This window comes from Hibiscus syriacus, unplaced genomic scaffold (genome assembly GCF_006381635.1).
Source record: "Hibiscus syriacus cultivar Baekdansim isolate YM2019G1 unplaced genomic scaffold, ASM638163v2 tig00111493_pilon, whole genome shotgun sequence".
NCBI lineage: Eukaryota > Viridiplantae > Streptophyta > Magnoliopsida > Malvales > Malvaceae > Hibiscus > Hibiscus syriacus.
This window is the reverse complement of record NW_024063102.1, coordinates 854,316-998,494: the sequence shown is the minus strand read 5'-3', so window position 1 is coordinate 998,494 and position 144,179 is coordinate 854,316. Positions and strand designations below refer to the sequence as shown.

Genomic DNA, 144,179 nt, shown 5'->3' with positions numbered 1-144,179 from the left:
AAGATGATTTTTTCTCCTTGTATGTGTGGCTGCTGTTGATGCGTGAAGAGGGGCTGCTTTTGCTTGCTGAAATGTGGAGGGGTTGCTTTTGTGGGTGAAGCTGTTGGCAGCTAAAAATGGTGATTACAATTGCCCCTCTTTGCTCGTTGTTGTGGAACTGGAATGGAGCAAATACATAAAGCACCATTTTTAGCTTGAATGGTTCAAACTTATGATATATAAGTTCTTCTCATTATGAGCTTTTTCACTGGGAATGTTGACGTCTCAAGTGAGCTGTCATTGATTCAACTTCATATACGATGAATTGAGGCAAGGTTGAACAAGTTCTTTTTATTATGAACTCCTTCTGGAAATGACGATGTTGATCTACCTCCTTCTGTGATAGAGTCGAGCAAAAGGTTGAATAAGTTCTTCAGATTATGAATTTCTTCTTCAGATTATGAATTTCTTCTTCCTCTTCAGATGAGTTCTTCTTATTACGAAATCCTTCTGGCAATGTTGATGCTGATATATCTCCATATGCGATGAATCGAGCTAAGGTTGAACAATGTTGATCCCTCGAATGAGGTTCTTCTCTAATTCAACTCCATAAATGACAAATCAAATTAAGGTCGAATAAGTTCTTCTTCTTCAGACGAGTTCTTTAGATTACGAACTCTATAAATCAAGAAACCCCCGAAGGCTTAGTTTTTTAGTTGTCAAGGAACCTCTTTTGTTAGGCATTTTGAGATAATTAGTAAACCCCTGAAGGATTGGTTTCTAAAATCTCATTTGAAAACATCTTGCACTGAAGGTCTTATGGATGACCCAAAGGCTTTTTGAAAAACTTCCTGCACTGAAGGTCTTATGGATGACCCGAAGGTTTTACAAATTACCCGGAGGTTTTAATTTTCTAGAACATTAAATGAGAAACTTTGGTAATCATTTTCTCATTTTTATGCGAAAATCATATGTGAACATCTACCAAAAGGCTTTATGGATGGCCTTAAGGACTTATCATCTTGTTCGAAAGACTGACAGATGACCCGAAGGATATACAAATTTGTGGGAAATACTTTACTAGGTAAGAAACTTCTTACTTTTCAATAATTTGATTTTCTAGAACATTAAATGAGAAACTTTGAAAATCGCTATCTCATTTTCATGCGAAAATCATATGTGAACATCCTACCCAAAGGCTTTACGGATGGCCCTAAGGACTTATCATCTTGCTCGAAAGACTGACAGATAACCCGAAGGTTTTAAGCATCATGCTCGAAAGACTAACAGATGACCCGAAGGATTTACAAATTTGTGGGAAATACTTTACTAGGTAAGAAACTTCTTACCTTTCAAGAATTTGCTTTTTTAGAACATTAAATGAGAAACTTTGAAAATCGATATCTCATTTTCATGCGAAAATCATATGTGAACATCCTACCCAAAGGCTTTACGAATGGCCCTAAGGACTTATCATCTTTCTTGAAAGACTGGTAGATGACCCGAAGGTTTTAAGCATCATGCTCGAAAGACTAACAGATGACCGAAGGATTTACAAATTTGTGGGAAATACTTTACTAGGTAAGAAGCTTCTTACTTTTCAAGAATTTTATTTTCTAGAACATTAAATGAGAAATTTTGAAAATTGCTATCTCATTTTCATGCAAAAATCATATGTGAACATCCTACCCAAAGGCTTTACGGATGGCCCTAAGGACTTATCATCTTGCTCGAAAGACTGACAGATGACCCGAAGGTTTTAAGCATCATGCTTGAAAGACTAACAGATGACCCGAAGGATTTACGAATTTGTGGGAAATACTTTACTGGGTAAGAAACTTTTACTTTTCAAGAATTTCATTTTCTAAAAAAGATTAAATGAGAAACTTGTTGGTTGGGTACCATGCCCAATTCAAAATAATGCTTCATTTGTGGATTGCGTTCATCTATTCTTCAGATGTTCCTAATATGTATGTATTTGGGATTTGAATTCTACCTTACATTTGTAAGGTACTTTGTCCCTGCATCTTCATGTGAAAAATGTATTTATGCAAATGCAATCAAATGTAATGTATGATCTTTTATGCAAATGATATTCTTATGAATGCAAAATGTCGATTCAATCTTCGTTTGATTTCAGAGTAACGAATTCAATCTTCTTCCACTTAATAATTCCTTTCCAGGGTTTCCTCCAAATATCAGTGTAGCAACTTATGCTATCCGACTTGCATTTCTGAAGAACCATCTGATCAACTTGTATCTTTGTGTCTTCCTTGTCTCAATTTGCATTAAAGTCTCAGAAGAAATGTTTCATTTATGGAGCTCTAGTTGAAGTTAGAATTATGACCTCAGTGTCCCCATTTTGTCCTTGAACTTGTGTGAAAATCCAATAAAGCTTTCATTTTTGAAATGAGAATCTATCATCTTTGGAGAATAAAGATGTAAATATGTCAAACTCAGCAAATACCGATGGAATAACAGTGCTTGTTCTGATTTAACTTTTGAAACACATCACAAGGACAATTTATCCTAGTTCTTTTCATGTGACTTCTACCCAGATTTTTTCAGTGAAGCTCTTTGCATAACATTCAGAGCTTTTGTAGGACGTCACTTAAGAACAAAGCTCACTGGGAATACAAGTGGGATGCCTTAACTTGTCAGCATCAATGTAGGTGAAATTACAGTATAATGCAACCGTATGATGAACAAAATGATCATATATGGTCATCTCCATTATCACTATTTCACCATTTTCATTCTTCATACCTTTCTGTATCATTGGAAATATTTGTTCAAATCAATGATCTTTCTGAAGGATGATATGGGCTTTTAGCATGCCCCAATGTTTGCTTCTTGTTGATACGAGCCTTCAAAAATGCCCCCCATGGATCATTTCTAATTTATTGGAATGGGCCTTCAAAATGTCTCAACATTCTATTTCTTGTTGAAATGGACTTTCAAAATATCCCAACCTTTTTATGCTGGTGTGAGCCTTCAAGATGCCTCACATGGATTACTTCTGTCTTTTTCATGCTAATGTGAGCCTTTAAGATACCCACATGGATTACTTCTGTCTTTTTCATGCTGATGTGAGCCTTTAAGATGCCCCAGATAGATAATATGGACCTTCAAAAATGCATCCAACCTTCAAGTCAAAAGGTTTACTCTCAATGTCCATTGAATTTGAGTCTCATGATTTCTACGAGGTATAACTTTGATAATGCCTCATTGTGAGTACTTGTAGCTCTCTTCGTGACCAAATCTGTTATTCTTGAATGCTCTCATTCCATTGTTACTAAACAACAATGTTGTTAAGTAACTTGAGAGATTCTCTTCATGTTGTCGCCAAAAACATTTAAGAAGTAATCAATCCTTCTGGCAGAAATTTCTGATATATGTGTCTCTTCTGAATGAGGTGATTATCTCCTTCTTGATTTGGTTGCATTCTTGCCCTTTTGCTATGTACCAGGATATATGTCCTTTTTGAATAGGGTAATCCTTCTTGATGAATTCCTGATAATGTCACAAAATAGTGTTTACAAGTGCAATTCTCCAGACTTTCTAGCTTATTGAACCACTTGCTTTCAAGAATGTGAAGTGCTTCATTATTCTGGCATTTCTTATTCTTTTTCTCCGATAGAGGTAGAATAAGCGTCAACTTGTTTCAAAGACCTTTCTCCTTTGAGACTGTCCTGTTTGAAAATGTTTTTCCTCCTTTCTTTATCAAAGAATAAAAGAATTTTGTAAAATATTGCCCCTTACAGGTTCACAATTGAATCAAATCATAAGCATGAGTTCAAAGAATATCAAATAAATCAACTGCTCTTTTAAATCATTCAAAAATCATAGTCCTATGGCAAGTGTCAAAATTATTGACTGATTTAAGGTGTAGGTTGATTCTGGAAAGGTAAGTTCTTTCAGGTTGGTCTAATATATATGTCTCTTTGAGCGTCCACTAACTTGAAGAAATAGTTGTTATGCTCGTCTCATAGAGATACTTCTCGATTCCAGACTCTCAAGAACATCTTTGGGATGTGCGATGTTTCATCAAGAGTTTAATATCGTCTCTTATGTCATTGTTGCACCATTCAATATTCGAGCTGCCTTTTCAGGTTTTCAACTCAAATCCTCCTTTGGTTTCAAAATGTTATTTAGAAATTTTATATCTTGAACCCCCTTTTATCATTTTCATATCATGCATTAAATATTTTAAAAACCAATTTTAACAAATAAAAATCAATCCTGAGAAGCGGAATGAAATATGAAGATAGTCTATTTCATATAGAAATCCATGTATGATTAAAATGGACTTTTCAGGTACGTAACGTAGACCATGACTCATGGTTACGAAAGAAAGGGATAAAAAGGCTCAAAAAAGTGTTTAAGGGTAATTGAACCAAGGATCAATTCATTTTGACGCCTTCAATCTTGCTTTGCTTGACTTGGATCTGCTTTGCTTCTTGTCTTTTATAATTTCTTTTTTCTGGATCCCTCTAGATTGCCAATTTTTTAGGTTCGTTTTCATTTTCTTATATTTCTAGTATTTCTTGTGCTTCTTGTTGAATATGGATCTTTGAACTAATTGTACTTGATCAACCTTGTAGCTTGAGGCTCAATGAGTCACCCATCTTGATTCAAACTTTTTTCTTTTTCTTTTTCCTGTAATATTTTTTTTTCTTTTTTTCTTTTTTTCTGATGAATGAGTATAAGACTTCAATTGTTTTGAGTACCTCCTTTTTCTCTTGCATTTTTTATTCTTGGTTGGATTGACCTTCAAGCACTTTGTATTTGACCTACCTTATGGTTCAAAATTCTCTTTAATTCATGGAGATTTATCTTCGTAATAAAACTGGATTGACGATCTTTATTCCTGTGAGCAGATATCCTTCACATTGCCCTCCAGTGTGGAGGTGATCCTTGGTTAGGGTTGAATCAGAAGAAAAATCATTCAGGCTCAAATGGGGACAACAAGGGATATATATTTTTCTCCTTTTGCGAAGGGATAAATGAAAGAAGGTTGTTCATCATTTCATATACAGAAGTCTTTGTGAAAAGAGATATCCCAGGGGAATGAATATTCAGGATTAACTTTATTTACATGAAAATAATGTAATTAATGGATGATATATTTATCTAAATCAATCCCTCTTTTTCTTTTTTCTTCTTTTTGCTTTGAGTATGCCCCAATCACTCGAAATTCTCTTCGACAAGTTGATACATGATGCCCCATCTCATCTCTTATTGCAAGAGGATTCATAGATAATTTGGAAATTTTGGTACTTTTGAGGTATTTTGGTTTCACCAGTATGAAGATTTTATATTTGGAAGGACAAAGGTGTGACTTTTGAAGCCATATATGGTGAAAGGTAGTATCATGAACCAATAAGCTTTACCCGAGAAGATAAACATATGGATTTGGTGTCTCAAAACAGGTAGAGACATTACTTCAGAGTCTCAGATAAATGTAATGTCAGGATTTGGTTTAGATAAGGACCAAGAATAGATCATGTAATTGTATGGAATATGAGAGGTCTAATTTTACCACTTGCCAAAGATCTATAATTCTTGAAAAATTAAAAGAATATTTAATTTACTTGATACTAAAAAATTTCAAGATTAAAATTTGATTCCTTGCTCATAACTATAAAAGCAACATAAATTTACAAGAAGACTGAGAAAAAACAAGTTCAAACAAGATGCTACAAAATAAGTTAAACCTCTATGACTGATGAAATGATATTTTCTTTGATCAGGATGCCCCATTACTCATCCAATGTGATGACAATTGACTTAATCATACTTTGATGTTCTACTTGAGTTCATCATCCACTGTTCCACTAATTCTCGTGTCAATGTCTCATTATCAATAAGCATCTCTATTTCTTTTAACAGTGACCTACAATTTCCCGTAGAATGCCTAGGTACCCCTAAGTGTAAATCACAAACATTATCTTGATCATAGCTATGAACAGAAGGGTTTGATGACACTTTCATTGGCCTTGATGTGATGTATTAACTCTCAATCAAATGAGGGTACAAATCTGAGATAGAAGTTTGGAATACCTTCAAAGTATTTCTTGATCGTGAGATTTTATTTGGTCGGTCTGAACCACTAATTACTTCTTTTCTTTTACGATTACGAGGATTCTGGATGTGACATTCATTCACATCATCAGCTTTCGCTTTTTGATCAGGTGTGCTTTTGGATGTGACTTTTAAGTTTTATTCTCTGATTGTATTTTCAATCAATTCTCCACTTGTCACAAGATACTTAAACCCATCCCTCAAACTTTCCAGTATTAACTCATAGAAAGGAGTTGGAATGGAATCATGAAACATATATGACATCTCTTCTTCTATCATGAGAGGTTGAACTTGTGCTGCCACTCCTCTCCATCTTAAGGCATATTCTTTAAATCTTTCATTGGCTTTCATCCTTATCATTTAAAGATCCTTACGTTTAGGAGCTAAGCCTTTAACATATCGATATTGCCCCAAAAATGCATAAGCTAAATCAACCCATTTCTTAATCTGTTCAATTTTGAAATGATTGTACCATACTAATGCTGGCCCAATGAGACTATCATGGAAGGAGTGAATTAACAAATCATCAACATTTAGGCACTCTTCCATTTTTCTGCAAAATATTCTCAAGTAGATTAGGGGGAAACTGGTGCCTTCATATTTCTCAAAATCAGGCATCCTGAATTTATGGGGAATAACCAAATCTGGAACCAAACTGAGCTCTTTTGCTTCTAGTTCTTTGTGGGAGGCATTAACACCTTTTATAGCTCTGATTGCTTCCTCCACCTGCTTGAATCCTTCCTCATGTTGTGCATAGTTACCGAGGCTATTTTTTAGGTTCGAGTGGGATGCCCCAAGGTATGTTATCATTCTTGATGCATTAATCTGATAGCACCGTTGCTCTTTAACAATCATATCTTCATCATCAGCAGTCTTAGTTTCCATTACTTGGACCATATGATTCGATCCATCTTGTAGAGATCCTAATGTTTCATTACTCTTATCTTGTTGTAACCCAGTCAATTGTTCTGGCAACTGATCTTGTGATCCCTCACGAGATTGCCCCATTGTTTCCATGATGATATGGTAATATGAATGAATGATCCCTCACGAGTTTAATTGTTACAAAACCTTTCATTATTAATGCATGAAATAAAACTTAAATAAATAAATGTGATGCAAATATGAAAATGCAAAAATGGGAATGTAAATTATGCAATACAAATGCATGTATGCAAAAGGTGTCATTCGAGAGTGATTATCTTAAAACAACTTTCATTGAACATAAAAGTTTCGATACATCAAACAAACTTTACATATAAGGGATAACTTTAACTTCTAATTTCTCTATTTCCCTCAAAAGCCAAATTAACTTCCACTCATGCTCAGGTGTTGAGTTGTCAATCTTCTTTAATTCTTGTGTAAAGCCAGCTAAATCAATCAGTTTATGAGCCACATTGCTTTCCTGGGCAACAACTTCCTTTATGACATTGTTTTTTTTCTTCATCTTACAGGTTAATTCTTGGATTTGCAGACAATATTGTTCATTTTCTCTTGTAAAATAATCTTTGTGGTTATGAAGCCCTTGTATAAGATCTCTACAATTATCTACAATCCTCATCAATGTCTTGTTATTGGCTTTAGTGGCTTCTAGCTCAACATCATTTTCCTGCTTATGGCGTTGATATGAAGCTTCCATATTAGTAATGGGCCTATTCAACATCTGATTTTCGACATGTCATCTTTCCAAATTGATGAAAGCTGTATTGAACATTTCTTTTACAATCCAAAAATCATAAGAAAACTTCTTGGCTAGACCTTCGTGTGTCTTGCAATTCTTTTTCAGTTTAATGACACAAGTTATTCACTCATCCAGGGTATTTCCAAAACTAGCCTTTTGAAAGGTTTGACTAATTTTTGTAAATCCTTACGTATGGTTTCCATTTCTGCACTCAATTTATCATTTTTAATTTTCAAATGATGTATTTGAGCCTCATATTTCTACAGATCTTCTTTCTTTTGGATGCCCTCATTGACACTCTTACCTTTGAATACTTTTGGTATCAAACTGATAGGATTATCAGTGACCAAACTAGGTTGATTCTTTACCTCGAACTCTAGAATTACATAATCCAAAAGATTTTGAACTCGATGCTTGAAAGTTGTGCAATTCTCAATGGAATGTCCTTGAGCTCCGACATAATATTCACAATGAACAATGACATCATACCAATTTGGATAAGGAGGATGCCACAGTTTTACATAATGCAGAGCCATTTTTCGTACTTCTAGTAGCTTTCCATATAACTCCTTATATGATATAGGGATATTATCAAAATAAAAACCACCTTTCATCTTGGATTGATCTTGAGTTTCTGATGTTGGGAAAAGACTCTTAAATACCGACGAATTCTGATTGCATGACTTCTTTTCATCTCTGGGAACTTCTACAGTTGTCACCATTTCCTTGGTATCTCCAAACAACTTGTTGATACAAATGATGACTGTGTGTGATATCTCAAATTGGTTAGGATCAGAAGTCCCTTGTATATATGAGATTGCAAGATTATGTTCATTGAGATCTCTCTCTCTTTGTGCAAGAGTCTCTTTTCCTTTGGTTAAAACAGATATTTTATCCATCATCTTGGACATTTGCTCTCTTATCTCTCGTATCACCTTTTGCTCTTTGACAGACAGACGATCATTGGGTACATATCCCTCTTCTATCCTTGAAGCTTCCTCAGGATGCCATTCCTTGGTTGCGTTATAGTTTACTTGATCATGAAACCCTTTGTCCATAATGAAAATCTTTTATTTTGATGACCACTCTTGAATCAACACCCTTGATTATGCCATGATTATACAATGCAAGCAAAAGAAATCAATATAAATAAGTTAGAAGAAAATAAAATGTATTTACATAATATACAAAGATAAGAAAAATGGTTAATAATATTTAATGGAAAGGAAAAGATTATATACATCCTAACCTCATGTTTCCTAGTTCCATACTTTGTTTGGAAAAATAACCTAACCGCGTGATTTCTAGTTCTCATGCATTTATTTTGGAAAATAAAACAATACTAAATAAATTAAAAGACTCAACATGTTTTTCCTTGTGTGCTAACCTTACGAGAATTATTTGGGTCAGATTCTACCTAGACTGAAGCTCTAGGTTTACTATATGTTGATTTATGGCTCTAAGGTAAAAAGGGTCAACGAATTATCCTTTGTTGGTTCCCCTTGGACTGCCAAGCCCTCAATCCTGGTCCATTACAGACTTTCGGATCGAGTTCAATTTGAAGGAACACACTTCCTTTTATCCATACGGAGGTGAAAACCACACGAGGAACATAAGGTGTGAGCTCAAGGAATGGTCCCCTATCCCATACGGAGGTGAAAACCACACGAGGGAGTAGATTCTCATTCAAACTAAATAGGATAAGAGCGGGGTTTTAGCTCATGTCATGAATGCAGTGCTCAGTATGTGAGGAAAAACATACAAAGAAATAAATAATGTACAACACACAAATATAATCATTAAATCTAAAGAAACAAATAATGTACAGCAAACAAATTTATTCTTTCAATATAAAGACATATAATTAAACCTGAAAACAATAGAAAACTAGTTCGTACAACTATTTATACATAAAATGGTTATTAAAATAATCAAGGAATTAAAACAAAAATAAAACAAATTTATAATTTTTATTGCAAAGACAATTAATTAATAAACTTGTGGCTTGACTCTCTAAAAATGTCCCCAGCGGAGTCACCAAGCTGTCGAGACGGTATTTCGCCCGGCGAAAACAGATGTCATTGCTTTCTAAATCTCGTCTCGAAAAAGTAAGTGTTTTTCTTTTGGTATAAGATAAAACACAATTTTTGGAGTCACCACCAATCATTTATTGAGGTGTGATTGGTCACCAAAATTGCTATGTTATTTTAATAAAATTTATAAAAATATTATTAAAATAACACGAAAAGGGTCTGCTTACCAGAAAATGAGTTCGGGAGTCGATTATGTGTAGGGAAGGATTATCACCCCCACAACGCCCAAAATTGGTACCTTGTTTATTAATTAATGTATTTGCAATAAATTTAACAAATTTATATTTAATTTCAATTTATAATCCCATTATTCCATATTTAATCACATAATTTTATTTAAAGAAAATTCTAAAAATTAAATATCAAAATAAATATAATTAAGTTAAACATATTTTATTTTTTAGGTTTTTATAAACAAAACATTTATTCATTTTTAAATATTAAAATATGACATCTAGTTATGTTAAGACAATCCTTTCTTAATATTTAAAAATAAATATTATCATTTAATAAAATTATGAAATTGATCAAGTTATACTTATGAATTTTTCATATATATTCATAGGACTAAAATAAAATGAATAGAAAATAAAGTGAAATAAAAGTATTGTGATATATTTGTCACAATAAAAGATTAGAATAAAAATATAGAAATTTAAGTACTATAATATAAATAATAAATAATAAAGACATAAAAATTAAATGAATTCTTAAATCAAAATTGCATAAAATAAAAGTATTAATATTAAAAAAATAAAAACTTAAATATAAATAAAACAAAAAGGGCACAAAATATTACTATAAATAGAGATGAAAATAAATAGAAATAAAGTTAGGAGGTCATATTAAAAGTTAGTGAAATAAAAGGGATAGAAATAAAGACCAACAAATTTTGGAAGCCACTCTCATGATTATCCCCTAAATTAATGACTAAAATGATAATAAAATAAAGAAAAGAGATCAAAATAAAAGAAAATAAAAATATAGTAGCTAATTTCGAAATAATAAAAAAATAGAGAAATCAGTGACTAAACTGTAAATAGGCTCCTAAATTAGAGGGATTATTTCATAATTTTCCCTATTTTAAGTGAATAAAGTAATGGACTCCCAAAATGTAGGGACCTGACGCATGGTTTACCCAAAAGTTTTATAAACTTAAAACTATCTTCCTCCTCCTTATTTCACAGGCAAAACACCTTAAAACTTTCAACTCTTCTCTTTTCTGTTTTTATTTATTTATTTAACTTATTGTTTTTCGAAAATAAATAAAAATTAAATATAAAGCTGAAAAAATAAAACCAAATGTAAAAATAACCTTTGTAGTGCTTTTTTCTTTTCAATTTGCTGTGTATTTCTCTTTATTTTTCTGTCTTCTTTTTACATATTATTCTGGGGTTTTTATAGCCCCAGTTTACAAAAGAAGAATCAAAGATGATTTTTTTTCTCCTTGTATGTGTGGCTGCTGTTGATGCGCGTGGAGGGGCTGCTTTTGCTTACTGAAACGTGGAGGGACTGCTTTTATGGGTAAAGCTGCTGGAATTTGTTGTGGTGGAGCTGCCAACGTGGAGGGGATGCTTTTGTGGGTGAAGCTGCTGGCAGCTAAAAATGGTGATTACACAAATAATACATTATAATCATTTCAGACTATTAATAAATAGGAATAACTACATAATCAGTAACTTATGTTTGTGTTTTGTCCACTTGTTCCCACTGATTTCAAAAACATAATATATGATCACTTTCATTTTTATTTAATTAAGATGTAGTCACCACGAGTTAACTATGGCTAACAGTTAATAGATTAGGTAATGTGGCAGTTAAATATTTTGGTATAATAACTTATTAGGTATCTGATGTTTACATATTCTATCAATTTAGTCTTACTTTTAATAAATTAAAATAAATTTAATCATCTAATCTGATTATACCACATGTCACCGGGATTCAACCCTAGGTCGCTTAGGGCCAAAGCAATGCAAAGTAAATTAGAGTCGAATGGATTCAAACTTGGGTCATTTGAGAAGCCAGGCACGTACCCGACCATTGAGCCAAGACAAATGCTTAGCCTAAAATAGACATCCTGATGTATATATTTTATATCTTAGTGTATAAATACTTAATTTAAATTTCTAATATTTTATATATATTCACTTTAAAAAAAATTATATTAACTTATTAAATATATTTCATTATTAAATTAATTTAAAAATATTTATTTTAATTTTAATTTAAAAATATATATTTTATGTTAAAATATTTTTAAGTTAAGATAATAATAAAATATATTTAATAATTTAAAGTAATAGTATAATATATTTAGTAAATTAAGATAAAATATATTTGGTTTAAGTAGTAAGCAATTTGATATCACTTAAGCGAGACCTCGTGTTTGAGTCCTTGTGTATGATGAAAATCCCCGCTAGGAAACTCTCCTACTAAAGTCAGGTGTGTGACGTGGGTTGGTCTGGATTAATTAGGGCAAAGCCTTGGAATCGAGAAGGCAACAAAATTTTTTTTAGATAAGAATAAAATATAAATAGTATAAATTAAGTTAATAATAAAATATATTTAATAAGTTAATATAAACAAATGTTTCTCAAAGTTAATATATATAAAATATTATAAATTGAAGTATTTATATACTAATATACAAAATATATACATCATGTTTTCTATTATACACCAAGCATAAGTATTAGCTCAATGATTGGCTACATGCTTAGTTTTCTAAATCCAAGTTCAAATTCCTTTAGCCCAATTTATTTTGTTTTGCTTTCTTTCAACAAGAAGGTGACAAGTGTCGTCCTTTGTTTGATAGAAAATAAATACATTAAATTAAAATAAAGTTAGTATTCTAATCAAATAGTGACATGTGACATTAATAATATGTGAAATTTTTCGATTGGATGATTAAATATTAAAAGTATGACTAAATTGAAATAATACGTAAATAATATGAACCAAATGTGTGATTATACTAAAATATTTAACTATCAAGTCACCTAATCTATTAACTCTTAACAACAGTTAATCCGTTATGACTACATCTCAATTAAATAAAAAGAAAAGTGATCATATCTTAATTAAATAAAAGAAAGAAAGAAAGTGACTATATATTGTGTTTTTTGAAATCACTTAAAAAAAGTAGATAAAATACAAATATAAGTTATCAATCATGTAATTAATCCTAAAAAATATTATTGAACTGGATGTAAACTTTCAACTTAATATTTTCATCATGATAGTATAAAATAATGTCATTATTAATATATTTTAATGATCGTCTTTTTACATAAAATAAATAATTAGATATTTTTTTTGATAAAAAATGATTAAATAATTTTAATTTATTTAAATTTTGGTTTGTATAATCTATGTGAATAAAATATAAATTTTAACGATCATGGGTAAACTATACGAATAATCTACTTTATTTTCGATTTGATAGATTTCGATCATTAGTTCAAAATTTAAGTACCTTTGATTATTTTTTATTATCAATTCATTTGGTATAAGTCTATAGGTCATTAATTTCCAATAACTCATTAACATAAGTTTAAATTGACAATTAAAAAATAAAATAAAAAATCTCAAAATATCCACGTGTAACACCCGCATGTAAAACCTATTTCTTCTTCTTAACCCGTCAAGAACTGGTCCAACTATACTGTAGCACCCACATATAACACTCACTTCTTCTTCAACCTAAGAATTCCCTTCACTTGCAGCCCAAACATCGTTCACATCACATCTAAACTACAATTATGGTAATGTAACTTTGACAATTTCCATTCTCTCCCTTCATTCTTTATAGCCATTGCAGTCCACATGACATATACTGCAATCTTTCAAATCCTCTAATAACACTCGTTGAGGATTCCAATCTAGATTATCGGCTAGTGAACTGGACGGATAGTAAGTCCATTTTGATCCTTACCAATTTTACTCTAAATACAAATATAAGGCCATCTAAAAGTCCCGTTTCCTTTAGAAAAACCATCTTCCCAAGAACCATCACTTTCACATCTCATCTGTTCCCATTGCTCCAAATCATTTTTCCACTGATCAACGTAATGTTTTCCATTCTTCCAAAGATACTTTCTATTTTCGTCTTGCGATCAGTTGCACCATCGGTCTTGGTCTTCGTAGCGATCCCTATTGGCATAATTGTAAATACCTTCTCCTTGTTTAAAGTGCATAACACAAGATGAACTATGAATACATTTTCCTTTTGAAGTGGCCTTTTCGATATGGCAAACTTTACCAGGGATCGGTTTTTCATCATCAACTTGAGCTACTGACATAGTTGTAAATATGTTGATTGCTTTCTTCTTTACATTAATTCGTGATTTCTTTAGTCTAGTTTCCAACGCCTTTCCAAAGTTCAACCTTTTGCTCATTTGGTCATTATGTGTATGAAAAAAAAATCTCTATCTTTTCTTTTCAAATTATAATCCCAATGATGAAAAAAATATATCCATCTCTGGTATTTCTGTATTTTTATTGCATCAATATAGGAACTTTCAAAAAACGAAAAATTAAGGGGTAAACCCTAAAACTGAGCTTAAGAGATAAAAATGGAAGAAAATGAAATCGTTTAAAGAAGAAGAAGAAGAAAGCAACGCATTTTTTTGAATTTTTTTATTGTGAAGAAGAAGTAAAAGAATATATATAATTTTTTAAAATTTTATGTCAACTCAGAATTACATTAATGATTTAGAAAAAAAGAAGAAGATTTTTTTTTAATTTTTTTATTATCAACTCAGACTTCCATTAATAGTTTAACGGTAGTTAACAGTCAAGGGGCTAAAATCGAACGAATCAATAACTTAAGAGATGAAACATACTTAATTTTTGAATCGGTGACCAAAGTCTGTCAAACTGAAAATAGAGGGAACTATTCGTACAATTTACCCTTTAATTGTTAGAATCAATAGTATACATAGAGATGTGATATTTCCAATCGTTTCGGTCTTTAGGCATATTTTCAATGGGAAACTATATATATTATTACCAAATATACTTTGTATCCAAAAATAAAACAAAGTTTAATTTATTATAATTTTTTCTCAAGTAAATTTGGAAATGGAAGAGACTTTTTACTTAAGACATAATTTTGGCCCCTTTACTAAAATTCGGGATTCGGTCCTTGCATTCTAATTAGGCAGGACCAAAATCTACCATTCTAGATTTACTAATTACATTATAAGAGTAAAAGATTATATTTGTATAATTAAAATACAGAGACCAAAATCAAAATTTAATCATAGTATAGGGACCAAAATCAAAATTTGAAAAGCAAAATTTAAAAGACATGGACCTTTGGCACATGGAAGATGGAGCAAATACTAGCTGCTTACGTAGAATACTTAAACTGAGGACTGAGGCTCTTTCTATTTTATCTACTGGTACTGGAGCAAAAAAGATTGGGGAAATATGGGAAGAGATCCTGGTGAAGGGTGACAAAGTACCATGGCATAAATTGATTTCTTCTCCACATCCCAAAACAAAGTATGATTGTTTGGATGTATCTATTGGACATACTTCCAATTAGGGATAGGCTACAACATATGGGGCTAGTTACTTATGGTAAATGTGTTAACTGCAATGAAGCTTTAGAGACAATGTATCATTTGTTCTTAGAGTGCCCTTTCGCTGTTTCTTTATGGGAGGCTGTGTTGATCCTAAACGGCTTGAGGAGAAAACCTTCGTCATGGGAGAATCTGTTAGTTTGGGCTTGTGGTGCTTGGAAAGGTAAGTCCTTACTCACAACAATCTTGAGACTAGCTTGGTCTACACTAACTTACACACTATGGGAGGAAAGAAACTAAAGGTTGTTCCAAGACTTCTCAAGAAACGCTGATCAGATACTTAAAGCTACTAAGGAAATTGTAGGTATACAATTAAGAGGTAGGAACATAAATAGACTAGATAGTGTTAATATTACTCTTTGTAATCATTGGGGTATAGATTAATCGACGTTTTGATTTTGTAAGTAGGATGTTCATATGCTTTTAGGTTAGTGATTGTTTTTGTAGCATAACTCTACTTCTTTAGATAATAAAATAAAATTATTCAAAAAAATCATAATTTGACCTTTGAAAGTTAAAATGTTTTCCAATAATTTTAGAATATTACCCTAATATCACAGCAACTCACTGTTCTATTTTATTATTATAACAATTTCGGTTGGCAATAGTAAAGGGAACATAAGATCACCCATGTGCTAACAGTAGTAGGGCTCATGTGGTGCAGAATATAGACAAAATACTGTTCCCATTCATTTCATTCAATATTTTTCACTGTCAAATTATTGACCCAAATCCCAGATTCACAAAAGGCAACTGTGATATCCCTAGCCCCAAGCAAAAGCTGTGCTTCATAAACTACACGTTCCTACACTATTTCCCCCCAAAATGACCATTTCATCGTCTTCTTAATAACCCAGAGATCCTTCTCTTCCTTAAAAACCTATACTTTCAATACTATTTCCCTATAACAAAACCCTAACATCTTTCCCCCGTCTTCCTAAAAACTCTCAAAAAGAAACCCAGAGAGAATTAGTCAACCACTAGCAGATATGCTAAAGTTGACAATATCCTGGTAATTCATGCTTCCTTCGTCTCGTTATTTCCACTGATCTCTGCTTGAATGAATATCACCGTATGCTTTAATAAATGTATGGACCTAACGCCTTCAAGTTCCACGAATTATATCAAATTCGAGTAATTAAAAATAAACTGAGGTTCAGTTAATACTATTGTTTCTTATAAATACAGGTGATGTGAGATGCTTACACGCCTGCAGGCGACCCTATTCCTACCAATAAGAGATTCAATGAATTAATAATCATTGGTCACCCTGACGTTGTTGCCGAGGAACCTTGGTAATTTTATTTACACTTTTGTTGCTTATTTTTCTAAAAATTTCCAAACCCATTGAATCTCGTCTTTTTAAAAAATTCAAACTGAACTTTATATGGGACCATTGAAATTAGTGATTGAGACCGTCGCTTGCCAGTCACTACGGGATTGGTGGAATGCAGTTCAGCAAGTGACAAAAAGTTAGCATTAGAAAATGAGTCTTGACCATCTCGAATGGTTTACCATTCGACATTGCTAAGGTTTTGAGATATATTTCATTCCCATTTCTTCATGTACTTATATTTGATTGATTGGAATCAGGTTTGGAATAGAGCAAGAGTACACCCTCCTTCAAAAACATGGCAAGTGGTCTCTGGACTGGCCTGATGGAGGGTTTCCCGGCCCACAGGTTCTTCTATCTCACTGGCCTTTGGTTTAGAATTGTCGGATGTAATCGTCGTAGCTAAGTATTGCCTCCAGCCATGTAGGGTCCTTACTACTGTGGAGTAGGTGCTGAAAAGTCCTTTGGCCGGGACATCGTGGACTCCCACTACAAAGCGTGTCTTTATGCTGGGATTAATATCAGTGGAATCAATGGCGAAGTTATGCCTGCTCAGGTCGGTCTTATACTTGGTTACAAACTAAGCTTTTTTGTTGTTGTTGAGCTTCATTTTTCATGAATGATCTTATGGTTCAAACAGTGGGAGTTCCAATTTGGTCCAGCCACTGGAATATCAGCAGGGTATCAATTATGGGTTGCTAGATACATACTCGAGGTAATTTGTTATCCGTATTCTGGTGCATTTAATCAACGAAGTTTCCTTTCAAGGCGTTTAGTTACTGTAACATCTTTTGTATTCTTTTTCGAACAGCGTATCACTGAAATTGCAGGAGTTATTTCTTTCGATCCCAAACCTATTCTGGTTTGTTTCCTCACCATCTTTATTCGTTGAGTTCATCAAAATTCTTTTTCTTGTTCTTGATTTACCTTTCCTATGATCAGGGGGACTGGAATGGTGCTGACGCTCATACCACTACAGGTATATATACTTGATCAACGACCACTACACTTTTAAGTATTGTTTTTCCATTAATAAAGTGTTAAATGGTGGAAATGAAATATGGTTCCAGCACAAAGTCTATGAGAAGTGATGGCGGCATTGATGTGATAAAGAAGGCAATAGAGAAGTTGGGTTTGCGCCATAAGGACCACATCGCTGCGTTTGGGGAGGGTAATGAGAGACGCCTCACCGTTAGTCATGAAACTGCAAGTATCCATACATTCTTTTTTTTCTCATTTAGTATGACTATTTTTGCTTCAACTTCAGGGCGTTGCAAACAGGGGAGCTTCCATCCGAGTTGGCCGTGACACCGAGAAAGAAGGAAAAAGTAAGCATATTCTGTTTTATCCGAGTTTTAAAATTTTATAATTCGTCATCCAACATAAAATTTTATTTCCGTCCCTACCTCATCATACTCTCATCCTACTTCGATGAACATGTATGAAATGACACTCACAGGTTACTTTGAAGACAGAAGGCCGGCGTCCAACATGGATCCTTACATCGTGACATCCAAGTTCGCTGAAACAACAATTCTCTTGAAGCCTAGTTAGAAGCGGAAGATTAGATGGATAAACCTTACATCAGATTAGATCCTATATAAATAACCCGCTCATCTTCTTCCATGGATGAGTGGTGGTGATAACTTGTGTTTCATTAATGGCTTTCTACGGCAGTCATGCCATTTAAACTCTTTTCCTTTTGACTGTCATTTACTTATATCAACTTTTGCTTATGCTTCATTTCCTTCGTACAAATATCTTTTGTCTATTACATAGAAAGCATGATCGATTCCTCTATAAATTAATGCACCAGGCACCGACATAATAGTAAATATCTATGGGGTTTAAAATCCTTGGTAAAATAAATTACCAATGTATCAAAATTAGTATATATTTACAAAAAATTATAGTTTATAAATATAATTTTAAAATGAAGAAATAACAGATGTCCTCGAATGGATGTCGTCGAAATTATTTTCTTCAAGTAGAGTGAATATTATCAGATCATTTGGATGTCGTCGAAATTATTTGGCAGTCTATTGGAAAATGTCTGGAAGATACGACGTCTTCTCACGTTAGGTCTCGTGCTTTTCTTTTTCGTCTTTCCAAACTTCATCAATGGTTTCTGCTCTTTCACCATCTCCGGCCTGCTCTTCCGTCAGTTTAAGGACACCAACAAACGACATCATCATATGTGCATTCAGAACTATGTATGAAGGTTGAAAAGATGTTGGGCCTTTCATACGTCTTCGTAAAGACGTTAGATGATCTACGTGTCTTATTCAATTTACCGGATAAATTAAGCACTTCATTTTGAGAAAATAAACTCTAATGATCCTTATTTGATTAATTTTTTTCACCTAATTATTTAAGTGATTTTGCTTGTTTATCATTGTTAACTTCCAATTGTGCTTTTATTCTATTTTTTTTATACTCTTTACTTTTTCTATTCGTAATATAAATTCAAAACAATATAAGATACATTTATTATATAATTAAATTAATAATTTTTTATTAAAAAATCAATAAATAATTTTTATCAAACATTTTTAAAATTGTTAAATTACAATAATTATTAATCTCTAGTAAATTATTATTTTCAATGAGTTATCAAATTCATTGCTTTAATCCATTGTATTCGCTCATAACTATATTATTTATTGAAGTGTTCCCATTCAGAAAGTCTAACAACTTAGTATTTATAATTTTATATTTTAAATTGATTATTTAAAATTATTTAATTTTTGACAATAAATGACTCATAACTATCATTAAATGGTTAAATTAAACACTATTAAATACGCAGCTAAAATATCTTCTTCTTGCATAAAATCGAGATAGAAAAAATGTATCAAATTTTGGTCAATGGATGAATAAAGAAAATTAAAGAATTAACCAAAAAAAAAAGAGAGAAATGCTTCTTTTTCGTGAAAAGTGATCAACTAATAAATAAATAAATAAAGGGTAAATTATAAATTTGACAACTAAACGTTCATATAATTTCTGTTTTATTCACCGTACTTTCAAAAATTTTAATTTACTCACTCAACTTTTAAATTATTCTTGTTTTGATCACTCAACCGTTAAATTGCTAACGGTGTTATGGCATGCAATCTCTACAAAAACGAGCTCGTTTAATTTCCTTAAAAAATATTTTTTTCCCTTCATTTTCCTCTCTTTTTCACCGTTCTTTTTCTTCCTCACCAATTTTTCCCTCTCTCTCCTCAGCGTGAACAATTCTGGGTGTGAAAGTTTTATATCTTTGTTTTATATAAAAGCAAAGTTTTATATCTTATTCACGTGAATTAGTGGGTAAAAAATGGTGAGCCCTTTGCTGCAAAAGTTTGTCTGGTTTTTCGAATCATTACAAAGCAAACCAACCTCACTTCACTTCTAAACTATTACTAGTGGTAGTGGTGGAGACCAACAAAAAGGATAAAATTTAAATGGATCTTGTGTAATCTCCTACTTCCTTTTTAACAGTCAAAATCTTTTTAAATTAGTATATAATAATAGAATCTTCCTGTTCATTTTCATCTTATTCTCCATTTCACCACACTTGGTTTTAGTAAAGACTACTGCTTGATGGAAAAGTTAGAGAGTAGTCCGCAACTGGCTTGGCTTCTTCTTCTTCCGTGAAATAAATCGCAAAGGGACCTTTTTGTTTTTGTCTTTTCAAGATTCTTGTGCGTTATAATAATAGTGAAAGGTTGGTGGGGCGTTTTGCAGGATATCAGTGTGAATCATTCTCTTCTCAACTCCTCTATTTCTTCGTCGTCATCTTCTTGCCCTAACCTTTGGGGCAACTATTTTTTCTCCTTTTTGTTTTCTTTCATCTTTGGGTGTTTTTGGCTATGGAGATGTATAGCATAAGGAAGATCATGAGATTCTTGGTCGTATTGTTGGTTTTCTTCTTCACAGAGATGGCAACACTCTTTACTGCTGCCAGAAGCAGCTTACTTGTTCAAAATCTTAATGGAGAAGATGAGCGAGAGAAATGACCAGTGATGAATGAAAATAATATTAATAAAATATTAATTTAATTTGAAATTTAATAAAAGTGCCTTGTCATCTCAAAGTTACGGAAAAAATAACAGAGTAACAAATAAAAATAAAGTTAAGTAATTAAATTGAAAATTTTGAAAATACGATAAATAAAATAGGAATCATATAAAAGTTCAGTATCAATTTTGTAATTTACCTATAAATAACTCTCTGCTTGTACCTAAATAACGAATTAAAAGGGTTAAACCCTACTCACAGCCCTGATACTCTTTGAATGTTTGAAATTCAATAACCCTACTTTTTAATGTTAAACATTTAGTTATTATATTCTTTTTGATTTCACAATTGACACCCAATTAATAACATTGATTTAGTTATTGAATTTGTAAAAAATAATAAAAACTGTAAAATATAAAAATGAGTGTCCTTGTTATAATTTTAGTTAATTGATTTTTTGTGTAATAATTAGTAACCAATCCATTAATTGAATTTGAATCTTTTAGTGTAAAGGTTCGTTATAGAGACAATCTTCCATTATTGGAATTTTGTATGTTGTTTAAAAATTTCAATGTCTCGTCTTACTAGAAAATTCAAAGAAAATTATAAAAAAGTCGATTTAGCATGATGAGATGCTATATCATTTAAACAATATTTAGTATTTAAATTATGATATTGTAAATGAAACAAGTTGAATTGAGAAGATCACTCCTGTATCGAACATTTATAATACCTAATCCAAATTAATCAACTAATATATTAAATACCAATAGTTATTCACACAAAAATAATTAAAAATAATTAGCATTATAATAAGAATAATCATACTTTTTTTTATACTTTTTAAAATATCGTATAGATTTTTCAAGATTTGTTATAATTTATATAATTACATTTAATTATTTAATAACTAAAATTATATATAGTGCTATATGTTATTTTCACTACTTTTTATATTTAAACGAGTATTTAGAATCATTTTTAATCATTTATAATTTGAAATAATTTTTATAGTTTCATTATTATTTTATTTAAAAATCAGTTTTAATATTTTTAAAATAGACAACCTACATTACAATGAAAAACTGTCATATCATTGTTATAGCGTACTTATTTATGAAAATCCCCACTTAAAATATCACGATAAAGAGATTAATTGATCATTAATTTTTGGTTAAAGGATAACTTTTGACTTGTAATAGATTTAATTCATCATTTTCGTCTCTATTATATTTTTACATCAATTTAGTCCTCGAAATTATTCGAATGCATCGATGTTTAAAATATTTACTATTATTTAGAGTTTTAAGTTAGAGTTTAGGATTTATGACCTATGGTTTGGAGGTTATAAGGTTATGGTTTAGGATTTAGGGTTTATAATTTAAGGTTTTTAGTTAAGTGTGGGTATAAAATGATGCAATTAAACAACTTCGGTGGTTAAATTGATACGAAAATATGAAATGAGCGAAAATGATAAATTAGGGCTATAACAGGTACAAAGATAACCCTTAAACCTTAATTTTAAATAAAAAATTATTTAAAAAATTATTTTGCGGATAAAGTACACAAATGATCCCCCAATTATAATGTGTTACTTTGTTGAGTCTCTTAACTATTAAAAGTTATAAAATAGTTCTCCGAGTATGGAGTGTTGCTATGTTGTGTCCCTCGACTACCAAAAGTTACAAAATGATCACATGATTATTCATATATTCCAAACTCATCATTTTCATTAAAAAATGATGGTATGAGCTAAACGTTAATATGCTAATTTAGATATGATAGTATTTTGAGATTTTGGGATCATATGTTATCATATTACAATCAACAAGTTAATGTCCAGCTCAGATTGCAACCAAATTGTTAACGAAAAATGACATGTTTGGAATATAGGAATAGTTAGGTGATTATTTATAACTTTTAATAGTGAAGGGACTCAACAAAGCAACGCCTCATACCAGGTGACTATTTTCTAACTTTTATTAGTCGGTGGGATCAAAAAAGCATCACCCTATAGGTAGGGGATCGTTTGTGTAATTTATTCTTATTTTATTTAAAGATTTATTGAGTTATTATCTTATCCACGATAAACGAAATTGAAGTGAATTTATTATATAAGCCTTAAAAACCTATAGTAAAAGAAGTATTTCGATAAGGGTTAATTACTTCAAATACCACTGACTTTTAAGGATGGGTCCGAAAATGTCACTGATGTTTCAATCTTTCCAATTCTAACACTAATGTTTTATGTTTAACTACAATTATGCCACTCTGCCGTTAATCCATTAACGACACGATGGCATGTCAACTTTGCATCGTGACGGTGATAATGTGGCTCCCTCACCAAAACAACGTCATTTTGGTGCAAATATTTTGATACTCAAAAAACCTAAAACGATGCCGTTTTATTAAAATCCATTTGATGAAAAAATGATTTCAATGGGATTCAAACTAAATACTTCATGAACAAATGGCAAACACCCAACACCAAAATAAATTAAGAACTTGTTATATTCTTAACAAAACTAATATATATGTTTAATAGTAGTGGTATACTTTCATCTTCTTCATCGATTTAAATCCATAACTTCAGTGATGCCAATCAACTTCTCGACAAATTGCCAAACTCAGTGAAATTATCAATCAACCTGCAGAACAATGAAACTAACTTTCCCAACAATCCGATAATTCATTAAATGATTTGGAGTAGTTTACCCTTTTTGTTATTTATATTTTTAAATTCATTAGTGTAAACACAACTTGTGTTTGTTAAAGTTTAGGATGGTTTCTTGTGGTATAGTAAACTGGTATTTTACATTTTTAGTAATCAAATAAAAACACGGCATGTATAGTGCCTCATTTTCTCTTTATAGCTTATGTCGTAACCGGTTTTCGTCCAGATACGAATTTTGACTTTTACTACTTGGCAGGGAAAATTTAAAATGAAAAAATAAATGATTTTGATTTTAAAAAATATTTTGGGAGTCGCCATTGACCTTTTTTGGGTTAGGTAGGTCAAATACCTAAAAATAATCTTTTAAAATAGTTTTTAAGTAAACATAATTTAAAAGATAAACTGATATGCGTATAACCAAAAATTTTAATAAAAATGATTCGTGGTCGGTTACGTTTAGGGAAGGGTTAAAACCCCTATAACGCCCAAAATTGATACTTTATTAATTATAAATTGTCTCTATTATCTGAAATTTTAAAATTCAAAGATATATTTATTTTATAATATTGTTATTTCAAATTTACAATTTTATGAAAATATATTAATTTAAATATAAATAAGATATTTATTTATTTATTAACTAAAAGAAATTTTATATTTTAAGAAATAGTTATATAATAAAATCAAATAGTATTAATGTCTACTATAATTAAAATGGATGAAATGGAAAGTAAATTTAAGATACCAATTATAAAAAAATGCAAAGAAAATTAAAGTAAGGAAAAATAAAGTCAAAGATACAAACATCAAGGTTATAAGTAATTAAGGAAAATGAAACATTAAAAGTGAATTAATCTTTTATGAATAGTTAATTGACAACAAATTTAGGAAAGTATTAAAATAAAAATAATTTAAATTAAAACAATTAAATCATATTCATAAATACATAAAATTCATATTCAACATTAAAAATTATAAAAATTAGTGATTAATTTATAAAAGATCAAAATTAATGAACATAATTAATAATATCATAAAATATAAATATTAATACTGTAATTTAGTTATAAAAATTAATTCGGGATCAAAATAAAAATTATTAAAATTATAAGGGATTAAATAGGGTATTTACCTAAATATATAAATATACGGGCTGGGACTAAAATAAAATAAAATAAAATTTAAAGACATAATTAAAAATGCTCATAAGTGTAATTAGTGACTATAATGAAAATTTTCAAAACTGTAGGTATCACGCATATGATTTGGCCATTAGCATAAATTACACATATACCCCCTACCCAAAACGACACCGTTTGGGAGGGGATATAAACCCATAAAACCGGCTATTTTAGGTCATTTTTCGCATTTTTCTTATTTCTTCTCTCTCTAACTGAGAGAGATGAAATTCTCTCTGCCATCTCTCTAAAACGGAGAGGGAGAGAAAACCGACCGGTAGCCGTGCTCCGGCGCCGACCACCACCGTCGGCCACCGTGAGCGGTGGTCGGAACTCCCAAATTACCCCGAAATACCAATCACGGCCTCCTAATGTCGATTCGAACCTTTGTTTTCCCTAAAAACCTTTATATTTTCGTAGATCTAAATTTTTTTTACCTTCGACGTTTGGTTTCCAACAGCAAGTGGAGGCTACAGTGAGTTGTCTCTTTTCCCTTTTTTTTCGTTTGTTGTTTGGTGGTTTGCTCCGTTGGTTCTCTCTATTTTCTATTCTCTGTTCTTGTTGTCCTCTTCCGGGTTTTCTGATCTCTATCTTTTTATTTTGCAGGTAACGGTGGCTTTTATAGCCACCACGGCGCTCCTCTCGGACTGGTTAAAGAGTGGAAGCTTCTGTGAGTCACCATGCTATGCGGTGACTCACCATATAGCTTTAACGTGGGGCTATTTCTGGAGTCTTTGACGAAGCATCGTGGCAGTGGTAGTGTCGGCAGCAGGACGTGGGGAGGCTGAAAGCATCTGGAGGCGGCAGCTGGGATCTTCTGGAAACTTGAGGCGCCGCCGCGCGGGGCTAGGGTTAGAAAATCCTAGTTGAAATGTTACAAACCCTAAAAGGGTTTAGGGTCATCTATTGAGCCATTCAGGTTGGGCCTGGATATTGTAAATGGGCTGTGATTTGGGTTCCAGATTTGTATCCGGGACTCAGTTTTGGGTTTTGTAATATTTAATAAAAAAATATATAATAATAATTATAATAATAATAATAATAATAATAATTTTAATAAGAATAATAAATTTAAATTTAAAATGGAAAAATTGATGTCTACAGCTGCCCCTCTTTGCTCATATTGTGTTAACAAGAATAGAGCAAAGACAAAAAAGATAATAATTTTTTCATTTGGCTTCTTTTGAGCAGGATGGAAATGTTGAAAACATCATGCACTGAAGGGCTTACAGATGACCCGAAGGTTTTAAAAACATCATGCACTGAAGGGCTTACAGATGACCTGAAGGCTTTTGAAAACATCATCCACTGAAGGACTTACAGATGACCTGAAGGTTTTTTGAAAACATCATGCACTGAAGGACTTACAGATGACCCGACGATTTTTTTGAAAACATCATGCATTGAAGGGCTTACAGATGACCTGAAGGTTTTTGAAAACATCATGCACTGAAGGACTTACAGATGACCCGAAGGTTTTTGAAAACATCATGCACTGAAGGACTTACAGATGACCCGAAGGTTTTTTGAAAACATCATGCACTGAAGGGCTTACAGATGACCCGAAGGCTTTTGAAAACATCATGCACTGAAGGACTTACAGATGACCCGAATGTTTTTGAAAACATCATGCACTGAAGGACTTATAGATGACCCGAAGGTTTTTGAAAACATCATGCACTCAAGGGCTTACAGATGACCCGAAGGTTTTGAAAACATCATGCACTGAAGGGCTTACAGATGACCCGAAGGTTTTGAAAATATCAAAAAGCTCCCGAAGGCTTTTTGAAAACATCCTGCACTGAAGGGCTTACAGATGTGGGAAATAGTTTACTAAGTAAGAAACTATGGAAATCGTTTTCTTACTATTCAACAATTTCATTTTCAGAAAAGATTAAATGAGAAACTTTGGAAAGCGTTTTCTCATTGAAATAATTTGTTGATTGGGTAACATGCCCCAAAATAAAGATAATGCTCATTCTTGTGAATTGCATCCATCTATTCTTCAGATGTTTGCGTGAATCCTGCATTTGAGGTTTTGAATTCTACCTTCTTCTTGTAAGGTATTTTTTCATCTATGAATCTTCTTGTTCATACGAAGATCTGTAAAATTTCATGTTTGAATGCACTCAGATGTATCGATGTAATGCACTATCTATTGTGTAAATGATGTTCTTATGAATGCATGAATGTTGATGCAATCTTCATTTGACTTCAAAGTGGTGAACTTGGTCTTCCTTCACTTCATCATTTATTGCCATGGTTACCTTCGGATATCAGTGTAGCAACCTATGCCATAAAGCTGAAGAACCATCTGATTAATCTTGAATATTTGTATCTTCTTCCTTTGCATTAAAGTCTCAGAAGAAATGTTTCATTTATGGAACTCTTGCCATAATCAGAACTATGATCTTGATACCCCATTTTGTCTGGATAAAACCGACTTTCTTCGTCTAAACTTGCATAGAAATCCAATAAAGCTTTCATCTTTGAAAAGAGAATCTATCATCTTTAAAGAGATAGGCTATCATATTTGAAGAAAGAGTCTATCATCTTTGAAAAGTGTAGATGTAGATATGTCATACTCAACAGGGATTAATTAGAAGAGCAATGTCTGTTTTGATTTGACTCTTGCAACACATTATAAGGAGGATGTATCCTGATTCCTTTCATGTCTCCACATCTAATTGTATCTCGAACAAGGCAACTTGTCATTCAACTTTAGTTGGCTCCACTAGTTTCTTGTTGTAAAACATTTGACAACACGTTCATCATTTCTTGTGATTTCTGCACAGATGTTTCGTAATACATTTGTCATTTCTTGTGGCTTATGCTCAAATTTCTCAATCAAATGAAGCTCTTTGCATAGTGTTCAAAGCTTTTGTATGATATCACAAGACCACTTAAGAACAAAACTTAGTGGGGATACAAGTGAGATGTTGGTATGAACAAAAAGTTGGTCAAATTCACGATATATGCTAGTGCCGAGTTGAATAAGAGATACCGACTAATCTTGATATCATCTCGAGCAAGAGAAAGTGTAATATCGATCATGTTTTCTTACGAAATGAGCATTTTAGAAAGTATAAACACTTCAGCTATAGGATCCATGTACAGAAGGAGGTTTATGGAATTCTTGTTGCCGGGGATGAAATACACAGGATAAATCAAATAGATGAAAACTCAGTTCACCCTGGCTGGTAATGATAACCCTGGTAACAACGGTAATAAGAATAACATAAGCTGAGCCTCTTTATTTGTTCAATATCATCAAGTAAACAAACACTGATGTGAAAAACAGCTTCGTGATCTCAACAGCATGATTGAAACTAACTGTCAAGAATCTCAAAGAAATATTTCCAGTCATCACCGACACACAAAATACAAAATTCAAAGCCGAGATTTTTAGAAACTAAACCCTAGATCAAATGGTTTGCCTGGGGACCTTCCCTATTCATGCAACCGTGATGTAGCTTAACAAAGAACATGTTGTCGTGTGACACATGATTTAAGAGGATTGAGTATTTGAAACCATTCTTGTTGAGTAGATATTTGTTCAACAATATGATCCTGATATAATTGTCTGATGAACGAAACAATAATGTATAGTCAGCTTCACTGTCACTGTTTCACCATTTTCATTCTTCATTCTTTTCTGTCTTATTGGAAATAGTTGCTCATGTCAAATGATCTTTAACATATGACGATGTGGGCCTTCAGCATGCCCCAACATTGGCTAATACAAACGTTCAAAATGTGCCAACATACTTGATTTTGATTAAAAGGGGCTTTCAGCATGCCCCAACATTAACTTCTTATTAACCTGAGCCTTCAAAATTCCCCACATGGATCTGTTTGAAGTAACCTTTAAAATGCTCCAACATTTGCTGATACAGATGTTAAAAATGCATTCACATTACTTCTTACTGAGATGATCTTCCAAGAATGCCCAAATATTCATATTACTATGAGCCTTCAAAATTCCCCACCATTCTATTTCTGGTTGAAATGGGCTTTCAAGATGGATCGCATCGATCTGTCTGAATTGGGACTTCAAAAATGCCTTAACATGTACATATACAGATGTTAAAAATGTATTCACATTACTTCCTGTTGAGATGAGCCTTCAAGAATGACCAAATATTCATACTGACGTGGGCTTTCAGGATGCCCTACATGAAACATTTCTATCTGAAATGGGCTTTCGAGATGCCCCAATATTATGCTTATGATTCACTCTCAATGTCTGTTTGACGGGAATATCCTGATCCCCATAAGGTTCAGTTCTGACAATGCACTGTTATGGGTACTTATGGCTTTATCCGTGCCTCAAATCTGTTTATCTTGAATACTCTCATTCTGATGTCACTAAACAACAATTGTTAAGTAACTTGAGGAATTCTCTTCATTTTATCAATCCTCTTGAATTAATTATTCAGACGGAAATGTCTGAGATATGTGCCTCTTCTGAATGAGGTGGCATCTTCTGAATATGGAGGGATCTTAGTCGGACAGGGTGGTATAAATCATTTGGTAATTTATTCCAGGCCAACACAGTGAACCCTGTTTCCAGTGAAAGTTATTTCTGGAATATATTTTTCTGTGGGAGAGAAACCAATTTATATGAACAATAATCTTACTTTGATGCAATAGTAAGACTACATATATAGTGGTACAGGCTCTTGAAAAGTCTGCAATCATACAACATGTTGATTCTGATAAGTACTCATCTGATTATGAAGTGATCTTTCAGGATGATTTCACAGATATTGATAGTTCTTCTAATACCGAGGAAATCCTGAATTCTGATTCTGATGAGAAGAATAAACTGTCATACTTGACGAAAATGGGGTATTCAGATGCTGAGGCTTCAATAGCCATAGAGAGATATGGTCCGGATTCATCAATTGCAGAGTTGACAGATTTTATATGTGATGCTCAAATGGCTAAGGTTGCTGACACACTTCTTCCGGTAGAAGATATGAAGTCATTATACAATGACCCTAATTACAAGAAAATGCGAAACTCGGGCTAATTTTTGGAAAAGGAAGAAGCAGAGGAAGCTTAAAAAGAAGCTTCTTAATGAAGATGATCATCTAATTCATATTTCAAATCCAATGATTGGTTTTGGGATTCCCATCGAACCAGATCAGATAACTCAAACAACACTTCCAGAAGATGCTATTGAGCCTCTTTATTTCTAGTACGAGAATGTGGCACTTGCTCCAGTTGGTGTTTGGACTGAAATGTCACTGTACTTATACAATGTAGAGCCAGAATTTGTAGATTCGAAATATTTTTGTGCTGCTGCACAGAAGAGGGGCTATATTCTTAATCTGTCAATTGAGAACATATTTCTTCTTATTCTGCTTTCTCCCCGCACCATACATGATGATTTTCCCTTGAAAATAAATGATGACCTTGTTGGGATCCAAGAACAAAGTTGAAATGTTTACAAACATGTACAGGAAGTGCCAAATTGACAGAAAGGATTCGTAAGGCTCTTGAAGCTTATGACAATGAGCCACCTTCAAGTGTCCAGAAATATGTTCTTGATGAGTGCCAAGAATAGAATCTAGTATGGGTTGGAAGGAATAAAATTGCTCCACTTGAACCTGATGAGGTAAAAATGCTTCTAGGTTTCCCTAAAAACCATACACGAGAATGAGGATCTACTAGAGACATGTTCCTTGGTGGTATCAATGTCATGTCTCTTTTCTCTGGGATTAGTGATGCAGAGGTTACTTTCTACTGTCTTGGCATATCCTTGAACACAGATGCACAAGAACTGAATGGTGATCGGTTGGAGCAATTTATGAGTAGACTTGTCGAATTCGACCTTGTTGTCGGTGACATCCAATGTAACAACCTTACTGGAAGACATAAACATGACCGGGATGGACTCAAGGATTTTTGTTGGTTCATTTTCTTGTAATGATTGCTACAACAACTTTCTTTTTTGTTTCTTCAAGATACACACCTCCATATCTCATTCTTCCCGAACAATGGAAGGGTTTGATTATTTCTTCTTTTGGAATCCTATAAAGCCTATAAGTGTAGAATATGTTCCAATGTCTTATTCTGTGTCATATGTTCTCAAATTTAAATTCAGCAATCTTCTGAAGGACATAATGGATATAATCCTGACAAAGAAAATGATCAACATGGAAGAAGTAGCAATGATGTTTCTCGACTTGGGCTAGTATCACAGTATAACCATAGTGCAATTAGTGACTTGTTCATTCCTATAATACATCTTAATGGGACTTATAGCTCTCTGATGTAATCTTCTAGAGAACAAGGATTGATGGCTGGGGAAAATAATTTGTCTAGTGATGCTTATCGCCCTCAACATGAGATAAGTGATAATCTTTCTTGATGGATTCCCCCAAACTTTTTGCCTTCTCAGATTACTTGATTTCAAGAATGCTTCATCATTTTGGCCTGACTTATTCTTTCTACAATAGTGGTAGAACAAGCAATAATCTGCTTCAAGGACCTCCCTCATTTGAGACTGTCTTGTTTGAAAAATGTTTTTCCTCCTTTCTTTATCGAAGAATGAAAGAATTTTGTAAAATGTTGCCTATCACAGGTTCACAATAGAATCAAATCATAAGCATGAATTCAAAGAATATAAAAAGAATTAGCAACTCTTTAATGTTTGATAATTATAGTTCTTTGACAAGTATCAAAATTTGGTTTGGTTTCAGGATGGCTTTCCTATTTTCTTTGGTTATATCTATTTAGGATGTCACTCCTCTCTCGCTCTTTGTGAACTTTGTCACATGTCTCACTTTGAGGACTTGGTATTTTAACCGGATGCGTACAAAATGACGCAACTAGGATTGCCAATCACTAGACCTTCTAAAGTCCGTCCATTTCAATTCTCTAGAATCTTTCATTTAGACTCATCTAATCAAAGTAGTGCGAAAATATCAGTCTAAAAATGAAATTTCTGAGTGCTTGTGTGAAGTTGACTATAACTGGTGTTTCGCAACTCTCTTAGTCCATTTGTTAACACATTTGCCATGTTGGCTAGCTGAATTCAGCGTTATTGTATATAATAATATAATCACCTTTATCAGGTTAATTAAAACTTATCCATAAAGCCAGGGCGATCAACCAATTGCTCTAGAGGGACAGTTTTATTGCATATAATAGTATAACTGAATATTATCCATAAAGCCGGGGCTATTAACCAATTGCTCTAGAGGGACAACTCAAGCATAATAAACTAGCTGAATATTATCCATAAAGCCGAGGCTATTAACCAATTGCTTTAGGGGGACAACTTAAGCTTTATTGTGTATAATAATATAGCATGGGTATCCAAATCCAATTTCTTAAGCTTGTTAAGAATAACCTGTTATAGTCTATGTGTTTTGGTAGAATTCATAAAATCTCTTTGTTAGAGTTCAATTTCCAAGAAACTGACTTAAACTAGATTTACCTATTTATAAAAATCATATTCATCATCGAACGTCATCAATAGAAAATATTTTAATCGGTTTTGTAATGTAATACACCAACGATACCCCATGTTGTACGCTCCTATATAAATACCAAGCCTTTTTTTAATCCCTTTCAATAGGAGAAATCTATCTCATATTTGTAATAGGATAGTGTTTGGGTGTATTTCTTCTGAGGTAAGGTCAATGGTCCTTGTTTTTCTGGTTTTCAATCTTGATATTCTGTCAAAGATTATAACTCTAATCATGAAGAGCTTTTTAATCCAGTTGATATTCAAAGAACTGCAAGATTTCAAAATTGACTCAATGCTCATAACCATACAAACAACACAAATTTATTTATTGCACAAAAGGTGGAGAAAGGAACAAGAACAAGTTCAAACAAGATGCTGAAAATAAAAAGGTATTACAGTGGTAGATAATACTTCCACTTGTTTAGGCATCATTACTCCTCTAATGTTGGGGTGTAATCGGCCCAGGATTTTCATCCTAATTTGCTCCCCATTTCTTGATCATTTCTTATGTCAAGACCCCCTTGTCAACAAGCATCTCTATTTCTGTTAACAGTGTCCACCAACTCCCTGTTGAATGCCCTTTCACCCCCAAGTGAAAATTACAGAAGCTATTTTGATCATAGCAATGGGCAGAAGGGTTAGGTGGCATTTTCGTTGATCTTGGTGTAATGTATTGACCTTTAACCAAATGAGGAAACAAGTCTGAAATACAAGTTTGGAACACTTCCAAAGTTTTTCTTGATCGCATGACTTTCTTTGGTCGATTTGAAAAAATACTTGCTCTTTTTCTTTTACAATTGCGGGGACTCTGGATGCTACATTCATTCAGATCATCAGATTTTTCTCTTTGATCCGTCGGGCTCTTGGATGTGACCTTTGAGTTTTCTTCGCTGATTACATTCTCAATTAACTCACCACTTATCACAAGATTCTCGAATTCCTTCGTCGGATTTGCCTGCATTAACTCGAAGAAAGGAGCGGGAAGGGAATCACGAAACATACGTGATATCTCTTTCTCTAATATAGGAGGTTGAACTTGTGCTGCCACTCTTCTTCATCTTAAGGCATATTCTTGAAACCTTTCATTGCCTTTCTTCTTTCCTCCTTGAAGATTCATACGTGTTAGAGCTAAGCCTTTAACATATCAATATTGTCCCAAGAATGCATTAGCTAGATCAACCCATCTTTTAATCTACTCTTGGGTCAATTGATTTTACCGGACTATTGCTGGTCCAATGAGGCTAGCATGGAATGAGTGAATTAATAGATCATCAGAACTTAAATATCCTTCCATTTTTCTGCAAAACATTCTCAGATGGATTAGGGGACAACTGGTGCCATCATATTTCTCAAAATCAGGCATTTTGAATTCATGGGGAATAACCAAGTCTGGAATCAGGCTGAGCTCTCTTGCTTCTAATTCTTTGCGGGAGGTATTTACATCTTTCATATTTCTGATTGATTCATCCATCTTCTTGAATCTCTCCTCATATTGTGAATAATTAATGAGGTTATTCTTTGGGTTCAAGTGGGGTGCCCCAGGGTATATTATCATTCTTGACTCATTAATCTGATAGCACTGTTACTCTTTAGCATTTATCTCTTCCTTGTAAGATGTCATCCCCTGAATAATTTGATTTGGTCCATCTGGTACTGAATTCGATGTTTCTTTCTTTGTATCCTGAGGTAACCCTATCAATTGTTCTGACCACTGATCTTGTAGTCTCTCATGAGATTGTTCCATTGTTTTCATGATGATGGTACAGTATGAATGAATGGTCTCGATTTTACTGTTACAGAACCCTTCATGAATTATTTATATGTTTTTATAATTAATGTATATACCAATACTTTAACAAATAAAAAATGTAAATGCAAAATGCATAAATGCAAAAATGTAATTTATTTAAAATACCAGAATAGGACATCCAGTTATATTAAGATTGCCCTTTTATTTGATATTGAAAATAAATAAACATTTAAATATGTTTTAATGCATGATGTAAATGTAAATACAAACGTAAAAAATACAAAAATGCAAAATGCAAATGCATGTATGAAAAGGTGTTACTCAAGAGTGATCATCTTAGAACAGATTTCATTGAACACAAAAGTTTCTGTGCATTAAACAAAACTTTTACATGTAGGGGATAGTTTTTACTCCTAATTTCTCTATTTCTCTTAAAAGCCAAATTAACTTCCACTCATGTTCAGGTGTGGAGTTATCCATCTGCTTCAATTCTCTAGCGAAGCCAACTAAGTTCACCAGCTTATGAGCCACATTGCTTGCTTGAGTAGCAATTTCCTTCGCGACATTGTCTTTTTCCTTCATCTTCTGTGTCAACTCTCGGGTTTGTAAACAATGTTGTTCATTTTTTCTTGTGAGAGATTCTTTATGTTCAAGAAGTTCTCGTACAAGATCTCCATAATCATCTAAACATTTCCTCAATGTTTTGTTCTTGGCCATAGTGACTTTTAATTCAGTATCGATCTCAAGCTGATGAATCTGATATGATGCTTCCATGTTGGTCATGGCCATATTTAACCTTTGATTTTCGACTTGACATCTTTTTAATTCACTGACAGATGTATTGTGTCTTTTTTCTGCAACTCGTAAATCATGAGAAAACTTCTTGGCTCGTCCTTCATGTATGTTACAGTTCTTTTTCAGTTTGGTAACCTCTGTTATCCACTCTTCTTGGGTGTTTCTTAGGCCAGTATTTTGAAAGGCTTGACAGACCTTCTGGAAATCTTCATGCATGGTTTCCATTTTAGTGCTCAATTTATCATTTGTAATCTTTAGATGACGTATTTGAGCCTCATACCTCAGCAAATTTTCTTCTTTCTGGGTGCCCCTACAGATAGTCTTACCTTTGTCCACTTTTGGTAATAATCTAGCAGGACCTTCAGTTACCAAAATAGGTTGATCCTTTGTCATAAATTGTAAGGTTCCATGATCCAAAAGACTTTGGACTCGATGTTTGAAGGCAAGACAATTCTCGATGGTATGTCCTTGAGTTCCGGCATGATATTCACAATAAACGTTAATGTCATACCAATTCGGATACGGAGGTTGGAACGGTTTTATGTAGTGCAGGGCCACTTCTCGTGCTTCAAGTAGTTTTTCATACAACTCTTTATATGATATAGGGATAACATCAAAATGAAAACTACCTTTTATCTTGGATTGAACCTGAGTTTTAGACATCGGGTGCAGACTAAACTTCGTCAATTTCAGATTATATGATTTCTTCTCATCTCTGGGAGTTTTTACAGTTGTCACCATTTCCTGAATATCTCCAGACAACTTGTGAATACAAATAATGATTGTCTGCAACTTCTTAAATTGGTTAGGATAAGAAGTCCCTTGCATATCTGAAATTGCAGGATTATCTTCATTAAGCTTTCTCTCTTTCTGTGCAGGAATCTCTTCTCATTTGGCCAAAGCAGATATTCTATCCATCATCTTGGGTATCTGCTCTCTTATTTCTCGTATCTCCTCTTGCTCCTTAATGGACACATGATCTTTAGGTGCATAGTTCTCCTCTATCTTCGGAGTTCCCTCAGGATGTCATTCCATGGTTGCATCATATTTTGTTCGATCATAAAACTTTTTGTCCATTTATGATTTCTTTCGATTTGATGAACAATCTTTCAAGTCAACACCTTTTGGTTATGCTATGATCATGCAATGCAAACGAAAGAAATCAATATAAACAAGTTAGAAAAAAACAAAATGTATAAAAAATAAAAATGGGAAGGGAAAAAAAATAAATTGGTTAGTACCAAGAAATATTCTATCTTATCAAGGTATATAATGTATCCTAGCCTCATGCTCTATAGTTCCATGCTTTGTTTGGAAAAATTAACCTAACTACATGATTTCTAGTTCGCATGCGTTTATTCAGGAAAAAGAAAGGAGAATAAAATAAATTAAAAACTAGAGCTTATTTCTCCTTTCTGTATACCTACGAACAGAGGTTTAGTACAGTCTTAGATCAGGAGAATTTCTAGGGTTTATTATATGTAGGGTTTTAGTTCTAGGAGTAAAGGTACCCGAATTGTCTTTGTTAGTGCCCCCTTGGGCTGCTAACCCTCTATCCTAGTCCATCACAGACTAAAGTGGATCGAGTTCAATTCGATGGGATACACTTCTCTATGCCTGACACGGAGAATAAATTCTCACGAAGACATAGAGCATATGAATCCCGAAAGCTACTTGCTAGGTCTGACACGGAGAATAAATTCTCACGAAGACGTCGTTTTCACTCCCACTTAAAAGGGACAAATCTCAGTTATAGAGATTATGTTTATGCAATGCAAGTGTTGTGTGTGAGGAGAAATATTCAGACTTCTAACAAACAATTAAATAAAAATGAAATTTAACACCTTTAAATAAAATAAAAACAATCATAAAGAAGAATATATAAAATATTACAAAAAATAATAAGTATATGTATAAAAAATTTGAAATGAAAGAATTATAAATTAAATATATGAATTTTTAATTTCTAATTAATAGAGACAATTTATAATTAATTTCAAAGCTTGATTGTCCCCAGCGGAGTTGCCAAGTTGTCGTAACCGGTTTTCGCCCAGGTACGAATTTTTACTTTTACTACTTGGCGGGGAAAATTTAAAATGAATAAATAAATGATTTTGATTTTAAAAAATATTTTGGGAGTCGCCATTGACCTTTTTTGGGTTAGGTAGGTCAAATACCTAAACATAATCTTTTAAAATAGTTTTTAAGAAAACATAATTTAAAAGATAAAATGATCTGTGTATAACCAAAAATTTTAATAAAAAGGATTCGTGGTCGGTTACGTTTAGGGAAGGATTAGCACCCCTATAACGCCCAAAATTGGTACTTTATTAATTATAAATTGTCTCTATTATCTAAAATTTAAAAATTCAAATATATATTTATTTTATAATATTGTTATTTCAAATTTATAATTTTATGAAAATATATTAATTTAAATATAAATAAGATATTTATTTATTTAGAAATATCAGAAAAGGGCTTCTAGGTGCTTTAAGACAACTCGTTTCTTCTATATTAAAAAATAAATAAATATTAATTAAATATTTATTTAAAAATTAATATATATATTTTATAGGATAAAAAGTATCAGAAAACGGACTACTAGGTGCTTTAAGACAGTCATTTTCTTTAATATTAAAAATAAGTAAATATTATTATTTAAACAAATATATATATATATATATATATAAGGCTAAGATAAAAATAATAATTAAATAATAATTAAAGTAATAATTAAAATATATTAAAAGTAATAATAATATTACAAATAAGTAATGAAATAAAATAAATAAAATTAAAACTACAATCTAAACACACTTAACGTTGTATTAATAATAAAATACCATATATAAGCAATCTTTGTAAATGAATATAATAAATACTAAAAGAAATTTTATATTTTAAGAAATAGTTATATAATAAAATCAAATAGTATTAATGTCTACTATAATTAAAATGGATGAAATCGAAAGTAAATTTAAGATACCAATTATAAATAAATGCAAAGAAAATTAAAGTAAGGAAAAAATAAAGTCAAAGATACAAACATCAAGGTTATAAGTAATTAAGGAAAATGAAACATTAAAAGTGAATTAATCTTTTATGAATAGTTAATTGACAACAAATTTGGGAAAGTATTAAAATAAAAATAATTTAAATTAAAACAATTAAATCATATTCATAAATACATAAAATTCATATTCAACATTAAAAATTATAAAAATTAGTGATTAATTTATAAAAGATCAAAATTAATGAACATAATTAATAATATCATAAAATATAAATATTAATACTGTAATTTAGTTATAAAAATTAATTCGAGATCAAAATAAAAATTATTAAAATTATAAGGGATTAAATAGGGTATTTACCTAAATATATAAATATACGGGCTAGGACTAAAATAAAATTTAAAGACATAATTAAAAATACTCATAAGTGTAATTAGTGACTATAATGAAAATTTACAAAACTGTAGGTAGCACGCATATGATTTGGTCATTAGCGTAAATTACACATATACCCCCTACCCAAAACGACACCGTTTGGGAGGGGATATAAACCCATAAAATCGGCCATTTTAGGTCATTCTTCTCATTTTTCTTATTTCCTCTCTCTCTCTCTAACTGAGAGAGATGAAATTCTCTCTGTCATCTCTCTAAAACGGAGAGGGAGAGACCACCGGCCGGCAGCCGTGCTCTGGCGCCGACCACCACCGTCGGCCACCGCTCACGGTGGTCGGAACTCCCAAATTACCCCAAAATACTAATCCCAGCCTCCTAATGTCGATTCCAACCTTTGTTTTCCCTAAAAACCTTTATATTTTCGTAGATCTAAATTTTTTTTACCTTCGACGTTTGGTTTCCAGCATCAAGTGGAGGCTACAGTGAGTTGTCTCTTTTCCTTTTTTTTCGTTTGTTGTTTGGTGGTTTGCTCCGTTGGTTCTCTCTGTTTTCTATTCTCTGTTCTTGCTGTCCTCTTTCGGGTTTTCTTCTCTCTATCTTTTTATTTTGCAGGTAACGGTGGCTTTTATAGCCACCACGGCGCTCCTCTTGGACTGGTTAAAGAGTGGAAGTTTCGATGAGTCACCATGGCTATACGGTGACTCACCATATAGCTTCAACGTGGGACTATTTCTGGAGTCTTTGACGAAGCATCGTGGCAGTGGTAGCATCGGCAGCAGGATGTGGGGCAGCTGGAAGCATCTGGAGGCGGCAGATGGGATCTTCTGGAAACTTGAGGCGGTGCAGCGCGGGGCTAGGGTTAGAAAACCCTAGCTGAAATGTTACAAACCCTAAAAGGGTTTGGGGTCATCTGTTGGGCCTGGATATTGTAAATGGGCTGTGATTTGGGTTCCGGGATTTGTATCCGGGTCTCAGTTTTGAGTTTTGTAATATTTAATAAATAATATATAATAATAATATTAATAATAATAATTATTATTATTATAAAAATAATAATAATTTTAATAATAATAATAAATTTAAATTTAAAATGGAAAAATTGATGTCTACAACTTACATCTTTTAGCTTAATGGTATTAAGAAGATAATGGAGTTTCTTGACTATTGAAATTTGCAGGTGTGGTCTGCACCCGAAAATTGCCTGGAACCCCCGAGCCCTGTATATTGAAATGTGGTTGCTTTAACCTTGAATGGCGGCTTCGTAGTTCAGTGATGGAGAAGACAGTGCGTTGAGGAAAGTGAGAATGACGGCTTGGTCAGCCATGAGCGATGATGATGAGTTGTTTTGTTTGGAACAAACATTGAGAGCAAAGATTTTTAAAAATTTTATAGAAAAATGATAAAAAATTTAAAGTACTCTAGTGGTTAACCTTTTCTCAACCCACATTCTCTCTTAATTTAGCATTGACTCAAATGCATTGAAAAGTATAAAAGCCATTAAAGATTGGGTGTTAAACTTGGAACCCAAATCAACAATCTCGAGCTTGGCATTTCGTCGAGCAGATGATTGGCATCTATGGATTTGGATTGATGAGGAAGATGAAGGTATACAACTCGTTTTTAACATGTATATTAGTTTTGTTAAAAATATAATAAGTTCTTAAGTTAGTTTAGTGGTTGAGTATTTAACATTAGTTCATAGAGATCTTTAGTTCAAATCTCATGTAAAGCATATTTTCATCAAATAACTCTAACAAAACAATGTTGTTTTGAGTTTTTTGAGCATCAAAATAGTTTCACCAAAATGACATCGTTTTTATGAGGGAGCCACATCATCACCGTCACGCCACAGAGATTCCATGTCATCGTGTCGTTAATGAATTAATGACTGAGTGATATAATTGGAGTTAAACATAAATATTAGTGTTAAAATTGACAAAATTAAAACGTCAATAGCATTTCCGAGCTTGCACTTAAAGGTCAGTGATATTTGAAGTAGTTAACCCTTTCGATAATATTCATTGAACTTAAGTTAATAAATGAAAAAAGTAAATGATTAAATTCCTAAATTAAAAGTAAAGAGATTAATTTTTAAATAAGTGAAAGGTACTTGGATTAAAAGAATTATTAGGCCAACAAAAGAAATAATAGTAAACTATGTAAATGATCACTAATGTTTGAGTAAATTTTCATTTTCACCATTGATGTTTCAAAAGACACAAATCAGCCACTAATATTATTGTTTGTTATAAATTGGTCACTCGATGTTAACAACCGTTAATGTAGGTGACAAAAAATTGAACTGTTTCATTAAATGTGTACATGACCTGTTAATTGCTTACATGGCCTGTTATCCAATTACTAATTCAATGAAAATTTTTGACCTTTTATGGAAATTGCTTCTTTTTCGCCTCTCTCTTTTTATTCCCTGAAGAAGTTGTTTACCCTAAAAAAATGAGTGTTTGAATTATCTACTCGTTCTCTCACTTCACTTACTCTTTATATTTGATCTTTAAAAAAAGTGAATAAATTATTGTTAGAGTTTGACTCGAATTCAAAGTGGCACAAATTAATTAATATATAAATATTGGGAAAGTAGGAAATCCAATTTGATTAAAAGTAGAAAAATTTATTAAAGTAGATTTCTACATTATTTAGTTTTTCTTTTGTAATCAAGTATATATTCATATAAATATATAATAAGGGTCAGTGTTAGATATCAAGTTTTTTTCTTTCACCAAAATCCTCTTGTATTTTCTTTCTTTATATTAGTAAAATTCTTCTCTTCTGCCCGTGATTTTTCCCTTTTGGGTTTTCCACGTAAATCATGCCAGTTTTGTTTTTCCTTTTTGATCGTATTTATTTGTTTGTCGATAATCATCGTTATGATATTATAACAAATTGGTATCAGAGCTTCAGGTTCAAGATTATGACAACAATTAAATGTGATATTTCGTTGTTGGATCAAAACATCAGGTTCTCGCTATGGAAAGTGAAGATTTGGGATGTTCCTGCACAGTTAGATCTCGACGATGCAATAAAAGGATTTAATGAGAAGAGGGAAATACAATGGACGAATGAGGAAAAGCGTAAGGATCATAAAGCTCTTTCTCAGATTCGTTTATACTTATCAAATCAAATTTTGCAGGATATGTTGACAAAAAAAAACAAAGGCATCTTTGTGGGTGAAATTGGAATAACTTTGCAAGCAGAGATCATTGACCAGCAAGTTGTACCTAAAGCAGCATATTTATTCGCTCAAGTTGGCGGAAGGTTCGTATCTTGAAGAGTACCTAACTGCATTCAAGGAACCTGTCTCTGATCTAGCGACTGTAGAAGTGAAGTATGATCAAGAAGACTTAGATTGACCCTCTTATGTTCGCTGCCTCCTTCCTACTCGTCTTTTAGAGATACAATCTTGTATAGTCACGCAACAGTCACTATTGAAGAAGTTTACAATGGCTTGCACTCGTTTGACAAGATGAAACATCTAGAATTTGGTTTTGAACCCTAGACAAATGGTCTCGTGATGCATGAATCGACTAGCTCAGACAGTGGGATAAAAGGCGAGCGTTCTTCTGATAATATTGGAAGAGGTAGATCAAAATCTTCCAACCAAGGTAAAACTTGTCACTATTGTAAAAAGAAATGTCATGTTAAATCGGAGTGTTACAAGTTGCAAAATAAAATCAAAAGAGAAGCTGAAAAGTAGAACTCTGAGAATTCTGGTGAGGTCGATATTGTAAAGGAGTACAATGACGGAGAACTCCTAGTTACGGCTGATGACAACTTTATAATAAGTGATGAGTGGATACTTGACTCTGGTAGTAGTTTTCATATGAGTCCTAATCATGACTGGTTTTCCACGTATGAAGTTGTTTCTACAGGTGATGTATTTTTGGGAAATAATGTCCCTTATAAAGTCGCAGGTATTGACACAATCAAGATTAAGATGTTTGATGGGATTGTTCGAACACTTGGTAATGTGATACATGTTCTAGATTTGAGTAGAAATCTAATTTTGTTAGGTAATATAGATTCAAAAGGGTACAAATTCTCTAGTGAAGATGGAGCTATGAAAATTTGCAAGGACTCTCTTGTTGTGTTAAAAGGGAAGAGAAAGACTACCACGTAATAGTTTTAGATAATGCAATTGGTGTTTCATCCACCGTGTCAAATAACGTTGTTGAACAAAATAACCATGGTCAGAATGGTTATGTGAAGCAGAAAATAGTTCAATTTCGTGAACATATTGAATTTAAAGATAGAATTATCATTGATGATTGAGATCGTGTTGTGCATGATATTACTCGTGGTAAAACATTTGTGAGCAAAGTTGACACTTATGATAACCATGTTGATTCAAAGACTAAATCCAAGCCTAGAAAAAGCTTGGATTCGGTCGATGTCCATTACTGAAGTTGTGGAAGAGGTGGAGAACTTGTTCGTTGAAGTGAAGAATTATTTTTGTTGAGTTTGGGTGTTATATCGAATTTGGGTGTTTTGTCTCGAAACCTTTGTACTTTTAGAATTCGTGTCAATGTCGAGATTTGTTAGAGTTTGACTCAAATTCAAAGTGGTATAAATTAATTAATATATAATTATTAGGAAAGTAAGAAATACAATTTGATTAAAAGTAGAAAACTTTATTAAAGTAGATTTATACTTTATTTAGTTTTTCCTTTGTAATCAAGTATTTATTCCTATAAATAGATACTAAGGGTCAGAGTTAGATATCAAGTTCTTTTCTTTCACCAAATTCCTCTTGTATTTTGTTTCTTCATATTAGTAAAATTCTTCTCCTCTGCCCATAGTTTTTTCCTTTTGGGTTTTCCACGTAAATCTTGGTATTCTTTGGTTTTCCTTTTCGATCGTGTTTATTTGTTTACTGATAATCATAGTTCCGATATTATAACAATTACTTATTATAGATCAGAGAGAAATGAATCTAAAGAAGAATAAGAAGCTTTTCGGCCTCTCTAATTCCACCTCTCTCCAATCCAAAGCTTCCTTCTTCTTTTTTCTTTTGCTAATGTGAAATTTCCACTTTTTTATTTTCTTCCTTCACTAAAACAATGGTTAAGTATCACCATAACGACATCGGATTCGTAGTCCTCCACCGCCCTTCCACTACCTGCAACCACTTCATAATAAGTTTTGTCTTCTCTAGTTCCTCGTCGCGAAGAAAAATCTTTGACGCCGTAAGCTACGATGCCAGTTCTCGCCTCCGCATCAACTCGTGCAGGAGGGAATGATTAACGACGTTGGCCTTACGACTAATATGTCGCCCTCACTACCACAATAAGGTCGGTTTTGAAAGAGACCAACTAACCCAAAAAGTTAGATTTCAAAGTAATGAAAAAAAATCAACATTGATAAACCAGAGAAGCTAGTTGATCTCTTAAACTTGGTTGAAGCGAAAAATGATGATGAGACTACGAAAAGGGTACAAGCTTTGGAGGAGTTGAAGCGATTGGTTAAGGAACTGCAAATGAAAATGAAGAAAACAATAGAGTAGCTTCCAATAGAGTAAGGTTGGTCAATAAAGAAGACCCATAAGCCAGAGTAACTTTAGCTATATTGAGGAATTGGAGGCTCGATGTGAGCAACGTGAGGCAAAGAGAGCGTGAGAGGAAAAGAAATGAGAGTATTTGACTGGAACTTGAGAAAGAATGGGAAAAAAGAGAAAATGGGAGGGAAAAAAGAGAAAAAGCTAGGGAGAAGCTGAGAAGGCAGAGAATCAATGAGTGGGAAGGTATGGAGAAGAAAAGTGAAGAGAAAGAAAGAAGAAGAAAATAAGAAGATTCTATACAAGAGAGTGAAAGGGATGAGAGGTTGAATATAAATAAATCAAAATGAAGGAAGAGGATTGATGAAACGCTAAATCAGCACCAAACAGAAATGAACCAGATGTAGACATGTTTTCTTCACGACCAACAAATTCTTACTAGCCAAAATCTTCGGTTTTGGCAATATGTGTTTGATATCGGGACTCAATATAGTTTGGTTTCCAAGCAGACAGTGTGGCTTAGAATATTGTCACCGATTTGGTTGGGTTAAAGAAGAAGAAAGGGTTGGGTTGAAGAAGAAGAAGTGCCTATCAAAATGGTTTCATATAGTCAAATGAGATTTCAAAAGTTCTCCACTATGACGGTCAACGATCCAGATAAGCATATAACGGTCCAATTGTGATTTTCGTTACGCCATTTAACGGCTGTTAACATCGAGTGACCAATTTATAACAAACGATAATATTAGTGATCAATTTGTGACTTTTGAAACATTAACGGTGAAAAGGAAAATTTACTCAAACGCCAATGACCATTTGCATAGTTTAGTCCAGAAATAAGGATACATAGCGAGTGAGCCAATCGATATGCATAGGCCGCTTTTTTCTCGTTTCTCAAACACGTTTCTCAAACAAAAACTAACGCACCAAACAGGCAAATACACGTTTCATCTTTTTAGTATTATTTTTTATTTCGGTCAAAATTTCCATTTATTTTATTTTTTTTATATATATTATTAGTTTATTATATATATTTTTGTTGAAATAAAGTAATAATAAAAATCAGTTGACCAGAAATGGAAGGCAACCTCTCTATAAATTCTTAATTTTATTTATTTACTGTTTCGTTGTTTTTCTGTTCTGTTCTGTTCTGCACGAAAACAGAGTAGAGCTTCCATCATTCGTTTTCCCGTAAATACGGGAACAATGGCTCCTTCCCTTTAACTGTTAACTTATTCACGATTCCCCCCTTTACATTTTTCGCTTTTTAAATCTTTTATTTTACTTTAAAACTGTAAATTTCATTTTATCAATAATTTCGATTCGGTTTGGTTTCTTCGTTTCAATGCTCCGTATCTTTTAAGAATTTCGATTCAACCATTAAGACAGAAATTGGAGGTCAAATACAGGAGACTGATAAGATTAGGGTAAACGATTTTTTTTTTTTTGTCTTTTGTTTTTCAAAGAAACGGGGGGATATTCAGATGGAGAGGGAGAGGTGGAATAGCGCCATCGCAAATGGACACTACAGTTACGATTCGAACGGGTATTATAGTCGGTTTTGCAATGATTATAGGTTATCGGACGGAGATAAGGTTTCTTCTCCCACGTTACCTTCTGCTGGATGCATTGAACATACCGTTTCCCGTTTCGATACTCTCGCCGGCGTCGCCATCAAGTACGGCGTCGAGGTAGCTACATATATTTTCATTTTCTATTTCAAAATCTAAGGAAATTGATGAATCTTAACCAAGAACATGAATCTAATTATATTATATTATATTATATTTATCATTGTCGTCAATGATCTGTGGAGGTAAATAAAAAATTGTTGTTGTTGATATATTATCAGGTATCTGACATTAAAAGGATGAATGGTCTGGCTACAGATCTTCAAATGTTTGCTCTTAAGACACTCCAGATCCCTTTACCCGGCCGGCATCCACCGTCATCTAGTTTGTCTAATGATTCCACCGCATCAGGGTATTATACCTTTTTTTTTTAGTATTAATTGTTTTGTTTCTTCTTCCAGCTCCTGAACTTTACGTTTTAAATGCTTGTAAAATTACTCTCTGACTGTTTACATCCATAGTAATTGTTTTTCAGAACGTCGGATGGTGTTGCGTATTCGAAATTGAAATATGGGAATTCAATGAGGAACCATGGTTAGCCTAAAATGCTTTTCCTGTGTTGTTCCCTTAGCGGCATCTTTTAGTTTCCTTTAGGATTTGTATAGTTGTATGAGATATCTAGAAGTAAGGGCGAACTTAGGATTTTATGGTAATTTATTAAATTTTCTAAATGAAATATATATAATTAATAGAAAATATAAAGAAAACACTTAAATAATATGATGGTTTGAAATTTCAATGAAGCAATCACCCCACCAGCCTCACTCGGTCCATCCATGCCCAAAAGCCTCTCTTTAATAGAACTGCACTTCTGCATCTTTGCTTCATAGATAAGACAGAAAGGTAAGGATGAAAATTATTAATCCAATGGTTGAACTGTAAAGTAGGAAACCGGTTGCCTAGCCTCTGCATCGGATTAATAATTTTCATCGGAACAATGCATCGTTGGACTGTCTACTTGCTAGATGTTAAAATTACTTTCTGGGACACTGGTACAAATTGATAATCAATGCCCCAAGGTATACTAAGAAATTGATAATCAATGTTTCAGTGGGGTTGTTTAGGAGCAAAGCCTTCAATTGTTGGACTCTTCATTAGTTGCTAGATGTGAAAATTATTTTCCGGGGACATGGCTTCATGCTTTTGCAATAACTGATATAAGATTAGTTGGTTAATAGATTAGATATTGATGGTTAAATAAAAGAAATATTATCTAAGAAATTAGTTTTGAAGAAATTGATATTCAGTGTTTCAGTGAGTATTTTGAGGGTCCTTTTTTTTCATCTGGTATTTGTGTTTCCTAATTTTGATCGGTTGTTTCAATTGAGCTCATGTTCTACAACTCTTTGCAGACAAAGCAGTGGCAACCAAACCCCAAGACATTTGCCACCTGATTGGCTCGACGCATTCCAGTCTTTGAAGTTGAGGAGTCCTCCAAAGGTCTCCCCGGCAATGAGATCGTTACAAGGTTACTATGGCCTTAAAGCAACAGAAAAAAGGACGATGTCCGAAGTTCTTGAAATGGCATTATACAGGAAAGGAGAAGCCGATTATGTGGATGATGGTCTGCTCCTTAAACACTCCCACCCACATTTGAGGCTTGAAAGGAAGAGAAGTGTAGCAAACGGATTTTACAGCGAAAACGGTGAAATCTTGGTGGATATCATGGCTGCAGGAGAAGACAAAGACAGTGAATCCGAAAGAGCCAACGATAAACTGATTAGAAGACGGCAAAAATCCGAGGCCGACTTTACTGCCGGCCTGTTGAAGGAGGAAAACAGCAACAATGGTGGAGGGTTTTCGTTATCGAAACGATCGACAACAAAATCAAAAAATGGAAGCCGCATGAATTCAGGGACAGTGGCAGATGGTGAGATGACGAGGTTCAATCCTGCAACAACAATCGGAGAAGATGAATACGTGATTGACGGGTTTGAAGTGAGGAAGTCGTCAAGCTCATCGTGTTTGCATGATGATCAGGACAACAGCAGCAGTATTGGCAGCAGTAGTTTAACATCACTACTATTGATGGATTTACAGGGACTGTCAACTGCAGGCATTACGAGACCCATTTTTGATGGATTTACGAACATGTCAGCTCGTAAAACCAAAGCTGCGCTCGATTAGCTTCACTAGCGTAGCATCAAATGCCCCCATCATATTCCCATGTCAATTCATCACGACTTGTGAGCCACCCCAACCTGCTGCTTGGTAGCTCTTTGAGGAGTACATAAATAGAACGAAAGAAAACTGGAAAGGCTTTTTTTTTTGGGGTGGGGGGGGGGGGGGAAGAACACTTCATAAACTGAAATTAAATAAAAAATTAATTATTTTTATATTTACTCGTGTAAATATTTTGAGAGATATTATAATAACTTTTAACGTCAGATATAAAATTATTATATTACTTGTAGACTAATAAACTAGAAGAATCTGATCAAGTAAAGATAAAATTAACTATCATAAAATTAAACAATGAAATTAGAGAACATAAACAATTAGTCCTAAAAGAGTTTACCGATTCTAATCCCCTAATTCGGACCTGTATCTTCACTGTCTCTGTCATCTTGGCCATCTTTGGTCTGTTTAGCTACAGCATCGGTGATCAGAGCCATTGGCCTTCGATCAATAACTTCATCAATTAACCCAAACTGTTTTGCTTCTTCTGGTGTCATAAAACAATCCCTATCCATATTCTTCTGAATCACATCGACAGATTGTCCCATCTGCTTGGAATACAAAGCGTTCAATGCATCCCAAACACGAACGATCTGCTTGGTGTGGATGGATAGATCTTTAGCCTGGCCGCTGTACCCACCGGAAGGCTGATGGATCATGATGGTAGCATTGGGGAGGGACCCCCTTTCACCCTTGGCACCCGCTGCTAAAAGGAGAGAAGCCATGGATGCAGCTTGCCCCAAACAGATTGTGTTGATCGGAGACTTTATGTACTGCACCGTATCATAAATCGCAAGGCCTGCATTTCGGAAATTAAAAATCAATCTCAAATTTCAGGGACTAAACCCATAATTAGATCAAAATAACGACGATACGATAATCGAGAGAAATCAGAGAATTGGGAATCAGCAAAGTTTTAAGTACCTGCGGTGTCATGGCCGCCAGGAGAGTTGAGGTACATGTGGATGGGTTTGGAGGGGTTTCAGATTCAAGGAAGAGGAGCTGGGCTTCGACGACGTGGGCGGTGTCATCGTTGATGGATCCATTTATGCAGACAATCCTTTCCTTGAGGAGACGAGAGAATATGTCGTAAGCTCTCTCGCCACGGGAGGAGTGCTCGATCACCACTGGTACTAGGCTGTAGTTCCGGTGGATGGAAGGAGATAGGGAGGAAGATATGAGGCGTTTGGCGCTAGAAAAAAAGGTCTTCATGGTTGCGTGGAAGGTTTTGTAATTTGGGGATGGGACAGAGGAGGTTAGGATCAGAGGCAACTTCTTCTCTCAACTTTTGTGAGTCGGACTCGGATAGGATCGTTCTTATGGACTAAAATTCAAGGGTCTCCCTTTTGTTCATTTTTTTTACATAGAAGGAACTAGTTTTTATTAAAGGGTAAATTACACGCTTATACACTTACCTTTACTCTCTCCCATATTTCACTCATCGTTATTTCAAATTTTTTATTTTCTAACTGAACTTTAGACATTAAACATTTTTTGTTACTCGACCGTTAAATTTCTAACAGTGTTAAATTAAAATTGAAAAAAATTAAAAATACAGTGAGTGAAATAGGATAGAGAGTAAAGTTCAATGAGTAAAAATGTGAAATATTTTATTATTAAAATAAGCCATGTAAGCACTCCATTAAGTTTAGTTTTTGTTTCATGTTAGTACATTTTTTAAAATTTAACATTAAGTTTTGAAAGAAATTAAAAGTTTAGCTACTAAAACAGACTAAAAGTGGTAGTTTAGGTACTAAAACATACCAAAATTAATAGTTTAGGTACTAGACATGTTAAGTTTTTAATGTCGGGTACTAATATAAAACAAAAACTAACGTTAAGTATGTTTTGAAAGAATTGAAAGTTTAGGTATTAAAACGAGCCAAAATTGATAGTTTAGATAATAAATGTGTGATTTATCCTAAAATTTTATAATTGTAATTGTAAACTTTTATTACATAGCTAAAAAAATAATTAAAGATCATCAAACTATTGAAAGAGCATCAATAAATCATAAGTTAGAGTTAAATGATGTAAGAAAATCATCCATGAACACAAATTGCATATCAAAGTCTAATATAAGGGTCCAAAACAAAGAAGATCATCGGAAAAACAAAAACACTTCATCTTGATCAATCTATGCAATGCCAAACTCAACCCTAAAAAATAAACAAAAATAATATTCAAGCAATCAGTACAGAAACAAAAATATGTCAAAAGATAAAGAAAAACATATCATAAAGATAAGATTATTGAAAACTAAAAATTAAAAAAGAAACAGAGATATAATATAAAAATATAAGGAAAAAAACAAGAACGATCCACAACTAATATCAAAATTGATATCACCACCCACCAATCAAAGACGCAAAACATTAACAAAAATATCATATTTCAAATATCTACTTTTAAAATGATCTTTTAAAGTTAGTTTGTATAGTATGAAATAAAAATATAAAGTTAATAAACTAATTTTCATATTTTTAATGTAAACAATTGCTCTATTTATATTCAAGAACTTACTAATTACTATAGCTTAGCCAATTTATCCACAAATTACATAACCATCCCAATGGATACCAAATCTTTATTATTTGAAATAAATTAAAATATCCATGAAATTTCTGTATAGCTTAGTTCTATAACAAAAACAAAAATTCATTTTACTATTTAAATAATAATTTCAATAATTGATTTAGTTAATTATCTCAATATTTTTATAGTTGAATCAAACAATTTCAACATTAGAAACAATGAGACAACCGCTAACAACACAATATCCTCCGGAAAACAACATTAGATAACTAAAAGAAAACAAAACAAAATTCCAAGTAAAACACATAACATGACATTTGACGTGAATAACATCATACTTAGAAAAGAGATGTTCCTTTCCCCTTCTTGTCTCCACCAATCTCGAAGTGCTTGCACCTCTGCAAAAACCACGATATCAGAAAACGACCGAAAATAAAGCAGCTAAGGGGTTTTCAATGCACCAACCTTGATTGGATGCTGCGAGACATGCTTGCAACCCTGGCATTGAAGCCTTAGCACAATCTTCTTGGTGGTCTTCGCCTGTTCAATGATACACAGTCATTTATTTATGTAAAGGCTTTTACAATCAGAATCGAAAAACTGGATGTAGCATAAGATTATAGATCTTTTCAATGTTTGTCTAACATACATTCAAAGGCTTGGCATTTGACAAAAACGGATAACTAAAATATTGCTTACAACCTAGTGGCAGAACATGCAGCCTAAGATTATTGATTTTTGGATATGTATCTAACATCAATTCAAGTGATAAAGGATAAGTGTAACAGAAATTTACCTTCTTGTGGAACACTGGTTTGGTCTGACCACCGTAACCTGATTGTTTGCGGTCATAACGACGCGTCTCCCTTGAGCAGCCAAACTATCCTTACCCTTCTTATACAGTGTAACCTTGTGCAAAGTGTGCTTCTTATCCTCTAAATAAGTAAATATTTTATGCAATACCAATTATAGTATTTAAGTGCATGTGCATAAAGCTATCCAAAAATGTTATGCATTTGAAAAATTGATATCAATTGTTAGAGAGATATCATTTGCAATAAATCACATGCATAAACATTTAAATTAAGGCCCAAAATTAAAAGTTGTAAAAAAAAAGCATTAAAACCAATTTTGACCAAAATTCATTATGATGAACAAACATTTATGAAAAATCATTAAAACTTTAAAAAATGTTCATCATAATACACTTTTCAACATACATGAGATGAAAAACAATGCATAATCATTTAAGATCAAAACTCATGCATTCTTAAAACAAATGAGCAACCACTAATGCTGAAGAATCAAAATAAGTTTAGAGGTTACCCATTTCATATCAAGTGTGGCTAGAGCATTTGAGTATCTTTGCTTTCATCACCATTGCTCTCACACACCTACAAGAGACATTTATGTGGATTTTGGTATCCAAATTACTTTGGATACTTGAACGTTAGTTTCAATGCCCCTTGTTCCTTTTGGAACTCATACTTATTTAATTTTAAAATGATTTCCTTTCTTTAAAGGACAAGTATGCTCCAAATGACCATTAAAATGACAATGTGAGCATTTTGCCATTTTTAAACATAATGAGTTGTTTCTAGAAATTAATTATTTTTCTTTTATTAAGCTTTCAAGCTTAACTTTCAAATCAAAATTTTCTTTTTCTAAATCATTGATTTTGATTTTTGAAAGCTCTAAATCATTTTTCAAAGTTTCATTTTGTTTTTCAAAATCAACCTTTTCTTTCAAAATCAAATCATTTTCAACTTTAAATTTTGAAATTAATTTCTTATATTTGGAATTCATGGTCTCAAATTCCAAATACAACTCATCATAAGCATCTCGTAACTCATCAAAAGAATATGAATTTAATTCATTTGAGTTAAACGATACATTGGGCTTTTCAAGAGCTATTAAGCACACCTCCTTTGTCAGTTCTTCTTTCTTGTTACCATGAAGTTCCTCGAGCTTATTCCAAAGCTCTTTGACATTTGAACAAGAAGAAACTCCTTTATAGATATCAGGACCAAATGCACAAAACAACATGTGCATGGCCTTAGCATTTAGTTGAGTTTTCTTCCATTATTGGGCACTCCACTCATTTGCCTTCTTCTTTGGAGAAGAGTAGCCGTTCTCGATCATCTCCCATGCATCAAGATCATTGGATTGAATGAATAGCTTCATTAATTTCTTCCAATGACTGTAGTTGACTCCATTGAAGTATGGAGGCTTGTCGATCGGTTGGGATTCTTCCTTGTGGAACGAGCCGGAGGTGGAAGCCATCTTCTTGGTTGTGTAAGAAATGGATAGAGCTTCTTCAAAGATCATCTAAAGGTTGTTAGACCTTCTAATGAGTTAAGCTCTAATATCAATTGTTGGGATTTGATGAAGGTCAATTGAACATCTAAAAATATTTGACAAAAGGGGTTGAAGTGGATTTAAGATTAATTTAGGGATTAAGGAGATTTAAGAATGAGAAAATTGATGCACAAAGATTTATATTGGTTCGACTTTCTCAACCAAAGTCTACATTCACTAACTTAGCTCCTCACCAAAGATTTTCTAACAAATTCACTAATTTGTTCTTTCTTTTTCAAGGATCAAGAGATAAACTTACAAATCCCTATCTTTTCAATGGCTAAGATAGAACCACTCCCCTTTTACAAGGTAGGTGTTTACAAAATTAAACTCACAAAAACATAACTTAAAGCTATACAATTAAGCTCAAAACACAAATATTTATAAGAGAAAGAAAAATAAAGATTGAAAAACTTTTCTCTTGTGTATGAATGCTTGGATAGGTGTTTGTAACCTTTTTCAAGTTTCCTCAACTTGTTTTTATATGTTGGAATGAGTTTGTGGTCATTTCTTGCCGTTGGAGATGTTTTGGAGCCATTGGGATCAATTTTCTGCAAAATAAAACTGCCCAGGACGGGGAGAATCGATACTCCTTTGATGAGTATCGATATTACCTTTGAAGTATTTAAATAAACTAGTCTTTAAATACCGTTGGGCTTGACCAATATCGATACTATGCTTCATGGTATCGATACTACTTTGTAAAGTAGTATTGGTACTCATTTGAGTATCGGTACTCATTTGAGTATCGGTACATATTTTGCATTATGGAATTTGAGCAATTTGAAAAACAATTGGTAGTATCGATACTACCTAGAGAGTATCAATACTTCTCTTACCTTTGTTATTCTTACCACGTGAACAATATCGGTACTGTTCATATAGTATCAATATTGTAAGAACAGTATCGGTACTACGTACCCAGAAAATAGTTTTGTGCTCAAATTCTAGTTTAATAGACTTTGAATTATTTTTGAAAACTTTGAACAAATTCAATCAAGTCCAAAAACATTTTGTCTTAGTTTGTTATATCAAAACATTATAAAACATGGTTCAACACAACTGAACTGGACGTGATTGGAATATGATAAAATATTAAAATTTTCTCCCAAAACAGTTTCAACTATTTAGTCGTTTAAGATTTTGGTATCAGATTTTATCATATCTCAGTCAACATATTAACATCCAATTCAGACTGTTGTCATTTTTTTAACAGAAATGTACTAGTTTGAGAAATATAAATAATCATGTGACTATTTTATAATTTTTAATAAGCGGGGACTCAACAAAACAACATCCTTTAACTTAGGGACTCTACAAAAACAATGTCTTATGGTCGGATTGCCTTTTGTATACATTACCTTAAAGGAAAAAAATAAAAATTGCGAAGTTAAAACTTGAATAATTGTGAACATAAAGCAAGAAAATTTCATAGAACAATCGATCATATGAACTAGTTAAGCTTGATGAAATAAAACATAATCAAAGATGATAATTGAACAAAGATTGAACTAAAAATGTAAATTATCTCCTTGTGATCTACAGGTACTGAAGGATACAACCTAAGAGCCTCCAATAAAGCAGCTTGTAAATAATCCATCTTCTTTATCTCCTCTGGTTTGAATATCAACGAGCTTTGGGATTCATTGCCATTTTTCATCTTTTCCCTTTCATTGTTGATTCTGCATATCTCTTGAAGAATCCTTTGTTCCACCCTTGGGTTCTTCCCCAGCAACCAGAAAAACCAGCTCAATGCCATTGAAGAAGTGTCTCTTCCGGCAAGTATAAAGTTCACACAAATGTCTCTTAGGAACTTGTTTGAAAATGGCTTCCCTTGCTCATCTTTCGACCTCATAAACATGGTTAACAAATCTGATCTTTGCTTTTGTGCTTCGGTTTGTAAGGAGTAAGGACAGTATATCGGGTGTAACGAAACGAAACGGAGCAGCGTCACCTCCGTAGCGTCCTCGAAGGCTTTGGTGAACGGTATATCGGGCAATCCGGGGCTCAGGCACCCAGGGTCAACCCCAAAGGCTATCATGAAACATTATCGAATGTTAGTCTCAATAGGACATCTTGAAGATCAACGGAGATTGATTTGTTCATCGCACTTTCTAAGACAGGGAAGAGCCTAGCGTGAACGAGCTCCAGCATTGACGACTCAGTCGTCAATTTCCAGAAACAAAGCCGAGTTGAACTCGATACTCGCCGTCTTTCTCTACTGTTGCCAGGTCTCATTGTCGGCACTGAATATCCCGTCGCCGAGAAGATCATGCATGTTGTCACGAAAAAATGGTCCTTTGGGGTAAACAGAGAACTTGGTCTTGAGAAGATGCTAGAGGTCCCTAATATCGTCGGTTACCATGCAATTAATGTTGCTAAACCACGGACCTCTAAACATGAAAGTTCCGTTCTTCCGGCAGAGAACGTCGGTAATCCACTCGTAAAGGTTGGACTGGAGACCGGCCACCAACGACGGCTGCATGCCTAGAAATGGCCACACAGGGACACCATAACGCCGCTTCTGCCCATAGTATCAAATTGCGGTTGTATATTTTTGTTACGGATGCGGTGTCGCGGTTGCGGATGCTGCGGACGTTACATAATATGTTGCGGCCATCGCAGGCGTGATCTATTCCTAAAAATTCACAATATATCTAAAATATTATATTTATACATTTTACTGTTATCTTTTAATATACTAATATTCATATACTCTTTTAATATTTTATTTTGAAAATAAAAAATTAATTTCATAGATAAAAATTTATTAAAAGAAAATATAAACTATAGAAGTGATATCATACTAGATAATGGGTAATAACAATTATGATGTTAATGAATAACATATAAACAATATCACTAAAATCATATCAACTTTTTATATTTTAATATAAAATTGTTCATTTTACAGGCGTTTTTCTCGAAAAATCACATGTGATCGGTATATTTACCGATCTAACACCGGTCAGATTATATTTCCCGATCTAACACCCGTAGCAGTAAAGCGCGCCCCCTGCCCCGCGCTATATACTGATTTGGCGTCACGTGGGGTATAGCACGCCCCCTGTACCGCCTTATACGCTGACATGGGTTACACGTTTCATCACACCAAATTCTCTCAAATTTTCTCAATTTCTCTTAAATACTCTCTCTGTTTAAGGTATATTTTATAATATTTTTAATATTATGTATTTAATTTATTTAAGTATTTTACTTTATTTAATATTTTACTAATATAATTTTTTTTGCAGATATATAATGGAAGACAGTCTACTTCGCTTGGATGGAAATCATATATCTCGACACTTTGCTGATACGGTAACATTTTAACGTTTTAATTTAATTTAAATTATTAGTAATAATTAGTTGATTTATTTAATGCATGATTATTAGATTAAGAATTAATTTTTGTAATTATTTATTTTTAGGAGAATGACCGTGTATTAGATCCTTTTATTAGGAATCTTAAGTTAGTGATACCTAGCCGTGTCTTGCCGTATTTAGTAGAGGCTGGATTTGGTTACATAGGTAGATATCAGGGTCACTGTAAGATAGAACCAGACCTTATTTATGCCTTAGTAGAGTGGTGGAGGCCGGAGACCCACACATTTCATCTTCCGTGCGGAGAGTGCACAATCACGCTTGAGGATGTTTCTATGCACCTGGGGCTTCCGGTGGATGGAGATGTTATATCAAGGATAGCTTCCGGTTCTTGGACTACTTTGTGCCGGGAAAATCTAGGACGTGTCCCGAAAATTTTTATCGGAGGTAGGATACCGTTAAATTGGTTAAATGCCAATTTTCGGGAGTTGAGCGCAGACGCCTCTGAGGATGAGGTTAAGATGTATGCACGGGCATGCATATTACAGTTGATAGGAGGGTTGCTGATGCCAGACAAATCGTGCAACCTAGTTTACTGCATGTGGTTGCGACATCTTAGTGACTTTCGTCTCACCGGATCATTCAGTTGGGGCTCGACAGTTTTGGCTTTGCTGTACAGGGAGATGTGTGGAGCCACTGACTACAGGCGTAATGCTATCGGTGGATGTCTCCTACTACTGCAGTCTTGGGCATGGTATTGATTGCCCTTTTTATGTCCCGTTTTGAAGAACCCATTCGTATTTCCACTACTTCTGAGGTAATTATAAAACTGATTTTGTATATTAATAATTTTATACAGCGTATAATAAATTTTTTTCATTGAATAGGTGGTCTACTGATAGGAAACTCATCAGGAGCTACCTGATGATTTATTTAGAAAAAATTAGGGTGCTAACAGAAGGCTGACACACAGGTATGAATTTTAATGTTTAAAAATCAATTTTAGATTATAGTTATATAATTAGATTATTATTTTGATAAAAATTATATATTATTTGTTTTAGTTTGAATGGGTGTCATATTCTACTGATGATGTGAGGGCGGTGATCCCACCTGAGTTGAAGGGTCCATCAGATGTTTGGATGGCGATGGTCCCTCTGATCTGTTATGCGACAGTCGAGTGGCACTCCACTGATCGCGTGCTCCGGCAGTTTGGTTGTTTTCAACCAATTCCGGGAGCACCTCGCAATATGGACGAGTTGCATAGCTTAGATAGACGCGGCAAGACAGATACAGATTGGTTGGTGAGGCATCATGAGTGGGTCGTGTTGTGGGAGGATTGACATCGGCGCCTTCCCCGTAGAGAGCCCATTTTTACTGACTTCTTGATGTATGCTGACGGTTATTATGAGTGGTTCAACAGTAACGGGAAACCATTTTTGCTTCCCGAGGATGCACGAGGGTAGACCTTTCCATGACGTCGACAGAGACGTGATCCGACACAACACCATCGTCCCCCTACTCGTGGACGGAGAACAGGTGCTTCCGGTTCATCCTTAGCTGCACCAGCAGGACCTTCACAGCAGCCATCGCAACCATTTATGATGCCGCAGCCATATATGATGTCGTCATCGCCTTTCCATTACCAGATGCCACCGTCGCCTTCACCTGATTTTATGACCCCGCCGCCGCCACCGTCACAGATGACCCCTCCTGGAGGCTATTATGGGTCTATGTTTGTAGATCCGACTTGGGGTTCATATGCTAAATATTTGGCGGGTTCAGCCTCATCACCCATGACTGTATCACAGACACCTCCTGTACAATTTTCACACTCGGCGATGTCTGGGTTTTCCCAGTTTTCGCAAGCCGGTGGGATAGTCAGTCATACACCTCCAGAGTCCTTATTCTATGGAGCTGATTCATCGTCATCAGCTCCTCATCAACCTAATGTATTTGCTCAGGACGACGACGACGTCGATGACGATGGTGATGATGATCACAGCGAGGAGTCAGAACCAGTGATACGAAGAAATCCTCCTCGAGACCGAAAGCCATCGCCCTGCGGAACACATTCGCGTCGCAGGCATCGATAGATTTTTTTTATTATATTTGTATTTACTTTATTTTTTTTTAAATTGTAATTTTTTATTATTTCTCATTTAATACTTACTTTATTTTGTTAAATTTGTTGGACTTTTTTTAATGTATTTCAGTTAATTTTGTTTATTACCATTTAATATCAGTTATTGTAATTTGGTTATCATTTAATACTTATTATAAGTTTGTTGTATTTAAAATTATATTCAAATACCAATTTGGTTATCATTAACTTGAAGTAAATGCAAATTAAAGTACAAGAATTATTATTTGATAAACAAATACATTATTTCCTCATCAATTGTTACTTGATGACAACAGAAGTGGACATGTTTTTCTCGTGTATCATGGGTTTCTACAATGCCCACATCTTCTGTCTTGGCTAGATCTTTCTCGAATATCCATATCGCAATGAATTTGATTGGATTTTGGACGACCACGCTCCCTCAATAAACTCGAATTTGGTACAATCAGAAGCCAATCTTGAACCTTATCAGGGTCTTTGTCATTACCTATGGGGGAAACTCAAATTTGTATACTTTAAAAACTTCAGATAGTAGGTATACGGGATCCACAAAATGGTTTTAGTCTTGACGTGTATGTGAGCAAGCTGCTATCACATGAGAGCATGGATACTTCAAAGCTTGAAAAAACCCACAGTCGCACGTTCTGTCCCTTAGATTTACTCTTAACAATACAACTTCAATCCCTTGAAGAGGTCGCAGCAACTCTGTGACACGAAACATTTCATTCCTTCTAGAGAAGCTTGTTACAGACATTCCATTTGATGCAACAATTTTTTTCTGTAGATCTGCAACAAATCTAGGGTGATAGACATGACCGCCTTGCATCCAGGTTTGAGCTTGTCCCCTGAGCTTCATAAAAAGCGCCCCCAAACAAAAATATGCAGTATTTGGCAGCATTAACGCACTGTGGGTAACTCCAAAAAACCCGGTAGAATTGGCTTTGATCGTAAAGAACTCGATCATTATGGTATGCATAGGAGGTTTCGAAGTCCATAATTATCCCAGGATTCAACGTCCGCACCAGCCTAAACCAACCTAGAAGTTCGTTGTAAGATGCATCCCATTCGCTATGAAGTTTGACAATGGCATTTTGTTTTGCCAACCAAGCTTTTTTATAGGAGACAGTGTACCCATACTGTGATTGTATGGCTGAAATCAACAGCTATATGAGAGCTTGCTTTTACCATGGGCATGATGGCTTGGTATATCATTTCAGAGTCCAAGTTGGGATGATCTTGGTTGACCCCTCCAGCACAACATGTGTGAGGACCGTTGTATACTGTTAGTTCCCATATGTTGTTTTTCCTTTTCATTTTCGATACGGGAACCATCCAATTGTATCCGTTTTTGCGTCGGACACAATAGCATACATATTTTTTTGTCTCCAATCGGTTGACTCTGGACTGAACAGAATTACGGATATTGTAATTTTTGATAGCCATCATCGCTTCTTCTTTGCTTGAAAACTCCATGCCTAAAGATAATTCACCATTATTTATTGATGAGTAATATCCATAGTCACCGAGATAAGGTATATCCGTAAATTCTGGCTCGTACATTGCACCATAATCAGCTTTATACATGTGTGCAGGAGGGTCAGTTTGTGTCATATTTCCTGGAACTTCATCTACATCATCATCATCGGAGTTGAATTGCGGTGATTCTGGGTGAATGAATAGTCCAGTCTCAGCACCATCCGCACCAGGCTCACGAAGCGGTTCTTCTGGTGAAGATGATGGTTCCTCCATGCGCTCCACATTTAGGTCGAAGAACCTACTACTTGCATGTCTTCCCCTTGAACTAGAAGGCATATCGACATTGAGATCGAAAAAGCTCGCAGTCGAATGCCTCCCCTAGAGCTTGAAGCCATCGTGTCAAATGGAAACTGCACAGATTGTTGCGTCGATGACATCTCCATATTAAGGTCAAAGAAAGTTGCGGATGAATGTCTCCCCATTATGGCATTAAAATCATTTCACATTACTGTAGTCAGGCTGTCAACTTGATCAACTTGTTTAGCCAGCCCATAGTGGGAGCTTAATGATTGACCCCGAACAACACACACTTGAACAAAATATGCATACATCTCAATAGTGGCGTCTAAATAATTACTTTGAGCTTTAACCATCATTTGAACATCATCATTGTTCGAACGTTCCGACGCTGTATAAGTTAATGGCAACAATGATTTTGGAAATATGTACTGCAACGACGACATTCTTCTACTACTTCCAACATGAATCTTCCTCGAAATCTTTGTTATCAGCTCCTCAAGAGTTATGTTTCTCTTGAATGATATTTTAACACGCTCATTTGATACGAAAACAACGCCGGTTTTATCTTCTCGAATTTCACCATCATAATAAACAATAGCTGAAAGTCGCGCCATTCTTTGAGTTTAAAAGTGCAGCAATATTATATCTGGAAAAAAAATAACTGAAACAAACCTGATTAAATAAATTATATATGAACGAAAATATAACAAAATAAATTTTTTACACATCAACGTAAATAATTTAAATACTATAATATTATATTATTACCTGCACCGCAAAACTATTTCGACGTATGCTCTCGCTTTTCAATTTTACAAACATAAAAATTAATTGAAAATAATTAGTATAATATTTTTTCAAATAATGATAATAAACAATAAGTATAATTAAAAAATTATAACAAAATTACCTTATAACGAAAAAATCGCACGAACTTCTAAATCAAATATGAGAAGATTGCCTGAATTATTACTCGTTGACGGAATTGTTGTATTAATTTATAAGTTGAGAGGAGAGATGCGAGGAGATGTGAGAAACTTAACCGGCGGAGGAGGATATTTATAACCATATAAGGCGCGGTACGTGTACCGCGCTATATGTAATTATTCATAAAAGATATAGCGCGGACCAGGGACTGCGTTAAATATAATTCTGGTACGGCATATAGTGTGGCCCCTGATCCGGGCTATACCCCTACGTGGCGTATAGCGCGGATCAGGGGGCGCACTATACACACATGTAACCCTGTCAGAATATATTGTGGTACAGGGGGCGCTATACCCCACGTGGCGCCAAATCAGCATATAGCGCGGGGCAGGGGCCGCGCTTTACTGCTATGGGTGTTAGATCGGGAAATATAATCTGACTGGTGTTAGATCGGTAAATATACCGATCACCGATGATTTTTCGGGAAAAACACCCATTTTACATAACTTAGAAAGAAAAAAAATACATAACTAAAAATATAAAAATTATATATATTACAGTTCACCAGCAAAATGAATGGTGTGGCGGATCTAAAGCATTTTCATCTTCGTCATTGTCTTGGTTTTGATTCATTCCTATTCCATGTGAAGAAGACATTACATTATGTGCATCATCAGATGCATCATTGGTAGGAAACATGTTGTATGATAAATGATGACCAAAAAATTCATAACTTGGATTTTGTTCAAGGAAAGGTGGATAACATGAATTTGGTTGCTAAGAATGAGAACCATGAGATGATTCACTAATTTCATTATCATTTATAGCTGAACTATATGATGATTTACCTTCAAATGAATCATAAAAGTGTTATCTATCCTCCTATGAGTTCTATCATCATCATCTCTTCTATTTTGTGATGCATTTGTTCTATACAAACTTGAATTGCCATCGTAAGGATATATGGACGTACCTTGATCTCCATGAAAAGTAGTAGAATAAATGTGACCATATTCTGGTTGGTACGTACCTTCATTATCAACACCATTATCATCACAACCACCATCACCATCTAGTCGTCGTCATCTTCGTAATCATAACTTGACGTCGATAGTTGAACATTTTCCTCATTAGATGGAGTAGGTGAACTGTTCATATCTTCACCTTGAGTTTCTTCATCAGTTTCATTAAGTAATTCCCCAGGCAACCATGAGAAATTTTATTCACTATCAAGTGTAGCATTCTCTCTTTCTTTAATCCATGAATTTAGTAGGTCATCTTCTTCAAAAATATTTTTCAAGATTAATCAGATTAAAACTCATTTCTAATTCTTGTGCACTTTTTCTTTGCATGTGTCTTAGCTTCAACCTCATATTATAATGGACATAAACCAATTTTTGAAGCTTTTTATGCTTAAGTCTATTTCTCTTCTTTGTATGAATCAAACTAAAAGTACTCTAATTACGCTCATAATTTGAAGATGAAATTGTTTGACTCAAAACTTTGACAGCGATGCGTTGAAGTTGCGGTGCACACGTTTCATAATTAATCCACCATTCAGCTACAAAAAACATAAATATTAAGATATAATTCATAAAGTATTTATACAAATATCTTTATTATCTACAAAATTCTAGAGGATAAATTATTTTTGTTTACCAGAGTTAGTCTTCAAAATTACAGCTTGAGCTAATGGTGTTCCAAAAGAATCTATTTTGTCTCGATATAGCAACAACTTAAAAAATAATTGAATTAGTAGTTTAAACATGATAATTTATGAGTTTTTTCAAACAATTTAAGTATATAAAATACATAATTGGTTCATTGCAAGAATTTGATCATTCAACTTGGGTTCTATCCTCTGTTTGACATTTCTAACTTCATTCATAGTTTCACGAATCGCTTCACTTGTGGAATTGCCTCCATATAGAAATTGTGGATTTAGAAAATATCATACATAAAAAATAGTATAATAAATATCTAAACAAGATATCACAATTTAAATTTAAAATTTTTATAACGTACCAGCATAATGTAAATCATTATGAAGTTGTTTACTCCGTCATCTATCAATTATTTTTCCAATATAATAATAAATAAACATATAATTATGATAATTAATGTTAATATAAAAATTAAATTTAAAATTAATCACACAATTTTATTTATGAGAAAAATTAAATTTAAATTAATTTAATTTTAAAATATCGTTAATAAATAATTTAATTAATTCAAATTTAAGTAACAAATTTTAAACATAACTATTACGATATTATTAATGGTATATATTTATAATTCAATTTTAAGAATTAAATTAGAACAATTCATCTATGTAAGTTTATTTTTTAGATAATTTAAAGTTTATTACGGTGTTGCAGCGTTATTTATAGCAAGTTGCGGTGTTACGTAACGGTTTTTGACCACAACAATCGTGATGAGGTTTCCTTACCGCGTTGAGTCGATATTGCGTCGCGGTAACCTTAAAAAATGTTACGATACGAGCGTTACGCTGCGTTGCGACCGCAATTTAGTACTGTGCTTCTGCCTCAAGGAATGTATAGCAATGAAGACAAGAAGAGCAAGGATAATCTCCAAATATCTGAAGGGCTAGTAAGAAAAACAGCCGCCGGGAAACAAAGTTTCTAACGAGATTACTACCGCGGCCGGAGGAAGTTAGATTGGTACAAGGGTTGATCGTCATGTATTTTGGATGATAGGAGGATGTCTAATTTTGCATGGGATTTAGTGTGTTATTAAGGCATGTGTTTCTCGCTGTGGATGTTTTGGCCCAATTGGTTTGATTTGGTGAGCTAAATGTTTGTGTCTTTATAAGTGCTTTTGCTTTGGGTTGCTAAATAGAGTTCCAGTTTTGGGTTGCTGTCCGATAACCTTGGTTGAACTACACTCGCATGTTTTCCTTTTGGGTTGATTACACACCACATCCTCATACTATCTTTAAGTCTTTCCTTTGATCGTAGATTTAGAATAAATGATTTATGTGGCATTGACAATCGGATAAGATCACCAAGCGGTCCAGAAACATTTTTGAGAATACTCACACACATATTAGTAATATAATTTTTTGTACGAACCGAATACAAATAAAATTTTAAAGTGATTGTAATCAATAAAGTGTTAATTATCCAAAGAAAATTTAAATTTCAGAATAGATACATGGTCAACCTCATACAAGGGTGGATGGGTATCATTACTTGGCAACAACCCAAGCATAATACAAAACAGTAGATGATGATATTTCCTTTTTTGTCCATTTTTATTGGTATATTTATATATTTAACCCTTAATATTTACACATTCTTTTATTTGATCTTGATCCTAAAAAATAATAAATTAATCCCCTAATATTTATATATTTTGTCAATCTAATTAAGATTATGGAAAATTATATGAAAACAAAAATGTATATAGATATTTACAAATTTTAAAAAATAATATGTAAAAATATTAAACTTCAAAAAGTTTTGAAGATATTCACTTCTCTTTATTTTAATACAATAATAATCATTTAATCCAAACTCCATTATAAAATCAATTTCATAATTGGCGGTTAAATCTATTTCTATTACATAGTATTTATAAAATGTTCTTATTCGTATTCAAGCTTCAACCTAAAATTTTAACACTATTATCTAATTCAAACTCCAACTTAAAAAATTTTGAATTTAAACTTGTCTTATGTGTGTATATATATTGATATTTTATTTTTTAAACATATACATTTTATATTTTTATATATTTTTTATAGTCAAAATCAAATTAATAAAATATATAAATATTAAGAATTAAATTCATTTTTTTTCAAAATAAAATCAAATGAACGAATATATAAATATTGATGACTAAATCTGTGATAATATTATCAAAAGTAGATGACTAAACTTGTCATGTTGTAGGTAGGTATACAAACAATGCAATGCACACGTTAGATGGATGTGCATAGGTGCATAAGGAGGATGGAGGCCGTAGAAATGAGAATGTTTCGATAGACATGTGGTAAGATTCTGTGGGAAATGACTTCAAACTCTGCAAATAGGATGTCCTTGGGGGTGATGCTTGTATCCGAAAAATTGAGGGAGGGAAGACTACGGTGGTTTGGGCATGTCCTTAGGAGACAACAGTCAGATGCGGTCAGGAGGGTAGAGTCGATTATAGTCGACGGTGCCAGAAGGAGAGGACGACCAAGGAGGAAGTGGGTAGACTGCTTGAGATCTGATTTGGAGGATTTAGCCCTTACCGAGGACATGACCTCTGATAGGAAAGTATGAAGACTTAAAACCAGGGTAGCAGAGTAGTGTGGGTCACAGTCATAGGGTGTAGCATCTCTGTCTTCTTTTTAATGCCTTTATAGTAATTTCCTTGACTTCTACTTTTAATATGTTTCTGTCATGGGAATTTTTGAAGGATTAAAACTAGGATAGCGGAGTAGTGTTGCATTAGTTTAGGTTTTAACCCATTTGACATTTTTCTTTTATCGTAGCTTGCAACAACTGACTTCTGTATATCCTTATCATGTTTCGTCTTTTAAATTTATTTCGGGACTCACGTTTTTTTTTCTATATTCAGAGATTTGTATGCAGGGATTTATTTGCAGGGATAACTTCCCATTACAGACGTGCATATGAAGACTGTCCAACTATGTATTTATTTATTTATACATGCATTGTATTTTATCTTTTTTTTAAATTTTTCTGACTGTCGGAGGTCTTCCACGGAAGTTGCTCTCAACTTGGCGTTGGGGACAGCCTACTACCTTACCTCCCCCTAATCCCATTATATGGTTTTGTTGTTGTTGTTATTGTTGTTGTTGATTCTTTCAAGTATTAAACCCTAAGGCCTAAGTTAAAGGTGCAAACAGTGATACAAAATGTCAAGCTTTCCCTTTCTTTCTTCCCAATTTAAGTAAGCGATTTGTATAAGGGAAATATAAAAGGGTGATTAGACAATTTCGGATATCCGAAAATTCAAATCATTAATATTGAGATCTGTATTCTATCTGAATTCTTGGATATCCGAATATCAAATCCGAATATATCACTTATTTTGGCTTTTGTAATGACCATTTCATGAGATCTGACTTTTGTTTTTCTATCCTTTGGCTAATTTTCGAATTTGACTTTTATTCCTCATTTCTGCTTGCAAACGTTATTTCATTTATTTCCAGTTTGAATGGCAATCTAATAGTTTCACGGTCTCTCTATCTCTTTCTTTCACAAGAACACAAACGACGACGACAACAATATACTCTCTGTTTCTTCCTCTCTTTACTTACACCCTTTGCTTTATTTTCACTTCGAAGCCGTCATTACTTGGAGCCTTCTATGGTTTCATCAAAAATAAAGTTCGATGGATTTCAGCATCTATAACATCAATTGCCATCGAACTACAAGCCTCTAAGCTCAGTATCGGGTAATACAAATTCAATAGAGGCACCCGAGGATTATTATCAGAGTCAAAAAGGTTACGAAAGTATTCAACAACCAAATGTTTTAAAGAGGAATGGTCACTGACTCATTCACTATTAGTATCATTCATCATTGCAATTTTATTTTTCCGTCTGCGAGAGATAGCAGAATGGTGAAAGAAGGGAGAGTTACGATCCCCTTGCTGAAACCGTTGAGTTCTAGACTTCTGGGTCTAAAAAATCTCCTGTTTGAGCAAGTTATTATATTCCATGATTAGCTTTTCTTCTAACAAATCAATCTGCTGTGAGCGTTGAGAAGCAGGGATATTTTGTAAACCAAAAATTCTCGCACGCAGACGTTTATTGATATTACCAAAATAATCACGACTCCATTGGGAAAGGGACATCGCCAAAGCCTTTGTATTCTCAACAAACCCATCATTCAAAGAGCTCCAAGTATTGCAGACCAAGTCACGAAATCCATCTTTCTCGAACCACATAGCTTGGAATCGGAAGGGGCATACCACATTTTACGGAGGATGAAGGACAATGATCCCAATGAAGTCGAGGGAGGTGAAAAATGAGCGCTTCAGAAAGAGAATAAGCCAACTGAGATTGACCAAAACTCTATCAAGGCGCGCTTGAATTTTAGCAGGTCTTTTCCTCATATTCCACCAAGTGAAGAGTGGGCCTTGGAAACCTATATCCATCAGATTATAATGGAGGATTATCTCTTGAAACAGATGATATCTCTACATATAAGATAGCCTCGCCTTATATTTTTCGAAGGAAATAGCACATCATTGAAGTCACTGGTGATTACCCAAGGAAGAGTATTAGAACTTGTGAAATCTTCAAGATTAGACCAAAATCTTTTACGGATATCCAAAATTGGGCTAGCATAAATAATAGATAGCAAAAAAGAATCAGCGTTCTCATAATCAACAACACGGTGAACAACTTTTGAGGATGACTGAACAATATCAAGCGAGACAGAATGGTCGTCCCAAGCAATCCATATACCCCTGAAAAGCCGACAGAACCTTAGGGAAGAGAAGTTTCTTAGCGACACGTTGAGCAGAGAAACCACAGATTCTCGGTTCCCCCAAAGCAGAAATACTAGGTCTTGTATCACAAATAATATCCTTCACGTTAATATACAAATATACAAGAAGTCCTTGCTACCAGCACCTCTATAATTCCAAATGTGAATATTTATTGACAAGAAGTTTGGGTGGACTCAAGTGGAATCTGCTTACTTGACGAAGCATTAGCAATATTATATAAATCTAATTCACCCGATGAAATCTCCTCCATTTGGGACTGTTTAGGAAAACCATTGTCCATATCCGAAGCGTACAAGATTCTGTGCGGAGGTTTCAAAGTTTTGTGGCCCATGGAGTTCGTGGCCTCGCTAGGGGAAGCTTTTCCCGTCACTTCGTCACAGCCAACAACCGGGTCCCTAGTCCCTATGCTCGTAAATCCTATGCCATGCAAGGCAGCACTGTTCACATTATTTATTTTTCATGCAGGGTTACGCCATTAAGTTGGGTTTTTCCAACATTCAACTTATTTTGGCATTTGTCAACTTTTGGAGGGGCCTTCCATTTTCCTAAGAAATCATTAGATTTCTTATTGCTCACATGACTATTTTGGGGAGCCCTCTCCTAGGGTGGCAATTGGGTGGGAAAAAAAATAAAAAAACTGTAGAGATTCGAATCGGTAGGAATGTGAAATAATCGAAATCTTCATCCACGGGGATGGAGATGGGAGAAGTTTTATCTCCGAAGCTCAAATGGGTATGGGGACGGGGATTGCTATATCTGAGCCGTGGAGATAACCGAATCGTACCCGTGTGAATAACCGTGGGGATCCCCGAAAAATATCCGTATGGATCCTATATACCTTTAATATATACAAAATTAATATATATTTATAATAAAAATATCCTCAATATATTACAAAATTTTAAATATATATTTATAATAATTTACCTATATATTTTATAAAAATATAAAATTTTAATATATATTTTAATAAAAATATATACATAATAATATATATATATTTTATTAGTATAGCTGAAGCCTGAAAAAAAACATGGAATAGGAACCAAAATTAAACCCAATTTTTCCATTCAAGCCCAATTAAACTGAATCCAATCCAAACCGAACCTAATGGTCCCAAAACCCGTAAAAAGGATTTCCCCTTCTCGACTTTCCTCCCCCATCTCTAATAGTAAAACAGGGTACCCCCAGCCGAGCAAAGCTTAGTGTCTCATACTTTTAGTGCGAATTTTGTTGGCAGCTGCTTCCTCAATGGCTTCTTTTTTCAACAAATTCCAAAACGTAAGTACCCTTTATCTCTCCATCATGTTTCATTCTTCTTCAATTTAGGAAATAAAGTAACAGAAACATCGGATTTATGTCAGTTCATTTGTGAAACTAGGTAATAATGAATCATATTTGGAGTTTAGCTGATTCCATTTTATGAATTGAAAAAATGTTTTAGTTTCCTATTGATATTACAGGCAGTGAGAACTTTTGCACGAAGCCCCAGTTTTTCTAGAGACCCAAGGAGACTCCAATTTGAAGCTGACATCAATCGCCTTTTCATGTATACAAGGTTGGTTTATCTTCAATACCCGTACCCTTTTCTCTCATTCATTATCATTGTTTTTTGGTTCTGTATTTTGATTGCCTGAAATTGTTGCTTGTGCAATGTTCAGTTACAATAGTTTGGGAAATAATGCGGATGAGGCTGATGCAGATCAGATCATTGACATGGCTACTAAAGCCTCTTTTGATGACCAACAGAAGCAAGTGCAAGAAAATATTCATTACCAAATTAAAAGGTTTTGCACTTCCATGGATGAAATTCTTAATGATGTCAATGAGCCGCCCCAAGAATCGCAATCAAAAGTTACTCCTTCCCGAAGTGGTCTTAGTTTGGCTGTTGGAAAGAATTCCCCGACTCCTAACCATCCCGGTGAGTATACTTCTAGTTTTTGTTGTTCGTTGTATCATCAAGGATTGCGTTTTATATATCATCTATCGGATGTTTGGCATCTCTAAATTTGTATTCCCAAAGCTTTTTCGCAAGGAAATTGAACATTTCACGTCGGAATAGTAGTTTGCTTTGCTCTAAATTGCAACTATAACGTGATGTTTTGGCTTTGAAACTTAAAATGATAATTATTTTTAGACCTTCACTGAGTCGCTATGCCATTTTTTACCTAGACGAGCTTCACTGAGGTATGATATAGGAGGGGGGGGGCGACGCTCATCGATGAACCAATATTTCCCCTCTGTTATAATGAATAAATTTTTATTTTTTTTTTGCTTGTCTTGTTCAACAAAATTGTGATAGGTGCAAAATAAATATGTTGAATTTCAATCTTCTTATAACTATTATGACGAGATAATTGCTAGTGTGTATGTTGATACGAAATAAAAAAATGTTTTAACTGAAGTTTTTTACCGCTTCGTGTATCTGTACAAAAAATGAATAGCAACAAGTATTTCTAATACAGACCTTTTGATCTGTTGTTTGAGTTAGATCATATGCATGCTTTGGCTCTAGTTTCTATTTGGTACCAGTAATAGCTGAGATAAATGGCATAGGGAATTTTAATCTTTTGATCTGTTATGTAACTTTGATCTATATGCCTTTTCCCTCTAGTTCCCGCTTCGTACTAATAATAGTAGATATTAAAGGAAGGCCCTGTCACGGATAATATCCTTTGCAGTTCTAACTATTGAAGGTTTTTCAGTGCAGCTGTTCCAAAGACACGGCCATTAAAACATGCTGAACTCTCGCAGAAGTTGAAGGACTCCATTGGCTACACTCTTGATGTCAAACCGTCTCAGATCCCCCACAGTGAAGCCGGACAAGGTTTATTTCTGAATGGTGAAGCTAATGTCGGTTCTGTAATTGCCATATACCCCGGTGTTATATATTCTCCAGCTTATTATCGATACATTCCTGGATACCCGAGAGTTGATGCACAAAACACATATCTGATAACAAGATATGATGGAACTGTCATCAATGCCCAACCTTGGGGTTATGGAGATGAAACACGAGAATTATGGGATGGCTCAAAGACACTAGATACAAGTCCCAACACGAATGTGATGGATAAAGGCTCGGACCGGTTTTGGAAAATGCTTAGTAAGCCTTTGGAGAGCTCACGAGTGTGGAGTGGTGGTGAAGCATTGGAACGTAGAAACCCTTTAGCTTTTGCCCATTTCGCCAATCACCCTGCTAAAGAAATGGTGCCGAATGTGATGGTCTGCCCTTACGACTTCCCGCTGACCGAAAAAGACATGAGGACTTACATTCCGAACATATCATTCGCAAATGCCGAAGAAGCAAGCATGAGGAGATTTGGTAACTTCTGGTTCAAATGGGGTTCACACAATAGCGAGTCGAATGGTCCTGTTTTGAGGACTCTTGTTTTGGTGGCTACTACATCACTTTGTGATGAAGAAGTGCTGTTGAACTACAGGTTAAGTAACTCGAAGCGAAGACCGTCGTGGTATACTCCTGTCGATGAAGAGGAGGATCGACGGAGATGGAGTTAAATTCAGGGTGATGAGGTATTGAAAAATGTCGGACAATGCAAGGGAAAAATGAAAATCCAGTCAGTGTAGAGGCTTTGATAATTTTTCATGTAGTCCCATTTATTATCTCGATGTAGGCCATGGATTTTTTTTTTTACATGAGATTTGAATGTTTGGACGAAAGAGTACTTAAAATGCGTTGTAATAATTCACTTAGATGTGGGCATGTGTTGTTATTGTGACAACTGACAAGTGTGAGCAAAACTCGGTTGAAATTGAGTTAATCTATCAAATTCACTACTATATTTTATAGTATACACATCGCTGGTTAATGAGTTTAATTAAGTTGGTTTGGTTGTGGTTTTATTCGGTTATGTAGGGTTATTAAATTTTTTAGGTCACTTAATTAGACGGGCATGAATTTATATTAGGGTTTAAGAAAATTTTTACTTATATTAATTTTAAGATAAAAACTGGATACATATAGATGCAAATGAATTTGTATCAAGGGTGTGGACATAAAAAATTATATTGAAACTTTAGGGGTGTCAGATTATAAAATCTCAGGGGACATGAATTAAATAATTCATGTAAAATACAAATAAAATATCTAAAATATAAAAAAAAAATTAAAATTTCTAAGAGGTGTGACCGCATCCTTAGCATCCTGTCGATCCATCCCTAGATACACACTTAGTCTCATTTATATCGAATAAAATAAAAACTTAATTAAAAAGTATAGAGAAATATTCATAACAATTATCTTTAATTATATAAATTAATTATATTATTATTTCCAAATAAGTTCTTTTTATCCTAAATTCAAATTTAATTTTATAACATCTTTCATAAAATTCGACTCAACTAGTGTTATTTAAAAAAAACATAATATCAAATCAAGTCAAAATCTATTATATTTGAATAAAATATGCATCTTCTAATCATAATACTTTGAACATATGAATTAGGAGATTACAATAAACACTAGTTTTTGGAATATTAAGGACATATTAATTGAGTTTGCGTAGAATCTTTCAAAACAAAGCCTGACATTTTTTCCCTCTAGTTTTAAAGTTTCGCAGTGATTAATCTGTCGCACAATTGATTTTGATGAGTGAGTCTCTCAGTAAAGATTTTTTTACATATATAAGAACTCAAACTTGAGACCTTACTTAATCGATAACCCAGTTAGTAATAGGGACATATTTTAGTACCATATTACTTTGAGTTTCAAACCAAAACTGGACATGGCATCCATTTAGACATTTTCCAAAACCCTCCAATATTTCCGTCTTAAGCAACAAATATTCGGTTACGGCTTATACACTTCACCCCCTCAAAACAGGAAACAAAAAATCAAAGTAAGATTATTCCTTAAAAATCTTTGACTGATCGTTACTTATGACTCGTTTATGCGTTTGCAGTATCTCTATATATATTAACACCAAGCGCAATCACAATAATGTGTGGGAAAACCAGCAACAATGACTTCCATTAACTCACCTCTTTCTTTCACTTTGCTTTTGCTTTTGTTTAGTGTAAGCAAGGCTGTAGCTAGAGTAAGTGTGAGCACTGATGGATTTTGGCATGACGGCGATGGGCTGAGGGTGAGAGGCGGTGATGTTTCGGGTCGATAAGAAGCCGACCGGTCGTCGGGCTTCCGGGTCAGCCTCCGGTGGGTTTCAACCAGTATGCTTGGTATATTATGGTGAATGAGAAACATGGAAGGGCACTGTTCGGTTGGTTTTTCGAAGTTACCACCAAACCCCATAGTCATCCTCTCCTACTCTGGCTCAATGAAGGTCATACTATTAGTAAACTCTTTAACTCCCATGAAATTTCACTTTCTTTTGTCTTTTATTAATGGTTAAATTCTGATTTTGGTCACTCTACAATACTCAAACTCACGATTTAGTACCTGTAGTTCGACATAATTTGATGATTAGTGAGAAAAATAAATTATCATAAGGGATGGCTTGATTTTTTTTTTTTTTTATATTTCTGATTTGTCACCTCTCGTTTTCAAGTCTCTACGGACTCGGCCATGCCTACCCCATAACTTCACTTACACCATTACCATATGATATATGTGAAATCTCTCTCATTTTTGGTTATCTTTTGCTATTTTTCTATAAAGAAAATCTCATGCGTATGCATATCATATTATTTTTATTACATAGTTACTATTTATGGTAATGCATTTACATTAAACACAATAGTTTTTTTTTATATAACATTAAATACAATAGTTAATAATTCGAAAAATATGCATGGTTGTACTCCTTTCATCTTTCCACAATCAGTTCATTTTTACCGAGGTTTAAGTTAACTAAAATTGCAGGTCCTGGCTGTTCATCAATTGGTCATGGAGAAGCAGAAGAACTGGGGCCTTTCTTCCCTAAGAAAGATCAACAAACGCTGAAGCTCAACCCCCATAGCTGGAACAAAGGTATGCATGTATGTTTTATTTCATTCATTGACCAAGTAATTTAAGTGTTGTTTCATGTTATTGTTGGGTTTTGGTACTAATTTATGTTTTTTCCTCTCAACCAGCTGCCAACTTATTGTTTGTTGAATCTCCAGTTGGTGTTGGGTTCTCTTATACCAACACCAGCAGAGATATCGATGAACTTGGCGATGAAATTTTAGGTAAAAAAACACCTTTTAATGCAAAGAATATTTCTAAACATAAATTTCGTTTTCTGATTATTCCCCGCTTTCTTGAATGATTTAGCCAAGGATTCCTATGCGTTTCTCGTCAACTGGTTCAAAAGATTCCCTCGGTTCAAGTCCTATGATTTCTACATTTCTGGAGAAAGCCATGATGGTACGAATGAAAATGTTTCTCTTTTCTTTTTCCAGTTTTGATTCTTTGATTCTTCAGTTCGGTTCCCATTGTGTGCGAGTTTCAGGGCACTATGTTCCTCAGCTAGCCAGCTCATTTTCGACATCAATGAGCACGTTCCCAAGTCAGCTTACATTAATCTCAAGGGATTTATGGTAAGGGTCTAATTGCAGTAACATTCTTTTCTGTCATTAGCTCGGATGAGTGTTGAATAAGGGTACGTATCAATGTAGATTAGGAATGCGTTGTTGGACGATGAAACGGATTAAAATGGTATGGTAGAGTATGCATGGGATCATGCAGTGATCTCCTGTCGAGTCTACAGAAATATCAAAACCAAATGCGACTTCCGCAAGTAAACGGCATCTGTAGGTTGCAACAGAGCCCTCAATGCTTACTTTGATGTCTACAAAATCATCGACATGTACTCCCAATTATGTTACCAACTCCAGCAGTGGTAGTAGCAGACAACGCCGTGTGATTCAAGGCATCGCTCCTAGGATACTGCCCAAATTCGTAAGTTCAAAAGATTCGAATTGAATTCCGATTAATAATTGCTTCTGATATGTCTCCCGATTCATACCGAATGAGGTTCCCACAGGATGCATGGCACAGGAGATCAGCAGGATACAACCCGTGTGCACCATACTACACAGAGAGCTATTTCAACAGACCTGATGTTCAAAAAGCACTCCATGCCAAAGTTACCAATATGTCCTATCCATGGACTCATTGCAGGTATTATAAAATTAACTTCAATTGACAACCGTAGGACAACTACATAAAATTTTAGTGTTATTTTTTTGTGTGTACAGGTGAACTTTTTACCAACAATATTGTAAAAAAAAATTACTTTTATTCATCATTTTCTTCTTTCCATATTTACAGTGGAGATACTGATGGTTGAATTCCAGTTACTGCAACTAGATTAACCCACAAAAAGCTTGGATTAAAGATAAATGAAGACTGGACACCATGGTACACCGACAACAAACAGGTTAGTTGTCATCTTCTAAAAGTAACCACGTAAATGAATCGGATTAAATTCTTGTTTTCGATTTGCTTTCTTTTAAACGTCACAGGTCGGTGGGCAGACGATCGAGTACGATGGGCTAACGTTCGTTACCATTAGAGGAGCTGGTCTTGAAGTTCCAAGTTTTAAACCAAGGCAGGCACTTCAGCTAGTTAAACACTTCCTGGCCAACAATAAACTGTCATCGAAACCATTTTTGTCGATTGTTTTTGAGGCAAATGGATTAGAAGGAACTTTTTTAATCAGCATTTTTGTAGTTAACAAACAATATTAGCTGCAGTCAGTCAAGATTTACTTGGCAACTGGCATGAAACTTGTACAGCATTGTTTCATCCATAGCATAATTTGAATTCACATCGTAGAATGAATAATACTATGATCAAATGCATGATAAAAGTGACTGTAACTGCATAACATATGTTTGATTCCTTTTCATTAAACCTGTGAACAAAATGCTGATACAAAAAGTAAAGACATACCAAAAGAGCAAAGTTCGTACCTATTATCTGACCTTTGCGTTGTCATTTGAAAAATGCTTCGAATTGTTGGTTCAATGGTATCAAGCCTGATAGATTTTTGAAGGGTACACAAAAAGCCGCGAGAAATGAAAGATCAGTTAATTCAGAGGTATTGTAACGAAGAGACTGTTGTGTGAAAGATGTAGGCTTTGTAGAACTGTCAAGTTTGCCAATGACGAAGGTGTTTGACCTGTGAGAAGGCTGGTCGACATGTTTAGGAAAAGAATCATCTCCAATCGGGTCATTTGGATTGGAATTTGACCTGTTAGTTTATTCGAAGAGACATCTGTTCCCCTAAGATATGGAGGCAACCGATAATAAGTCAGAAGAGCACCTTTGTTGAAGATCTCAATATTATCCAAGTAGTCAATCTCAAGGTTGAAACCTTGAGAATTATCCGTCCAAGTACAACAAGTAACGTTGTCAACGAAGTCAAGAATCTCACCAGAAAGACACTTCCTTGTAACATCTAAAACATGCAAATCTCTCATTTGGCAAACTTGTCGTGGTATTTGCCCTTCAAAGCGGTTCCCGCCAAGGAGTAGATACTTTAACTTGGGGAGGACCGGCAAGTACCATGAAAGCTCACCTGAAAACTCGTTATTCTGAATGTCAAACAAATTCCGACTCCATGCTCTTCGACAGGACACATGGGAATGTTCCTGAAAACTGGTTTTTGTGGAGATAAAGCCATCTTAGTTCAGGTAAATTTGAGTTTTTGAGAAACAAATCTCCAGTAAAATAGTTCCCGGATAACCTCAGATATAGCAGAGAACTCATATTACTTATCATGCTATGGGGAATTTCTCCTTGGAACTGATTGTCTGATAAGTCCAGCATCTGAAGTTGGTCCCCAAAGAATGGAGGGAGGCTTCCATTGAAGGTATTATTGGAAAGATCTAAATGGCACGGATGTGGAAGATTCAAGTCGATATCTCCGGGTAACGTCCCATGCAAGAAATTGTCAGAAATATCAAGAACAGTAAGCTTTGAGCCAACGTTTTGAAATTTCCAGGGGAAAAGACCAGTCAAGTTATTGCCTCCTAGCCATAATTCTGAAGTGATATTGTGGAGCAGCCAAGGAGAGATTTTCTTGAGGTTACAACCATGTAAAAACAGAGCATTTAAGCTGAAAGATGGTGAGCAAATGGCTGACTCTCTGTTCGAACTTCCAAATGGTTGAAGGAATTGAAGGAAATATCGAATTCACTCAGCTTCGACATGTTTGCAAATATGCAGAGGGAAACCTTATTTTTGAACTCATTACATGATAGAAAAAGTGACTTGATATTCGTTAAGTTGCTAATTAGCAAAGCAGGAAAAGGGCCATGGGGTTGATTGTTAGAGAGATTCAAATGCTGGAGCTGAAACTGTGTTCTTTAAGTGCAACAATATTGATAACAAATCATAAAAAATATTATATGACATAAAATGTAAATTAAAAACTCCGGTAACACAAATGTAGCCCTCTTTAATCAACCTAAAAGCAATGGATGAGGACCTACTTAAACTTGTGTACTAAAGAAAATCACAATTAAATAAAAACTAATTGAAAATACCTCTTACATTTATTGATTTCAAAGAAGTGTCTAAAATAATAGAAGTAATAAAATAAATCATTAAATGCAATCGTAAAATAATGCCAAAATAATAATGCACAGTGTCACGTATCATATAACTAATAATAACTCCGAACGTAAATAAATATCCGACTAAAGAAAACCCCGAATAAAGTTCAAGCTGAAAATAACAATTTCTCTGAAAAATAAATTATGTAACCCTCCAAGTAACGGATTGCCTAAATCTGATCATCTGAAAGAGAACTAAAGGGGTTTAAGCTATTAAGCTTAGTGTATCTTTAAAGTGCAATCAAACATACAAGTTTCATATCACAAAACATAATCACAGCTCGAACCAAAATATATATGGGGTGACATAGTATCTACTGAGTTTGAGATCTAGTACTGGAGTCTCGAATAAAAAATAACTCATATATAAATCTCATATAAATCATTACCAAAATCCATACTCAAAATATATTTTAGAAAATATTTTCTAGACCAAAAATATTTTTGATGCATACAAAATTTATTTTTAAAAATGGTATAAATTTTACAGGTAACAAAGTTTGAGAGTTAAATTTGTGCTCTAATACCATTAAATGTAACCCTTAGATTTTGTCTAGACACTATGATCAAATCTCAGAGATCATAATAATTTGAATTAACAGAGATAATAAAAAATTTTGAGTTTATTGATGGATGTCACATCCTAAAATTGTTTCAGAGTATAGCATGAAAACTAAATGTTTTTCAAAAGTAACACAAACCGAGATTAAAGTCCAAAATCGATAAAGTATAATACCCATAAACCCAATATAGATATATAGAGAGAATGAAAAAAATAAAAGTATAGTCTAAAAATGTCAATACAATATCAAAGAAAACATGCTACTAGTTGATCTTCTAAGTGCCAATCAAAACCCTAAAGGTCGGAGGGATATAAAAAGATAGAAACTAAAAAGATATGAAAACTAAAATGTCTCCTCTAAGTGCAACAAGTATTGATAACAAATCATGAATAATATTGACATGACATAAAATACAAATAAAAACTTAGGTTGTAATAAATCAATTATCCATTATCGAAATATTATAACAGAAAATTCACACAACCTCACCTTCGTTGCTAATAAATATAAGTATGTTACCCTTCGAAGAAGTACCTAAAACAGAATACAAAAGTCAGGATAGGGATATAGCGCTTCGTAAAAGATCCCAAACAAAAACAAGATAAGGATGTTGCCATCCGTAAAGGATCCCAAACATAAACAAAATGGGGGATATTGCATTCCTTAGATGATCCCAAGCAAATGACATAAATACATCAATATATAAATTAAAAATAATACAACTATAATAAGAAATTGAACATGTCATTGATAAACATAACGAGAATACGAACATCCTACAAATAAAATCATATAATATAATAGCATAATTAATAGTCAATACACATTTAGGCGATCCAATAACAATGTGTCAACTAAAAATAACATGGAAAAAAATCATTTAATAAAGGTAAAGGGACATACTTATATCAGCTAAATAACACCAGTTAAGAGTTACGCTTCTCACGGTTGATAAAACTAGGTCTTGCGAAATAAGAACCTAATAACAACATAGTACAATGTGAGTACTAAAACAATATATCTAATAGAAATAAACTATTAATTCACTAAACAACACTTACGCATATCTCATGTTGCACATGCAGAATCAAATTGAGTTGAGTGAGAGTGGTCGGGATCTATCGAAGAGCAATACGAAGACATGTGTTCACCTTTAGAATCAAATTTATTGATACAATTGTAACTTAAAGCATTAAATGACGCAAAATGAGACTTTCGAGTTAGAATTTGACAAAATAGACTATGAAAACGAGCTCAGGACGTCGAAAAACATAAAGACAATGGTCAACAATCAAAATCTACGGTCAATGGTCAGTGGTCAAACTAGTTCAGCCAGTGGTTCGGTTAATCGGTTTAGTCAGCCAGTTCAGTCAGTCGATTCAGTTAATTGATTCTGCCAGCTAGTTCAACCAGCCATTTCAGTCAATCAATTCAACAATTTTGAACTGCTAGAACTGTCACACGTGCGGCGACAACACATGTGGTACTTGAAGACCCCTTTGATGGTCGGGATTGAATGAAATTTTCCAGAATTATGTTTTAAGGCATGAGGAGTCATTTACAAATATTATTTTCTAGAAAAGAATGATAGAAATGGGTTTTTTTGTAAAAACCGAATGTTTCCTCTTCCCGTTTTGCTAACGGCGAAACTAAGGGTATTGGATGAACGACAGAGACGAGACAAAGACAATAACAATGTTGGTGTACTTCATGGTCAAAGGAAACGACGACAAATTGATACCATACAAGAATGACATAAGAGTAGTTGAGAGAAAAGGTTGGGAAGGTTTGCACAATCAGAAAAAAAATGGAAGGATTTAGTTTTAACCTAAACTTATGGGTTAATTATGTCATTAGTCCCTACATTCTTGAGTGCTCATTAAAAAGCGCATAAATTCTACAAGTACTCCAATTTAATCCTAACTTTTGGATGTGACAATATGTCTGTTATGTTTCTTCCATTTTTCCATTATTTGTATCTCCCTTAACTATCATTCACATATTGAAGTCTTTGGAATTTATTATCCCTTATATAATTATCTAAAATTATGGTTGTCAATTCTATCATCAATTAAATTTATTATATAATGATTATACTTACATTACTGACCCACAAGTAACTTAAATTCTCACTCTTTCAATCAATTTAATATTTATCTTCTTTCTTAACTTATTTAAAACACCGATTGTGACTTTTTGAATATATTTAAAAGGTTGAATCGTTCACGTCCATTATAATCTATATTTTATCAACAATATATAACATAAAATTATGTATTTAATACACTGTCTCGTAATCTAATTTAGTAGTCGAACCATGTTTATATCACCATATAAAATATAGTAAAAAAGATCATGCAGTCTTACTTGGTAAAGGACTCCCTACGGTTGTGAAATTTGTTTCTTGCTGCTGGTAATTAAGCATCTTCCCCTACTCTAAGCTTCCTCTCCTTATGTAGAGCTTCCCTTCTTTCGCTAACTCGTTGTTCACCTTTGAAAATTGAACGAGACATTGTGACTTCACTGTGCGACTACTTTTATAAAGCTAGAGGAAAAGAAAAAAAAATCATTTCTTAATAGAAGATGTGTCATGGCTGGAGGTGTTCTTGATACGACGATGCAAATATAAAAAATTCATTTTTCACTGAAATTCTTTGATTGTGGGTTGTGGTGTTTCTACCCAAAAATCACTTAAATATTATAATATTACCTATCATACATCGTTTCTCCAAATTTCATCGATCTAGCACCCTTTCTGATAAAATGTGTTACGTGAAACGTGCCTTTGTTTAGGTGTAAAAAAGATTAACATGATGTAATTTAATAATAGTGTATAAGTAGATTCATTAGATATAGAGATAAAAAAAGTTAAGAAATATACTTTTTAACTTTTATCCCACATTGTAAGAAACATAACCTAAACACTATAATATGGCTATATAAACTAACCACATTAAGCTCTTAACTCATGAAATTGATATGTATTAAATTAGGATGTTTGTTCCTATTGTTTATTTTTTCAATTTTTTAAAGCATATTTTTTAAAATACTTTTTGGGGAATTTGACGTGGACCCTGGAAGGCGTGCACCTTGAAACGTGCCTTCCCATGTAGTGCCATGTCAATATTTCCCCTGGAATGCACGTTTTAGGGAACACACCTTTGATTGACCTAAGCAAAGACGTGTTTCACGACGCGCCTTATCAGAAAAGGTGTTAAATCAGAAAATTTTGAAAAAAATAATGTATGACATATAATATTATAATATTTGAGTGATTTTTGGGTAAAAACGCTATGTGTTGTCATGTCAATAATAAATGAATTAGATTTGATGATCTGTCCATACAATTTAGAAAGGGGCCGATCAAAGGCCATTCTATCTACGACACATCAAATCAACCCATTTCTAATTACCACCTGAAGTCAAAGGGTATTTTTCCATGCTGAGAGATTGGTTGCTCTAAAAACTCTCTGCAAAGTAAGAGCTTTGTTGATATGATCCAAACTAGCTCCAACTTTCTCCATGACTTGATCACACCATGGATGTTCTTCAAAGATGATTCTAAGGGAGTTCTTCCTTACTTTATCCTTTATTATCTTCTATATGCATCACTTAATGTTATAGGTATGCTTTTGCTCCTTAAACTATGCTTGAATAATCATATGTTATCATTCACTTGCATACTATATGATTTTCATGCATAACATATGTTTCCATATCTTTACTTAGCTTTATATTATGTTTTACATATGTTTTAGATTCATTTATTATGTTTGCATATCATTTACATATCATGGCAGCATGTATTCATTCATTCATTAGCTCATGTCATGTTATTTTATCCCATGTTATGGTTGCATTAGCTTACATATGTTTTATCATATAGTTCTTAGCTCATGACATGCATTCATAGCTCATAAGGTCATAAACATGCACGACATCAAGGTATTTGATTCATTCCAGCTCATTTCCTTTGATTTACCTTGTTTCCTTTGCACATATAGGTACATGGAAGCAAGGCACACATTGGGGTAGCTTGTATGAGTACTTGGAATTCATATGCAGCTCACAATTAGTTCACAAGCTTCATGGCAGCTCATGGCACACAATGGAAAGCTCAAATCAGCTTGAGGAGGTCAAGGTTAGCTAAACTCAGCTAGGTGGATTATTTGAAGCTAAGTTGAAAAAATTGACCAAGTGACTAGCTGAAGGTAGCTATAAGAGATACTATGTAACCAAGGAGAACTCGGCTGGAACAATAATTCATAATAGCTCACTTGCTTGCTAGCTACATGCACGCCTATCTAGCTTGGGGGAGGACTCACACATGACCAACCTTCATCCCGTGCACAAGGCTGCACCATAAGCATCCCTAAGACTCCCATGTGCACATCCATGTGATCAACAAGTGTGTTCAAAGCGTGTGACCATCCTATGCGCGCCAAACACCAAGGGACTTCACCATTCGTCCAAGGCACCTATCTATTCACTTTAGTGCCAACTTAAAGGGGTTCAAACACCATTCGGCCAAGAGACATGCTCCCTACATTCAGCCGAATTATTATACCTTTTTATTCATGCGTGTAATTAATTAATTATGTCATTTTAAAAGGACACAAGGGCTGACCGACCCACTATGTATCCATTCGACAATGTCACTTCATTTTCTATAAATATGCTAGTCCTATTAATTTGTAAACACACTTTTCTTATTAATTAAAGTGAGATTATTCTCTTTTCTCAAGTCCTTGTGACTTTTATCGACTTATCAATTAAGTTTTTACTTGTGGAGTCAACCTCTATTCCATTGATACTTGTGGTTCCTATCTCTTTATAGATAGTGGGTCTAAGTCCTTTTCTACCATCCCTTAGAGATATTTGTAAGGATGGGTCTTTTCTCATTGTAGCACTAGTTCTTCCTTGGTCTTTCTAATATATTATCCTCACCAACCATCATTTTTTTCATAAGCCATACCATAGCCATATCAACATATTTTCGCTACCAATCGCATAATATAAATAGCCCTCCATTTGACCTTTACATCAACTACCAAGCAATCTATTTGATCCATTCACTTATACATGTTGTTTTGCTTCCTTCCTAGATTCACAATCAATTAAGGTAGGAGTACCTTACATCTAGTGGTATCAGAGCTTTGGTGGAAGAAGCAACATGCAATAACAACAACAAAATACAAAAAGAAGTGCAAGTGAAGAAAATAAAAAATCACCAAAGAATTGTAAGCATTCAAAAAAGAAAACAAAAAGGAAAAAGAAAACAAATGTACAAAAGTTGAAAGCACAAACAACAAGTTCATCACCAAGCAAGTCAAGTAAGAATTTCAAATTGATTGTAATGATAGAAATGTTGTGAAGTGACTTTGTGTAAGTAACCATTTTATTCTTTTCTTTCTTATTTCCAATCCACCCTATTTGTTGAAAACATTTTGATGTTTCGATATAACAAATGAATTTTAAGATTTTGCAAATGATTTTCAAAGTATATTCGATATAATTATTCAAATATCAAAATATTACTCCAAGTCTTTCAAAGTTCATTTTAATCCTTACTAAAGTGTAAAATTGTGTTTTATACTTAACTATTTTAAAACAATTTTACAAAGTATTTCGAGCCTTAATCGAGCCAAAAATATTTTCTTTTTAAAGGGTTTCAAGAAAAATCAGATTGCCTAGGGGAACCGATTCCCCCCCAGGGGGAACAGATTCCCCCCAAGGGGTATCGATTCCCCCCTGTCTAACGGTCAAAAACAGATTTCACTTAGGGAACCGATTCCCCATGAGGGGGTACCGATTCCCCCCACGCTCCAAGCTGTTTTATTAATTGTTTCTCATCCCCATACGACTCCAAAACATCCCCAACGACTATATACGACTTCAAACACATTCCAAGCTATAAATATAAGCTAAGGACACTTGAAGAAGTAAGAGAACAACTATCCAAGCAATCAAACACAAGAAAAGAGTTTTTCAATTTTATTTCATCTTTCTCTTGTAAATATTTTGTTCTTTGGAGCTTAATTCTTGTAAACACCTACCTTAGAGAGGTTTTCTTGTTTACATTTCTTATCATTTTGTAAAGGGGAAAGGTTCTGGTTTAGCTCGTGTAAAAGCTAGGGAAAGGTTCTAGTTTAGCCCGAAAAAACTAGGGAGTTTGTAAGATTACTCTTTATCCTCAAAAGAAAGAACAAATTAGTGAATTTGTCGGAAAATCCTTGGTGAGGAGCTAAGGTAGTGGACGTAGACTTTGGTTGAGAAAGTCGAACCACTATAAATCGCTGTGCAATTCTCTATCTTTCAATCTCCTTACTCCCTAAACACAAAACCGTTCCGACCCCTCTTTGTAAACCGTTCCAGTTGTCGATTCGAGCTTCCAAAAATCCCAACACTATTACATTATATTTTGCTATTCCATACCTATTAACCATTTGCAGCCGACATACAACAAGTATGCATTGCTTGGTATAGTTTTGAGTAAAGTTACTTAGAACTCGAGACAAAGAGATTGAGAGGAAAAAGGTCTGAGCGTGGGAGACTAGAAGAGGACTAGTAAAAACCTTGAAGTCTTAGAGTGCAAACACGAGCGGATTGAGTGACATTCAAGTTTCCTTGGAGTGAACTCGTGAGGCTTTGTGAGAGTAATATTTGGTAAGGTTTTTTACACATTTCCTTTTTCTTTAATTGCTAACATGTCTCTTCCATCCAGCATATTTGCAGTTAAAAAGACTTTGAACATTCAAAGTCAAGAAGCTAAACAAAGAGATAATATTTTCTATACCAAATGTCATGTGGAAAATAAAGTCTGCATAATGATCATAGACGAAGGAAGTTGTAAAAATGTAGCAAGCACTCACATGGTGGAGAAGTTGGGCCTAAAGACTTCAAAGCATCCTCACCCTACAAATTGCATTGGCTCAATGATGTGGGAGAAGCCAAGGTTACCAAACAAGTAGTTGTTCCTTTCTCCATTGGAAGATACAAGGATGAAGTTCTTTATGATGTGGTGCCAGTGAGTGCAAGCCACATTATCATAGGACGTTATTGACAATTTGATAAGAAGGCTACTCACAATGGATTTTCCAACGAGTATTCATTCCAACACCAAGGAGCAAGATCACGTTGGCACCTATGCGTCCAAATCAAGTTCATGAGTCCCTTAAGTCACGTATAGAGGAAAGAGAGAAAACTAAAGCCATGAAGAAAGTTGAAATAGGAGTTTTACATGAGAAACAAATAAGAGTGGAGAGAATTGAAAATGAGAAATTGAAAGGATTGAATCTGGGAGCAAAGAGAAAAAGGAAAATGAGGGTGAAGAACAAATTTTATCTAATACTACTCCTATTCTTTCTTGTATTTTGCAGGACAATCCAAGAGACATGTCACTTCAAGTTGAATATTCAAGAAATATGTCTTTTGAAGAACCAATAGTTGTGACCTTTGGTGATCCACAAGACATGTCCTTTGACGTTCAAACAATTATGCCACTTGAAGTTCAAAAAGATGTATCACTTGAAGTGCCAAGAGTTGGGATCATTGATACTCCAAGTACATTACAACTATTGAAGAGAATTCAGCAACCAATGGAGTTTTCCATCATCAAGCAACCAACACCCATTAAACATCCTCCATGGTTTGCTATTTCCATTCATCTTGTTAATAGTTTTTCATTTACTAACTTTGATTTGTTTTTCAACAACTTGTTTCATCCTTATGGTGAAATCCTACCAACCTTAAAGGCAATCATTTGGAGAGGCACAAAGGTGAAATGGCATGATCATTTAAATCAGCACCAATGAGTCATTCAAAGAACAATTATCTTCACCAAGCGATGTGATGACTCCAACCAAGAGACAAACCTTTTCACCAACAAGCATGGTGAATTAAAAGGAGGAATTGAAGAGATAGAGGTCATTTGCAAGCATTGTGATGATTCAAAGTATAAAGAAAAAGGATCAAGTTGGTTCGTGAAGGGATATGTCTCTCCCGTTCAAAGGACATGTGATGGTTCCCAAACATTGTGTCCTCTCATAAAATGACGTGAAGTTACAAGATTTGAAGCCAAGAGGTTGAACATTTCATGTGAATCATCTATTGGAGGAAATCACAAGGATTTAATCCTTCCTACATCAAGAAGGTCTTTAAAGAGAAACTACTTAGATTTGAGGATAAATCGCCTAAAAGAAGGGGATGATGATATGGTCAAAACTAGCTCCAACTTTCTCCATGACTTGATCACACCATGGATGTTCTTCAAAACTGATTCTAAGGGAGTTCTTCCTTACTTTATCCTTTATTATCTTCTATATGCATCACTTAATGTTATAAGCATGCTTTTGCTCCTTAAACTATGCGTGAATAATCATATATTATCATTCACTTGCATACTATATGATTTTCATGCATAACATATGTTTCCACATCTTTAATTAGCTTTATAATATGTTTTACATATGTTTTAGATTCATTTATTATGTTTGCATATCATTTACGTATCATGGAAGCATGTATTCATTCATTCATTAGCTCATGTCATGTTATTTTAGCCCATGTTATGTTTACATTAGCTCACATATGTTTTATCATATAATTCTTAGTTCATGAAATGCATTCATAGCTCATAAGGTCATAAACATGCACGACAGTAAGGTATTTGATTCATTTCAGCTCATTTCCTTTGATTTACCTTATTTTCTTTGCACATATAGGTACATGGAAGCAAGACACACATTGGGGCAGCTTGTATGAGTACTTGGAATTCATATGCAGCTCACAAGCTTCATGGCAGCTCATGGCACATAATGGAAAACTCAAATCAGCTGGAGGAGCTCAAGCCTAGCTAACCTCAGCTAGGTGGACTATTTAAAACTAAGTTGATAAACTTGACCAAGTGACTAGCTGAAGGTAGCTAGAAGAGATGCTAAGTAACCAAGGAGAACTCGGCTGGAACAATAATTCATAACAGCTCACTTGCTTGCTAGCTACATGCACGCCTATGCTAGCTTGGGGGAGGACTCACACATGCCCAAGGAGATGCACATGACCAGCCTTCATCCCATTCACAAGGTTGCACCATAAGCATCCCTAAGACTCCCATGTGCACGCCCATGCGATCAACAAGTGTGTACAAAGCGTGTGACCCTCCTATGCGCGCCAAACACCAAGGGACTTCACCATTCGACCAAGGCACTTATCCGTTCACTTTGGCTCCAACTTAAAGGGGTTCAAACACCATTCGACCAAGAGACATGCCCCCTATATTCAGCCGAATCATTATACCTTTTTATTCATGTATGTAATTAATTAATTATGTCATTTTAAAGGGACACAAGGGCTGGACGAACCACCATGTATCTATTCGGCCATGTCCCTTCGTTTTCTATAAATAGGTTAGTCCTATTCATTTGTAAACACACATTTCTTATTAATTAAAGTGAGATTATTCTCTTTTCTCAAGTCATTGTGACTTTTATCGACTTATCAAGTAAGTTCTTACTTGTGACGTCAACCTCTATTCCATTGATAATTGTGGTTCCTATCTCTTTATAGATAGTGGGCCCAAGTCCTTTTGTATCATCCCTTAGAGAGATTTGTAAGGCTGGGTCATTTCTCATTGTAGCATTGGTTCTTCCTTGGTCTTTCTAAGATACTATCCTTACCAACCATCATTTCTTTCATAAGCCATACCATAGCCATATCAACATACTTATGCTACCAATTTCATAACATAAATAGCCCTCCATTTCACCTTTACATCAACTACCAAGCCATCTATTTGAGCCATTCACTTATGTAGGTTGTTTTGCTTCCTTCCTAGATCCACAATCAATTAAGGTATGAGTACCTTATATCAATTGCTCTCCAATCACTTATAGCATTCCTTTTGAATGCTAGTTATTAGTAGTGGAATGATCTTTATCCGAGCAGGCACCCAATCCACGTCAGCATAAGCAAGAAGAGGCATATCAAAACAAGAATGAACTGTTATTAGGTTTATAGAGAAAAAGCCATCAAGTAAGACTGCGAAGAAAAGGTTAGCTCGATATGGCTTACTCGGTACTATGTATCGGTAGTAGCATCAATCCTTCCCTTCTCTAGTGGATAAGTCGCATCGTTTAGTTGAAGTTTCGTCAACCCATAATGGCTGGTTGAGTGAAGAAGGGGAGGTGAGAGGCTTTAAGGTATATTGGGAAAGATTATTATTTTTTTTACAGAATTTATGTGTGTTTATTTTTATTTTTCTTGAGGATTCAAAATGTGTCAAATCATCTCTCTAACTTATTTTGTTAATGTGCGTTAATAGTTGAGTGATTATTTTGTTAGAAAAACGATAATATTAGTAGTTATTTTGTAATTTTTAAAATTTCAGTGGTGAGAAGAAAAACTTATTCTAACTTTAGTGATTGTTGGTGTAGTTTCCCTAATTTTTTCCACCCTAGAATTTGGGTTAATGAAATGTGTATTCGAACTGTAATTTGACAAGTCCAAAAGTAAACCAATATAGAGGAGGGCTTTCGATTTCTCACGGATTAATATTCGATCGGAGTATACTTTTCTTCTTCTTCTTCTTTGTTTATACGGCGAGAGACGCAAAGGAGATTCAATACTGAATCAATAGCAGCAGCAATGGCTAAACAAGCCTCACGACTCATTCGATCTTTATCTTCCCAGATATCCACTTCTCATTTTCTGACCCAGTCACGCGCTTTCTCGGCGGCTCAAGCGCCTCAGCCGGCGGTTTTCGTAGACAAGAATACTCGTGTTATTTGCCAAGGCATAACCGGAAAGAATGGAACTTTCCACACCGAGCAAGCCATCGAATATGGCACTAAGATGGTATGTCAAATCCGTATCTAACTTTTATCTCTTATTTTTCATGGAATTTTTTCCCTTTTTCGTGGATTTGATTAATGGGTCTATTTTCTTCACTGCAATACTTGGGTATCGAGAAAATCCTGGAAAGTGAGAGCTTTAAATGATTTGTTTATACATGTCTAGGAATTGGGTTTAAGTTAGTTTTGTAAGATATTATGTTAAATTTTGCATATCATAATGTTACAATTTCCATTACGTCTTTACATATTCTGGAAATGATCAAATGCTTCTTATTAGTCCTTGGTTTTATCTCATTTTTCTTTTGATAGGTTGGTGGAGTTACACCAAAGAAGGGTGGCACAGAGCACTTAGGGCTTCCTGTTTACAACTCAGTTGCTGAAGCAAAAGCTGAAACCAAGGCCAATGCTTCTGTCATCTATGTTCCTCCACCTTTTGCTGCGGCTGCTATCATGGAGGCTATGGAAGCTGAACTGGATCTTGTTGTTTGTATCACGGAAGGAATTCCTCAACATGACATGGTAAATGAATCAAAGAAACCTTGGAATGAAAGCTATTTTTTCACGTGTGTCTAAATTTGTAGCACTGCTTCTTTATTTCTGGAAATGAATTTGTATTGTGGTTTTCTTTTTAGAAGTTATCCCAGTATGCTTATTTGCGTTATGTGCACTTCCAAGAGTGTGACTGCAATATGATCCTGTGGGCTGCCTGTGACTCAAGCCGCAATTTATACCTTTGGAGTTGTGATTTGGAAATGAGTTCTGATCATTTTTTCATATAAAAGCTGATATCTTTGTACTGCAGGTCCGTGTCAAGGCTGCCCTTAATCAGCAATCAAAAACCAGGCTAATTGGTCCAAATTGCCCTGGCATCATTAAACCCGGAGAGTGTAAGATTGGAATTATGCCTGGATATATTCACAAACCTGGTCGCATAGGAATTGTTTCTCGATCTGGCACTTTAACATATGAAGCTGTAAGATCTTATATTGGATACATCTAATTTCTGTGTTCCCTATATCACTTTCTTATTCTCATATTTGTTCATACTAGTCAGTAATCACCCTCAGTATTATTATGTCTGATTATACATCACCACATGTTCCCCCCCCTAAACTACCTAACCCATTTCTCAAGACATTTTGAAGATGAGATTTTGCCCTTCTGGCAGAGCTTTTGATATCTCTGTATTTTTAGCGTCTCTGTTTTAACCGCATGGTCTTGTCCTTTTAAGATATTTATTTGTGTTACAGAAAACGTGAAGTAATTCTCACATAACTTTTTTTTTCCTATTCAGTGAAGAATAAATGTCAAAGACGAAAGTTTTCTAGTTTTCAATTTGATTTGATGGAAGTTGTTGAAAAGTGTGAATAGAATTAACCCTATGAAAATTTCTTTGATACCTAAGTTAATCTGCCCTATCCTTCAGTAGGTATATATACATAGATTCATAGTTTTCATATTTGAATCGTCATAGAACTCAAGAAAATCACACAAAACGGGGTTACACTAAACTAATTCTGTTTTCTATATTCCGATGAAAAATACTCCCCGGTAATAATTTTCAATATAAGTCTTTGTTAATTTATCTTGTAGGTTTTTCAAACAACTGCAGTTGGTCTGGGGCAATCCACCTGTGTAGGAATGGGTGGGGATCCTTTTAATGGGACCAACTTCGTTGATTGTGTGACAAAATTCCTTGCTGATCCTCAGACAGAAGGTAACATTTTCCTAATTTAGTATTATCTGAGTTGTTAGTTCTACAGTACATATTGGATTAAAATTTCTTTATTACTGTGTGACTGTATCTTGTCTATCATGGTTTGGCATAGTTTATGTCCAAACCATATTTAATTCTACATTTATTGCCTTGTTTCCATCATTTGTTGTTTTCATTTTGTCCCATTTACTCGTTACTTTTCGCTTTGTACTTGGTGTAAGTTACTATTGTGAAAAACTCTTTAACTGGTTGCCGAAATGGAATGCCTACTTTCTGATTTTTGCAATTTCATTCAGGTATCATTCTAATTGGTGAGATCGGAGGCACAGCGGAAGAAGATGCTGCTGCATTGATAAAGGTAATATTCATACTTCAAAATGAATGAACTAAAGGGCTCCTTGTTCCAGAGACTGATGAAAGTATTTACTAATTGCTTGTGTTACATATGTGGGGTAATAAATAGTAGACTTCCATGCAGATACTCGCTTAGTTAATAGTAAGATCAAATATATTTTGTAAGAGTCGCTTTATAATTTATACTTATGTACACTTCAGTAACTTCTAGAATAGGCTTCTCTACTCCTCAATTGGGTTAAAATTCACATTTTATATAATTACACGGAATTATATTTTAGCAACAGCCCTATTTTGCACTGATGATAACATGTAAATAGTGGTAGGATTGGGAGTTTGTTTTTATGAGGTCTATTTCTCTTAAAGAACTCATGGTGACCTTAATCTACCTCCTTGGAAAAAAATAAATTACCTTTGGGTAAAAGAAACATAAACAGAAAAATCTAGCTTGGAATAAAATAGGAAACTATAAATATCTAGAGCAAATATAGAGCCCTTTAGAGTTTAAGTATAGGTTTATGGTTTGCTATATTGTGGGAATCTGGTATATGTTTCACTGGTAAAATTTCTTGACTGTAACTTATGGCTATGTTATACCTTGGACTGCATCTTACACTTTATGTTTGAGACCCGTTTGTTATTTATGTGATTGGATCTCTTATAATATGATCCTTGGATCTACAAATGAAATTAGTTTGTGCTCATATATACGCATATGGTGAATTAATTCAGCCCCTCTAGCATTGTGGTCCTTGTTTGTGCTTCTATGAACTTATGATGAATTGGTGTTTCTCTTTGCTTCTTTTTTGTTAATTTACGTGCATAGATATGATAGAAATGCTTGAATTTATTTTCTTTTTTCATATAGCAATATGATAGTAATATCGAACCTTCTTTTATCTCATTTTGACTGCACTTGCATATTACTAAAAATGGATTTAACATCTGATTTTGTTTTATAAATGAAACAGGAAAGTGGGACTGAAAAGCCCATTGTTGCCTTCATTGCTGGACTTACTGCTCCTCCGGGGCGACGTATGGGTCATGCAGGAGGTAAGACATTGCTTCCATCTTTGTTCTTGATGTATGTATGTATGTATTGAAGTTGAGAGGATATACCATTGAAATTGACTATTGTGAGCATGGTTGAAAGAAAAATTAGATCTTTGTTGAAAACTCTTTCTGGGTTTTTTCTTAACCTATTTTGGGTGGTTCTGTAATTATTCACTTCAACTTGTATGGTTGAACCACCAACCAGTTCTCGGTTCAACCAATCCGGTCTGGTTTTGATACGACCGTGATAGTGGGATATTTTTGTGTGTGGAAACAATATAGCCATTCTTGCTCTGAAATGGTGTGTGTTTGTACAAACAGCTATAGTATCAGGGGGAAAGGGCACGGCTCAGGACAAAATCAAGACACTAAGGGAAGCTGGAGTGACGGTTGTTGAATCACCTGCAAAGATTGGTGCAGCGATGCATGATGTTTTCAAGCAAAGAGGTCTCCTGAATTAGCCACCCCACCCCATTCTTCTTCTTTTTAACCATAATAAGTTTCATTTTGGTTGACATATTTCATATATTTCCATTGTTTTTTGTCCGAAATTGTTTTATACTGAAAATGAGGGAAAATCTTGTACCCTTCCTCAGTGAAACCATCATTTGGCAGAAGAAAAGGTTTCGCTTTTAAGTTTATTCTATCAGCTTGAATTATTGATTAGAAAACAAAAACAAATGTAAAATTTTTATTTTAACTTAATTAATAATGATTAGGATTATTATCAGTAAAAAATAAAAAAATGTACAAATGGGATGAAAAATAATATTCTTAATTATACATAATTATGAAAATAATGGTCTTAACTATATATTTTATGAAACTTCTGACCAACTTGACTAACAATTCATAATATAGCAAACATCAAATGACAATCACTATTTTTAAAACCCTAAAAGCTTCAACTGGTTAAAATGTAGTCAATTGTTATCGTATATCCACACAAAAACATAATACTTTATCGAAACAAATATTAGTCAAAATAACTTGTATCAGTCAATCCAAAGGGCGTGCAAAATACGCTTTAGGTGACAATCTGAATTTTTGAGTTGGTGCTTAAGAATTGGCTTTTAGTTTTTTTTTAAATAAAATAATATGATTAGGGCATGAAGATTTCATGGTTCGAATTTGAATCAGATCAGATGAGAAATCGACATAGTTAGCGTTAGAAAGGGGATTTGAAATCCTCCGATTCTAGTAGTGCAAAGCTTCAATGCCATTATCGAAAACCAGATGCGTGATGAAAAAAGAGTTCATCGAGGGTGAGAATAATGTGATGGTTTGTCATTTGGGGTTTAGGGTTTAATCTAGGGTTTTTAAATTTATTTTAATCTTATATAATATAAATATTGAAATGACCATCTAACTCAGTTGGTAGAGCATAATGTTTTTTTTAACCTTGGGGTCATGGGATCGAGTCACACGGAGGACATTTTATAATTTGGATGTCTCCTACGGAAGCTGCTCTCAACCTGGCGTTGGCGCAGTCTACTATCCTACCTCCCCTTACCCTATTACATATGAGAATAAGGGTAAGCTAATTTATAATATAAATACTAATAAATTAATAATAAAAATATTATATCATAGAAAATTATTAAATAAAATAAGTTAAGAGGTTAAAATAAGAAATAATTAAAAAATGTAATGGTTAAATTAAAAATTTTAAAATTTTAATGATCAAATAGGAGTGAAAAGAAAATAGAGGGATGAATGTTGTACTTTACTGAGGAACAGTGCTGTATTAGTATTCGAGTATTTGTATTGGGCGTGGCGCCACATTTGGAAGCTACACCACCTTTCCGACTTCCCACACCCCTCTGCTCTCTGTTACTTCACAGTACCATATTCGGTCGTTCGTTCCGGCGCCGATGAGGGGGCGAAAGCGGACAGGAGCTGCTGGTATCAGTGAGTGTCATGAAAATAGTAGGATTCTAAGAGCTAAACCCAACTCCTCACAAACCCAAGCAAAACCCAAAAATTTAGACGGATTTTCTGCAAAGGGGCCTCCTTTCAAAGGAACCAAAACCGGGCGAGCCGTGTTTTCTTCTAAGAAGCGCAAACATAAGACTTTGGAAAGAGAAAATAATGAAGAGGAGGAGAAAGAAGAAGAAACTACAGAGGAGGATGCTGATTCAGAAACTGATGGCAGTCAAGAAAATGACGGGGAAGATAAAGAAACAGAGAAAGCAAATGATCCCGTGTCAAATTATTCAAAGAAGAAGAGCGATGCTACAGTAAGAAAATGAACCCTCCGTTTTACGTTGGTCTTGATGGGTTTTCCTGATTCTCTTTTCATTTTTTCGGGGTTTCAGGGAAAGTCACTAATGTGCCATCAGTGCCAGAGGAATGATAAAGGTCGAGTTATTAATTGCAAAACTTGCCGCAGGAAACGATATTGCATCCCCTGTATAACTAATTGGTATTCTTTATTTTATTTAATTTTGTCTTCTTTCTTAGGTTTGATTCTTATTATTATTCTCCATCTCCATAAATTGGCTTGACTCATATAAGTTGTCATCCACTTAAGAATTAAGATTGTATGTGACTGTGAGTTTGAATTCTTTGGTAATACTAGATTGTATTGGAGTTCCCATTTAGTGCTTTATTTTAATATTCAGTGAAAGCCTTGTGTTGGGAAGAGCTCTTGTATATATTCTTATTCTATGTGGACTTGTGGAGTTGCTGATAGAGCATTATACTAGAAGTGTTTCAGCTTTTAAACGAGTTAAATGGGTTTATGTGACCTTTTTTTTTCTCTCCTTTATTTTTAAATGTCTCATTGTTCCAAACTTTCTGTATTTAACATGTATTTCTCTTTTTCATGAGATGGTTTTTAATAAAAGATAAATTGGGTCAGAACTAGATAATGTTGACTAGACTATGCTGCATGTCAATTGAAACTGTGTATTGATTTGTAATAACATGATATCAGTGCTTCTAGGTGATCACTTCACTAACCCTTGAGATAGAGAGGAATATGATTATTGCTTAAGGATCATATCTGTCAAAAAACAATGCTTCTGTTGAATATACTCTAAAAGATCTATTGTACAATTATTTAAAAACTGAAATATGTTAAGAAATGCACAAAATTATGTGGGTTGAATAATTGCTGGAAACCTGCATATTTGCTTTGCTGGTGTTCCATGTAGTGCACATTTCTTGGATAGTTTTCTAGTCAAGAAATTTCAATGATTTTTTTTAGTTTTTTTATTAAATAAATAAACTTTACTTCTATTTGTTATTTTTTAGGTGCTTTGACAAATGCTTCCTCTTTCCAGTTTATTATCTCGATTTCTTAAGAAAGCATTAACTAGCTATTCCAAATAATATTAACACATTGAAAGCACAAAGGATCTTGTAATGTAAATATTGGTTGTTTATACTTGTCACCTGTTTCATGTTTTAGTTGAGTAGACAATTGCAATTTTCTTTTGCAAATGTCTCTTTTTCACTCCAGTTATACATGTGAACACATCTTGTTCATGTTATATACAATATGCGTTGCTTCTGGAATGTATGCAACTGCCAACACTTGTTCATGTTATATACTTTCACATTTTATCTATTGTGAATTTTGGACCAGGTATCCAGGGATGTCAGAGGATGCAATTGCTTATGCCTGCCCAGTTTGTCAAGATAATTGCAATTGCGGGTCATGCTTGCAGATGAGTGGATCTGCCAGGGTTGGTTCCATCTACAACTATATTTTATTCACTCTTCCTGCAATAATTGATATATTTATATATATATATATATATATATATATATATATATATATATATATATGGTGATAAACTGTAGAAATTGGAAAGAGCTCTACACTTACAATGCACCAATGATGAACAAGTTCAGCACTCTAAATATTTGCTTAAGTGGCTTCTCCCACACATCAAACTGTTTAGCCAAGAACAAATGAAAGAGAAGGTGATAGAAGCTAAAATTCAAGGTATGTTTTTTTTTTTGGTTTGATCTGGGCAGGAATGTCTGCTCATTTTGCAATGCAAGAGCTTTTTCTTGCAACTTAATTATTCTTTTTTATGTGCTCTAACTTGGCACTAGTTTATTTTATATATTCTCTATGTCCGTTTTACACTCCATATTCGGGGTTTGTGTTGTTCTCTCCTTGGGAGTGAATTGTGCCTTACCAACATTTGTTGATGTCTAACTTGGCACTATAGTAAAAGAATGGTTTAAAACCTTTGATTTGTGTCAAATCTTAGATTAATTAAGATTACCCATTTTACTTTGTTTTTCAAGTTGACTTGGTTTTATTGAGGTTAGCTTAAAACAATTTGTCTTGATTTGGTAGACAAAGGTAGCTTGATAATGGACAAGAAGATGCCGATTATGATGCTCCTGAAGTTGCTTGTTAGAATTCAAAATTTCTAAAACATTTGGCTTCTGGTAGATATAAAACTTGGTCTACATGTGCTCTTCTTGTAGTTTTCATGCTGGATTTGCCTGTTGTTTTCAAGGATCAAACTACTACTCTTTTCTTTTATAAGAATAGAAGGCCTCGTTAAAAACCCCCTTCATGATTAATGGAGCTCGTAAAGAAGCTCCTTGATCAGCGGAAGGAGGAAAAGAGTGCCTTAAAATTTCATTAATAACAGAAGAAGTACATAGCAAATACAACACCCAGAAACACTCCTTATAGAAACTAGAAAACCAAAAAGCATCCCTAAGCAACAACACTGAAGTCAGCCTATTCCAGCCTTAGCTAGGGCATCAGCCTCTAGGTTAGCTGTCCTAGCAACCCATCTAACAACACCCTCTAAAACTTTAAGCCTATCAACCATGTCTTTAACAATAAAAGCATACACATCAGGACATAATTCAAACTACTACTCTTAACATCATACCCTGGTTGATACAGTAAATGTCTTTCCATAACGAATTGTTTCTAGGAAAGAATCTTTGTATGCCATATGTAAGTAGGCAGTAGAACATCATTAGTTGATTTTTTTTTGTTTAATGTTTACTTAAATTAATTTTTGTTAACTTTGATTTTTTGGACGAGTAGGGGTGTTCCCGTCAGAAATACAGTTGAAGCAGGAATTTCCTTCTTATCATAACCATGTATATTGGTATGTTATAAATATTGTCATATATGATCATTTGGTTTGTTGTTAAAACTTAAAATTCCAGGTATTTATCAGATTACTGGTGCTGTTTTGTATTCTTGTGCAGTGGCAACTGCAGAACTTCGATTGCTGATTATCATCGAAGTTGTCCCAACTGTAGATATGTTCTCTGCCTTAATTGTTGCCAAGAAATTCGTGAGGGAGGTTTGCAGGGGGGAGAAGAAGTAAATATTGAATATTTTAACAGGGGCTCAGCTTACTTCCATGGTTCAGCTCATATTTTTACATATCCAGAAGAGAGGACGCCTCTTGATTCATCTTCTGGAACTGATTCTGAAGAATACTGCTGTGCAGCAGCTATTTGGAAGGCAGATGAAAATGGTAGTATTTCTTGCCCCCCAAAAGATTTGGGTGGTTGTGATAGTGGTCTTTTAGTGTTGAGATCTATGTTTGCAGAAAATGCTGTTGTTGAATTGGTAGAAAAAGCAGAGGCAATAGCCAAAGATCTCAATCTTGAAACCACACATAACTCTCCTAAACAGGAGTGCCTTTGTTACACCTCAACTGATGAAATTGACTTTGCCAATAGTAAGCCAAGGAAAACAGCTTCTCGAGAAGATTCCACTGATAACTATTTATATTGTCCAACAGCTAAAGATGTTCAGAATGGATGTTTGAAGCATTTCCAAAGGCACTGGAGCAAAGGTGAGCCTGTTATTGTTACTAATGTGCTCGAGAATTCAACTGGTTTGAGCTGGGAGCCGATTGTTTTGTGTCGTGCCTTACGTCGGTTTAAAAGCACCAAGTTTGAGCAACATCAGAATGTGAAGGCCATTGATTGCTTATGTTGGTCGGAGGTCAGTTTGTTTTTTTTTTTGTCATCTGCCGTGGCTCAATTTTATAAATATATGCCACTAAACTTCATTGCATGCAATTTCTTGTACCAATGTTTATGGATTGCTGTAATCAAAATCAATATTCATTTCCCCTTCAAGGTTCTGTACATCATATGTTATTGTCTGCACTATATGTTGCTGCATGTTAAAATAAGTGATTTTTTTTGTTGACTGATACATCGTATGGTTTCTATTGTAAAAGCAGCATGGCCGATCTCTTTTATTTCTTTTCCAGTAAAACCTAGTATCATCTATTTTAGTTAAATGTTTGAAAGTACATGGATCAATAATTGATTGATTTTAGTTAACACACTGCCCCCCTTGTAACTACAGGCCACAGGGTAACTATTGCCAAATTATTTTCTGGTGAAAACAATTGCTGTTAATTTACTTTAGAAATATAATTACAACAAAAGTATGGAATTGATAATCATAATAAGTTGACAATAGTATTGTTAGTTTCAAAGTTGTTTATAGATGCTTTTGCAGTGAACATTTGAGTTCTTCAAGTTTGGTTTTAAATCAGCTCTCTATGAAATGCAGGTAGAGGTCAAACTTCATCAATTCTTCAAAGGATATAAAGATGGTCGTTTTGATAGATATAATAGGCTACAGATTTTGCAACTGAAAGACTTGCCAGCATCCATGACATTTGAGAGGCACCTTCCACGTCATCATGTTGAGTTTCTTCGTTGTTTGCCCTTAAAGGAATATACACACTCTTGTCATAGCTTTCTTAACCTTGCTACCAAATTATCTGGGATACTTTCCGAGCCAGAGATGGGTCCAAAGTTACATATTGCATATGGACTAGCTCAAGAGCTTGGGCGAGGAGACTCTGTAATCAAGCTTCATTGTGATATGTCTGATGTGGTATTTTGTCTAACCTTTTTTTTCTCCTTGCTTTCTTTAAATATTTAATTTTGCATTATTAGAAACTTTTTGTTAGATCATAGGACTTTGAGGAGCTTTCTTTATTATACCAGCATATTTTGTTGCAGTGAACAATGTTTCTTTGGGTTATGAAACTTATGTATAAGACCTGAAAGTCGTCAGATAAGGTCTTGAAAACAATGTTCCTTTTGTTTCCTGGTGTTGCTGACTGTAAATACTTATGGGTCCATGCACTAGTTAGTAGTTTCCATTTGTCAGACGTAAAATCTGCATTATAAACCATTTGATGGAATAATTTTTTCATTTCCGATCATGTATGTTAGGGAAAAAAATTTATAGGAATATTAGATGGTATTACTGCTTCTGTTTGATGAGTTTTCCTTAATGGCTGGTAGATATAATAAATATGCATTTAACATCATTAGGGGGAATATTAATGAGTTTTGATTGGTAAGTTATTGGCTTACGGTCATATATTTTATGCTACAAAAAAGTGAGAGATATATTAGGTAACCTCCCTTGGTTTGCTGTGTTCTTGTAATCTAGTACTTGAAGTCTGTAATTTTGACAAGTGAAGATGTAAAATAATAGGAAGAGGATACTTGTATTTTATTCATCAACATTACAAGTATAAATGTTTTATAATATGTAAAATAGTATCCGACGTTAACTACATAATATCATACATTAATACAATATATATCAACCCTAATATTTAGTCTATAAATATGTAACACTCTCTGGAGCTTAGAATCATGGCCTATTTGTTTTTATAGAAAATCAATCTTGACCGCATTAAGAGCCTTTCTGAAAATACCTCCTAGTTGTTCTCTATTTTTCACATAGCAGGTAGTAATCAGACCTTGTTGGATTTTTAAACAAATGAAATGGCAATCAACCTCAAAGTGCTTTATTCGTTCATGAAAGACTGGATTAGAAGCAATGTGAAGCACAAATTGATTATCTCACTATACCTTTGCAATTACTGAAACCTTAATTCCCACTTCATTAAAGAATTGATATCTCCATATGATTTCACGCACATACTTGACCATAGTTCTATATTCCGCTTCTGTAGTAGATCGTGAGACCCCATTCTATTTCTAACTCTTCCATAAAATTAAGTTTCCTCCGACAAACATACAATATCGCGGAATAGATCTCATATGATTCCTTACATTCTGACCAACCTAAGTTCGAAAAATATTTGATCCTAGTATGATCATGATTCTTTTAGAATTTCATGTTTAGGAGCATTTTTCAAATAATGCAAAACTTGTTCTACTATCTTCCAATTATAGATGATGACATATGTTAGTTCACCACACATACCGGGTAAGCAATATCAGGACTTATCACAGTAAGATGATTGAACTTTCTAATAAGTCTTTGGTTTCTTACTTTTAAGTTATGTTACGGTTATATAGATTATTACTTTGTAAATATTAGTGTTTTATCCTATCACTAACTCTCGCATCCTACTTTGTAGATAAAGATAGTTTTAACTTGGCTAGAACTCTATTGTACCTATCTGATTACTGTAACATGAATTCAAGAAAAATTCCCAATATTCTTTCCAGTAAATTACATTTTCTATATGGTATCAGTTTAGGTTAGATCCCGACCACGACGGTTTCGGAGGTTGCGACCTCTGTTTCTCACTCGAATCCTGCAGACTCCGCTTTGTCTCCCATCACCTGTTATCGCTTAAAGGGTGATAACTGTATTCCCTGGTCTCAACCGGTCCGGATATACATCACGGGTCGTGAGAAACAACCTCTCAGAAAATATGCCAATACCAGATTCTTCTGATCCTCATACCGAGACTTGGTTGAGCGATAACAACATGATTATGTCATGGTTGCTCAATTCCATGGTGCCTGATGTCAGGGAAAACTATTTGTTTATAGTACTACCTCTGAAATTTGGCATGCTGTGTGAGAGACGTATTCTAATCTTGACAATTCTGCTTCTTTGTTTGGGATTGAGTGTTAAATTAATGAATTGAAGCAAGGTGATCTAAGTGTTATACAGTATTTTACTCAGTTGTCTCGATGAGGTTTGCGGTCAGATTTTGAGGGTTAAACCCCTTTTGTCGCTTCGAGAGGTTTTTCTTGGGGTTCGTCGCTAAGAGAGCAGGCGTTCTCTCATGCTTTCCACTCCGGCGGTTGAAGGCTCTGCTCTGGTGGTGCACACTTCTGGTGATTCTCGTTATGGCTGTAAATGAGGTCAGTTCGAGTATTGTTGAGCTCGACTCGACTCAAAAATTCTAAAATGGAGCTCGATTCGGCTTGAAAACTCGCGAACCTAATATTTTCAAGCTTGAATCGAACTCGAAACTATGAATTGAAGCTTGAAAAAGCTCAAAATGAAAACAAAAACTTAAACTTAACTCGATTGAAACTCGAACCTGGACCTTCAGTACATGAAAATTTTATATTGTATTTTTTTAAAAAAAATCAACAAATAAATGTTAATATTATTAATAATTATTTTTTTCAAAATAAAATTTTAATATATTATAATTTCGAGTTTCTCGTGAGTATTTTAAGTTGAGTATCAAGTAGCTCATTTCGACTCGTTAAAAATTCTAGTCGAGCTTGAGTTGAGTCCATTCAAGTCGAGTATTTATCGAACTTTGATCGAGTCGATCTTGAGTAGTTCACGATCTGTCTCGTCTCATTTACAACCCTAATTCTCGTTCTAAGAAGGGTTGACCTTTGTTCAATCACTGCAAAAAGGTTGGTCATGTTCGTGATAAATGCCAGAAATTTCATGGGTGCCCATCTGACTGGAAGCCTTCCAAACAGCCTTCACAGCGTGAACCCCTTGGTAAATCTGCTACGGTTGATGCTGCAGGCAGTGGATCCTTCAGTCGACAACAAATGGAGGAGCTAAAACAAATTTTTGGTTAATTCCAGTCTTCTTTAGAGCCCAAACACGCATGTGTTGTGCGTGAAGGTAGCCCCTCTTTCACTCCATTATTTCTTCGCCCGATTCTATTTCTTGGATTGTTGATTCCGGGGCTAGTGATCATATGATGGGTGATGTCGCACTATTTCAGAAATTTCAGAATGCAGTCTCTTACTCTAGTGTCTGAACTGCTGATGGTTCACTTCCGGCTATTGCTGGCAGTGGCTCTATTCGCATCAATCCACGTATTGTTTTATTCTGTGTTTTTTACGTTCCAATTTTGGCTTACAATCTTCTTTCGGTCAGTAAATTGTCTGCAGAATTGTGTTGCACTACCACTTTTAACTTCGATATTTGTGAATTTCAGGTGAATGTTTTGGTGCATTCTACTGAAGTAAAGCTTACAGATGAGCAGCTTGTAAACATCAAGAGTTTAAAAGAGCTTTTGCAACATCAAAAGCGAATTTTTGGGATGAGGACGAAGGTTGATGGAGCTGAGCCTGCATGTTATTCTTCACCGAATGCAAGGATGTCAAAACTTGAAGACATTGAGGTGGAAGATGTTCAGGGAGGTGCTATTTGGGATGTTTTCCGGAGAGAAGATGTTCCCTAGCTAAGGGATTATCTTAACAAGCACTTTACAGATTTCAGGCATATAGATTGTTATCCATTATCACAGGTGAATGCATTTTGAATACAACTAATTTCTAACTTAATCTATGTTTTAAATAACCAATCTATGATATTGGTAGGTATTGAGATGGTTACATGTTTACGATTTTGGATTTTGAGTGAGCCAGTCTGTTTTGATCAGGAATTTGATTTGTAGGGTGGAATTGGAAGAAAAAGGTCTTAATATTGTAATGATCTTTTGGTTTCCAATAAACTCCGAAGAAGATGCTCCAAATGCTAGCAGGGTCGGTGTAAAATATATAAAGTTGTCTCCTTTGATGCTTATGTCCTAAATTACAAGTCTGTTCTCCAATGAGCAGTGAACTTATCTTAAAACTGTGGCAAAGATATGTCTGTCTAATGTTTTCTTAAACTAGATGTTTATTATTTTGGCCCAAAATATTTAGTAATGAGAGTTCGATGACTGCATTGACATTTAGAGTGTGCAGTTTTGCAGGGTAAATAGAACCATGAAATAGAAACAATACAGTAATCCTTTTACTGAATTGTAGACTTCTAGTTTCTTTTATTTTATCTAGTGCCATAAACTTTAATTTATTAAGTTCTGGCAAACCGATGCTTTTTCAGTTTTACAGTTTTCAGAGACTCATTGATACTTCTTTTGGGATATATATAGGTTGTGGACCCTATACATGATCAGTCTTTTTACCTGACTGTGGACCATAAGTCAAATCTTAAGGGAGAATATGGTATGTTGAAACAGATGAATTTTTTAAACCAGTAAAATAAAGCATCGCTCTTTGATTATGGTTAATTATTAATATGCTGACATGCAGGAATTGAACCATGGACATTTGTTCAGAAACTTGGTGAGGCTGTTCTTATAGCCGCTGGCTGTCCTTATCAAGTCAGGAACATTAAGGTATCCCGATTTTCTTTTTGCACTCCTTTTCTCGTTCTTTAGTTATATAAGTATTGGTGGAATTGAAATGATTTCAATCCTCTTAAGGAGTATACCATCTTGTTCATTTCTAACGGGGTCCATATAAAGGCATGGTATGGCATATTGTAGGAGATATTCTAGTTTGGCATATTGTAAAGGGATTGTATTTTCATAGATGAATTTGGTTTCTTCCTGCTAACCAATCAATACGGTCATGCTTATATTTTCTGATGCTAGTCTCAATTTTCAACAGTCCTGTATAAAGGTTTCACTTAATTTTGTTTCACCTGAAAGTTTTGGTGAATGTGTTCGTTTGACGGAGGAATTTCGTGTACTTCCTCAAGGTCACAGCGCTAAAGTGGATAAATTGGAGGTATGTGGGTAGTTATGTACTTAATATTGATGTTGCACTTTTGTTGTATATGTGACTTATTCTGGCTTAACTTCCTGGTGTTTTGTTGGTTAAGTTTTGAGCTTAATGCAGTGTTGAACTTGAACATGCAATCTCTGCTTATGTGTACATGAAATTTGTTGTATCATAACCACCTGGACCTGAGTCCTTTATTCTGTTTAATGCCTTTTCTCCGTGAAATGCCATCTGAAACAGGCAAGGAGAATGGCTCTACAAGCAATGTGTTCTGCAGTAAACTGTTTGGATCCAAAGGCTCGGTGAGTTACTTTAAATGCATATATGAAGAATGGTGTCTTTATACAGGGAATGTGTGCGGCTTTTCTTTATAGGTTTTTGTCGGAGTACTGTTATCAGACATCCATTAAGTCTTAGAGATATGGCCTGCTAATCAGTTTTTCTATAATGACGGCAATTGGAAATAGAAATGTAAGGAGTACTTGGTGATGTACGGAGTACTTGGTGATTCTTCTCGTTTTCGTTATTTGAACCATTTTGAAAGGCTTGGCATGCTAATAGGAATTTCTCAGAATGTATTACACTTGGATTTTCTTTAAGCGCCAACAATCACAAACAACATACATGAATGTTAGTTTATTGCTTGCCTTTTGAGCTAGGTTATGTAATTTAATGTACTTTTTTCAAGGGAAAATGGAAGTTTGTATTACCGAGTGTTATGTGGTTTTATAGCTGTTAGTTATCATGGTGTTCGTGAAAGCATTTTACTGTTTTTGAGTTTGTCTGAGATAAGCTTTTCCAAAATCTGATCTAGCAATGATCGTCGACCTGCTCTTTATGAGTATCCTTGATTGTTCCCACTTCTAAAACGTATATCTAGTTGTATGTGTTTGAACTAATGCTTTTCCTTTCCCCTCCTCTTTCAGTTTTTCCGGAGAGAGGGGAGTGAGAATCCCTGAATTCCATCAGTGTATGTTAAGTTCAAGTCCTTCAGGCAAGCATGGAGTGGGTAGGCAGCTGGAGACTGATTGTTCTCTTCCTTTTGTTGCCGAGCACAGATCTACCAGTAGGAAGGGTAAAGAAAATGAGGTGGTTTCTGATGAAGAGTCTGAATACAGTGATCATGGTAGTGCTGCTGACATTGATGAGGAAGAGGAGGTTGCTCAAGATAGAGAAACAAAAGTCCAGATCGAGGCAGATACTGGGGATGCTGATGAAGGCACAATGGAGAAGGAAGTTGAGACTGAGGTAGATGCCAACAATGACATGGAAGATCCTGACATTGGAAAGGAAGATGAGGTTGCTCTTCATCAAGAAACAGAAGTCCAGATTGAGGCAGTTGTCAGGGACCCTGATGAAGGAAGAATGGAGAAGGAAGTTAAGATCGAGGTAGTTGACATCGATAGTGGCAATGACATGGAAGATACTGACATTGAAGAGGAAGATGAGGTTGCTCTTGGTCAAGAAACTAAAGTCCAGAAGATTGAGGCAGTTGTCAGGGACCCTGATGGTGCAATGGAGAAGGAAGTTAAGGTTGAGGTAGTTGATATCGATAGTGACAATGACATGGAAGATCCTGTAGACCCTACCATTGAAGATCCCAAAACCTTGAACACCATTGCTCCAACTTATCCAAAGAAACATGTGGCCTCTCCGGTTCATGCATTTCACAATGCACACAGTTCATCAGCAACTTCTAGTGCGCAACATACCGATTGTTATACTGTTGATTTCTATGGTTTTCAAGTGTCAGCAAACCACAAGCGATATTTGGAAGTGATCTATAACATCGAGGGTGCTTTCTGGAAGAGCTGTGCCATCCAAAGTCCGGTGTGGATCTCTTCCTTGCTGAGGCTATTTGGTGACGCATTGGCATTGTGTGATACGCCATGGTGCTCGTTATCTCGAGACGATATAAGATGCATGGTTCGGTCCATTGAGGATGCTAAGGCTATTGGATTCAGTGTTAGCTGTTTGGAGCCTCTCATTGAAGAGGCTAGGACCATGATAGCCTCTTATGACAACTGTTTGGGTCTGAAAGACCAGTGGATCAGAGTGAAGAAGGAAATAGAATCAGTAAAGGGCAAGCTGGCATACTTGAGAAATCAGAGGAGAGAACTTAAAAGAAAGCTAAATGCTCTTTACAGCAAGATTGGGCGTTCATCTACTGCATTTAGCTTTGTTCCTAGAGTTAATTACACACTTGTTGGCTCTCCCAAATGGTAAAATGTGTAGGTGAAAGTTTGCACACTTGTTAAAAGTAGTCATCGCTTTAACTATATATCCTATACTTTTGTACTAAAGTTAAAACTCGCGAAAGCCATCCAACACACACCCACCCACCCGTGCGCGCACACACATATATAAAAGTGTTCTAATTGAAAAGCTTTTATTTTTTTTTTCTTTTCCTTGTTACAGATTCCTTTGTTATCAAAACCAAAGGTTTGTCATCAAGAATTGCAAACAAGCCCTATATATTTTTAAGGGAAAGTCAAACAAACCCAAATTGAAATATGAAATATCCATCCTTCAAAGACTAGGCAAGTTCGAGGAAGATGGAAGATCTATTTTCTAGGGTTGCCTCATTTTTTTCTCTAGAAAGATCATCATCAACGTCAAAGTTCGATGTACATTCCTTTTGTTCTCTTTCCTTCCTCAAATCGAAAATTAGATCCCAAACATTTCGATTATGTTGTTGCTTTTGTTCGGGGTTGATTGATTTTCGTTGAAGCTATGAGTGATTCTATTTTCAATTTAATACGGGTGATTTTGAGTTATTTTTTTCTTTCTCCTTTCTCTTTATTTTCCTAAAAAATTTACTAAAGAAACGGTAGAGAATAAAATATGAAAAAAGAAAGAAAGAAGGGAACTTATTATCCATTGAATAACACTTTTTTAAAAGATGTAACAAATTAACCATAAAATAATTATGGAATGAAATATTAGATATATTTTGATATGAAAAAATTTAAACACTTAAAATAAAAAATAAAATTAATTTAGACACTTATATTGTAATAAAATATTTTTTTATAGAAAGTCTCTAGTTTTATTAAAAAAATAAAACATATCTAAAATTACAATGAAGATTTACAAATATAATGTAAACGTAAATTATAATTAGGATATTTTCTTATAACCATTAACATAAAAACTAGCCACCTAGATCACACAATGACCAAATAAGGAAAAGGTTAAAAAACCTAACAAAAAAGCTCGAACAAAATAAGGATACGAACAAATATGACTGCATCGACAAACGAACCACAAAAGGGGATGAAACTACTGAAGGCCACCGACAAATCGCAAATCAAAGTCAAGCAACGTGAAAAAACTCCACGAACGCAAAACGTATATTCAAATCAATCTGAGGGTCCAAAGTAGGGAAGATCATCATGATAACAAATAAGCGTAATATTTATCAGTCATGGCGAAGTCAAATCCAATCCTGAGAAAAAAAGATAAAAGAAAATAACAACAAAAAATCGTAAGCTACCAAGAGACAGAGAAAAACGTGCCACAAAGGCAGAGATAAACTTGTCATAAAGACAGAGAACATGTCATAAATACATAATTATTCTTATTAGAAAACTAAAAAAAATAAAGAAAAAATATAACATGCCGGCAACAACCAGTATCAAAACCGGTGTTTCTGCCAGTTAAACAAAATTAAAGAAGAAGAAAGTTGGATCGATTAATAAAATTGACACAAGTTGTAAAGAAAAAAAAAAGGAAAAGGAGTAAGAAAACGGCTAGGATTTAGAAGTAGAGTGTAATAAAATATTTAAAACAAATATATATAACCACTTTAAAAACAACAAATAAAAATGTTATCAATTTAAATATATTAATAATATTATGTAAAAAAACAAATCACATTAAATAAAATAGATCAATTAAATTTAAACAAATAACATTAAATAAAGTAGACCATTTAAATTTAAACAAATTACATTAAATAAAGTAGACCATTTAAATTTAAACAAATTACATTAAATTAAAATAGATCAAATAAATTTTAGTTTTTAGAAAAATAAAGAAATTAAAATCATATGGGTTTGATAACATTAATCGTTACGTTGAGTACCAATGAGAATGATGAATAGACTTTGGGGTGACCAATGTGTTATGGATTGGGAAATAAGAATAAGAAATTATCGAAGAAGTTGGGATTTTAGAAGAAGAAGAATGGAGATTACAGAAATGAATTCTCAGTCATTCAATTCATGAGCAAAAGATGACTACAACAAGTATTTTATTTAGTTACAAAAATAGTACTGAGAATCTAATTCCTGCCAACTGGCATTTTTGCTAACATACTTGCTTTTGTATCATTTCCCTTTTTAGCCTTCATTTGGGCCAACCGATCTGGGCCGCTCCATTGTGCTTTTGGCCTGCTCCATCTCGGCCTGCTCCCTCTCATCAGGTAACATAATCATCTGTCCCTCTTCTATTTTAATTCCCAATTCACATTTTTTAATCCCTAACCCTCGAGCCTCCATCCCCAAATCCTCCCCTCTCTCATCCATTCCCAATCTCTTCCCTCCTCGTCGCTCTTCTTCTATTCCAACCATAACAATACCCACCCCACGAGAAGATCCTTGTCCCCAAGGATCAAATCCAGGAAACTGAGATTTTAAAACCGTATAGTCTTCCCATGTGTCGTTCGATTCATCAAGATTCTCTCATCGAACCAAAAGCTGAGTGATTGGTTTGCTGTGTCTATTCACTATACGTTTAGCCAAAATCTTTAGAGGTTTAACTCTGAAATTTCCTTCATCATCTATTGCAGGAGGGTCCGTTGTAGCAATAGAGGAATCCCTGATAAATTTCTTCAGAAGGCTTACATGAAACACTGGATGAAGTTTTGATGAATCAGGTAAGTGTAATCGATATGCCACTTCACCGATTTTTTCCAGAACCTTATATGGCCCATAATATTTCGCTGCTAACTTTAGGTTTTTTCGCAGGGCTAATGAAGTCTGTCTGTATGGCTGGAGCTTCAGGTAAACCATATCCCCCACATGAAAAACTCTTTCTGATATCTTTTTATCTGTTTGTTGCTTCATATGGTTGCTGGCTAATTCCAATTGATGCTTGACCAATTGTCTAATATTCTCTCTGTTTGTCATCATATCTTGCACTGCTTGCACTGTAGTTTCTGTGGTCTAAACCATAATAGGTGGTTTGTAACCATACAAAGCCTGGAAAGGTGTAATTTGTAGGGCAGTGTGATAAGTGGTATTATACCACCACTCTGCATGAGACAACCACTTAGCCCATTGCTTAGGCTGATAGAAGCAAAGCCCTCTAAGATACTGTTCTAAACATTGATTAACCCTTTCTGTTTGTCCGTCCATTTCATGATGATAAGCAGTACTGAAAAGGGTCTTAGTACCCAACTGTTTCATTAGTTCCTTCCAAAATATACTAGTAAAGGTTCTGTATCTATCAGAAATTGCCATTTTAGGATGGCCATGCAACTTATACACATTATCCAAGTAGATTTTAGCTACCTCTGCTGCAGAATAGGGATGAGATAGTGATAAAAAATGACTGTATTTGGTAAATTTATCCACAATAACCAATATACAGTTTTTCTTAAGTGAAGTAGGTAAACCCTCAATGAAATCCATAATTATGACTTCCCAAGCCTGATTAGGGATATGCAGTGGCTGTAGTAATCCAGGCTTTGGAATATGTTCCACTTTAATTTGTTGGCAAATCTAACATCTAATAAAAGCAGTAACCATAGACTTAAGATTCGGCCAATAAAAAATTGACCTTATTCTGTAATAGGTAGCTTGTATCCTGAATGTCCCCCCAGGGGAGAGTCATGCAAAGTCTGTATGATTTTCATTCTAAGGCTTCCATTAGATCCAATATAAACTCTCCCTTCATATCTAATAACAGCCTTAGACAATTTCCATTTACTATCAGCAGCTGGATTAACAGTTAGAATTGAAATCCAATTCTGAGCTAAAGAGTCATTCTGATAACTGTCTTCAATCTCCTGGACCCAAGTAGGAATTAGGACTGTTGCTCCTATAGTCATACATTGAGCTTGATCCTCCCACCTTCTAGATAAACCATCAGCAACCACATTTAATTTTCCTTTTCTATACTGAATAGTATAGTCTAACCCAAAAGCATTATCAACCTTTTTTTTGAATAGTGGTAGTCAACTTATTCTCTAAAAGAAACTTTAAGGGTTCATGGTCTGTCTTAATAAAAAATGGTCTGCTCTCCAAATAATGCCTCCATTTTGACACAGCTAAGGGAATAACAAGATATTCTCTTTCATAAATAGATAGTGTTGAATCTCTAGGGCTTAAAGCTTTACTCAAATAAGCAATTGGTCTTCCTTTCTGTGAAAGAACAACCCCAATACCCCCAGAACTAGCATCTATTTACAGAAAAAAATTCTTAGAAAAATCAGGCAGTGCTAAAACTGGAGCAGAGCACATAGCTTTCTTAAGATTTTCAAATGCATTATGAGCAGCAGAATTCCATTGGAAGCCATCCTTCTTTAATAGTAATGTCAATGGTCTACTAAGAATGCCATAATTTTGAATAAATCTTCTGTAATAATCTGTTAGACCTAGAAACCCTCTGAGAGATTTAAGGGTTTTAGGCTTCGGCCAAGTTTGCATAGCTTCCACCTTACTAGGATCAGTAGACACCCCTGCAGCAAAAATAATATGGCCAAGGTACTCTACCTTGGTCTGTCCAAAAAAACACTTGGACAATTTAGCAAATAGTTGGTTCTTTTGCAAAACCTCCAAAACTGACTGTAAATGTTCAACATGATCTTCCATACTGCTGCTATACACCAAGATATCATCAAACAAAACTAAAACAAACTTCCTAAGGAATGAATTAAACAAATTATTCATAAGAGCTTGAAATGTAGCAGGAGCATTAATAAGGCCAAAAGACATTACCTTAAACTCATAATGGCCTTGATGTGTTCTAAAGGTTGTCTTGTAAATATCTTCAGGTTTAATTCTAATATGCCAATAACCAGACCTTAGATCAATCTTTGAGAAATAAATTACCCCATACAACTCATCCAATAAATCCTCCACTATAGGAATAGGAAATTTTTCTTTAACATTCATACTGTTAAGTTGCCTATAATCCACACAAAATCTCCAAGTTCCATCATTCTTTTTAAAAAGAAGGCAGGGAGAGGCAAAGAAACTCCTGCTAGGTTGAATAATAGAATAAGTTAGCATATTAGCTATCTGTTTCTCAACTTCAGCTTTCTGATTATAAGGAAATCTATAAGGCCTTAGATTAACAGGATTGACATTAGGTTTAAGTGGAATTGCATGGTCATGAGACCTCTGGGGAGGTAGACCAACATGTTCATAAAAAACTAGTCTGTATTTATCCAGTAGATGCTGGATTTCAATAGGAATGGAAGAAGAATGCCCTGTCATAGTCATTAGGACAATATGACCCATAAGATCAGAATCCCCTGCACTCATTTTAAGTAAGGTAGCTCCTGAAATTTACTGCAGCTCAGTTGAAGGCTGTTGTCCCTGAATACAAATCCTCTGCCCTCCATGGTCAAAACTTAGAGTCATGTTATTAAATTCCATTACTACTGGACTGAAAAACTTCATCCAATCCACTCCTAAAACCATGTCACTTCCCCCCAACTTAATCAGTTTGAAATCATGTGTAAATGTATGGCCTTGCATTTTCCATTTCACTTTGTTGCATCTAGCTGAACTGAATAATTATTGACCATTAACCATAGTAATAGCCAAAGGATAAGGAGTAGTGATTTGAATACCAACATCAGCCCAATTAGGAGTCAAGAAACTGTGTGTACTCCCACTATCTATTAGAATAGTCAATGGTCTACCCTGAATAGATCCTTGTATCCTCAATATGGTATGACCAATAGAACCAGTAATGGCATTCATAGATATTTTCAATGTTTCTTCCTCTGCTTGTGGGGACTGATCTGAGTCTGTAGAAAAAATTTCTACTGAGGGAGTGTCAACTTCCTCAGTAATCATGTTTAGCTGTCTGTTTTTGCATTGATGACCTGGAAGGAATTTTTCTCCACATTTAAAACAAAGGTTATTCTGCCTTCTGTACTCAATAAGATTCTGCTTAGGATTTGATGCTGCTGTAGTTTTTGTGTTCATTGGTAATGAAGTTGATTTAGATACAGTAATGGGGTTTGGGTAGGGTGGGGGTTTAAAAGAAGGCATCAACCTTCTGTTCTCAAACTCCACAGACAATTCATAGAGTTTAGCTTGCTTACATGCTTTAGACAAATTCTTACGATCCAAAGCCTTGACCCTATGCTTAATATCATCCCTGAGTCCACTAATAAAAAGTGACACAAAAAATTCCTCGGTTAAATTAGGATTCTGCAGTAACATATGAGGTTGTAACTTCTCAAATTTCTCTTGATAATCCTCCATAGACCCCTTCTGAATCAATTTAGTAAACTCCTCTACAATATCAGAAAAATATTTGTCACTGAATCTGTGACAAAGATCATCCTCAAATTCATGCCAATTAACATGGAGTTTTTGCATAATATACCCATCAAACCATATTTCAGCCTTGCCTGTTAAATACATAGTAGCTACCTCTACTCTCTGCTCAACAGGAACACCACAAATGGAAAAGTATTTCAGACATTTTTGAAGCCACCCCCTGGGATTAATCCCATCAAAAAATGGTAAATCAATTTTAGGTCTATACCACATTGACCCCGAATTGATAAAAAAAACTCTCTGATCCCCTGTTTTCAGCTTCCATTCTTATAATAGGTCTATTGTTACTATTTTCACCCACTTGATTCTCATGCCTAGAACTATTCTTAAGGGCTAAACAAGCATCAAGCTTGTCTTTCAATATTCCCGGTTCATCAGTTTTATAAGTGAATCTTGATTTATCCTTTACTATAGTCACCAAAACAGGATTTTTCTCCCTATTTTTAGAGTTATTAGGAGTGTTTACCTGATCACCTTCAGACTGCTCTTGTTCTCCATCTCTGCCAGTTAAAATCTTCAAGAGTTTTTCCACATATCCTTGGTTGGTAGCCATTATAGTCTCCATTGCAATAATTATGTTCTCTTGGGCTTCCCACCATTTAGGTGGATTAGAATCATCGTTACCATTTTTCACCAACGTTGTCAAATCTTCCATCTGTTTCTGTAACCCAGCTAAATCTGCCTCCATCTCTGATTTTTCTTTGTCATGCTCGTGATTTACTTGCCAGAACCGAATCTCTTGATACCAATTTGTTGTGGATTGGGAAATAAGAAGAAGAAATTATCGAAGAAGTTGGGATTTTAGAAGAAGAAGAATGGAGATTACAGAAATGAATTCTCAGTCATTCAATTCATGAGCAAAAGATGACTACAACATGTATTTTATTTAGTTACAAAAATAGTACTGAGAATCTAATTCCTGCCAGCTGGCATTTTTGCTAACAGACTTGCTTTTGTATCATTTCCCTTCTTAGCCTTCATTTGGGACAACCGATCTGGGCCGTTCCATTGTTCTTCTGGCCTGCTCCATCTCGGCCTGCTCCCTCTCATCAGGTAACATAATCATCTGTCCCTCTTCCATTTTAGTTCCCAATTCATATTTTTTAATCCCTAACCCTCGAGCCTCCATCCCCAAATCCTCCCCTGTCTCGTCCATTCCCAATCTCTTCCCTCCTCGCCGTTCTTCTTCTCTTCCAACCATAACACAATGGATACCAATAGCAACCCTATTTTTTTTAAACCCTAATATGCGCATTATCTGTGTAGGGCTCCTTCTCAGACCAAATGCTAAATAATTGAACATCCAAAACTTCTTATCGACTGAGCAATAATCTTTTAAAAAAAATTAAATTTTTTTAACTATATTGATCATGTATATATACGATATAGCTACTCGAATTTGAGACCTTTAAAAAAACAACACTCGATTTTATCATTGAGATCACTCGATGAATTTAAATTTTTAAGTTTAAATATGTATAATAAAAAAAATTCTCCCTATCTTACAAAACCATGTAAATTAGTAGTTAAATCTTGATTATGCAAAAATGAAGAAATTAATTATTTAAAACTGTTAATTCACGCAATTAACTCCATCAATTTAATCTCTATATATTTTATCAGTTATGTTTGAAATATGTGACTTCTAATAATATTGTCTGACGAACAGATGTATTATATAATTTTTTTTTGAATAATTTATCCATTTAACTAAATCAAATGCATCCCTTACTTATCTTTGCAGTTAGGCCAAGGATTTGCTGATATGGTAAGTCTCCAGCTTGTTGCAGTACCTATGGGCAAAACAACATGAGCAAGGAATCCTTGGGCATTGATAGGCCCTTCATTGCAACACTAAAACTTCAAATATTCCTTGTTGGCCCAAGGGATTTAAATTGTGATCCAGTCGTATTTTAAGTTGTAATGATGTGAATATCATGGTCGTACATAACACTTTCGGTCGACATCGTTTTCGTTATATAACGATTGTTATTTTAATATAAGACAGCTATTCATATCCCTGGTTTACCTCATGACCAATGTTGAGGTGGTAGTGGCCTGAATCCCACAAGGATGAAGACACAAACTCGCTTGCTAAGAAGTGCACTTGTTGCAAGGGCCGGACGTTCTATGCTCTTGACCCCGACCATAATACAACGGTTTCGAACGAGACAATTATCGTTAAATAAAGTCTGCTATTCTAATAACTGCTATTTAAAATCTCTGATTGTCCCTGTCACCAATGCTAAGGTGATAGTGGCCTGAATCCCACAAGGATGAAGACACAAACTCGCTTCCTAAAAGGCGCACTTGTTGGAAGGGTTCGACGTTCAACGCTCTTCACACAGACCATAATATTAACCCTGAGGCTGTAAATAAAATCATTGACGTTGAGCAGCAATGAAGATGGTAAACAAACTTTAAATTTGGGGGACCATTAATGGATAACAATACCAACCTGTTTTGGAAAACCTAATTTGTAGCATATGCCTAGGCCTTGTTTCTAACACCAATTACTGCATGTTACCCTTTGGGAGAGTTGTTTCAAATTATTCTTCTTGTACCATAGTATTGGGTATTGAATAAACATATTAACTTTTTTTTAGTTTGGAACCAAACTTAATTCAATTAAGTCATGCGTGTGTATATAAAAGGTTAGGGGCTAAGATTCACTTACACCTAACCTAAAATTTTTAGATTTACCCCTTTTAGGATCCTTGGATGAGAGGAAATCAAAGTTGATATTAACTCTTTGTTTTTTTCCACTGAATATCTTCTCATTTCCTATTATTAATATCAACTTTTAATTTTCTCTCATCCAACGATGTTAAAAAAGTGTAAAACTTTTTAATTTTGCACTATTTCATGGGAATTTGTTATGAGGAAAATGGATTGTGATAACTTTTGATGGTTTCAACTCTTATGATTTTAGTGGACATATACATTCGACGGTTCTAATGAGCTGGAAAAAATGAACGGTATAGAGAGAGTGATCTTGAGAGGGAGAGATTCCTTCTCCAAATTTACATGGTGATTTATGTCGACTCTTAGTCCTGGTATTAGACTTAGGATGATGATGGTTACTCGTAAGTTTATAGGTTAAATATATATAACTGTCAAATAGTAGATTTAGTTTTGATAAATTACATGATCCCGCTAAAAGTCACGTCAAGAGATTATAACCTTCGGAAAAATGTGAAATGTCGGAGGTTTTAAAAAAAAATTCAAAAGTTTTGGAATTTGATAGATGGAAGAATGATAAGAGAGACGTGATTTGTGGAGGAGATGCGAAAGAGGTATAATATAATTAAAATAAGAGGCCTTGTTTCACATTAATTTAAGGCATCTTCCATGTAATTAGGACACCAAAAAGAAAAGGGGTCACATACACGACTTTGGTGGGTGAGTCTCCCAATAGGGATTTTCTGCATACATAGAGACTCGAACCTGAGAACTTACGATATCAAGTTGCTTACTACTTGAACCAACCCCGTTGGTCAAAGTTTGGTATTTCACCACACTGACTTTTGACCTTTTAATCAGATTACTTGTGGTGAATACTTGCCCCCATTACCATTTCTAGCTGTAAAAAGGAAAACAAAGACGAAAGGGTTTACCTTAGTGCTTTCAAAGGAACCATTTACAGCAAAAGAAACACAGCTTAAATTGATTCACTTGCCCATTTCGTCTCAACTTTTGCTTTTACTTTTTACCTCCAATAATTTTTGCTTTTGTCTATGTTTCCGCATAGGACTATAAAAGGATACTTATTGCTATTAAATTGCTGATAATGCCACTTCTTGCTCAGTCCAATCCCATTCCATTAGGTCAAGCCTTTGTTAGGGGTGGCTTGGGTGACTTTCCTTTCAAACTAATGAACACCGTCAATTTTTATCTTTCTCATCCCCAAAAATGATTTCAAATAAACTTGATTTTAATTTGAGTTTTGAACTTTACGAATCACTCTAGTCATGTTCAAGTAGTTTTTGATTTGGTCATTTCTAGTATAAATCATTTTTGGGTTATTAAGTCAAGTCAATTTTGGGCCTACATTATTTCAGGTTCAAATTACTTTTTAATATTAGTCATCATTCGAGTTTTCCAGATCTAATAATCTCTAATATGATCATTTCGAGTTACTCTTCAACTCAGATTCAGGTTTAAATTCATTTGAATTTAGATTTGATTTTATGATCAAATCAAATTGAATCAAGTTAGATTCGTTTTTTTTGAGTTTCGATTAGGCATAATGTTAAAAATGTTTCTTGTAACACCCCAATTTAGGGGCTAAATTTAAGAAATTATAAAGTGCTAAATTTAATTGGAATTTTAGTAGAAATTGAGGATTAAATTGAATAATTTCAAAGTTAGAAGACTATTTTAAGAAGTGAAGAAAGTTCAGTGGCTAAACTCATGATTTAACCATTTTTTATATATGTTGAATTATAAATCTCTCCCCCGTCAGTTTCTTGATTTTTCCAGTTTTTCCCTCTTCAACAACCATTCTTTCAATTCCGATTTACTCACCGTCTGACGTCCGATTGACGAGCCAAAACCACCATCGTTTTCATTGTCAACCAAGGAACAAAACCCCTCAAACATTTCATCGTGAATCGTCGCCGTTCGTCGTTAATTTCAGTCGGAAGTATCGTCGGTAATAACTCGATTTTAGTTGGTTTTTCATCGATTCACGACGATCAGGTCATCCGTTTACGACACCTCCCGCACCATCGTGTTCGTTGCATCGTTTCGAGTTCGCCGGTGTCATCCTTGGTCTCCGTCGACGGTGGCGCGTGAGGAGGTGAAGCGGTCAAAGTTTCCGATTTGTTGATATCGAGCTCTCCGCCGTTCAAAATTGTGAACCGAGCTTTGTAAGTATCTTGAAATCGCTCAAAATAATTTTTAAGAATTTTTCCGTGATTTTTAGGTAGCCGGAAGGAGCCCCACGCGCCGCCACTGCGCGTGGGGATGGTCCAAATGACCGGTTTGACCGGTTTTGGTGCATAGTTGATCGGTTTGACCGGTCATAACCCGACCCGACCCGTTTACCCGACCTGCTGACTCGACCCGACCCATTGACCCGACCCGTTGACCGTTGACTCGTTGCACGTTGACCGTCGTTGACCACCGTTGACCAAAACTTTGACCGGCTTTGACGGGGCATTAAACTACCTTTGACTTCGACCGAGTATACCTATCCTGACATTTTTCGACATTCCAAATCCGATTCCGCTGTCCGATTTTTGAAATTCGAACTCGAAGGCCTCGAAATTACCGGTCAAACCCGATGACTTTGATTTCGACCGAAAATTTCAAATTTCTGAAAAGTCATATTTTATACTTTCGACGTCCTGAATCCGAATCCGAAGTCCGTTTCGCCAAATTCGAACCCGGTAAGCTGTCTTTCACTGATTTATCACCTGATTCGATCCATTTATCGCAATTAAGCTCCGTTTCTGATATAATTTATGTTGATATGTATCTGAGGAATTATTGGAAGTTGAATTGAAGATCAAAGGCGTTCGAATGGAATTTTTATGGTCGATCAATATTGCACGGAAATCGAGATAATATTTTATTACCTCTTTATGCTTTATTGAACATGTTGGTATTGGTAAATGCATGAATGAAAATGTTTGGTCTCATATGTGTAATTAATAAAGATCTACATTTGATACGAATACGATAGCAAGTAGGTAACTGAATATGGCTCAGATGACTATTATAAGAGATTGAGGAATTGTTAGAATTAAATTACAAGTTTGTGATTGGTGATAAAGAAATCAACCCTGGATTTGTAACTTATATTTTATATCATCAAAGGTTAAATGTTAAAGGTACTTGGATGGAAAATTATGAGAATACTTCGGTAGGGTAAAATTACGAAAATACCCTTATGTTGTAGGATGTTAAGAATTATCCCTGGAAGTTGGTTAATAACTCAGAAAGAACATATTGATTTGATATAATTACAGATGTGCATAAGAAATGTTAGTTTTATTTGAAAATTATGGATAACCGGTTTTAATCCTTGGAGAGTTTGTGAATGATACTAGAAGTCTGTTAAGAGAACCGTTTCAAGATCAGAGAGTGTTCAAGACAACAATTAATCATAAGATCTCTAAATTATATTATTTTCGTTAAGACCTAATATCGAAATCATCTGGTTAAGAAATTACGAAAATGCCCTTGAAAGGTAAAATAGTCCGAGTTGACCCTGAATGAGAAAATACTTTGAGGATTTGTACTTAACTCGATTAAGTACAGATTTGATTGTTAAGATCCTGACTTAGTGTAGGAAAATTCCTGATATTCCGTTTGTAAAATCTGAGAAGGCACTTGACCCTGAAATATCCGAGTTATGAGTAAATACCTGAAGAACAATTTGTCGGGGGTGTTCTGTTGTCAGAATTGTTTGAAAGGACTGAAATAAATGATAAGATTGAATTTAATAGTAAGATCGGACGGAAGGAAAGGATTGGAATACACTGTTGTAAAATGACCAAAATACCCCTGTAGTGGAAATGACCCAAGAATACCACCAAGCTCAAGAATGATTGGATATCTTCGAGCTATGAAATAAATGGAATAAAAATGAACACCAAAATTACCAAAATACCCTTATGTCCTATTCTAAGTAAATGCCTTGGATTAATTAAGGAATCCAAATAAGCATAGGTATTGGACTACCTTTAAAAAGTTATAGAACACAACTTAAGTAAGCCGATCAACTTTAATGATATGTCAGTACCTGAACGACATAGATATTACTTGAATGCGTGTTCGTCTTCTTAAGTTTAGCTCGATGATAATTTTGGAAGTATTCTGCTCAGCTCAATTCTAGATCGCATTCAATATTAAGAATTGGACGTTTGTTCGAAAAATCAACCAAGAAGACCAAATTGAATGGATCTGAAGTACAATATATATCTGAAATACATGAACGTTGTATTACTCTGGAAAATCCTAAAGTAACTGGAAGGGACTTGGATGCTAAATGAACTAAGTAACTTCAATGATTAAGGATTAAGTGATTAGGTTAAGCCTGGAAATTCGGATGAATTTACATGATGTATCGCCCTTATGAAACATGAACTACAAATCAAGCACGTCAGTATTTCATGATATAGTGAAACCTTAGAAATGAAATAAAGACCATTGGAATATCTATTCAGCGATGATTCTGAAGATGATCTATGGACAAGAATTTGTGGTATTAAAGAGTAAATACCCTAGAAGGAAAATGAATTGACCAGTCGACATAGATTGTTAAGGTTCTGAATCTTCGTTCTCAAGTTGTTCGATTATCCGATCAATTGACATGGATGTAAAGGATTCTGAATACCCTTCTGATTACGTACAACTTATGAAAACTGCCCGAATAAGATATGATCCTGATAATTCACATTCTGAATAACTGATGATTCTGTCAGTTAATGAACTCTTCCAATAGTGATTCTAAATTCCAACATTCTATCGACATACTGAAGAACTGTGTTTCTCTGCCTGATACAGTACCTATAAATAATACCTTTAAACTCTGGTGTGTTCCCTAATCACCTGGATATTTTACCTGATTTCTGATTTGATTTCTATTATAATACCTGACCTGGATTCTGATCGGATACTTGACCTGGATTCTGATCGGATACTTGACCTGGATTTTGATCTAACACTTGACCTGGATTATGTTATGATTTTTGATATTTCCGTTTACGGACGGAACATGTTTTACTTGGGGGGTAATGTTGGAGGAAGTATACCTGGAGGCTCCTCGGCTGTGTGCTCAGGGCCTTACTTACCGACTCCTCGGCTGTGTGCTCAGGGCCTACTGGACTTGACGGTGGGTGTATGGTTCTGGGGAACCTACACATTTTGGACTTGACGGATGGGGGTATATATATATGTTTTAAAAGATCTGTATCTTTTTACTGGTTTTACGGGAACACAATAGATAACCTATTCTGATCTCCTGAACTCAGTCATCCGAAATATTTGCCTGAACTGAAAGCTTATTGTCCGTTACCATCTGAAATATCAGTAGGATCTATGCTCAGCATAAAAATCTGTAAATGTTTGGAAATAATAAGGATATGTATGTTTATCTGTATATGCACGTTCTTCAGCATCATCTGGTAGTTCTGTATTACTGAGCTTTTCGAAGCTCACTCTATTACTCACCTTTTTCAGGTTAAAAGAATTGTACCAGTGCATCTATCGACTTCAGTAAGGGAGTTCTTCCGGCGTTGTTGCAGAGTATGGTACATGTGATTAGGGGGCATGTAATTGTATTTTGATTTATATATGATTCTGGAAATCTGTTTTATTTTTAAATAGCGACAACTTATTTTATAAGTTACACATTTCAATAAAAGTTTTAAATTTTCTGCTATTTTTACAGTGGGTCGCTCTGATGGCCCAAATGTGACACCCCGGATCGAATCTGGTTACCCGCATCGGTCTGGGGGGTTACATTTAGTGGTATCAGAGCTTTGGTTTGAGTCAAAATTTTTCAAGATAGACCAGTCGGTCGAATATCAAAATATGTCTGATCAATACATGCCCCTAGACTATATCGTACTTCTCTTAGTCGGAACTCTAAGGTTGAGTCTTTATCTGTAACGAGCGAACCGAAATTTCTATCCGTTAAGGCTATACTTGTACAAAACGGAATACCGGTAACATCTGCCTAAAAGCTCTAAAGTACCTTACGAGCCATGTGAGAGTTAATTATCTGAGAAATTCTGACTCGACTCTGGAAATGAAAATGGGGATATACTGCTGCTCTATGAGCCTATGAGCCTATTCACATAACCAAGGCTGAATTGATTTCACAAGGATAAAGTTATTTTGATTATTTACTTGGATTGAGAGAGAATTCTGATGAGAATGTATACTCAGCTGGTTAAGGATTAGTGGAGAATCCGTACTTTTGTAAAAGCTACTTAAAGATATGAGAGAACTGATGAAAGTTTTATTTCTGCAATTATGTGACATGAATGAATTTCGAGGACGAAATTCTTTTAAGGAGGGGAGAATTGTAACACCCCAATTTAGGGGCTAAATTTAAGAAATTATAAAGTGGTGAATTTAATTGGAATTTTGGAAGAAATTGAGGATTAAATTAAATAATTTCAAAGTTGCCAGACCGTTTTAAGAAGTGAAGAAAGTTCAGTGGCTAAACCCATGATTTAACCATTTTTTTATATATGTTGAATTATAAATCTCTCCCCCCCCGTCAGTTTCCAGAATGATTTTTCCAGTTTTTCCCTCTCCAACAACCCTTCTTTCAACTCCGATTTACTCACTGTCCGACGTCCGATCGACGAGCCGAAACCACCATCGTGTTCATTGTCAACCAAGGAACAAAACCCCTCAAACCTTTTGTCATGAATCGTCGCCGTTCGTCGTTAATTTCAGTCGGAAGTATCATCAGTAATAACTCGATTTTAGTTGGTTTTTCATCGATTCATGACGATCGGGTCATCCGTTTACAACACCTCCCGCACCATCGTGTTCGTTGCATCGTTCTGAGTTCACCGGTGTCATCCTTGGTCTCCGTCGACGGCGGCGCGTGAGGATGTGAAGCGGTCAAAGTTTTCGATTTGTTGAAATCGAGCTCTCCGCCGTTCAAAATTATAAACCGAGCTTTGTAAGTATCTTGAAATCGCTCAAAATAATTTTTAAGAATTTTTCCGTGATTTTTAGGTAGCCGGAAGGGGCCCCACGCGCCGCCATTGCGCGTGGGGATGGTCCAAATGATCAGTTTGACCGGTTTTGGTGCATAGTTGACCGGTTTGACCGATCATAACCCGACCCGACCTGTTTACCCTACCTACTGACCCGACCCGTTAACCCGACCCGTTGACCTGTTGACCGTTGACTCGTTGACCGACGTTGACCACAGTTGACCAAAACTTTGACCGGCTTTGACCGGGCATTAAACGACCTTTGACTTCGACCGAGTATACCTATCCTGACATTTTTTGACGTTCCAAATCTGATTCTGCTGTCCGTTTTTCGAAATTCGAACCCGAAGGCCTCGAAATTACCGGTCAAACCCCTTGACTTTGATTTTGACCGAAAATTTCAAATTTTTGAAAAGTCATATTTTATACTTTTGACATCCTGAATCAGAATCCGAAGTTTGTTTCGCCAAACTCGAACCTGGTAAGCTATCTTTCACTGATTTATCAACTGATTCGATCCGTTTATCGTAATTAAGCTCCGTTTCTGATATAATTTATGTTGATATGTATATGAGGAATTATTGGAAGTTGAATTGAAGATCAAAGGCGTTCGAATGGAATTTTTATGGTCGATCAGTATTGCACGGAAATCGATGTAATACTTTACTACCTCTTTATGCTTTATAGAACATGTTTGTATTGGTAAATGCATGAATGGAAATGTTTGGTCTCATATGTGTAATTAATAAAGATCTACATTTGATACGAATACGGTAGCAAGTAGGTAACTGAATATGGCTCAGATGACTATTATAAGAGGTTGAGGAATTGTTAGAATTAAATTACAAGTTTGTGATTGGTGATAAAGAAATCAACCCTGGATTTGTAATTTATATATTATATCATCAAATGTTAAATGTTAAATGTTAAAGGTACTTGGATGGGAAATTATGAGAATACTTTGGTAGGATAAAATTACGAAAATACCCTTATATTGTAGGATGTTAAGAATTATCCTTGGAAGTTGGTTAATAACTCTGAAAGAACATATTGATCTGATATAATTACAGATATGCATAAGAAATGTTATCTTTATTTGAAAATTATGGATAACCGGTTTTAATCCTAGGAGAGTTTGTGAATGATACTAGAAGTCTGTTAAGAGAACCGTTTCAAGATCAGAGAGTGTTCAAGACATCAATTAATCATAGGATCTCTAAATTATATTATTTTTCGTTAAGAGCTAATATTGAAATCATCTGGTTAAGAAATTACGGAAATGCCCTTGAAAGGTAAAATAGTCCGAGTTGACCCTGAATGAGAAAATACTTTAAGGATTTGTACTTAACTCGATTAAGTACGGATTTGATTGTTAAGATCCTGACTTAGTGTAAGAAAATTCCTGATATTCCGTTTGTAAAATCTGAGAAGGCACTTGACCCAGAAATATCCGAGTTATGAGTAAATAACTGAAGAACAATTTGTCGGGGGTATTCTGTTGTCAGAATTGTTTGAAAGAACTGAAATAAATGATAAGATTGAATTTAATAGTAAGATCGAACGGAAGGAAAGGATTGAAATACAGTGTTATAAAATGACCAAAATACCCCTGTAGTGGAAATGACCCAAGAATACCACCAAGCTTAAGAATGATTGGATATCTTTGAGCTCTAAAATAAATGGAATAAAAATAAACACCAAAATTACCAAAATACCCTTATGTCCTATTCTAAGTAAATGCCTTGGATTAATTAAGGAATCCAAATAAGCATAGGTATTGGACTACCTTTAAAAAGTTATGGAACACAGCTTAAGTAAGCCGATCAACTTTACTGATATATCAGTACCTGAACGGCATAGATATTACTTGAATGCGTGTTCGTCTTCTTAAGTTTAGCTCGATGATAATTTTGGAAGTATTCTGCTCAGCTCAATTCTGGATCGCATTCAGTATTAAGAATTGAACGTTTGTTCGACAAATCAACCAAGAAGACCAAATTGAATGGATCTGAAGTACAATATATATCTGAAATACAGGAACGTTGTATTACTCTAGAAAATCCCGAAGTAACTGGAAGGGACTTGGATGCTAAATGAACTAAGTAACTTCAATGATTGAGGATTAAGTAAGTGATTAGGTTAAGCCTGGAAATTCGGATGAATTTACATGATGTATCGCCCTTATGGAACATGAACTACAAATCAAGCACGTCAGTATTTCATGATATAGTGGAACCTTGGAAATGAAATAAAGACCATTGGAATATCTATTCAGGGAAGATTCTGAAGATGATCTATGGACAAGAATTTGTGGTATTAAAGAGTAAATACCCTAGAAGGAAAATGAATTGACCAGGCGACATACATTGTTAAGGTTCTGAATCTTCATTCTCAAGTTGTTCGATTATCCGATCAATTGACATGGATGTAAAGGATTCTGAATACCCTTCTGATTACGTACAGCTTCTGAAAACTGTCCGAATAAGATATGATCCTGATAATTCACATTCTGAATAACTGATGATTCTGTCAGTTAATGAACTCTTCCAATAGTGATTCTAAATTCCAACATTCTATCGACATACTAAAGAACTGTGTTTCTCTACCTGATACAGTACCTCTAAATAATACCTGAAAACTCTGGTGTGTTCCCTAATCACCTGGATATTTTACCTGATTTTTGATTTGATTTCTATTATAATACCTGACATGGATTCTGATCGGATACTTGACCTGGATTCTGATCGGATGCTTGACCTGGATTCTGATCGGATACGTGACCTAGATTCTGATCGGATACTTGACCTGGATTTTGATCTGATACTTGACCTGGATTATGTTATGATTTTTGATATATCCGTTTACGAACGGAACATGTTTTACTTGGGGGTAATGTTGGAGGAAGTATACCTGGAGGCTCCTCGGCTGTGTGCTCAGGGCCTTACTTACCGGCTCCTCGGCTGTGTGCTCAGGGCCTACTGGACTTGACGGTGGGTGTATGATTCTGGGAAACCTACACATTTTGGACTTGACGGATGAGGGTATATATATATGTTTTAAAAGATCTGTATCTTTTTACTGGTTTTACGGGAACACACTAGATAACCTATTCTGATCTTCTGAACTCAGTCATCCGAAATATTTGTCTGAACTGAAAGCTCATTGTCCGTTACCATCTGAAATATCAGTAGGATCTCTGCTCAACATAAAAATCTGTAAATGTTTGGAAATAATAAGGATATGTATGTATATCTATATATGCACGTTCTTCAGCATCATCTGGTAGTTCTGTAAAATATATATATATGGATCTAATTGGGGGAAGTAGCAAGCATTTCCTTGTTCTTATACGATTCAGTATTTACGAGCAAGGAATAGGTAAACTTGCAGTCTCCTCTCTCTCTCTCTCTTAATTTCTTTTCTTTCTTTCTATCTATCTGTATATCTTCCCTTCCTGTTTTTAATGAACTACAAAACTATAGGCAAAGTTGTTTTTAGGGTTGCAGAAGCTTTTAGTTTCCATTTTATCATCCCATTTCCTTGTGTCTACTTTCCCCATATTTGAACTTCATTACTATAGTTATCTTCAAAAATTTGTGACTCGCACGCACCTTTTTTCAGTCTTTCCTTAACAGGAGATTGATAGACAAAAGTTGTCGTTTTTAAGGCGTGGTTGGGTGATTATGGGACGCGGAAAGATAGTCATCAAGAGGATCGAGAACCGGATGACTCGACAAGTCACGTTTTCCAAGTGCCGAGCTGGTCTTTTGAAGAAGACACACGAGCTCTCTGTGCTATGCGATGCTCAGATTGGCCTCATCATCTTCTCCTGCACCGGCAAGATGTGCCAATACTGCACTCAACCCTATAGGTCTCCACTCTCCTCTTTTTTCCCTTTTTTTCTTTTTCATTCCATCCTTATGTAGGATACTTTGCATGTAGGGATGATGGGAGGGACAGCTGGCGCAGCCGCGTTCCTAAAAATTTAAAATTAAGATATATTATAGATATTTTTTGTATTTTCTATTGATAATTTATTTTTATCCCTTAGAAATTTAGGATTCAATCTCTAAGATGAAATTTTATGTCGGTCCCTATTTGCATGATCAGTTGATATGAGTTTCCCCACTCAACCTTGCCTAAAAATGCATGAAAGTTCTAAAAATTTATCTGCCTAGGGTATTCCAACCTTCAAAAGAGAACGTTTTTCCAATGGTTAATAAGTTTCATGGCCTATATATTAGCAGAATGGAGCACATCATAGAAAGGTACCAGAAGGTCACTGGGACTCGCATTCCTGAGCTCTATTACATATGAACAGCTAGATCATCTTGAACATGAACTCGAACGCTCTGTCAACAAGGTCCGAGATCGAAAGGTACTGTTTAGAAAATCCGGGTTTCATTTATTTGATCCGTAGAATCAATTGTAACAAAAATATCAGAAGTTCGAATTTCAACGTGGTTTATTTGACCGGTATCATTGGCAGAATGAGCTCTTGCAACAACAACTGGATAACCTTGATAGAAAGGCGATGCCAATTAGAACAATATACGAGTTTACATTATTACGTACACTTTAAAATATCAAAGGCTAATTCCATTAATCTTGGATTTCTTCCACGGTGTAGGAATGAATTCTTGAGGAAGAAAACAACATGTACCTCTGGGTAAGTAAGCAAATTCAATTATATATAGTTTTGTGATGAAATGAAGGAAAGAATTCTTATGAACCACACAGATTCAAGAACACAGGGCAGCAATGGAGTACCAACAGGGAGGAATGGAAGCAAAGGCAGTGGAGTATCAGCAAATTGTTGATGAATTCCCAGCTTCTATGGAGGAGGAGAGCCTAGTAGTGTGCTTCAGCTTGCAACCATTCCTCAACAATTCTCCTATCAGCTCCAGCTTGCTCAGCCCAACCTTCAAGATTCAAATGTCTAGTTTCATATTTCTGAAGTTAATTACATTCAACTCGAGATCAATTACCCTTTTCATGTGTTTGTAAATGTTTTGATTGCAACTACAATTGATGATTTGATGTTTACAAGTAACACGGATTTTGTCGCTAGAGGTAAGAAATGAGTTGGATATATGAAAGTTCAGCTTTATATAAAAACACTAATCTAATTTACTAAAGCATTTAATGTGATATTTTTATTTAAATAAAATATTTAATATAATACCTAAACTATTATTATGTATATTATTATCGTTTTGAGTATTATTAGCCTAAAAGAACACGAACAAACGGATGAGATATTTATTTGGATTTATTTAATTTAGTAAAATTTCTCATCCCAAAGTTTCATAGACTAGTTTAGCATTTGTTAATAATACTAATCCTAATCACTACGATGGACGTAGAATAATAATAATTTAAATACCACGTTGATTTTCTTTTCTTAGAGACTAGATTTTAATTTGGACACATTTTGATACAATATCATTCTTGCACCTGCTCTTCTTCCTAATAACATCTTATTCGCGCAGTACAAAGAAAAGTAGTGCAAAAAGAAGAAAAGTACAATAAGTGCAGCAAGTAAACTCTAACAACAAAAAGAAGTACAAAGAAGAAAAGAAAAGAAATTTCAAAGAAGAAAGCACAAGAAAACAATCAAAAGCTAGAACCAATTCAAATGCATGCTGCCGCCTATGTTAACCATGCAAATGAACTAAGATAAGCTAAGGATGAATGCATGAACTAGTATAAACATGATATAAGCTAAGGATGAATATGCATAAGTTATGGAATGATACAAACTCATGATAAAAGCAAAAAATAAGCTATGAATGAATATATAACATAATATATGTTAGAACCGAAATCATAATAAGTATGAACAACAATCAGGATCTAATTATGTCAAATCATCAAGAATAAAATATTAGATTTGCGGAAGCGTACATGAATTAATTGATAGGTTGAAATCGTTGAGTCTTTCTTTGTTTGTGATCTTCCAAGAAGATATGTTTTCTCTTACCGTAAAAACTCTATGATGGGGATAAGAGTAATACAAGTTAACCTATTTCTTAGAGACCACTACCTCTTTATATAGATTGAATATTAATCTTTTAAGTATTTCTAATTCTGTCCCTCATCAAATTATAAATACAACTTATGGTATCTACACTTTGATTACATGACACTTTAAATATGCCCACTGTAATGCCCCGAATCCCGGGTTAGGAGTTTCAGGTTAACCCGGGGTGGACCTTGATTTAATTCCTTAGTTCATAGAAAACTTTGACCCAAGTTGCCATGGTTTTGGGCTTGGATCTAGCCCAATGAAGATTAAAAAGGGGTAATTTCAGTTCACAATCAGAGTTGGAAAGACCAAGGAGGTGAATACACCATTTTATTTTTAAAAGAATGAAAACCAATTAAAATGGGTGATATCAAAACAATGTTTCTCTTTTCCTCTACAAACCTTGTCTTTTCTTCTCTTCTTCTCCATTCACTTCTTTCTTCACCAAGTTTTAGCAAAGGCCAAAACTTTTCAATTTGCAACCCTCATTCAACAAACTAAAGGTAAGAACCACATTCTCCATATTCGTAGCTTCATTTTAAGCTCTCAAACATCCCAAACACAAGGTTTGGCCATGGTTTTGAAAATGGGTTTTATGAGGCTTTAGAGAATCCTTGAGTTCCAATCCTTTTTTCAAGAAGATTAGACATTTATAAGTGTTTTTAAACATTTCTTGTAACATCCTAAACTATGGGTTAGTGACTAATTAGTAAAGTTTCAGAATTTAGTGACTAAAGCAGAAGAATGGAATAGTTCAATGATTATTTGGAAATATTACTTGAAAGATGTTAGTAATTATTAGATGAATTGAAGGGCAAAAGGGTCATTTGTAGGGAAAATAATTAAAGATGGTTATATATTAAACACGTGGAAGAGAAGAGGAAACAAAGTGGTATCTAGAGTTCTCTTCATCTTTCTTCTTCCTTCACGCGTGAAAACCAAGAGCTAAAAGTGAGTTTTCTGATTTTTGAGTTTCTGGTTAAATTTAAGGTTGAGTTTTGATTATTAAGTGATAATTAAGCTTAAGGAGAGCTTAAATTGTTTTGAAACAATAAGATGAAGAGAATAGAGAGAATTAAAGAAAAGAGAGGAATAAGTGAAATCTTGAAAGAGGGCTATTTAATAAGGTTTAAGAGTGAATTTGACTTGTCATCAATCTAATTAACATGTATGAAGTGTTATAATTGGATTTATAACATGTTAAAATTTGGGTATGATTCTTGAATTTCATAAAGAGGAGAGGATATAGAGGTTAAATAAGTGATTATTGAGTAGAAATGAGTGCAAGTATGTGTATGAAAGTTAGGAATATTAAAGGAGGAGAAAGATGAAGATTTGAGCTGAAAAGAGAGTGAATTACGTGCTCAAGATGTAATTTCTGGGTAGTGTGCATTGATGCATCTTCAATGTGTATCGATGCACTCTCAAATAAATGAACATCGAATGCAATTAGTGCATCGCACCCTATTAAAATACAAACATCGAATGTAAATTGTGTACCGATGCAGGGGTAGTGCATCGATGCACATGTAAAGGGATGCATCGATACACTGTAGAATGTACCGATGCACTTCAATGGAAATGGAATAAATCTTTATTTAAGTATAAGAAATGATAGATTATAGTATATTAATTGTATACTGATGGTATCAATACATGTTTGTGTAGACATCGATCAAAAGCAAAGTTAGATAGGTAGGCAAAGTAAGATACGCAAGGAAGAACAAGAGCTCATGAGTGTTCATTGAGACCAGGTAAGTACATGATATTAAGTGTACGTTATGTATAGGGAATTAAGACTTGCTATGAGTCTAATTCCAAAATTATGTGATTAGGGTACTGAAGCATAAACATGTAGGGATAACTGAAGCATAAATATGTAGTGATATGGTGTTAAATGTATTGTATATGAGTAAATGCATATGTTTAATTGATTGAATTTATCTTTATATGTGACCTATACAAATGTATGTATGTATGACAATAGATTATGTGATCCCATGAGATGAAATATATATGTGAAAGTGATATAACTTATATGTGTTTCTACTAGAATGTTACATGATATGCTATGTATGCTAAATGAGTGATGTGAATACATGATAGTGTAATAAGCTAGGTTAAATGTTATAACTGAATGAAGGGATTGTATGAGAGCATGTATATGCAAACATGTGTTATGTGAAAAAGAATACAAGTAAAAGTGAGAAGTTATGTAATAAGTGAATGTGAATTACATGGAACTATGCTACGTGAAAGTAAACTATGTGTCTATGTGAATATGTGAAAAGATATAAAGGGTAAAACCCATGTAATGTGTTATGAGAGCTATAGGTATAGTTGGCATGCCAAGAGTCGAGGGTTCTACGTGGTCTTACGGGATATAGTGGTCCTACGGGACATAGTGGTCCTACGGGACATAGTAGTCCTACGGGACATATGTGTTCTACGTGGTCCTACGGGACATAGTGGTCCTACGTGTTCTAGTGGGAATTATACGAGCTGTGGTGACAACATAGTGCACAACCTCTATGTACTCACATACCTTAAAGTTCTCAAAAGAGTGCATGGGCTTTAAAGAGAATCAATAATTGTTATGAGAATATGTGTGTTCATTTGTGAATTGATATTTGTGTTATGAGTATATGTGTTTTTGTAATATAAAGTGATATATGGGCTATGATATGATGTTGGCGGATAAGAGTAGCAAATAATAAGGACTAACGTACAGATTGGTAATAATGGAAATGATTGTACATAATATGTATAATTTGATATGATGCTACGTGTACTCTTTGTGAAATCATATATGTATATGTGTGTATTGGTTATATGAAAGGATATATGCTTTTGTATACGATAAAAATACTACTTGTTTTTTTTGCATGAATATGTGAATAGTTTCATTATATGTTTTATATGTCTCACTAAGTCATCGACTTAGCGTGTGAATGTTTCACACGTAGGTTTGAGAAGCGAGAATGGATGTAGCGTGGAGCAAGACAAGTTAGTATCTTCCTTACGATGATCAGATCAGAAACATATTGAACATATGTATTTTGTTTATAGAGTTTAGTGGCATGTAGTCACAAGATTTAAATTGAATACGGTCTGATCAGTTTTGAAGAAATAATTTGATTGTAATTATTATATGAAGTACCCATTTTCTTAAATGATAATTTAAGATTTCACAGAATTTGTAAAGAACAGAGTTTTGAAAAGCCAATGTGACACCTCAAACTCGGATCCGGGTCGGATACGGGTTGGGGGTGTTACATTTCTAAACCCCTAAAATCATATGGTAACCCACACATTTTTTTTTCTTAGAGAAAGAGGTTGGAAAAAGCTCCAAAGCTAGGGGAAGGAAAAGCTTACCTTGGGTTAAGCATTGCCCCTTTTCAGCAGCTTTGACACTCAGGTAACTCATTTCTAACACAACTTTACCATGTATAAATCATTTAGATGAAATGTAGTAGGTTGCATGAGCTTGAAACATTTCCATGGTAGATACATGATTTGGGTGTTTTAACATGTTTTCAGACCTATTTATGACCTCTAATATCACATAAATCACTTAAACATCAGTTGGGGGCCTCACTATGGGTTTTGGGTAGAAATATAGGATCTTTCGAGCCAAAACATAGTCTTTCGTAGTAGGGGTATCGGTAATGTATGAACAATATCGATGTTGTTCTTCAGTCAAGCTTAAAATTGGGCAATTATAAAAGGGGAGTATTGATACTCATTCTTAGAGTATCTATATTGGGGTCCCGGTTTCGATACTGGCTGGGTGGTATCGAGACCAATTAAACATAATATAATTTTTGTACCGATACTCACATAAAGTATTGACACCAAGACAGAGGTATTGATACCACAAGGGGAGTATCAAAACCAGGATTATTTTTCAGAAGCATCAAACCTAAATTTGGTATCGATACTCAGTCCAATATTGATACCCAAAGCCAGAGTATCGATACTCCTCTAGGAGTATCGATACTATCTATTCAAAGAACCTAATCAGTCGGTAAGGTATCGACACCACTAGGTGGGTATCGATACAAATGGTTCAATATCGATACTAAGTAACCAATATCGGTACTGAAAAACAGTTTTGGATAAATAATTCCAGGGATATTATATCAGACCTGAGGTACCCCAAAAACACTCGGATAACAACAAATAAGACTTCAAATGATAACAACATATAATATCATAACAATAGAAATAATACAAGCTAGGTTGACATAAAACTATCCTTGTTTGATGCTCGGGAAGCAGCCATGACACCTGATATCCTTGTTTGATGCTCGAGAAATAGCCAGGACACCTGATTTCCTTTTAGCAAAATACGACAGTTAGTGGATCCAAGTCAGTGCCATCCATTTTAGTGGCCAAATGGTCGTAGATGCCCCAAGAATTGACAGAGTAAGTTGGTAGGTGTACGCTTCCGATGCAAGATTTCAGATCTCACCCTAGGTGTGCCCGAGGGTACATCAGTAGTGCTATAGGGGTGCGCGAGCTCTGAGATGCATAATCCCTCAGTCACACTAAGATGCTAACCACATATTAATAGTCATGTAGTTGTATGCTCATACCTTTGCCACTTTTCATTTCATTTAGTGAATGTATATAGTATAATATACTTATTAGTTAGGCACTAAGCTCGTAAGATCATCGTTCAAAATGTGTTTTCGTGCACAGGTTCTTAGGGGTAGTTCATGGGAAGTTATCGTCACCAGATATTCTAGGGTAGCAGACTAGATTTTCAGAGACCTTTAGAGTTGTCTTGAGTCATCTTTAGAGGGAATGTACTGTATATGGACCCTTGTGTATATTCAGTTGTAACTTTGATTTATATTTGGTACTATATTATTTTCAGTGATTATAAACAATTTTAAAAGAAACTTTTTGGGTTACTAGTTCAGTAGTCCCATGTAACATTGTAATCTATGGGCCTTCGGGTTGAACTAGATTAGGGTGTTACATTCACAAATATAGATTTTAATCCAACAATATCCCACTAGGGAAAAATATGTTTTCTGAAAAATGTACAACCTTAAGAGCTCAAAATTTTCTATCTTATAATAAGTATTCTATAACAATATCGTCCATCAACTATATCCATATAGGATCAAAGTGGCATTTTCCATAACTATCATGACTAGACTCATCAATGGTCACGTATACAAACACAGTCAAATAACATAGATCAATCATGGAGTGTAGCATGGAAATTACATGCAATGTGAAACGCACATGTCTATTTCCAACTGGCCCTCTTTAAACATTAGTGAGATCAAATTTTACCCAAAATCAGAGTGTGGATAAACCAAAACAAACTTTATTTCTGTAGAAAATAACTTTAAAATAAATGTCTTTAAAATGAAGTAAATGAAATTGTGTTTATAATAAACAAGCATTACATACAAATTTTCACTAAAACCAAATATCCTTAAATAATATTACACCCACATGAGTCATGTGCTCATGAAATACCTTGGGTGACAGTTCATTAGTAAGCGTGCAATTATGAGTTTGTACAAATATGCTCTATAAACACATAACCACTAGGAATTTTGTTTAACAAATAGAAACATAATATTTATGTGCTTAAACTTAAGATATTTCTGTTATATATGGAAAAAAGGACTGCAACTTAGTTGTCACAAAATAACTCAAGTGGTCTTTCTTATCAACCTATAATTAGCAGTTCATGTGACAAAATTTTGCATCCATATTCCAATAAATCGGAGTCCATCAACCTGATGATCTCTTCCTTATTAAACCTCTGATATGAGAGCATGTAATATTTTTTCTTAAATGTATTGTATGAATCAATTTGATTTCTATCCAACGATCTATACCTAAATTGCTAAAATACCTACTTAATATCCTAAAATCATACGTTATGTCTGAATGCATATAAACCTGAGTATACATTAAACTCCTCATTTAATTTTGAAGCATAAGGAACTTTTAATATTCCCTTAGTTTCAAAATCATCCTTAGGAAATTGATCAAGACTAAACATGTTTCCTTTAGCAATAAGGGGAATTATTTGTCTTAGTCCCACTAGACTTATAATATATATATAGTTATCAACCAAATTCATCTCAAAACCAAATTGGATAATCACTTGGTGAAATCTGTTATAAAATTAACGAGAGTAATACTTAAACTTGTAAATAGATTTCCTTAATTTGCATATCATTAGTTTTGTATCATTTGACACAATTTTTTAACTACATCGTATAAAAATATTTCATCAATGTTGTCATTGAGAAATACAATTTTGAAATCAAACTTATATAACTCAAAATCAAATATGAGCAAAAAGTATCAAAATTATCCTAGAAAAAAATCTTTCAATGAAACGAAAGATAAAGTCTCTACAAAATTAATGCCTTCTTTATGAGTATATCATTTAGATACAATACTTGACTTATACCTATCAACATCACCATTTGCATCCATCTTGGTTTTAAGTATCCATTTGCAACCAATAAGCTTCGCACCTTCAGGTAATGTGATAGGTTCTCAAACTTTATTATCTTGTATAAAACTTATACTCTTCATACATGGGATTAATCAACTTTTGAAAGCCATAAGTTTTAATACATGACGAAAGTTGATTTGATCATCTTCGGTCATTCCAATGTCATCCTCATTTCTTGTAGAAACATAATAATCTAAAATAATATTCCTCTCATCTTGTGGATCTTCTTAATGACACTTATTCTTTGAGGTTGTTGAGTTTACTTTATCCTAAGGTTGAGATTATAGTTTCACTTTTTTGATTAATGACATGTATGAATACATGGATATCATCAAAAGTGATAATAGGAATTGAGTTATAATCCAATTCCTCCTCAAAATCAATTCCTCAAACATTATTTCTTCCTCCAAATTCAACATCCACAAAAATAATGGTATAGATCTCACCTTAAAAATATTTCTAATTATGAGATCGTAAAACTTACAACCCTTGGGTTGCTTAAAATAACCAAAGTAGTTGCTTAATGTTTTAAAATTCAATTTCTCCTCATTTTTCCTAACTTATCTCAAAAGAGAACAACCCTTTGTAATATGTTATTGCCTTTTTTGAGTTGGACCTTTAACAACTACATTTTGGTTTTATTTTGCTTTTATCTTTATATGCACTTTTCAAGTGAGTACTTTCAAACTTATTATGCTTCAACCTTTCTGTTCTTTCACATAATGAAAAATGAGCTCATTTAGAGTTCATTTCTCTCTTTGAGTTGATTAAACTTTAGAGGAAACGATATTGAAATCACAATAACAAATAATTCTTCAGAAAAACTCAATCTTAAGTGTCTTAAGTCTTAAATCAATATGAAACATATCCATAATGTACTCCTTCACATTTCCTTTACTCTTCTACTTTATAGACATCAAATAAGTCAAAAATGATGTCATTTAAACCTTATTGTTTTTGGGGAAATATTTCTCAAATTTCGTCAAGAAAACCATTAGCCCTTGTAATCTTTTCAGATTATGTACCATAAAGGCTTCTAAATATTGTGCTTTATGACCACTAGACTTATGTAATTTGAACAAATTTCACCTCTCAAAATCCAATTAAGAATGTTATCCCTCATGAGAGGTGGAATTGTTCTTTCCTTAGTGAAAACTCTATGTTCATAGAACCAAAACCTATATAAGTGCATTTTCTCATTCCTTGGAATTTGTCCCATAAGCATGAGAATAAAATTGATATTAGCAGAAACTATGACAACAAAAGAACTAGATGAACAAAATAAACAACAAGATCATATAATCAAACAATAAGTTCAAAATAATGGCTAATTCTCATCACAAGAGACCAAACACTACATCATTATCAAGTGTTTGGGTAATAATATTAACAGAAAACAATACTCTTTTTGTAGTAATCAAACACAATAAATTATGTTGAACAAAAGATTAATCTTTGAACTAATTTAATGCTTACATAAAAAATACCTTATAATTCTCACATGTTATTGCCACAGGTGTCGCTTGAAATTCTACCAAATATTAACTTTCCTTTGGGCCAATTAATAAATGCATGAATCGCAATAAACACATAATCATCTTAATATTTTAAATAAATCAGTCTAGACAAAAGTGGTCACTTTGGCGGCATTTTGTTTCAACAAATCTACTAAAATGTCATATTTAGCCAAAATATGAATTAATTTGTTTCAAAAATATATATTCTAATAATTAACAATCAAAACTGAAAAACCAAAATGAATATATACATTATTGCATTAACAATATAAATAAAATCATATAAATATTATCTACCAATTCATTTCTCTTAATTTTATCTTTTAATTAAAAGATAACCAAAACAATATTAAATATAAGTACACTTAAACCTTATCTCAAGATATCAAATGCTCCATTAATATTTCATTTTTGACAAAATACTCACCTAAAGTGATATGTGATGCGGTAATCAAACATTGATAATAAGAACATGTCAAGCAAAAAATCTTCCTTTGGGTCTATTTATTACTCACACATTAAACTGAATAATTATTACATGCTTATTACCAAAGTTGTACATATGATTATGTCAATTATTAATCTTTCTTTGGGTTGATCAATACTAACACATCTTAAGGTACATGTACATAACCTTTATATTGAAAAAATATTTTCCATAACTGAGGACACTTTAACGTCTTATTACTTTAATTAAGTCATCTCAAAATAAATTTTAGTATTCAAATTTAATATTTCTATAACAATCAAAGGTTAAGAACTGAATTTTTTTTATTGCACTACAATATAAAACATGCATTTAGTTCATAACTATATAAATCACGAAAAAATAAATCGAATTCAAATCGATATTTAACAAAAATATCAAGGTAAAGTGGAATTAAAACTTTAATCAAACTAAATCGAATATATCAATACCAAATATATATTCTATAACCCATAATAGTAAAAAAAATCAAAACCGAAGTTTCTAATTAAGTCATCGTTTCCGAATTAACCCGTAATAAGGTTGTCTAAACGATGTTATTAGAAATCAAAAACCTAAATATTTGATTATTCCTCAAAAATTTCTTAATCATGAATTCACCAAATTAAACCAAAACAAGATCGGTTTTTAAATTATCTTTTGTTTCCTCCACAAAACCATAATAAATAAATAAATGGTTCAATTTCATGATTAAAAGCCATAATTAGAATATGTAATCGCGTAGAACATTGGAATATAAAGCATAGAATGTGCAATCAAAAAAGGTGTTTGCATTAAAATTAATACTAAATTTAACACAAGCACGTCAAGATTATCACATAATGGCGATCGAATTAAAAAAAAGTTAATATTCGCTAAAGAACCCTTAATACAGTTTTGATATTTTCAAAGATTAACGATCTAAATTTCAACCCAAACAGAATCGTATACTTTGATAAACTAGCAACGAATCCAAACTTTAACTAAATCAATTGCACGTTGAAGCAATTGTTTATAAGCAGAAAATGCAATTGTAGAATAATGAAAAACCCACATCGCGACTAAAACCTAATGAATTCTACACAATAGTATGAATTGATTGTCGTTTAATGTTAAGGAAAATTGAAACCCTAATCGGTGAATCAATGGAAGGCAACATTATTGTTCCTTAATATTTAGTATTTAATCCCATGTTTGGGAATTGTTTTTAATATCAAATCAGTAAGAAATAGTTATAGAAAATTAATTTTTACTCAATGATTGAACATGATCGGGCGATGATACCACTCGTTAGAACCGAAATCATAATAAGTATGAATAACAATCAAGATCTAATCATGTCAAATCATCAAGAATAAAATACTAGATTTACGGAAGCGTACCTGAATTAATTGATAGATTGAAATCTTTGAGTCTTTCTTTGGTTGTGATCTTCCAAGAAGATATGTTTTATGTTGCTGTAAAAACTCTCTGACGGGATATGAGTAATACAAGTTAACATATTTCTTGGAGACCACTTCCTCTTTATAAGATTAAATACTAGGTTAATCTTTTAAATATTTATAATTTTGCTCCTCATCAAATTATAAATACAACTTATGGTATCCACACTTTAATTCTATAACACTTTAATACATATAACACATGTAACATAATTGATCACTTAATTGTGTGTCATATTTTATGATAATATTGTGCATTATACATATGTGCCCACAAATATAGATTTGAATCCAACAATATATGCATAGAATAGGCTAAGTATAGGAATGTGGGACTACTATCACGCTTCACACTGAGTGAATATGCATATTATGATGGTTATCATTCATGATTAACAACCTAAACATAAAATGCATGATGTAAGGTAAGATCGCATAACAATAGTGAATAATATGATGCATATGTTCATAGTAGATTATTGTGAGACTAAGTACGAAAGATAAAAAGAATAGTATGGAAAGGTATTCGAAAATGTTTGTTTCCTTTATTTTCTTGTCTTTTGATTTTCAATAAGTCTGTCAGTGTTGCACGTTTTCATTTGCTTTTATAGCACGTTTTCTTATTTTTTTTGGCATGTTTTCGGTCCTTTGGCCTTTTTTTCTTTTATCTTTTTTCTAAGGATTGATTTGATATCACCACGACTGATCAAGATGACACTTATCTGATATATTGTTGATATTCCTTGCTTTGGACTCTCGGATTGGATTTGGATACTGTTTTGCGTTCATGGACAGCTTTTCACGCTGCTCGAGTCTAATTTGTGGTTTATCGGTGATCTTCCAATATCTTGATCCCCTTTTGTGGCTCGTTTGTCGATGCAATCAGATTTGTTTGTATCTATCTTTGTTCGTGTTTCTTGGTTATATTTAATATTTCCTTGTATGGTCCTTATATGATCTTAAGTTACTAGTTTTGTTTCAAAAATTATAGAAAATGTTTCTAATTATGTGCTTAATTTACGATTGTGATGGTAAACCTTTATTGAAATTTGAGATATTTCTTATTTTGAATAAAATTAGTTATTTCTATAAAAAAATGTTTCCTTCCTTCTTAGATCCACAATCAAACCTAGGTCTCCCCTATCACATTTTATGGGTATTTTTTTCTCGACAAATATTATTATATTAAGAATAAAAGAAAATAATCACAAAACCTAAGTTACATGTCTCGTTAAAAACTTTCCTAAACATATCCGGAGGAAAAGAGTACAATAAAAGAGAAACAACACTGACAACCTATTAAACGGGCTAACACCTATTCAAACGACAGTTAAACGATACAGACAGGCTATCTAAGATCAAGATAATTAATCCCTCCATCATACTCAAGCTAAACTAAATCCCTCTAACACTTAAGCTCCGCATCATGCCATCCTTTGGAACCGAGAAAATCTCCGCTTCCAAATTGATCAAAACACAAGCTGATCCAATTGATCTCCAAATAAGTGACTCATCAAAGAAATTTTCAAGCCACTAGCCATCCCAAGACTCCTACAACCACCTCGCAACAACGCATTTGGATCCTGGACAAAGCTGCTCAAGCAAAGAAAGATAACCATCTCACTGACTCACCAAGACTAAGCAAAACGGGATGAAAATCTCCAACACACCATGGAAATAGAGAAAGAGACCTGACTCTGATATCTAAGGCTAGGAAGAAGACCAAGACAACCGTTTTACGCATCACGTGAACAAGGATAAAACACTCCTTATAAAGATTATAAGGACTGATTTCTAGAACTTCTATACTTATATTGTATTAGAAAACATTTTTGGTGTATTTGAGAAATATTGTTAGTATTTATAAGTACTTTATTTTGGTGGGTGAGTCTTCAATCAGAGATTTTCTACATACACAATGACTCAAATTCGAGATCTTACGTAAGCGGTATCAAGCTGCTTATCACTTGAACCAATGGATGGACCGGGCGTGGGATAGCACCCACTAGAAATTTTAAATTCCCATAAACTTTAGGTTTTTTCTTTATATTTTCTATTGATTATCTAGTTTCGCACCATCTATAATTTTATAACTTCACACCCCTACAATTTTTAATATAACTTCTTAAATTCGTACGCTCACATAAATTCTTGGTCCATAAAACCAACCCGTTTGTACAATGACTTTATTTTTTTATGGTTAGTTTTGAAACGGGACCCTAGGTTTTGATACCTCATAACCATTTTGAAACTTGGGTCTCGAAACTAAACTTTTGGTTTCGAAACCTAGTCCTCGCCATTTTGGTTTTCTTAAGTTCGAAGAAGACTTAAAATGCATTCAAACGTAGCTTATCATATACACACACACATGTGAATAATCTCACATTCACAAGTCACAACCACAAGTAAAGCAACAAAATCTTTTTAAGCTTATACTTACATGATCATGTAGCAATGGGGTGTAATAAAGAAAAACAAATAAAACGCAATAGAGTATATGCCACCAACACTATAAGTCAACAAAATAGAAATTTGCTTAAAAAGAGGTTAACTTGTGACTTTATCTTGATGTGACGTTGATCTAAATAAATTTATCTATAAACACAGTCACCGGAATAAACTTTTACAAACTTTATAAAGTAATTAGAGTCTCAAACATAGCAAGGATACATATATAGCCACCATAATATATTGACATGTGGATGTTTCTCACAATTAATATAAATAGGATATTTAACATTCTTTATCCATGGACGGTACACATACGTTAACAGATTCATTTACCGAATATATTTAACCTCTAACTTAGTACTAACTTTTATAAATACGCTTAGTCATTGGCTCAAAAGAAAATGAAGGTGAGTGTCTTCAACCCTCACATATTAATATCAAATTGAAAATTTGCACCGTAGTGATACCCATAACCTATACAACCCATTAAAAAAACGTTAATGGCTCAACTATGCCAACTATGTTCGACATATTACAAGATAATTAGGACTTCATTTTTTTATAACATCGGATATTTTCGCATATAACATGTAAATTACATAAATATTTTAAATATTCTTCCAATAAATCATAACTTTAATTAATAATTTGGAGGTAGGTATACATACTGTAACACTCTAATCCAATCCGACCTAAAGATCCATTGATTACGATGTCACACAGGCCACCTAAATTGCTACCCAAAAATTTCCTTTGAAAATTAATTTATAAAACAACTGATAACAGTTCATCCATAGAAAATAAAATAACATAGAAATAAAGTTTACAATACGGGGGAGCTCCCAAAAATATCCGAATAATACAATACCGAGTTTAAACAAAATACATATACAACTGAATACAACAAAGGGTATATAAACAGTACATGCCCTCTAAAGGTAATCTAAGACGAACTTTGAAAGCCTCAGCTGATCTGATCTACTGTGCTAGAATATCTGATGACGATAACGCTCCACAACTGATCACCTAAGGACCTGCGCACGGAAACACATTCCATACATTGAGCTTACGAGCTCAGTGCCTCACAAATAATTGTAATATACTATGTGCATTCACTAAATGAATTGGTTATAGGCACATGTATGAAGAAGTGAAAAATACTTATCTACTAAGTTGTGGCTGACATCATGGTGCGGCTGAGTGTTATGTATCTCGGACCTCACGCAACCCTCTAGCATGTCGGAATACCTTCAGGTACTCTGGGGTGAGATTCGAAACTGCATAGGAAACGTACACCTGGCCAACTTACTTCGACGAGTCTTGGAGCATTTACGCCCAGTCAGCTGCTAAAGTACCTTGGCACTGACTTGGATATCCAATTGACTGTCGTAATCTGCTAAAGAGAGACTTAGGTGTCCTGGTTGTTTCTCGAGTATCAAACAAGACTAGTTTTATGTAATCCTAGTTGTTACTATTTCTACTGTTCTGATATTAACTATGTTCTCACTTGTAGTTTTATATGATGTTATACTGATGTATTTATGCCCCTCAAGTCTAAACCATTAACCCTTGTATTATCTATCCAAAACTATCTGTGGGTATCGATACTGACCCTTCAGTATCTATACCGAACCTTGAGTACCGATACTCACCTATTGGTATCGATACTGATTGTTTAACAAAGGCTGACTGGGAAAGGTAGCATCAATACTCCTGTCTGAGTATTGATACTTTGAGGTTGGGGTATCGATACTAGCCTGAGTATCGATACCAAAATGGTATTCTGGAATCTGATTTATATCCCCGATATCGATACCACCTTGTGGGTATCAAAACTGACCCTACAATATCGATATTCCCCGATGAGTATCGATACTCCTTCTCTAAAATTATGTTAATTTTACCCTAGATGAAGAATAGTATTTGTATTGTTTTGCCAATAACGATACCCCTGCTAAAAAATGTCATGTTTTAGCCAAGAAAGATGTCAACTTTTGTTCCAAAACACCCTAGTGAGGTTCCCAATTGTTATTAGTTATGTATGATAAAGGGGGTTATAAAGAGTCCATAAGCATAATGAAAACACCCTAACACCAAAATCTACCATGAACTTTTTTCATGCTTATGCAACTTACCAAAACTTGTTTAATAAGCTACATATGGTAGAGTTGAGTTATAGGTGAGTTACTTGATATTTTAAACTCCTAGAAGCTCTCAAGAACTCAACCAAGAGTGAGTTTCTCTTTCCCTCTAGCTTTGGAGCTTTATCCAAATTCTCTCACTAAACAAAATCAAGCATGCATGTTACAAGTGCTATTGGAAGCTTAAAAAGGGATTTAAAACATTTCTAGAGGTCTGAATCCTTTAAAAACGAGTTATTTTTCACTTAAGTTATAAAACCTCTACTAAACCCATATTTGGTTTTCTACATCAAAACTTACAAATGGGGGCTTGAAATTATGCTTGAGGTGAAAGGATTATGGTTTTTACCTTAACTTTCCCTTGCAACACTTGGAAGTTTATAAAGTTTCTACCTTTTACTTAGGTTTAAGGAAGAAGATGAAGAGAAGAGAATGGAGCTCTTGGGGGACGAAAATGAAAAAGAGAGTTGAGAAAAAGAGAGAAATCAGATGTGATCTCATCAACCAATTAAGGTTTTCAGTCTTTGAAATTATAAATGGTATAATTACTTCTTTGGTCCTCCTAATTTTGGTTTCATACTAAAAATGCCTTTTTTATTCTCTATTGGACTTAATCCAAGCCCACTTCCACTAAATATTGGGTCAAGACTTCCTACACGCCATGGGTTTTATCCAAAGCCCAATTTGGATTAACTCAAAACTCCCAACCCGGGATTCAGGGCATTACACATATCTTATTGTTAGGACACACATTTTCACGTATATGTCATTTGAAGCACACAAGTAATGAGTTTACATATAATACTTGGGTTAACTACATGAATGATCAATTATATTTGTGTTTTGTTCACTTTGGTCTCTGATTTCAAAAAACATAAGATATTGTCACTTTCGTTTTTATTTAATTAAGATATGGTTACTTTCGTTTTTATTTAATTAAGATGTGCTCATCACGAGTTACAAGTTGTTAAAAATTAACAAAATATGTGACGTAACAGTTGGTATAATCACACATTTGATCCTTGTTATTTATATATTCTCTCAATTTAGTCAACTTTTAAATAAATTTTAAGATAAATATATATTTTTAAATGAAAATAAAATAAAATTTTAAATTAAGTTAATAATAAAATATATTTATAAGTTAATATAAAAATATTTTTTAAGTTAATATATATATATAAAATATTATGTATTTAAGCATTTATACACTAAGATATAAAATATATACACAATGTTGTCTACTTTAGACCAGTCTTGGCATGACATGTGACATCATTCGATTGGAGGATTAAATTTATTATAATTTATTAAAAGTATGACTAACTTGAGAGAATATGTAAATATCAGTGACCAAATATATGATTGTATCAAAATATTTAACTCCTACTAACGACAGTTAACTCGGGGTGACCACATCTTAATTAAATAAAAATGAAAGTGACCATATTTTAATAAAATAAAAACGAAAATGATTGTATCTTATGTTTTTTGAAATCAGTAACCAAAAGTGGACAAAATACAAACATAAATGATTATTTGTGTAGTTAACCCATAATATTTACATAACACATACATAAACATGTTTTTTTGCCCAATACCCCAGGCAGGTAAAATATTTAGGGTATTGGGCCTATCCAAACTTTATTTAACAAAATACGACAAATACTATAGTCCACAACGAGATGACGAGTTCCATTTGATATTATTTTTTAATGGTCCACGCGTAATGGGCCCACATAGGCCATTATTTTAATAGAGTTATAATGACTCGCCACGTCGAGGTGACGAGTCCATTAAAAATATTTTTTTTTAAATTAAAGAAACTAAAATTTATAAAATCAAATAAAAAAATATTCGATGAAACTGTCACCTCGACTTGACGAGTTCCTTCGAATTAAAAAAAAACTAGTTGTTGGCTAGTTGTTGTTCAACTGGCAGATGGGCAGCAACGGTAACTTGGAACTCGTCAACTCGAGGTGACGAGTTCGATTGGGGATTTCAAAAAAACTAGATGTTATAGCTGTTGGGGTAAGGTTATAAATAGGGGTTTAGGGTTTTCATTTTTTACCAAACCCTGAATCTAATTTTTTTTAAAAAAAAACATATGTTGTGCGAAAATATCAAAAAATGACAACCCGAGAATATATGTTGCACCTGGATAACATATATGTTTCGTCGATCCAACGCAGGCCAAACAAAGAATGAAATATTCATAGTCGGGGGGATGACAACTAGAGAGCCACATCAGCAGATGATGACATACTTGCATCAATTTGGTCTATTTTCGGTTTTATTTTACGTGGCTTCAAGGTGTACCCGGCGTTGATCGAGGCCCTGATTGAACGTTGGCATCCTGAGACACACATATTATATTTCCCGAGTGGTGAAGCGATGATTACATTGAAAGCCGTCACTTACCAACTTGGTGTTCCTATGAATGAAGCCCCCGTGGTGAGCCAAAACATGTACGACTCCTAGATGTTGGTCTACCAAGTTCTGGGAAAATGGCGACCATTCGAGCTCATAAGGGGCTAACGGGTAATGATAACATGGTTGGAGTCTGAATTCAAAATGACTGCCAAGTCTACTGAGGTGGAGGTTGTTTTCACATCCAAGTTAGGGCTATTATTACCAGATAAATCCGGTAATTTGGTGTACACTTAGTATCTACAAATTTTGAAAGATTCCATTGTGTGCAGTAATACCAGTTAG

The 144,179-nt window shown here is 34.2% G+C and overlaps 5 protein-coding genes and 6 pseudogenes across 5 annotated transcripts; 7 read left to right on the top strand and 4 right to left on the bottom strand.

Annotated features, from left to right (window-relative positions):
* Positions 1-15,151: 15,151 nt before the first annotated feature.
* Positions 15,152-17,921, top strand: LOC120163676 (annotated as a pseudogene).
* Positions 17,922-44,965: 27,044 nt separating this feature from the next.
* Positions 44,966-47,338, top strand: LOC120163716. Its single transcript, XM_039173568.1, has 4 exons — positions 44,966-45,256; positions 45,418-45,548; positions 46,549-46,760; positions 46,872-47,338. Exons 1-4 carry the CDS (start codon positions 45,050-45,052, stop codon positions 47,321-47,323), a joined length of 1,002 nt encoding a protein of 333 aa, XP_039029499.1. The 5' UTR covers positions 44,966-45,049; the 3' UTR covers positions 47,324-47,338.
* A 387-nt stretch (positions 47,339-47,725) lies between these two features.
* LOC120163717 lies at positions 47,726-48,677 on the bottom strand (annotated as a pseudogene).
* A 1,478-nt stretch (positions 48,678-50,155) lies between these two features.
* LOC120163675 lies at positions 50,156-51,239 on the bottom strand (annotated as a pseudogene).
* Positions 51,240-53,720: 2,481 nt separating this feature from the next.
* Positions 53,721-63,120, bottom strand: LOC120163674 (annotated as a pseudogene).
* Positions 63,121-68,128: 5,008 nt separating this feature from the next.
* LOC120163654 lies at positions 68,129-70,654 on the top strand. Its single transcript, XM_039173534.1, has 4 exons — positions 68,129-68,189; positions 68,372-68,466; positions 68,570-68,829; positions 69,619-70,654. The coding sequence occupies exons 1-4, from the start codon at positions 68,160-68,162 to the stop codon at positions 70,425-70,427; spliced, it is 1,194 nt and encodes a 397-aa protein (XP_039029465.1). The 5' UTR covers positions 68,129-68,159; the 3' UTR covers positions 70,428-70,654.
* Positions 70,655-71,890: 1,236 nt separating this feature from the next.
* On the top strand, positions 71,891-74,558 carry LOC120163673 (annotated as a pseudogene).
* A 342-nt stretch (positions 74,559-74,900) lies between these two features.
* LOC120163672 (receptor-like protein 43) lies at positions 74,901-76,025 on the bottom strand. Its single transcript, XM_039173547.1, has 3 exons — positions 75,959-76,025; positions 75,560-75,857; positions 74,901-75,471 (listed from the first exon to the last, which is right to left on the bottom strand). The coding sequence occupies exons 1-3, from the start codon at positions 76,023-76,025 to the stop codon at positions 74,901-74,903; spliced, it is 936 nt and encodes a 311-aa protein (XP_039029478.1).
* An 11,519-nt stretch (positions 76,026-87,544) lies between these two features.
* Positions 87,545-91,461, top strand: LOC120163742 (succinate--CoA ligase [ADP-forming] subunit alpha, mitochondrial-like). Its single transcript, XM_039173587.1, has 7 exons — positions 87,545-87,844; positions 88,153-88,362; positions 88,646-88,816; positions 89,437-89,560; positions 89,857-89,918; positions 90,886-90,967; positions 91,289-91,461. Exons 1-7 carry the CDS (start codon positions 87,635-87,637, stop codon positions 91,426-91,428), a joined length of 999 nt encoding a protein of 332 aa, XP_039029518.1. The 5' UTR covers positions 87,545-87,634; the 3' UTR covers positions 91,429-91,461.
* A 1,321-nt stretch (positions 91,462-92,782) lies between these two features.
* LOC120163741 (lysine-specific demethylase JMJ25-like) lies at positions 92,783-120,359 on the top strand. Its single transcript, XM_039173586.1, has 13 exons — positions 92,783-93,207; positions 93,286-93,392; positions 94,560-94,659; positions 94,778-94,922; positions 96,000-96,063; positions 96,167-96,917; positions 97,500-97,829; positions 101,131-101,442; positions 102,073-102,145; positions 102,233-102,318; positions 102,593-102,712; positions 102,947-103,008; positions 120,349-120,359. Exons 1-8 carry the CDS (start codon positions 92,842-92,844, stop codon positions 101,374-101,376), a joined length of 2,109 nt encoding a protein of 702 aa, XP_039029517.1. The 5' UTR covers positions 92,783-92,841; the 3' UTR covers positions 101,377-101,442; positions 102,073-102,145; positions 102,233-102,318; positions 102,593-102,712; positions 102,947-103,008; positions 120,349-120,359.
* Positions 120,360-124,603: 4,244 nt separating this feature from the next.
* On the top strand, positions 124,604-125,863 carry LOC120163722 (annotated as a pseudogene).
* Positions 125,864-144,179: the final 18,316 nt, after the last annotated feature.

What these genes read in the sequence shown, in the direction of transcription:
- LOC120163742 (XM_039173587.1), top strand. Translation starts at nt 87,635, where the DNA reads ATGGCTAAACAAGCCTCACGACTCATTCGATCTTTATCTTCCCAGATA. An exon ending in TGCTGATCCTCAGACAGAAG is followed by an intron (nt 89,561 to 89,856) that starts GTAACATTTTCC and finishes AATTTCATTCAG; the next exon opens with GTATCATTCTAATTGGTGAG. An exon ending in ACGTATGGGTCATGCAGGAG is followed by an intron (nt 90,968 to 91,288) that starts GTAAGACATTGC and finishes TTGTACAAACAG; the next exon opens with CTATAGTATCAGGGGGAAAG.
- LOC120163654 (XM_039173534.1), top strand. Translation starts at nt 68,160, where the DNA reads ATGGCTTCTTTTTTCAACAAATTCCAAAAC. An exon ending in CGCCTTTTCATGTATACAAG is followed by an intron (nt 68,467 to 68,569) that starts GTTGGTTTATCT and finishes TGCAATGTTCAG; the next exon opens with TTACAATAGTTTGGGAAATA. An exon ending in CCCGACTCCTAACCATCCCG is followed by an intron (nt 68,830 to 69,618) that starts GTGAGTATACTT and finishes TTTTCAGTGCAG; the next exon opens with CTGTTCCAAAGACACGGCCA.
- LOC120163716 (XM_039173568.1), top strand. Translation starts at nt 45,050, where the DNA reads ATGGAGAGGGAGAGGTGGAATAGCGCCATCGCAAATGGACACTACAGT. An exon ending in CCATCAAGTACGGCGTCGAG is followed by an intron (nt 45,257 to 45,417) that starts GTAGCTACATAT and finishes ATATATTATCAG; the next exon opens with GTATCTGACATTAAAAGGAT. An exon ending in AATGATTCCACCGCATCAGG is followed by an intron (nt 45,549 to 46,548) that starts GTATTATACCTT and finishes AACTCTTTGCAG; the next exon opens with ACAAAGCAGTGGCAACCAAA.
- LOC120163672 (XM_039173547.1), bottom strand. Translation starts at nt 76,025, where the DNA reads ATGTCGAAGCTGAGTGAATTCGATATTTCCTTCAATTCCTTCAACCAT. An exon ending in TTTGGAAGTTCGAACAGAGA is followed by an intron (nt 75,858 to 75,958) that starts GTCAGCCATTTG and finishes ATATCACTTCAG; the next exon opens with AATTATGGCTAGGAGGCAAT. An exon ending in AGTTCTCTGCTATATCTGAG is followed by an intron (nt 75,472 to 75,559) that starts GTTATCCGGGAA and finishes CACAAAAACCAG; the next exon opens with TTTTCAGGAACATTCCCATG.
- LOC120163741 (XM_039173586.1), top strand. Translation starts at nt 92,842, where the DNA reads ATGAGGGGGCGAAAGCGGACAGGAGCTGCTGGTATCAGTGAGTGTCAT. An exon ending in ATCCCCTGTATAACTAATTG is followed by an intron (nt 93,393 to 94,559) that starts GTATTCTTTATT and finishes ATTTTGGACCAG; the next exon opens with GTATCCAGGGATGTCAGAGG. An exon ending in GATAGAAGCTAAAATTCAAG is followed by an intron (nt 94,923 to 95,999) that starts GTATGTTTTTTT and finishes TTGGACGAGTAG; the next exon opens with GGGTGTTCCCGTCAGAAATA.